Consider the following 104,676-nt stretch of genomic DNA (forward strand, 5'->3'; position numbering starts at 1 on the left):
GTTGGTAGGTATTATACACTTAATATCTATCAAACTGACTACAAAAAGTCAATGCGAGACATGGACAGAATGTCAACCTTAGGAAAGTATATCAAACCCGAAGAAGGGATTTCACCTGATGTCCAAATGAGGATACAATATCATCAAAGAATACAATTTCCTTACTTGGAGGATATGTGGGAGGCACTAGCATAAAGCTATAAATGTTGATGTGTGCAACCGAGTAAAAGTGCAGTTTTTAAGTAAAATGACTTTGTTACACATATTATTGAAAGTATTGTCTTTTGAAACGTTGACTTCATTTTCTTTGCTACCAGAGCTTGTCAAAGGTTATAGTTATACGCAAATTTGTTGATATATCTCAATTTGGACAATTCAATTTTTTATCTTTAAATTAAAGAGTATTTATGATGGACAACTAAAATTACACGAAACATTTATTTTCTTTGTTTTCGCACGAGCTGTGTTACTTTTTTATGTGTTACTATTGGAAAGTAAAGTGAAGGTTTGTTTAAATAAACAAATATATGAACCTAAGCATATTTTTGGCTCTTTATGTTTAGGATTTTCTTATCAAGAAATATTACTGTGCGCAATTGTGTTTCTTTCTGTCGAATTTTTCAATTGAATTTTTGATTGTTTTGTACTACATGGCCTCCCGCTGTAAACACAATGTATCACATGATGCTTCATAAAAGCAAATCGATTAAGTATTTATATCAATTTGCACTGTTAATGTCACCATAACGCGCTTCCATAGAACATATTTATGGAAATTTACCACAAGCACATCCTGCATTCATCGTCAAATTTCATACATAGAAGTAAACAAAGTCAGTCAAGTGTTACTTATATAAGTTTGAATTAAAAATAGAATTTTAACCTTCAGTTATGTAAAGATTTTATTAAAATATATTTGAGATATTGATTTGAAAATATTACACAGCTTAGAAGAATGAGTAACAAATAAACAGAAAAAAATCATGTTAGTAGCTTCATATATTACAACAATATTTTCATTTTACATAAACACATGTCGGCGACAGCGGCTCACTTCAAACTGTTATTGACTTCAACGTCACATAACGTACAACATGTGCTTCAACGTTACGCAGTCAATGACCGTTACTGCTTCTCAAAGTGATGTCCATCACTAACTTTCTAGTTCCACTTAAACACTAATGATTGCGAAATTGTATTTTCTCTGTTTGCCTCCTGATTTTTTAAAAAGGTTTTTGTAGGTGTCATTCCCAAATTACAACAAATTGTTTGATCTCTAATTTTCTAATTTCTGCGTGTCCGTCATTTTTCCTTTGAAAACAATATAGGCGTCTGGCTTTCCTAGCGATATCAACAGAAATTAACGAGAATGACGTCCATAATCGTTAAGAATTACTTAAATGACGTCATAGAAGAAACATACGATGTTTAGCGGATTTTCTATCATAATCATTAGTTGATAGCAACAAAATACAATGACTAACTGGCCGCTTGCCGTGTATGTGCTTATATAAAAGCAATATAAAATCATTATATATTGACACAGTTAACTGTCCCTTTCAGCATATATAAGCCATAATTGCCGGCAATGAAACTTTCATACCTCTAGATGCACAAAAATTAAACAATCTGTAAGTAAACTTTAAATGGTATGATTTTGGTAGAAATGAGTTTTAATGGTATAAATTTGGTATGACTTTTGGTAGAAATGTGTGTTAAATGGTATGGTGGAGATTTGTATTGAAATTTGTATTGAATAATGATACTATGTACAAGTATGTATTTCAATAGCATAAAATCAATGATTATGTATTATTTTTTCAATGGTATAAATTTTATGAAATGTGTGTTATTTCTTTAATGGTGTAAATTTTCTGGCTATTGTTTTATTTATTCAATCGTATAAATTTGATGGAATTTTTGTTATTGATGAAATGGTATGATGAATAAATGTAAATTGGATGGTGTAATTTCAGTCGAATTTGTAATTTAACAGCTTAAATTCAACACAATATACATTATATCTTCATAATTTGTTTGCATTGTAGCATCAGTGTCTTTCATAAAGATATAATTGTACATGATCTTTGACATTTTCACTAGTTTATATATCTTATTTGCCTATGTATTGATGAAATGTTTATAATTTAATTACAGATGATAGTTTTGTTACGAGAACAATTGTACCACCAACAAATGTGTATCGGAAGGGACGTTAGTTTAACGGAAGATGAAATCGAGGCCGACACAACAAGGTGCCAGTCAGCTTGCTCCAATATATCGTCAGTTAGTGAGTCATGAATGCCAGATATCTCCAATCAAATGACATCTGCTGTGAAGTGAACAAAGAAAGTAATTCACTCTTACATTCCACGCAAATTACCAAAAAGAGGTCCAAACAAGCAGTTGCGCAGTAGAAATATGGTAATAAGTACTGCAATCTTAATCGAACCTGTAAATTATTACTTTAATCTTGAATCGTTTATACTTAAAATCTTAATACATGTTCCCCCAAGTTTGGTTTACTTGAAATATTTGGATCATCTGGAGGCATGCAGCTTTAAGAACATGTGACCGTTCTTTTTCAAACTTTGATGTATATTGCAGTAACGGCCATCTATTTTACTCTATTTAGAAAAACTAAAACAAAACAACACAACAACAATTATTAGCCCCATGGCCCTATGACATCAAATTCAAAAGGGTAGTATACGAAAAGTTTATTTTGCAGAAAGCATAATTATAATAATATATAAAAAGTTTGGATATCAGAACATGGATTTTACAGCAGACAAAAGATGAATCATGGAATATCATCTTCAAGATTCAATAATTTGCGCTTGCATGCATAAGTAAAGAAAGTCTATCCACTACCTGTTAACTAAATACTGTAGGCCTTTGTTAAGAAATGAAGTTTGTGAGGAATAAAAAAGCTGATTGTAGACAAGTTAAAAAGTGAAGGTTCATGTTAGGTGTAGATAACTCTTAATTATTTTTCATCAGGTTATACACTTGTACAACACCATGTCATATAACAATGTTAAATATTATACAACATAGTAGTCAAGGAACCGGATAAAAGCCACTGACACAACAGTCTTCATCTGTATAATTGATAAAAGGCACATACATTATGCCTTAGAATCGAATAAACTTTTACTTCTTTAGGGAGGGCACGCATTTGTTTTATAACGCTTAGATAATGGTTTTTGAGCACGTAAGACGCTTCTTACCGATAAATGTGAAATTATTTGCCATGAAAAGAAAGTGTTAACAAAGTAGTATTTTGACTTCGATATAAAATATTAAATCACTTTAACTGTACTTTTGGCTAAAAATCAACAGAAGAAAGAAGATGGCAGGTGAGTAACGTTTTGGAAACTATAGAAGTACACCAAAAATAGAAAGATTTTAAGAAATGAGAATTAAAACATTTTTTGGCCATAATGTGCCTTAAATAAAATAATATATAATAAATAATAGTAATATAAAACAAATATCAAGAAAACATTACACAACAAGCACACAAACCAACGGTTACTCAGATATTACCTATCAAATTAATTTGATATTAAATTAATAAATGCTTGAATTTGGAACTTTCCATCCCAGGATTCCAGTAAATTCGATTCACTTTTCAAATACATAACATGTCTACATTGGTTATTTAAACAGCCATTCTTCTTATTCAGGTGTTTTAAAGTAAAAAAAGCATTTTCATATTACATGAACTGAATAAACTGTTGTTAGTCCGCAATATACTGGTACCACTAAAAATCTAATAAATTTGATTAATGTTGATTAACCACAGGCAGTCGGTGCTTGCTTTTAATTTCATCCATATATTCTACAAATTATTCAAAGTATATATATGGATGAAATTAAAAGAAATACACACCAACTGCCTGTGGAACTAACTAGCATCTTAATGGAAGTTTAGAAAAATAGAAATATCATAACTTTACAAGTTGATCGAAATTTTGTGCTTGATCCTAAATTTGATCCTTACTTTAAATGAATTATCCTTATATTTTGCAGTGTTATGTTTCTATATATCAGCAATAAATTTTATCTAAAACTATGGGTTGAAATAATAATTTATCCAACCAAATCGTTTTTATTTTCATAGTCTTTGATACAGTGATTTAATTCTTTAAATCTGCACCAACTTTTCATTTAATACTACATCGTTAAATCAGCGTGTCGTACTCTAGCTTTGTTAATTTCAACCAAGTGTTTTTGTTATATTGTCATTAACTCCATTAAATCTGTCGCGCGACTGTGTCGCTTCAGACAGATTTAAATTCATTAACGTTTGCTAACAAACACTTACCTGTTCAACGTTTTTTCATGTACTATAAAATTTAAGCCCGATGTGACCAATGTTGGTTTCAATATAATCAGGACGTTTGGTCCTATTTGGTGAACATGGAGCCTGGATAAGAAAAGAACATTGGGGCCTGAATAATAAAAGAACACTGGGACCTGAATAATAAAAGAACATTGACAAATAAATGTTTCGATAGGTTCAGGACTTCTATACGATGAGTGTTCTAGTTATTTTCTGAATAAACAAGGAGAGTAACCATCACTTTCGTCAGTAAAATATCAGTCAGAGTTAGTGTTCAAATATTGCATGTTAAACTGCTATTTAAATATATAATAAGATACCATAAACAAGGTAATAGCTGAATATACAATCTTATGCTCTACCAATACACATAGTTGTTAATAGAATATCAGCTTGTAAAGAAAAGAAATTATTTAATCTATATTTAATCTTATGTAACAAATCTATTACAAATTTTCAAAACTCAAAACATTATATGCTATAATGGAAGTGCAATCCAGTAAAGTTTATGAGAAAGACGACAATTCCATGAAGACACCCAGCATGACAACTGAGGTAACCATGATACGTCAGTGGCTCCAATGTCAAGGTTAGTGTGTCAATGCTGTCATGGTAACTAAATATATATAACATGTCCATTTACTGAAAATGAAACTGCTGCAAAAAGTACTGCAGTATAATACGAAAGAGTTCTCGGGTTCAATTTCTCGAATTCATAATTTTAACTTCATAAATTTACGATTTCGACATACAGAATTCTTAATTTCAACATATAGAATATACGAGTTTAACTTGTGATTCAAGATTTAAACTTCATGAATTCAGGATTTAATCTGAAGTCAGGAATTCAACTCCATTAATTCACTATTTTAATTTCATGAATTCACAATTTCAGCTTCGTGAAGATGAAATCTTGAAATCGGGAAGTTGAAAACATGAATTCATGAAGTTGATTTCGTGAATTCGTGAAGTTAAAACAGTGAATTCATGAAGTTGAATTCGTGAATTCCGTAAGTTGAAGAGTTAGAATTGTGAATTTACGAAGAAATCGGAAATTCATGCACCGGTCTTTAGATGTATCATATTTATAACTTAATAATAACTGCTAATTTGTTAACTACTAAAAACTTTATTCTGTAATTGAATACTAAGTATTGTACACAAATTTATTTATTTCATGAATAGACATGACATTTAATAACATTATCAGAAACATATTTAGTGAGTAGCAATCTTATGTCAACAATGCATTCTTATCAGTTTAATAAAAACAAGAATACCCTCTCCCTGATTCTGTTGCACTCAGCAAAAGAAAAAAAATCAGAAAACAATGTTATTTACAAGCACTGCAAATCTTTATAAATGCGTTACTAAGCATCAACGTCTTAGTTGAAACAACTTGATATACAAAAAAAACCCATCTAAAAATCCGATGAGTGGCTTTAATTCCATAACAGGATGAATTCGTATGTTAAGCAAAATCGCTTTTAATGTCATCACTAAATATATATTTTTTACAACCATAGACAAACATTGTTATTTTCAAAACACTGTATTGGAAATAAGATTATTCGAAAGAACGGATTTAGTTAAGAACAATTTTTTTCCGAAAAAATCAAAAAAATCAATTGTTGTCATATAGGAGAAATCCAGTAAACGAAGACCAAGATTCCATGGTTGTGCTTGGATTGGTGCATCCAGTAAGGTACACAGTGTCCCCAACATCAAGATTAATCACGATAGACTGTGATATAGCAGCATGACCTTTGTCTGTATCATCATCAGTTGGATCAACTACTATATTGATCAGAGACTGTCTATTCTTGTAAAGTAAACACTGAACGAAATCAACTCTTGAAGATTCTCGTTTCTTTACCAACGTAACAGAAAAATGGTAAACACCGGATTTGTTACAGGTGTAAGTTCCTGTCGAGATATTAAAATCATTTCCATACTGGTAAATGGTACTTGAAAAGGTCAGTTTCTCAATTCCATTGATGTTGCTGATAGTATTTGGACTTTTGACAGAAAATGCAGACTTCAATGCTGAAAATATATAACACATATATAGTGTTGGCAACAATAAATAGTCTTAAACAAACATATATATTAAATGTAATACATAGAGTATAATGAAAAAAAACTGTTAAAGTGGTGCTCTACTAAGGTAATAAAACATAACAAGAGATGGTTTTAAAGATTAATGTAAAAGGTGCACACTGATATAAGAGCAAAAAAATGACATTTATTATTACTTATGAACAAACGATTTTATAGGAAAACATGAAACTTCAAAAGACACCAAGCACCACTAGAAATTAAATGTATACCTGTCTACAAAACTGAAAAACTAAAAAACTATTAATTGGAAATCGCTTTTAAATTGGTATAAAGTCCAAATGTATTTAAACTGTTCAATATGTAATCTATGAATAACTACTTGGGCAGTTTCCTTTTGAGCATTGACTAGTCTGTAAACCCTCTCCAAAACAGTCCTTCCCTTTATTCTCGGGCATTGGATTCGTACATCTCCTTGTCCGTAGTTGTCTTCCATTTCCACATGTCACGTCACATGATGTCCAACTTGACCAATTTGCCCATTGACCATCGACTTGAAGTAATGAAAATGTTTGATGCAAATTCATACTCTTTACAAGTTTTGCGACATACATTTGTGTTGAGTTGAACGTATTTAGCTTATTCAATTTGCTTGAAAATTAATTAAACATAAATGAACTAATACGAAAATTAATATGAATCGCGTCGTGATTGAATTAAAAATGCTTGCAAGGACAGATCTACTAAAATCTAACAGACTAAAAATGAGAATAGCCAACGCAAAATGCACATTTGCAAGTTTAAAATGGCCATAATTAAATGCACAACTTTTTTTGATAGTATTTGATTATCATTATTTCTTTTGACAATATTCATACTTGTTGAGTATCATGTAAATCTAACAAACTAGTGGCAGAAAAAGACTGAAGATAGACATTTTCCTTAAACCAAGTTACGAGATTCTGTTGATCAGCCTCATTTCTACATTGATTACATTCATTACAGTTTTCTTTCTTATAAAAAATTTGACCAACCTGTTTTGATATATGGTTTCTAAGGTAAGTACGGAAGGATAACGCGATTTCAATATCCCTTTTCAAATTTTATCGGCGGATGTTAATAAATACTTTTCATCAATGCCTTACGTTTGATATGCATTTATTTCATGCTTTCCAGTGTTTTATTGTAATATATCAGATGATTATATTCTGATAAACCACTAGTGATATTTATAAAATATAATTTTCACTGTAGCCGGACTATATCTGAATGCGGATGAAAATAAAATCATAACGAAATGGAATAACAGGCAGAAATAAATGCCGTCACACGTAAATTTTGCTTCTTAAGGAAAAGAAAGTCGATGTCACCAGACATCATGTTAAAATGTGACAAAATTAGAGAAATTTAACAGAACTATGTTTCAAAATTGATGATGTGACGTCATGATGTGATCTGACGTCACAAAGGAGAATGCGCGACGTTACACGGCAAAATCAGTAAAAAAAATTACCTAAAATCACTATAAAAGCATGAAATAAAAAGAAAATTTATTTGTTTTACATATAAGTTTTAAATATATTTCATTCGTGAACACCAGCTATTATATTTTCACTCGTGGCTACGCCACTCGTGAAAATATTGCATCTTGTGTTCACTCAGTGAAACTATATTTTAATCTTACATGCAAAACAAACAAATATCCTCTATGTAATTAATGGAATATTGAATTTGACGCCGTTATTGTATGATTATCTCGATTTTATAAAGAATAATAAAAATTAACCGAATGACATGTATTACATAAGAATTTCATTTAAAAAAAATCTAAAAAGATTTTACTTCTAATTGTGTTAAAATTATTCGAAGGTTGAATTTGAAATTCTACTATTTATTCCTTTATATTGTACTATGCAACGACCTGGACATGCGTCTTTGGAACATTCATCAGTTTCTATTGTCGCTCCTGTACACTCGAGTCCACCATTAGCTGGAACTGGATTTTTACATGTTCTCGAACGTTGACGAGTTCCTTTTCCACATGTGACGTCACATGACGTCCAGCTGGACCAATGTGCCCATTGACCATTGACTGGAAACAATCTATGTCAATGTTAACAATGTAATTATTTTATTTCTACTTGAATTTCATGGCATGTTCATGAGGTTTTCACAATTATTATGAAGTATTAAGCTTATAGTCCGAGTCTATGTTAAGTAAAGTAGTATAATGATTATACAAGATCTGCTAACCTACCTTTCAAAGATGCATGATACGATTGAATAAGAAGTGTCTTATAGAAAAGTAAATTAAACAAAACAACAACTTAATATGGATATGTATTGCCTTAAAACTGTTGTGGAACAACTTTACTGCGTCCGTTTTATTGTGCAAAAGAGCAAGAAATATTAGTTAATCACGCATTGCCAATTTCCTGCAAGATGGTGTTTAACTTGACATGCTGATTTGAAACGTTCAAATAATGAATATATGTCTTGGCCAAAACTATAAAGAATATTTATTGATAATATTTTTAAAATTGACAATAAATTTGTCACAATTGTTTGCGTATCTTTAAAATATTATCATGAATACATAATAAGTTGTTTTTACCCGTTGCAAATTTTGAAACACAACGAGTATGTGTAAGCAAGTGAGAAAAAAGAGTACATCAGATGAATTAATTTTGATAGTACCTCAGAAAAAATGCGGTGTGTGTATTTCTATGTCCTGTCGAAATGCTCTTTTTTATAAAATAAGTAAAGAAATAACCTGGACAGTTCTCTTTTGAGCATTCACTGCTCTGCAACCTTTCTCCAATACAGTAACTCCCCTTATTCATGGGCACTGGATTTGTACATGTTCTTAACCGTAGATGCTTTCCATTACCGCATGTTACGTCACACAATGTCCAACTTGACCATTGAGCCCAACGGCCGTCGACTGAATTTTAATAGTAATTAAAAAGTAGAGTGTTTAGATCTTAATAAATAAAATTAATACAGCTTGGAACAAAACTGAAGTGAATAAATTCCCGTATCAACATCAGTTAATAAGCTTTGTATATTTGGATCAGTACTATTTATAAAGTTGTTATAAAACAACTTACCAATAACAAGCGTTAATAAAAGTTTTCAATTTATTATTGCAACATTTTTCATGAACTTTTGTTGAGAGTAAGAGATCATAAAGAATCAAATGTACAGCTGTACTGACTGAATGTTTATCATTTACATGTACACCGTATGTAGCCTATCAAAATTAAAGTTGCCAGTCATAATAATAAGAAAAATAGCATAGACGATGATTCGTATATTATCATGGCAAATGGAGTGAAGACGGGATGGTTCGTCACTCCCTTGTTATTAGTTGCAACTTACAACGATTTATGTCGTTCAATTAATGAGTTTGTCCAGTATCCAGGTAATCAATATAAGCCTTCCCAAAAAAATTTAATGCAGTTTTTTTGGCTTTTTAAATATAACCACATACGTTGCTTTTCTAAATAAGACAGTGTATATTGTATAGTATATGTACAGCAGAAAAATGTAAAAATTGTGACACCCATTTTTGTCTTTCATGACTATCAGATGCATGCCCTTGAATTACTTTCACTCGTCATTGAACTCTTTCTATGTATAAGAAATGCTTGCATAACCTAGTCTATTCTGTGTCATCATTATACACTTACAACCCGACACTTACATTTTTCAGTATAAGACGGACTTTGTTCAAATTGGAATTATAAAAACAATCAACATATCAGATTTACTACTTAGAATCATATTTACGATTCATCGATAAGAAAATAGAAAAAAACAAAACAAATAGGCTACTGTGAAATGAAAAATCACAGAGTGACTGTAAAATCCTAAAAAATGAAAACTCTTAGAATCCCACTAAATCTGTCTGTTAACCAGTTCTAACACTTTGTATGTCCTCATAATTGGCTATAACAACGCAACCACCTCGGCCTAATAGTTCTCTATTCCTAAACAAGGGCTTGCTCGAGTCCCAGCCAATTGCGAGGGGCTTCTGGTCGCTTTCTCACAAGTCTGTTCAATTCAGCCGACAGGTGTGATGTTTAGATCTGGTGACTTGGAAGCCCTTATTCAATAATGGAGAAATATTCTCCCCAATTGTTCATGAGAAACTACGCAATTAACATGAGACAGGTGTTTACACGTTGGTATAGCCATTGGAGGACACGCAAAGTATTAGAACTGGTTAACATACATGTTAAGTGGGATTCAGATGCTTTTTATTTTGTTAAGATATTTACACACATTTTGTGATTTTTCATTTTGCAGTAGCATATTTGTTTTGTTATGTCTCTATTTTCTTGCCAATGAATTGTAAATAAAGATTTAAGTTATAAGAATGATATATTGAATTGTTTTATGGTCCAAAGTTGGACACAATCTGTCCACAAATAATCAATTTATACCGAAAAAATTAAGTGTCGGGTTAAAGTGCATCAGTCACAACATATGTATTTGAAAAACTATCTGCCTTATACGTTAACTTAATATCATTCACTAAACGTATTTCAAATATGAGACATTATCTTGGCAAGAAAACAATTTCAACACCGTAATTGCATGGTTATTTAGACATGATGATATTGGAATAGTTTTTATTGTTCGCCAAAGCTGTATAGATCACATTGCGACTTTACGTATATTATTTCAGGCACGATCGAGCACCTAAGTTGAACCACCGATGTTCTGTTAGCTTATCAGATAATAGTTTCCTCACATGAAAAATCAAAAGTCTCCGAAGAAATTCAAACATTTAGCGATGATATTAAGTATTTTAAAGTCAACAAACTTCCTCAATTAACCAAAAGAATTGTTTAGCATTTCAAATTAAAAAAATATTTTACACATATTTGTGTAAAAAAAGAAGTAAAGATTATCTACGGTTGAAATTTTCCTTATCATTATATCTATATTGGATCATATAATGACCTGGGCAGTTGTCATTTGAGCATTCAGCGGTTTGTGTATTCTCTCCTGTACAACTGGGTACATTATTTGCTGGAACTGGATTTGTACATGATCTCGAACGTTGATGAGTTCCTTTTCCACACGTGACATCACATGAAGTCCAGTTTGACCAATGTGCCCATTGACCATCGACTGAAATATATCTTTGTTTATAGAATAAGTTCATATAGTTTGCGAATTCTAATATATTGTCTATAAATAATACATATTGTTTTGAAACGTTTACAATAAATATTTGAACTCTTTAACTCAAAGGTTTTACCCAAATCGAGTTTCATGAAAAGGAAAAAAACCTCATTACTTTTTCAAAATCTTATTTTAAAGATACATGATATTATTCGAAATAAATGGTATAATTTGTTACTGTATTATGAACGACTACATACTGATATGCATTGACTCAACTACCTGAAGGAGAAACAATTTTGTTGCATAAAGAAATAAGCTAATTATACATTTGCCAATCTTTTGGTAGATGTTACTTTGCTTGACATTTGACTTGAAACGTTCGAATCATAAATGTCTTGGCTAAAGCTATATTCAATAATGACTAATGTACATTTGTTATTGCTAATTATTGAAATTGCAGCGTATATTTTAGAAATCATCATGGCAAGAATGTAATTGATACAAATAAAGTTGTCTTTACCTTCTGAATGCTTAGGAACAAAACGTTTTTGTTTGTGCAAGTGTGGATAAACAATTTATCAGTATGATCAATTTTTCATTTTCTTCAGAAATGATGACATTAAAAGTTGAAGTAATTATCTACCTATGTCATGTAGTTACTTTGTTTTTCTGTATAAACTAAATTTAAAGAATGAAACCTGGACATTTGTCTTTTGAGCATTCACTGCTCTGCAAATTTTCTCCAATACAGTCATTTCCATTATTTATAGGCACTGGATTTGTACATGTTCTTAACCGTAGTTGTTTTCCATTACCACATGTCACGTCACATGAGTTCCAGCTCGACCATTGAGCCCAACGACCGTCGACTGGATTTTAATTATAATGAAAAAGAAGTGTGTTAAGATATAAATAAATCAGAATAAATACAGCTCAGAACAAAATCAAAGTGGCTGTATTCCAATATGACCATCAATTTTCAAGCTTTGTATATGTTGTTTCAGTACTATTTAAGAAGTTATTAGAGATACAAAAAAACTTACAATTACCAGGCGTAAATAGAAGTTTGCAATTCTACTTCATTAGTGCGACATGTTTCAAAAACTTTTGTTAAAAGAGATCACGAAGACTGAAAAGTATAGCTAAATTGACTGCATATTTATCATTGAAATGTAAATACAAAATGTATTATATCATATAATGATATCATTGTAAAAAGAAATGACCTGGGCAGCTGACTTTTGAGCATTCAGTAGTTTGTAAATTCTCTCCCGTACAAGCGAGTCCATTGTTCGCTGGAACTGGATTTGTACATGTTCTAGGACGTAGACGAGTTCCTTGTCCACACGTGACATCACAAGAGGTCCAGCTTAGCCAGTGTGACCATTGACCATCGACTAATATATTATATGTTTAACTAGAATGTGCTTTTGATTCCCAAAATTTAAAATATTTTCATATTATTGCGAGAGAGAAAGTTGTGCGCGCGTGTGTGTGTGTGTGTGTGTGTGTGTGTGTGTGTGTGTGTGTGTGTGTGTACGTGCGTTGCGAGACTTTAATATAGATAATTTTGATTATTCCACTCATTGTTTTCTCGTTCAAAACACACAAATTCTTTTACATTGGGGCAATATGCCGTTTCATATGGAATGGAACGAAAGTGGCAGACTTAATGTTTTATAATCACTACAGTATCAAAATATCTTAATTTTGAATTTCACAATAGAAAAAAAGCAAATTTTATTCAAAGACACACAATAAATTTTAAGTGAGTTTCATAGATACAGGATATATTTTAAAATAAGAATTACAATTTGTAATGTTGAAATAAAACATTAAAAAACAACAACAAAAAACACACAAAAATACCACAACGCAACTTGAACTAAAGACTTTTGTATGTGTACTGATTACTTAAAGTACGACCCGAATTTTTCTCTATTGAATATATAAGAACTCTATATATAATAAGACATATGATGTAATCATTATACATGTGAGGTAAACACCAAAGATGCGACGCGCTGAAAATAAGTACGGAAATAAATCAGGCCCAATTTAGTTTAATATCAGGCACGGCAGTAATTAATTGTTGATATCGTATTAGAATCGAAATAATATATTCAAACGGTGATTTTATCGCTTGATAACATCACTGTTTGTCGTTCGGATGCGCATCATTATATCACTTGGATTACGTCCTCGTGATATAATTCCACGCATCCGAACTCCAAACACTGGCCAATGTTATTGAGCGATAAAACCACTGTTTGGGATATATTATTTTTTTAAATACAGTACAGTAGTAGAAGTCTTTTAAACTACCCAGGCAAAGAGAGTTTAAATAATATGATTATATTTCTTTGTCTCGAAATTCGTTTAGTTTATATATAAAATAATTTAAAGTTAACACCTGGACAGTTGTCTTTTGAGCATTCACTGCTCTGCAAACTTTCTCCAATACAGTAACTTCCCTTATTCGCAGGCACTGGATTCGTGCATGTTCTCGTTCGTAGTTGTGTTCCGTTACCACACGTTACGTCACAGGAGGTCCAGCTTGACCATTGTGCCCAACGACCGTCGGCTTGATTTGTGTAATAATAAAAATGTATTCAATGTAAACAGCTAGATAAAAAAAAAACACTTCAGTAAGCATAAATTAAAAATTATTGCAATTATTTCATAAATTGTTTAAGCTTTTGATATTTGTGACACTGCTACAAATATAAAATACAAATAAAATATAAAATACCTGGTTCTTTCGGAACGAACAGTACAAGGACCAACGTGACGAGAATGATGTAAACAACACTCATCAACACTATCAATACATATATCACATATTTCAGTCGCTTAACAGTGTCGCCATCTCCACTTTCAAATTTTCTTTTATGAGAATCACCAAATTTTAATGTCTCATAATGTTCCTCTTCAATTTTCTTTGACTGTGATTTGGTAGCGGAACTTTCGGCCGAAATCTTTAAGTTCTCATATACAATCTCATTATTTGATCTACTTGTGTCCATTTCTATATCACTCAATTCCATTTTGAAAGATTATAATTCAACTTACAATATTTGATTGCAGTTGTAACGATATTACATTATTATTTAAATCTATATATCTTTTATATATCAATAAGGTAAAGACAAAACAAAATACCCGATTCTTTTGAATTATAGATTTTCAGAATGATATAAAGACAAATTATTTTTCAAACTTCCTTGTGTCAGACCACAACTTGTGTGTTACGATTTGTTATAAACGGAAACCTACAAAGGCCATCACATTTGCATTCATAATCAATAATTTCATTATAAGTATACATAACCAAAAGTTAAGAATTCAGAGACTATAAATCAGACAGCAGTGAGTACGGAAACTGACACTTTGTCGACGAAAGAAGGAAACAACACGTCTACCTGTTCAATCTTAAAGATAAGATAAATAAAATATAGAAAAACAGAATCCATTAAGAAAAAAATATGGTAAACAAGATCAACAAGGAAAGGCGGCGTTCAATGAACGCAACCCCCATATGACCCAGCAACAAGAACTAGTGGCAAGGAGCCCAGGCGGACCCCAAACAAAAACAGGACAGGGCACAAGTCAGCATGGACAGTTTAATCACTAAATGATAAATAATTTGTTACTGATTAGGAATTAAAAGAAAACAAATAAATGATTGAACAACAGGCCCACAAAGTCAAAGGGCACAGGGAAGGGGACAGGAGACCGGGGAAAGGGGGGGGGGGTTAATAAAAGAAATAAAAACTAGGGGTGAAGGGGGAAGATACTTACCGTAGACGAGAAAACAACAAGGGACACAAGCAAAAGTGTCACCAAAACAGTATGAAACAACATAGACATACATCTAAGGAACACAGCGGGGCACCGCCTTGGAACGGTCAGCAGCATAATAATGACTGCTGGGGAGTTTAAACCGGTTAATGGTTTACCAAACCTCGCTCTTAGCCCCACCATGTTCCTATAAACGAGACAGTGTAAATAAATTGAATCCCCGCCAAGTGAAATTCTAACAGTTGTTATGGTTACAAAAGGTTAAATAAGTAAATCACCAAAATGATCATGTAGAAACATATAAAAGTAAACCCAATGACCACAATAAAGGTACTTAATGTCTTAAAGGAAGACAGAGGAACAATAAAATCACCTAAAAGGACCCGACGAAGCAAGGCAGAAGACGAACATTAAAACCATTCAGTCCCAAAGGGCTTTAAGAACTGTCCATCATAGAGTTTCTCACTTGGTCCGTCAGATGTGCATGTCATCAAAAGAGGAAAGCGTAGTGTCCAACTGTAAAAGGGTTGAACAATAAACATGCAGTATGTCTTAAAATAGAAGGGTCATAACCTCTTTCAATAAAACGTTTAATGATTTTAGTAAAAACAGCAGAAAAAATTACCCTGACCCAAAATCTTACGAAGTTTGTAAATCACATCGCCATAAAAACCAGACTGGCTAATCCCTTGTCGCAGAAGAGTTTTTAAATCACTATTGAATTTAGAAATTAAATCAAAGTTACGATTGTAAAATTTAGTAAAATATTTCCGTAATTTATGATAGCGGTAGCCCTGTTTAAGAAGCTTGCTGGCAATAAAAATTTTCCGCTCGTTGAAATCCTTTACGTTGCTACAAGCTCTAGCGAATCTAATTAACTGAGAAACATATACCCCGTAAGATGTTGCATGGGGTACGTCTCCATCTAAATGTGGATAATTAACTATACAAAAGTCAAAGTCATCTCTTTTATCATAGATTTTCATGTTAAAAGAATTGTTGTTGATAGTTATATGAAGATCCAAAAATGATGTACTAAAATTTCAAGAGTTCGTTTTATTAAGTTGTAGTTCATGCGGATAAATGTCCGACACCATTTGATCAAAAAAAGAATTATCTAAATCAAAAATGTCATCAAGGTATCTGGAAGTATTATAAAATGCGACAATAATATCTTGTTGTTTATCTTCAGAGAGACTCAACATAAAGTCTCTTTCATAGCAATACAAAAACAAATCGGCGACCAGGGGTGCACAATTAGTACCCATAGGAATTCCTATGATCTGTTTAAATAGGGTATTACCAAACCTGACATAAATATTGTCTAAAAGAAAAAGAGAGTGCTCTACAAACTTCGTCACAGGTCCACCCAACAATACAAAATTGTAAAATGTTGCAGGCTCGGTTTGATTGAGCCTGTTCATGGACGGTACTGGGAAGTGCAAGTTACCATCCATGCCCCCTAGCACCGGCTTCAGCAGAATTCAAACATTTCTGAACGAGAAAACAATGAGCGGAACTAAATAAAATTGAATTTTGAAAGTGGATCTCCCATAATTGTAACCTAAATGATAATAAGGTGATGTTACATGCCAAATACCCAAACTTTTTAAACATTTTAGTTTTGGGATATATCTTTCAAGTTTAGTTTTTTCAACATTGTTTACATGAAAATTCACGTATTAGATTTGTTGTATATTCGTACTGTTTCCTAAAATGCCGGAATTGTTGAAGAATCCAAGATAATCAATTTAATTCTTGATTGATTTGTATTACATATCTTCCGCCGTAAACACAACATTTGAAACATTTAACATGAAACATTTAAAAAATTTGATCTTTTAAAAAGTGTACATATTGAAGTAAACATTACCTTGGTTAGCAACATACTGTATTTAATATATTTATCTATTCAAACCCATTATAATTAAATCTCAATTCAGTTAACCAGGTTTTACATTCTATTATAAAAGGTCGTTAAAAATAAGCAACATATAACATATTGCATATATCTATCTCGAAGCAGATTAGGTATATTTAACTGATATTTGATACTTCACTACTTTACTCACAAACATAAATGTTCAAAAGATTTCAATTGTATTTTTTCATTAATTACATTCAATATACAATTTATTTAAGCAAATGTTTGTACTATTGATGTCTCTCTACATTCCGTTGCTAAAAAGACTAAAGCTCAGATCCATATATATTTCTTATTTATATAGCGTTTTTTACAAAGCAAATCGGAAAAATATTTATAATCATTTTTTGTTATTAATAACCACAAACATTTCGAATAAGTTATACTATATTCAAGTATACACAATTCATGTCACAGTCATTAGGTAATACAATCCATTGTTCATTTAAATGTTAATATATCATTTTTTACGTAATTTATATAAAGATTTAAATACTACTTTGCAGGTGCTTAAAAGCCTAGAGCTCAGATCGAATTCTTATTTATATTGCGTTTTTACATTCACCTGATTTCGCAAGGCCTTAATATCAATTTACATGGTTGATATGACCACAATGTGCTTCCATAGAAAATATATATCGATCGATTTATAAATTGATTAACCACCAAAACATCTTGCAATTATCGACATTTGAAGCCAGTCAAGCGTTACGTATATTGGTTTGAGTTAATAATAAACTTACAGGTCTGTTAAAATTTAATTTATAAAATTTCAAAAAGTTAAACTTTATTCAAGTATACACACAATTCATGCATCAATCATTAGTTTATACATTTCATTGATCCTTTACATGTTAATATATCATTTTCTTATTCAAAAAGGAAACTCAATTTATATATAGGTTTCAGTAGATACATTGAATATCTTCATTCTTACTCATAATTATCTTTCTGTATGAATTCATCAATTTTTTTTGTATATATATATATATATATATATATATATATATATATATATATATATATATATATATATATATATATATATATATTTATAAAGGATATTGAACGAGTGCAGATTTAATACCAAAGTTATTTAAGTTATAATAAAAGCGACAAATATTATCTTCCATATAATTGTATACGGTTTGAATTGACAAGTACATTTACACCCTTGAACGCTTACACTTAGCAATTGCAACACTCTCTAGAAATAAATTATTTTAGTGCAGTGTTATTTCATTGCCGATTTGCCAACCCAGTACTTGCAATTTCATTTCGTGATAACGATTTGAAAATGCAGTAAAATAACCTTGGATATAATTTCCGTAAATATATTTTACAGACTTTATTTGTTTTATTTAGTTAACAAGTAAAAATTGTTCGAATTTCGATAATTATCTGTATGTCTTAAACATAATTAATCTATAAAAGTGAATGACACATGTACGAAAACATAAAAAAATAAACAGCAAAATATATCTCTGGAATATTTAATTTTGTTTACCTACAACATTCAGGTGTGTTAAATAATATAAACGTAATATATTTAATTTATTGAACGAGTTGAATACAAACATCCTTTTCGAGCCTCCAGAGAGCATTATCATGTATAAATGGATGATTTCAATAAGTTTAACATTGAATCGGCACAAATATTATATTCTACCTATCACAAACTCAAAAAAGAATGGTTTGCAGTTAAAAAGAGTATTTTTTCATTGACGCACCTACAGTGGAACATTAGCGAGCTTTATATAAAAAGATTATACTTTCGGCAGTTAAATAGGTCTGTGTTAAATATATCTAAAAGGCTCAATTTCATTTATTATTGGACACATTTGTTGTTGATGACTTTGACAAAACAACTTAAATTAAAAATGAAAGATCATAATATTATAAAGAATGCAATCATTGAACATTACTTCAAATGAATCAGTTGTTGATACTATGATGTATTTTATAAGTTTAGATATCTATTTTCAGTAAACACAATAATGTGTTATATTACGCGTTAACAACACAATAAACGCTATATTCAGTGTAAACTAAAAACTTAAACGTTAACCTTCGTTAACAGAAAAATGAGGTATTTAATGATCTATTAGAAACATTGTACGCCAAAATTAAATGGTAGCAATATGTTTTTATTTTGAATTCAATACTAGTAGGTATTATTAGATAACTTATATTCAGAATATGTTCGTGTGTTACGGGTAAAATATTGAAAGTCTCCTTGCCATATAGCAAATTATAACCTCGCTTATTTGCCTGCGCTTGATATCTGCAAAAACAAAATACCGAAGTCACTTCCTTATCACCGTGGTGGACTCGAATTCTGTCAGGTAAGTTGGAGAAGTAGAGTTTGAACGAATTGTGAAAATTGACACAAATTGACATTTCAATACTCTTTTCTCAAAGAAGAGCACAAGTTTACAGTTTTTAATTTATTTTTTGAGTATATTTCATAATTATACTTTGCATATTTTTTTCTTTTTATCTGTCCCCAAGTTGATCGATGTGTGAAATTCAAATTTTGTGCTCAGTCGAGGTCCTTTAAGGATAGATAGAAAATAAGTTTTATTAAATATTTTAGAAATTTTTGAGTTATCACGAGATCCAGGTTTTGCGGAAGAACGGACTGATTGACTGTGACTGACAGGTAGACAGGTTGGATATTTAATAAACACAGAATCTGTACAACATATCTAACGAGTAACGCGGTAAGAACATGTAAACGTAGCAATAAACGACTTCCCAAACTACAAATGTCTGTGTGTTTAAATGACAATGTACTTTGTCGTTATAAATTTGTACAACAACGCAAGTAGTATAGGGGCCTCTTTGGCGCCACGAGTGCGCATGCGCGGCGGCCATGTTGTTTTCTATTAATAGTAACTCATTTGCATAGAAGAAATGACCTCACTACACAGGCGCGGCGGCCATGTTGAATAACAGACGCGCAGCGGCCATTTTGAATTCTATTTTAAGACTGACATCATCACGTTATAAATAGAAACGCGAATAAAAAATATCTCCCGGAAGTATACGGAGCTGACTCGTATACACGATTTAGGGCTTGAATCGCGCACATTGAGGGTCAGGTGCTCGGCCCTAAACGGAGAGATGACAAGATAAAACAAAGAAATAAAAAATTTATCTTATTATCAAAACGTATCAAGTAGTATAAGTAAATGAATTGTTTATAATAAAAAAGTAATTATAACATATTTAAATATCATATAGATTTATCCATACACGAATTGAACCTATTTTAAAAAAACTATATTGATGCAAAAATAAATATATAAAACGAAACCGATCTTAGGGCTTGAATCGCGGACATTGAGGGTCAGGTCCTCGGCCCTAGACAGATAAAAGAAATGTTTGTAAAAAGATACGTACTTAACATTTTAATTTATAAAAAATAGTTTTTTAATAGGTTCAAAATAATATTGATACAAATATAACTCGTTTACTTACCTACATTTAGTAAGGAAATGACTGTCATAGCGTAACGTTCTTGTAGACTGCGCATGATCTATTTTTAGTCGCGGTATTTCACAACCACCAGGAGCTATTTCATCAGCCCCACGCGGGTGTCAATGAAAGAAAAAGGCATTAAGTACAGTCGCCGCTCAGTCTAGATTCACAATACCTAGCGGCACTATGTTGAACAAAAACCCTTTATCCTTCGTTACTAAATATAACTTTTCATTAATCACAAAAGAATCTATTATCCTTTCAAACGCAGCGACCGTCAAGTACAGTCGCCACTTAGTCTAGATTTACAATACCTAGCGGAACTATGTTGAACAAAAACCCTTTATCCTTCGTTACTAAATATAGCTTTTCATTAATCACAAAAGATTAATAGAATTGACGGACCTTTTCTGTTACGGTTGATAAACCGGAGGGGATGAATTAATTGAAATATGGACCAATGAAGATGGTTTATTTTTACAACGCATCAATTATACAGATTCTGTCGAACAAACGGGTACGTTTCTATCATCATTCTTTACCATGAAGTTAAAGGTCGGAGCTGACTTGTATACACGATCTTAGGGCTTGAATCGCGGACATTGAAGGTCAGGTCCTTGGCCCTAGACGGGGAGATAAGCACCATTATTATAACTACAGATAACCTTTGTATAAAAACGTGCTTAACTACACATATTAATTAATAAAATCATTGTTCGAATAAAGTAGAATCTCTTTAAAAAATGCAAACTACTTGATTACATTTTTAATTAGTAATAAAAACTGACTAAATATTAATATATTATTGTGAATGTGTTTTTCTATAAACATTCCAAATAAAAGAAACTACATGAGTAATAAGATATAATTGAAAACCGACTGACTTATTGACTCTCTATAATACTATAAATAAGACAATTAATTTATTACTTTAAATTTGTTTCTTTATAAAATTCTTAACATATAACAAAATATATGAAATTTATTTTCAATTTAATTCGATATTATGACTCTGTCAAATAATGTTTCTATATAAAATAATAATAAGGACATTTACTGTAAAATAATTTAATAAATATCTGCGTAAAAACTGACCAAATATTAATATATTATTTTTAATGTGTTTTTCTATAAACATTCCAAATAAAAAAATACATTAGTAATAAGATATAATTGAAACCCGACTGACTAATTGACTCTCTATAATACTATAAACAAGACAATTAATTTATTACTTTAAATTTGTTTCTTTATAAAAAATTTAACATATAACAAAATATATGAAATTTATTTTCAATTTAATTCGATATTATGAAATTTTTTTTAATAAATATCTGCGTAAAATACATACATACGATGTTGACTCCTCGGCGGTCCGAATCCAAATGACACAAATCATCAGATTATTATTTCTAAATGCTCTGATCACGAGAGTAAAGTCGCCACAATGTATGGCGTGTGTTTATTTAGGGACGGAAACACTAACAATGGCCTATTGAAATGTTAAAGTTAATCCCTTTAAAGTAGCCACTTGGTCTGGCGTATATTTATTTAGGGACGGATATGCGGACAATGCTCCATTCAACTGTCAAAGTTTATCCGTCTAAAGTAAAAGCGGGTAATTAATTATTTATTGAAGTGTCAGTTTACCACTGGGGCATAATTTTAAACTCATTTTGGAAAAGAAACGTTTTAAAACTGATCATCACGAATGTGCAAAATTATAAAAAAAAAACTATTATAACCGAACAAAAAAACAACAGAAAAAGCGTTTTTCGTCTTTTGTGCAACATTTTACGATATACATTTTGATTTTTTTCGCATCAAATGATAGACCTGACAGAATGCTTCAAAATAAACCCTAGGTTCTCGATTCGATTTTTAGCCGTTTTCGAGTTATGGCCCATTAGCGGTTTTTAAACCATTTTTTTTAAAGTTCATAAAACCTTTAGATTTATATGCCGTTTGAAAGATCTCTGCCAGTAGATACAGAAAATGTATTATTATATAGATCTATCTTTTACTGTTTCTGAGATAGGAGAGTTTCAATATGGCAGACAAAATCACTCATGCGGACAAACGCGCATAACTTTTTCGTTTATGAACGAAACATAGTCATGTTTGGTATCAAATTGAAGGTCTTGACGAGTACATTCTGACGCTGGCGTTAGTAAAGTTCATACTGGAAGTCAAAATCACTCATGCGTAAAAAATATATATTTTGGTTACTAGAGCAACCGAATCCGATATGATTTTTAATTGTTGACTACCAATTGAAAGAACAGTTCATTACCTTTTTTTTACCCCCTCCCCTTTTCGATTCGATTTTCAGCTGTTTTTGAGTTATGACGCAAGAGCGATTTTAAACCCTAAATTTCGAAAGTCAATAAAAACGTTACAACTGTTTACCAATCGATTCGTCTCGTCGCGCTGATTAAGAAAATATATAGTTTTATGGGATTATCTTTTACCGTTTTTGAGTAATTCGAGTTTAAATTCACCGGAAGTGACGTCACAGAAATTTCAAAATCGATTTCTTCGTTATTACTTGACCGAATATATACGTGTTTGGTATCGTTGGAAAGCATTTTACCACACCTGTTACCTGATGCTATTCAAAAAGCCATTGGACCGGAACTGAAATCACTGAAGCGTAAAAAAGTGTTTTCTGTACCACGCCTGGACCGATCTTAGGCGTGTTTGGTATCAAATGAAATGTCTCAAGCTGCTCTTTATGAATACGGACTAAAATCGAAATTAAAATCACTCAATGCGTAAAAATCATTAAAATAACTAAAATAAGCTTACCCCCAGTCGGAGAGATTACATGAATTAAGAGTGTAATTCTTTTTAGTCACCGCCACCGCCGCCGCCACCGCCACCGCCGCCGCCGCCGCCACCGCCGCCGCCGCCACCGCCGCCACCGCCGCCGCCGCCACCGCCGCCGCCGCCACCGCCGCCGCCGCCACCGCCGCCACCGCCACCGCCGCCACCGCCGCCGTCGCCGCCACCGCCGCCGTCGCCGCCACCGCCGCCGTCGCCGCCACCGCCACCGTCGCCGCCACTGCCGCCGTCGCCGCCACCGCCGCCGCCGCCACTGCCGCCGTCGCCGCCACCGCCGCCGTCGCCGCCACCGCCGCCGTCGCCGCCACCGCCGCCGTCGCCGCCGCCACCGCCGTCGCCGTCGCCGCCACCGCCGCCGTCGCCGCCACCGCCACCTCCACCGCCGCCGCCGCCACCTCCACCGCCGCCATTACAAAGAAAACTGTCTACAGCATAAGAAGGATGATCATATCAATAGATTGAAGAATACCGCAGTGTACTTCTGTGACCACTTTAATAATGAATCAGTGTTCTGTTTGCCAGCAGTCTTTCTCAAGACGTGACGTCATGCTGAGACATCAACGTTATGTACATGGGAGTGATGACACTGTTAAAAGTGATTCTTTATCGCAACAAATCACTCATAGGGACACTTCAGAAAAGATGAATTTTCAACACCCATTTTCCATGGTCGTCTCCGGGCCTAGTGGTAGTGGAAAAACTGAATGGACTAAAACACTGCTTTTATCCGATCTAGTAAATCCGCCACCAGAGCGCATCATATGGTGTTACGGGCAATGGCAGCCTCTGTACGATGAACTTCAACGTAGAATACCCTGGATAGAATTTGTACGAGGTATCCCCGACTACTTGAATAGTCAAGAGTATATTAATACCCGTAAAAGGAACTTGATTGTTTTTGACGATTTGATGACAGAGGCCAAATGTGACCAGAGAATTGCTGATCTTTTTACCAAAGGCAGTCACCACAGGAACATATCTATCGTGTATCTGACTCAAAATTTATTTCCTCAAGGAAAAGCCTGCAGAGATATCGCGTTGAATACGCAGTACCTAGTATTATTCAATAACCCTATTGACAGACAGCAGGTGGCTACGTTAGCGAGGAGAATATATCCTTCCTCCTATAACATCTTTATGAAACGCTTCGAACGAGGGACATCGAGACCGCACGGTTATCTAGTGGTAGACTTGAAATCCTCTACTCCAGAACATGACCGTTTGCGCGAAAACATTTTTGAAAGTCAAGGTAGGAAAAGACAGCCTGCGGATGATTCCGAAAATGAGATTAGTGGAGAAGAAAACTTGTCTGACAATACTTTAAATGATGATGTTGATGATGATTATGAGGAGGAGGAGGTGGATGAGTCAGACGACGAAAATATTGGAATGAAAAGAAAGTCTTTCTTTACGGGACCTCCTGGTAAGCGTATAAAAGAAGACCTCAAAGAAGAACGCAAACGTCATGACATATGGGATAGAAGATTTTAAAAGCCTTTACGACAGTCTTGTAAAGAACAATTTAAAGACGGGCTAAACAATTACATAGATCAAGAGTACTCTGTTGATGAGGCTTATGCTCGCACTGCCAATGATGCGTTGCCACATTTGAGAAAGAAGATGAGACAAAATTATGCCCAGTTTCTGATTGACTTTTACGCATTACAAGAGGACCCCACTCAGCAACAAATTCTCCAGTCAGCGAAGAAACTTAGACATCAGCACGACATGACCATTGAAGAATCTATCCGACAAGCCGTTAAACTTAGAAAAGACCGGTTTGAGGCGTTATGGCCCAATCACGACATCAAGGATTTTAATGGTGAGAATAATAAAGATGATGACAATGAAGATCACATATCAGATGGAGAATAAAAATACCGTAAGAATGATCTTTGCTCCTTTACTTTCAAAACACAACATGGGTTCCATAGAGGTGTACGATCATAAACAACAAAAATGGGTGCCGTATATAAATGACCCAGATAAATGGTATCAGCATTTTAAAGATTTGAGAGACGGTTACGTGACACCCGATCATACAGGCCGGTACATTATAGGTAGCGGTAATTCGCGTAGAAGGCTCGTGACACTAGAAACAAAGCTCAAAGAAACGGAGAAAAAGCTTAAAGAAACGGAAGAGAAGCTTCAAAATGCACAACGCCCTGTGGTTAATATGGTTAGCCCCGTAACACAAGCGGTTGAAATGGCAAAGTCGGAAGTAAAACGATTACGTGATTCCAATATAGAAACGTTGGCGCCTAAGAAGCGTAAAACGGATATTGACTGGACTCGGTTCACTTTCTAAAATGGATAATTACCAGCTAGAAAATATATTGAAAAGATACCCAGTGACAGTGTGTGCGGCTGATGAAATTCGTAAACAAAACGGAAGATTTGTGATTTCAAACACAGATACGAGTAACGGACCGGGAAAACATTGGGTAGCCTTCTATTTTCCTAGACACGGACCTTACGAATATTTCGACTCGGTTGGAAATAGTCCAGAAAGCTATGGCGTGGGATTTGAGAAGATACTTAACAAGAAATATCTCAGAAATTACGGCCAACTACAACAACTTTCGTCTAATGTGTGCGGCCTCTACTGCGCATACTATGTCATAAAACGATATCAGGGAAAGACTTTGAAAAACATCGTCAAAGAATTTGATCCATATCAGAAGAAGCACAATGATCGTTCAGTAGTGTCTAAAATGAAGAAACTAATTAGAAAAAAGAAGTGACAAAACAAGTATATCACTAGTTTTAAAACAATGTTCTGTATGAAATAAAAATATAAATTACCATGTGTTTTGTTTTTATTTATTCCCATAATATAGCCTTATGCTACTGCTATTGCCCCGTAATACAAGACAACTAGTCCCCGCCTCTCTCTGTTTAGTCCAATCATGTTGCAGTTAGACTAATGAAAATGTGCAAGTACTGTCTTATCAGTGACCAATCAGAACGCTTCTTTTATTCCATTTATTACGATTAACCGTAGCGATTCATTCATTTCCGATTTAGATTGCGAGGAGTAAAGACTGGGGGTAAGCTTATTTTAGTTATTTTAATGATTTTTACGCATGAGTGATTTTAATTTCGATTTTAGTCCGTATTCATAAAGAGCGGCTTGAGACATTTCAATTGATACCAAACACGCCTAAGATCGGTCCAGGCGTGGTACAGAAAACACTTTTTTACGCTTCAGTGATTTCAGTTCCGGTCCAATGGCTTTTTGAATAGCATCAGGTAACAGGTGTGGTAAAATGCTTTCCAACGATACCAAACACGTATATATTCGGTCAAGTAATAACGAAGAAATCGATTTTGAAATTTCTGTGACGTCACTTCCGGTGAATTTAAACTCGAATTACTCAAAAACGGTAAAAGATAATCCCATAAAACTATATATTTTCTTAATCAGCGCGACGAGACGAATCGATTTGTAAACAGTTGTAACGTTTTTATTGACTTTCGATTTAGGGTTTAAAATCGCTCTTGCGTCATAACTCAAAAACGGCTGAAAATCGAATCGAAAAGGGGAGGGGGTAAAAAAAAGGTAATGAACTGTTCTTTCAATTGGTAGTCAACAATTAAAAATCATATCGGATTCGGTTGCTCTAGTAACCAAAATATATATTTTTTACGCATGAGTGATTTTGACTTCCAGTATGAACTTTACTAACGCCAGCGTCAGAATGTACTCGTCAAGACCTTCAATTTGATACCAAACATGACTATGTTTCGTTCATAAACGAAAAAGTTATGCGCGTTTTGTCCGCATGAGTGATTTTGTCTGCCATATTGAAACTCTCCTATCTCAGAAACAGTAAAAGATAGATCTATATAATAATACATTTTCTGTATCTACTGGCAGAGATCTTTCAAACGGCATATAAATCTAAAGGTTTTATGAACTTAAAAAAAAATGGTTTAAAAACCGCTAATGGGCCATAACTCGAAAACGGCTAAAAATCGAATCGAGAACCTAGGGTTTATTTTGAAGCATTCTGTCAGGTCTATCATTTGATGCGAAAAAAAATCAAAATGTATATCGTAAAATGTTGCACAAAAGACGAAAAACGCTTTTTCTGTTGTATTTTTGTTCGGTTATAATAGTTTTTTTTTTTATAATTTTGCACATTCGTGATGATCAGTTTTAAAACGTTTCTTTTCCAAAATGAGTTTAAAATTATGCCCCAGTGGTAAACTGACACTTCAATAAATAATTAATTACCCGCTTTTACTTTAGACGGATAAACTTTGACAGTTGAATGGAGCATTGTCCGCATATCCGTCCCTAAATAAACATACGCCAGACCAAGTGGCTACTTTAAAGGGATTAACTTTAACATTTCAATAGGCCATTGTTAGTGCTTCCGTCCCTAAATAAACACACGCCATACATTGTGGCGACTTTACACTCGTGATCAGAGCATTTAGAAATAATAAACTGATGATTTGTGTCATTTGGATTCGGACCGCCGAGGAGTCAACATCGTATGTATGTATTTTACGCAGATATTTATTAAAAAATTTTTCATAATATCGAATTAAATTGAAAATAAATTTCATATATTTTGTTATATGTTAAATTTTTTATAAAGAAACAAATTTAAAGTAATAAATTAATTGTCTTGTTTATAGTATTATAGAGAGTCAATTAGTCAGTCGGGTTTCAATTATATCTTATTACTAATGTATTTTTTTATTTGGAATGTTTATAGAAAAACACATTAAAAATAATATATTAATATTTAGTCAGTTTTTACGCAGATATTTATTAAATAATTTTACAGTAAATGTCCTTATTATTATTTTATATAGAAACATTATTTGACAGAGTCATAATATCGAATTAAATTGAAAATAAATTTCATATATTTTGTTATATGTTAAGAATTTATAAAGAAACAAATTTAAAGTAATAAATTAATTGTCTTATTTATAGTATTATATAGAGAGTCAATAAGTCAGTCGGTTTTCAATTATATCTTATTACTCATGTATTTTCTTTTATTTGGAATGTTTATAGAAAAACACATTCAAAATAATATATTAATATTTAGTCAGTTTTTATTACTAATTAAAAATGTAATCAATTAGTTTGCTTTTTTTAAAGAGATTCTACTTTATTCGAACAATGATTTTATTAATTAATATGTGTAGTTAAGCACGTTTTTATACAAAGGTTATCTGTAGTTATAATAATGGTGCTTATCTCCCCGTCTAGGGCCAAGGACCTGACCTTCAATGTCCGCGATTCAAGCCCTAAGATCGTGTATACAAGTCAGCTCCGACCTTTAACTTCATGGTAAAGAATGATGATAGAAACGTACCCGTTTGTTCGACAGAATCTGTATAATTGATGCGTTGTAAAAATAAACCATCTTCATTGGTCCATATTTCAATTAATTCATCCCCTCCGGTTTATCAACCGTAACAGAAAAGGTCCGTCAATTCTATTAATCTTTTGTGATTAATGAAAAGCTATATTTAGTAACGAAGGATTAAGGGTTTTTGTTCAACATAGTTCCGCTAGGTATTGTAAATCTAGACTAAGTGGCGACTGTACTTGACGGTCGCTGCGTTTGAAAGGATAATAGATTCTTTTGTGATTAATGAAAAGTTATATTTAGTAACGAAGGATAAAGGGTTTTTTGTTCAACATAGCTCCGCTAGGTATTATGAATCTAGAATGAGCGGCATATGTACTTAATGCCCAATACTTTTTCTTTCATTGACACCTTCTCGGGACTGATGAATGATTGTGAAATACCGCGACTGAAAGTAGATCGGCACATGCGCAGTTTAAAAGGACGCTACGCTATGAAAGTCATTTCCTTACTAAATGTAGGTAAGTAAACGAGTTATATTTGTATCAATATTATTTTGAACCTATTAAAAAACTATTTTTTATAAATTAAAATGTTAAGTACGTATCTATTTACAAACATTTCTTTTATCATGATGTAATTATCTCTCCGTCTAGGCCGAGGACCTGACCCTCAATGTCCGCGATTCAAGCCCTAAGATCGGTTTCGTTTTATATATTTATTTTTGCATCAATATAGTTTTTTTAAAATAGGTTCAATTCGTGTATGGATAAATCTATATGATATTTAAATATGTTATAATTACTTTTTTTATTATAAACAATTCATTTACTTATACTACTTGATACGTTTTGATAATAAGATAAATTTTTTTATTTCTTTGTTTTATCTTGTCATCTCTCCGTTTAGGGCCGAGCACCTGACCCTCAATGTGCGCGATTCAAGCCCTAAATCGTGTATACGAGTCAGCTCCGTATACTTCCGGGAGATATTTTTTTATTCGCGTTTCTATTTATAACGTGATGATGTCAGTCTTAAAATAGAATTCAAAATGGCCGCCGCGCGTCTGTTATTCAACATGGCCGCCGCGCCTGTGTAGTGAGGTCATTTCTTCTATGCAAATGAGTTACTATTAATAGAAAACAACATGGCCGCCGCGCATGCGCACTCGTGGCGCCAAAGAGGCCCCTATACTACTAACGCATATTTTATTTTTTTCGGTATGCCTGAGACAATGCTGTCTCGGTGCAACATTAACGAAATTTGCGTTACCTCAGAAAAAAGGTTCGATCATATATTGCCTGCTAATTTCAGGGTTACTAGTTACACGAGTTGGTAAATTTCATGGGTATATTCAAATAAAAATTTATTAAGTAATATATGCTTTAATTGTATAAATATCGACGAATTAACTAGAAGTCGTCCATATGATAGCCAGGTTGTCATTATCACAAATTATATTGAAAAGCAAACATTTTCCTGGATTCTATAATATATATATAATATTAGATTTTCAAATCGATTTACCAGGAATATATTGATCCGTTCATCTACCATATTGCTCGTTTGGACATATATGTATATTGCACAGATTCGGTGTTATTATTTCACATTTTCTGCTTTATTTTCATACACTTGTGTTGCGGTTATACACGGTGACAGCGCTACGGCAATTACGGTGATTTCGTTGGTGCACACAATCACTGATATTATACGATTTGACAGTAAAGCCGAAACTTAGCAAGAAAAAAGTACAATATATGAATGATAAAATAGTTTAATATGATTATAAGATTCACATTTTAGATAAAAAAAGTAAAGATAAAGTGAAATAGAAAACTTAATATCATTTCGATATTCGAACATAGGTGTAGATTCAGAACTCGGTTATCGATTGTTGTTAACCGATATGCGTAATGATATTGTTACAACTGAGATAAAAATCTAAGTTTTGTTATCAAATTTATCCATTTAACATGTACACATTGTCTTTAACCTTTTCCCTTATATAAGCGTGTTTCGACGGCTTTTTGCCGCCCCCTTTTTGAGGCCTCAAACTGTGAAAAAATGCCCTATTTAGGCCCCAAACACTGTCTTTTGTTTGAGAAATGTTGTTAAAAAAATTGACCATTTTTCGGCGCCGTCCCCCATCCAAATATTACATCAGGGGGTTGCCAGAAGGGGGATGTGCCCCCTTCTGTTTGGGGGGGGGGGGTTGAAGGGGGGCGGAGTCCCCCTCATCGCCAAGAAAATTTTGGACTTGTGAGAGACTTTAAAATAACCCCAGGTCGATCATAAGGTAACGTGTAACCAACGCTGAAAAGCCTTTGACTCTATCTCAATCCCTTGAGAAGTTTCAGCACTTTGAAATAAATTTTGATGGAAAAATCGAGGCAAAAAAGTGATTTTTGGCAATTTTGAGATGTCCCCTCGTTGCCATGGTAACAGGAAATTTAAAACTGAGCATGCCGTTACAAAGGCAATGGTCCAGTCAACATTTGTGCCAAGTTTGATTGGTATTGAAGCATTTTTCATAGTTTCATATCAGTTTGAACTTGTAACAGGAGGCTTTTTAGTGAAAATGGCCATTTTTCACAATATGCTCATGGGGGAAAGGGTTAATAACATAATTAATATACAATTATAGTGAAAAATAAGCACCAGTATATCAGTTGTCAACAATACACTCTTTAATCAGTTTATTAAAAAATTCATCTCTCCATCAGAGTTGCATTCATTCACACAAAAATTGTTAGAACCAGTACTATCACCAAGCCTTGAAAATTCTACTGTAAGAAATACTTAGTAATATTAATGTATTACATATACTAAAAACTTGATTTTAAAATATATTCAAAACTTTGTTGGGCGGCTTTCGTTTCATATTAACAGGATGAAGTCACTATTTAGTATCATTGCCACTAAACATTTAATATTTCAAGGCAACTGAAAACGTAAGGTTATTTTCAAACACATTTATATTGCAAATAAGAATAAATCGAGTAAAGAACAATATATTCTGGATTAACAGCGGTTTTAACTGTTGTCATATAGGAGAAATCCAGTAAACGAGGACCAATATTCCATGCTTGTGCTTGGATTTGTGCAACCAGATAGGTACACAGTGTCTCCAACACCAAGATTTACCACTATAGACTGAGATACAGCAGCATTTCCCTTGTCTGTATCATCATCAGTTGGATCAACCGATATGTAAATCAGAGACTGCCTATTCTTATATAGGTGACAATAAACCTGATCAACCCTCGATGATGACCGTTTCTTAACAAACGTAACAGAAAATTGGTACACGCCAGGTTTGTAGGAAGTGTAAGTTCCTGTCGAGATATCAAAATCATTGCCATACTGATAAATTGTACGGGAAAACGTCAGTCTTTTAATGCCATTGATAATCCTGTTGGTATTTGGATTTGTAGCAGAAAATGCAGTCTTGCATACTGAAATATAAAATATACATACATATTTTTACAACACTGACTAACCTTTTACAAACTTTAATAAATATAATACATGAAGTAAAGGTGTTTCCGGAGGTAAGTGGTTAATGTCTTCGATTTCAATCACTTGCCCATAACCGCTTAGTGTACAAAATGGATTCCGATGTTAAACTTTTTTTTCAGAATTATCCGCAGAAAAAATGCATTAATATTTCAAGGACTGACATTTTCTAATAGTCTCGTGTGTGCTGACCTGCTTTCAATTTTCGCCTAGATCCAGTTATCATGCATTGATTGTCTCAGGATGAAGGGAATTATGGCTTTGTGTATACCAATTTACGACAGATCAAGATTCAGTTGTATTTCTTCGAATATTTCGTAATCTAGAACAGTAGTGTCCGCATATAATATATGTTTATGTCTGGAAAGGCAAACGCTGTTATATACTATATAATAAAAAGGATAAAGGTCCCAATATGTATCATTGATTGACTCTTGGCTATGAGCATTTTACGAATGTGATCTTTCAACTTTTAATATCTTATAAACTTTTTAATAGGGTTGAACACGTTTTAATTTATACAGATGTATATCATGGTCAAGTATCAGACATTTCTAAATCAAAGAAATACGTTCCAACTATTTTTTTCGGCAGTTGACAATAGTTAACCAGGCATAGATTAGTATTGTTAATGCTGTATAATCGAAATGTTCTTTTTCTAAAGACGGACAGTACCTTAAACATTATACCAGTGTGCACAAAAATAACGGTATAGTTGGAAAGGCAATGTGTCGTAAAAATTTCTGAGCCTCCTTAGCACCAGATTTAAAAATAGGCAAACCCGAGCTGCTGTCAGCTTACCGGCCTGCCCTAACTTTTAAAGACGGTTCTTTATTTCAACTAAATAATATACTTGAACAATTTCCTCTTGAGCATTGACTACTCTCTAAACCTTCCCCTAAACAATCCTTTCCTTTATGCTCGGGCGTTGGATTTGTACATGTTCTTATCCGTAGTTGCCGTCCCTTACCACATGTTACGTCACATGAAGTCCAGTTTGACCACTGTGTCCATCGACCATCGACTGTAATTTAACAAAACGTTTAACAAACGTATGTATATTATATACGAGTATGTTGAGATTCAAACTAAATGAAATGCAGCTTATTTTTTAAAACTTTTTTCAATACTAGTAGTTATCTTAACTGTCCTATCATCCTAAAGAAACATAAGCGCTTACACTAGATATTTTTTACAAACCTTAGATATTCTTTAAACAGATGCAGCTGTGTTACGAAATTAATGTTTCACGTCATATAGTATTAAATTGGCACGAACGCTTTAAAAAAGGGTGCATAGGTCACGAAGATGATGGAGTAGAGCAAGCACAGAGCGTTTCGAGAACGGTTGAACAATAAACGCTCATTTTGCTATTGCAAATCCTTAAAGAAAAAACAACTGTGGCGTTTAAAAATCATAGATGCCATTTAAATAGGATACAATGAAGTAATTTGTTCAGGTTGAACTTAAAATCAAATTCATTCAGGTTTATCTCTGCTTTTTTTTTCAAAAGTATGTTCTAGCAATACAAGTACCTGGACAACTGCCTTTTGAGCATTCTGCTGTTTGTAACGTTTCTCCAATACATTCGATTTCAGTATTTGCTGGAACTCGATTTGTGCAAGTTCTCGTACGTTGATGAGTTTCTTTGCCACACGTGACGTCACATTCAGCCCAGCTTGACCACTATGTCCATTGACCATCGACTATAAATATTTTATGCTTTTTATACGCTCCCTTAGCAGCTTATTGAATACACACCGTTGCATAAGAAAGTGAAAGGTAGTGGAACTTTTCACCGATGTGCAGGAGAGAATGCTTGTATATATAAATTCTATTTTTGGACATTATATTGCTAAGGGAAATGCTTTTAACAATATAGATTTGATTTTTTTCACGGTATATGATATAGACCCATTGCACGATGACATCACAAGCACCTGCTACCAGAATTTAGCAAATTTACTGGTTGGCAAGAAAAACCAATATTTATATACATTATATAGCAGCAGAATTTTTAAATTCTTATAACTTTTTTATTTATGGATCGATTTTTTAGATTCTTATATCATTTGAAAATTCTTTATATTCATATTTTTAAAATATAAGCGGAATTTTCTTTTTTTTTGCTTTTAAAAAAGAAAGCTCAGCTATTTTTCAACTGTTATTTCAATTGTTTTCTAGGACCAAGTTTAACTCCTTACCAAGAAAAAATGACAACGCTTTGTTAATTTATCTTTTAATATATAAAATATGAGTAAAATAACCTTTCTAATGATATTAAATACTGAGCTGTTTCACGAAAAATAGGTTTGTTATTATAAATATAACATTACTATATTTTGCATTTTATCAGCCACCATATTTTTTGCCAACCATCCGAAAGTTACCTGTATCTCTTATCAGCAATTTGTTACTATTAATAGATTTCATAACAATAACATGCAAAGGGCCTATTATGAAAAAAAAAGATCCTCACTCGGGTCGAAATCTTTCATGTGAGGAAGCCATCCAGCTGGCTTATGGAAGGTCGGTGGTTCTACCCATATATTTTGTCAATATATATATTTACTTGAACACTTTTTTCCAAGGTCAAAAACAATTACTATGTATGTTTTCAGATTCACCTGTGAAGGAAACAAAGGTAGCTAAATTTAAACCCCTAGACTTTAAAGTTAAGTTATTGAATTTCTATGTTATTCTATGATATATAAGTACGACGTGCTATATTTAGGAGTTGAAAAATATGCTTTTTAAATTGGAAGGGTATTGGTTAAATTGATAGACCTAGTTAATATGTAAATTTAAAGTGTCATCACTATATGTACGAATATATTAAATACTTGTGCCACTGCTGTTGTCAGTTTCATTCACATTATAAATAAACGTCACTGTTGTATATCCTGTCAGAATTATGATAATTCGTCATGTTAAAAGGTAAAGAGGTAAAGGTAAAGGTCTTGTTTATTATAGTGTCACCCCTACTGAAAGGGCCAGCCATTTTGACTTATGAGACACCTTTTGGTTGCATACCATGTACCTCCCAATTCCTACCACTATGCCAGGCGCCAGGCGGATAGAAATCGGTAACCATTCATTTTAACTACCTCGCGGCTCACGAAGTGGCCATTTCGGAACGAGTCCCACGAGAAACATTCATCCTTCAATTAACGCTCCCCGTGGGGCTCGAACCTTCGACCTCCCGATCCGAAGGCGGACGCCTTAACCACTAGGCCAACGGTACCGGTGTATCATGTTTTTGGTATCACACTTATGATATGGTTTGCCTTTTTACGTCTTATGTGTGATATGTACGATTCATAACCCCTGATCTCCTTTTAAAATTCCATTTTCTTTAGTTCCGCTCACTGTTTTAACATTTTAGGCACTCGCTTTCATTTAATTGGGGACCATACGCCGCTTTTCATGGAATGACACGAATGAAAACAAGTACCGTCCATTAACAGCCATAATCAAAGCGAACCTGAAACATTTTCTGTTTTGTCGTTATGGGCGTTTTTAGAGGTTCAGATTATTCACTTAACTATTTCACTGTCTCGAAACATATTTAACATATTTTTTTTCAAATTTTTAAATCACAAAGTGGAATTGTATTTGGGGGAAAGCGAAAACGCTTCAATAGCGACATTATTTTTGGCACGAGCGGATACCTGAGAAAAACCACCGACATTTCGTAAATTTCGTAAGTAAGTTGTATAGCTTTCTTTGTGCATTGCGAAATGTCAACCAATATTTATTCAAAATATCTGGACACTAATATGTAAATGCTTGTCTATGCAACTATCTTCAAAAATTGTTATGCTGTATGATAACGAGAATATATTTAAACATAATGCTTGTAAATATAGATTTATTAATCATTGTGTTATAATAATAAAATTAGATAAACGGTTTGACTTGTTTATCTCTATGAGCAGAAATTAAAGACAAGATAATCATACATGATAATTTTAACAGTTTTTAGAGCACAAAATATTCCAGATATGAACGATTTGCTAACTACGTCATAAAAAACCCTGTACGAGATAGCTTAGTTGAAATAAACATTTTTTTAAAGTTCTTAAAAAGTTAATTATATTGATATAGTAGGGGAATGAGGTCAAAGAAGACCAATATTTCATGTGTGTACATGGATTGCTGCACAGAAAAAGGTACACTGTGTCCCCAACATCAGGATTATCTCGAAAGACTGAGAGATAGAAACATATCCGCTTCCTAACCAATGTTGCAGAAAAATGGTATACGCCGGGTTTGTTCCTCTTTAGCTATACAAGTCATCGCCATACTGGTAAATTGTACTGGAGAAGGTCAGTATCGAATTCCATTGATGTTGCTGTTGGTATTTGGACTTTTGACAGAAATGCTTAAATATATAATACATTATAACATTGATAAAATTGACCAACCTTATGCTATTTATATATTTAATATGATACATGAAGTTTAGGGGCATTCGGGGAAAGTGGTAAAGGTTGTACACTTCCAAAGACTTGCATCTTTCCACTGTTGGTTCATGGGCTAGCTTACAGAAATTCGGGGGCTCTACTCAAGTGACAGCTCGTCTGAAATAAGTACAAAGAGGCACCTGAAGTTTTAAGTTTACCAGTCGAAGTAAAACCATTAGTGTGTGTGGATATCACTTAACATCTAGATGATAAAAGATAAAATAAAAAACACATCATGTTAACGGTTGCGTCTACCAGTTGCAAATTCATATCAGATCAAATAAACATTTATGAGTATCTACATACAAAGGAATGTGTTAATATTGTAAATACTTGAAACTAAAGAAGACATCAAATGCAACTTTATGTTACGCGTCTGTCTTTCTATTAAACTGTGTAAAGCGTAAATGTTAAAAATTGTAAAGCGATATAAAATTGGCGGTAATAAGTTCAAATTTGTATTTATATGGTTCATCATTTCATCTATAATCATATACTTGAACAGTTTCCTCTTGAGCAATGACCACTCTGTAAGTCTTTCCCCAATACAATCCCTTCCTTTATTCGCGACATTGGATTTGTAAATCTTCTTGTTCGTAATCGCCTTCACTTACCACACATGACGTCGCATTGGGTCCAACTTTACCAAAATGCCCACTGACCATCAACTGGATATAGAAAACAATTTTCTATGTGAGATAGTTATTTCGACTTACATTATTTTGTCGATTTTGATTCACCTATTCAATTTCTTTAAAGTTAGTACCTATATGTTTATGAAAGCAATTAGATATTTAAACAGTTTTAGAGCTGCCCGACCACTTTGATTTATAATTTCAAAGATATCATAGTAAAACGTTCATTGTGAATCCTCCACTAGTAAAGCTGGCAAGTCGCCATAATTTTGATATTTGTGACATGTGTTGGTACGACGTAAAACCCTTCCACAACATTACAAGATATTTTCAAAAATGCGATATAGTTAAACAGAACTTAACGAAACATATTAGAAGTCATTTTCTCAAACGTTCATCCTACGTTGATGTAAGTTTAATGTAAAGGAACACAAGTACTTATTCAATCTGTGAGGTTTCAAAGTTACAAAACAGAAAGGCCGTAATAATTAAATTTTGTATAAATATTTGAGAGAAATATGCATTACATTAAAAAAAACCAATATCTAGAATTATGTCAAATATATCATTTTTTTAGAATTATTCTTAGGTTGATTTTGAAGTTCTTTTATTTATTTCCTTTTTCTTTTGATATGGGCAGTTGTCTGGGCAGTTTTCTTTTAAGCGTTCGGCAGTTTGTGAATTTTTCCCAGCACCATCGTGTCCGTTATTTGGTGGAACTGGATTCTCAAGTTCTCAAACGTCAATGAGTTCCTTTCCACACGTGACGTCACATGACATCTGGCTTGACCAGTGTGCCCATTGACCATGGACTGAAATACGTTAATGTTAACGCTTATCTTAAAATAAAAGTTAACTGGTTCCTTCGACGCATACAGTACAACAACAAACGTGATAAGCGTGATATAAACTACACTTATCAACACTATTAATACATTTATCACACAATTTTGACGCTTCAGATTATCACCAACTCCTGTTATTAATGTTTCATAACATTCCTTTTCGATGCCCATTGGTTCGGTTGTAAGTTATTCAGGGAATCACCCCTAGCCCTTTAGGAGTTTTTGTTAGGGGTTAGATTTTCTGCCGAATCCCTTTGGTGAAAGGCATGTAAACTCACGTCGATGTAACATGTAGAGAAGCTGTTGATGACAATTTTTTTTGTCTTTTTGTAGTGATTCGTAGAAGTGCACTGACTAGCTATATTCAGCTATGCCGTCTGCCTACAAATCTATGCCAGAATTGTCGTCATGTAAAATAAACAAGAGATACATTCAATTTGAAAGAAAAAGTTTGGTCAAAATCAATCAGGTGGTGGTTAATGAGAAGATTTTCTTTGCAGAAATTGTGGACAACTACGAACGACGGACACATTGCCATTACAAAAGCTCACCTCTGAGTACTTTGTGCACAAAAGAGCTAAAAAAACATTAGGTAAATGTCCGGGTTTGTTGTCTTAGTTTAATCAATAAAACCCACTGAAATTAACAAGAGTTATAGATATAAAAGTTAGAAAGACAATTTGAATGTATTAATTATTATGTATTAAAAACCGAAAGTACAAATTGTATACCTATTGACGATGTTTCCTAAGCAATTGTAACTGGATGCTAATGGACATTTTTAACTAGATTCGGAATGTCAGATATGTGATAAAAATACAATAATAATAATAATAATAATAATAATAATAATAATAATAATAATAATAATAATACATATACGAGACTGTATAATTGAACCATAATGTATATGATAATCAACGAAATATACATTTTCAAAGGAATGTTGCCGGTGTTTGCAATTCAAACATTTATGGCAGAATAACAGCACCTTTTTGATATAATAAAATACACAGAGTAATACTGTTTTGTATGCAACTTCTACATTTCTTAGGGGATTTGGACCAAACTGTTACAAAAGATGGTCATCAAGTGCCTGCGACAATATTGCCATTGAAATATCCTTATTTGCGAAATAATGGCCCTTTGTTCTTTTAAACAGAGAAATACGCTTCTGTTGCTAATTCTCCTACATTTTACAAGTGATATTGGCTAGATTTCACATTAGCTTTGTCATTAAGTGCACTTGCGCATATTGATAGTATTTCTTGATCAACATATTTTGGCGGAATTATGGGTATTTATTGATTGTTGTTTACAAAACAAATAAACAAAAAAAGAAAGATGTATATATAAAAATGATGAACATAGAATTAGAAAAAATATAAGAAGTAAATATGTAATATGTTATTACTGGATTCATCACAAAGCGAATTGTCAACTGTTTTCAAGAATAAATTAAAAAGTTAATTGATATGATAAAGTAGGAATCCAGTAAAAGAAGACCAATATTCCATGTATCTGATCGGCGGATTGTTGCAGTTTCCAAGATACACCGTATCTCCTATGCTAAGGTCAATGACAATAGACTGGGAAACCACAGCATTTCCTTTGTCCGTATCATCGTTATAGGGGTCAACTTTTATCAGAACCAGAGACTGTCTATTCTTTTAAATTATACAGTAAACCTGATCTACCCTTGATGATGACCTTTTCTATACTAATGTAGAAGAAAATTGATACACGCCGGGTATCCTATCCTTATAAGTTCCAGTTGAGATGTTAAAATCATTTCCATACTCATCTGGTAAATAGTACCGGAAAATATCAGTTTATAAATTCCGTTAATCCTACTGTACGTATAAGGACTCGTAACAGAGAATGCAGACATGCTATCTGAAATAAATAATACAATAAATTATAGCATATATATACATGTATATGTTTTTTTTAATTTATAAAACTTGAAATGGGTAGTACAGGCGTAAAAAAAATTTTCAAATATTTTGTATGATTAAAAGGAATCATAATTGTAACAAATTTATTAAAAGAAAATATTTGGGGTCATATTCCTACTTTGGAGTTATCAGGCCCTGGAAGTTATTTTATTTATTTTCAGTTCATTTTAAGAGCAGATAACTCGCAGTCAAACCAACCGTCATGTTGTTTTATCTAAAATTATTCTAAATAATGTTTTGTTTATTTTCAATCATCATGCAGATTAATTTTTTCTATGCTTCAATGATTAAAGGCATTTAAAGCTTTATCAATTTTCTTCCTAAAAGGGGTCATAAATGACAAAAAATCAAACAAACAAATAAAACGTCGGTCATTTCGCACAAAAATGTAGAACAAAATATGTTGCATTTGATATCAAATTAGGATTTGAGACACCTACTTATGGAAATGACCTAAATAACAGGAAATTAACACAAACTAATTTATGTAAGAGACATATAATAATTTATGCTTAATTAATGCTTAAACTAAATGAATCATATGCCATTTTCCTTTTCAACTGTTATCACATGCTCACATAATTGACTTGACTTGACACATGTACAGTGTTTGATTATTCCTAAATAAATGAGCAACATGCCCCTTTTTATAAATTTGAATTTGCCAGACAAATGCCTGGAAAAGATACAAACCTAACATAGAAAATGTTTACTGCTATGGTTGTACCAATATTATTTTACATTACACTGAAATACATGTATGTTTCCTTGAAATCATTTGAACATATACTGCATTTAAAATATAAAGATTTAAGACAAATTATATATTAGTGTGGCGTTACATAAACCTATTTTCCATTAAGTTTGCATTACCTTACATTCGATTATTTATTAAAGTTTTGATTTCTCATATTTTAGACTATTACAATATCAAATAACCTGGCAACTGCTTTTGAAGCACTCAGTGGTTTGTAAATTCTCTTCGATACAATTGCTTCCATTATTTGCTGAAACTGGATGTGTGCATGTCCTTCTACGAAGATGACTTCCTTTACCACACGTGACGTCACATGAGGTCCAGCTTGACCATTGTGCCCATTGACCATCGACTAAATAATTTATGTTGGTATGTAAAAGGGTAAGCTGTATTTGAATCTTATTGCATTTTCATAAATGTAGCATGATAAGCACAAATAGAAATAAAATATGTCAAATAAGTCCATGGATCGAATATAAATATTCTGGTTCTTTTCAAAAAATATACTTGGCTATGCGTATCTAATAATATTTACTATTCAGATATTGTTGACGTGTTTTTGAAGTATCACATTTTAAGCAAAGTGCGTAAAGATTTAAATATATTAAATTGTTACAGCTAAATACAAATAATAGCATAAATTGTATTCACTAAATTTATTTAAGTAATTTCATTTTATATAATTTATATTATTTTCTTACCTGTATCCTTGGGCACAAATAGTGTAATTATAACAACATTTATCAACACTATTATGATATATATCAAATATCTTAGTCGCTCCATTTTTTGTCCCGAGTTCCTGTTTCGGCTCCGAATTGTAATGTTTTATAATACGAATTTTTCCATTTTCCCTTTTTCTTTAATTTGCTATTTGTTTTTAAAAAGGTTTTTAATCTTGTGTTTTTATACAAACATATCATTCCATATTTTTGAATCTAATTTTCAGTTTTAAAATTTAGTGCCCATCCATTTTCATACTACATTTAATAAAACCCTTTTAACACTTAGAAAATACTTAGGGAATTTAAAAATGAAAGGGATTTAAAAAATACATTTGAAAAATTTTTTTTAAAATTTTTTTTTTTTTTTTCCCCCCCCAACTTAAATTTTTATTTTTTTTTTCTCTTTTTTTAAAACAAAAAAATAAAAAAAAAGGGAAAAACCCACAAAAAAACCCAATTTTGGAAAAAACCGGGGGTTTTGTGAAATCTCATGAGAAAAAAACCCCCAAATTTTTATCATTATTTTCTTTCTTTTAAAATTTATTGTCCCGCAATAATTTTAAAACTTGCAGGGCAAACCAAAAGATCAAAATTAAAAATAAACTTATTGTTTTAACCTCATTTTAATAAAAATAAAAGGTTTTTTTTAAAATTTTTAAAAATTTACTGTTTATCCCAATTATTTCTTACGAATAAATAACATTCATTTTGATTTTTTAAAACGTAAAAAAAATTATGCCTGAAAAAACCACCCCTCTTATTTTGATGTTTTCTGCATATTTAATTTGACTTTTAATGTAAAAACCTGTTAAAATGATTTAACAATCATATTTTTTAAAATGAGAAAACAAATGGTGAATTTTGAACATTTTTATTTTTTAAATTTTAAAATTGAATCTTTTAAAAATGGGGTTAAAAAAATTTAAAATTTTTTTACTTTTTAACTATTTGGGAATTTCTCGTTTTGAGTTTATCCCCCCCTTTTACTAGAACTATATCAAATGAACGTATTTCTCCACTCCTGATAATTATGTGTAAGAACATCTCTATAAAACAATTCGTTTAAGTATTGTTTCTCACCCCGATGCATTTGAATACTCACTTGCTATAATTAATGATATAATAAGCGAGAATACGGCCGATTAGGGAACCACTCCCGAAGTTTTCTTATTTCCAAAGGCCCATCAGTGGAAGGACATTGTAGTTGAATATTTTATCAATGAAACAAACATACTTTTGTACAAAATTGAATACATATTTTATATTTGACCTTGACAGTAAATGTCATTTACTAACCAAGATCATATTTTTATTTTAAAAATGGCCATGGTCACGGTCAAGACCATTTAAGTCAAGGTCATTTTCAATTGTTGATTTTGATATTGATGTCCGTTTGTCAAATTATTCTGTAAATATATAAATTAAGTTATCTCAACTTAAGCAATATTCAATAATTTGACCTTGATTGTCAGAGTCATTTTAAAGTCAAGATGAAATCTGAAAAAAATCAGCATTTCGGTTTGACTAAGTTTTGTTTTGGCCAGTTTAAGCAATTTACACGAGATCAAATTTTTGTGAACAGATGGACTGACTGACTTACGTACAGAAAAACAGACAATCGGGCGGAGTTATAACATAAAGTCCACTCCGGTTTAACCATTACTCACCAGAATTAACTGATGTACAGATAAATATTCCGTTTTAGTCATGTAAAATATATTATAATTTTGATAGCTTCAATTCGTATTACATGAAAAAGTAAGTAGATTTTTTTTCCAATGTTATTGACATCAAACAGAGCGACACATATTTAAAGATTAAGAAGGTTTTGAAATTAATATGAATACAAGCAATGTGACACAGCCCACATTTGTAACGTTTTAGTTTAATAAATCAACTGTAATGCGATTTAAAAATAAAGTTACATAACTGTACAATACTGTACGTATTGCGTTGTAATGTCTAAAAGGCATCTTATACATCAGAAACAAATATTTTTTTCTTCTTTAGAAAAGTTAAACATGAGTTTTATAATGTTTAAATAATGGTTTTAGAGCATGCAAGAATATGAAATTATTTGTAATAAAAGTAGCAAAATGTAAACATACACGTTCGAGTATTTTGACTTCCATACAAAATATTACATCACTATAACTATAATAACTCCCAAAAAAGACAGACGAAAATAACGACACAGATAAATAGTCAATTAATAGCTTTATTTTGGCAACTATAACGGGACACCAAATATAACATATTTTAAAGAAATAGAAAAAAAAAAGAAGATTTTTAGTGCATATAAGTGCATTGAGCGGATTGGAAGAAACCTGTAGTCATTTGTAGGAATATGTTTACTAACATTTAATATATTAATTGAAAACATATATGAATTCGGAACTAATTTGTAGCATTATTTTTACATGAGCATCAACAAAATATATTATATTACAAAATACACACAATAAAAATCAGCTTTTATCTCAAAAACACATCAATAAAGTATAACAATAATGTAAGAACTATATGTTCTTGTATAGCATTTCAAACATTGACTATAACAAGATCTTATCGTGACATTAACCAAAACTTTTGCACAAAAAAATTCCAATATTTTTTAATGGGATATAATTTTTAACCCTTTTGGTAAAAAAATTTTATTTTCATTTTTTTTATCATGAAACTAAAAATAAATTTAACCCAAAATAACGTTTTTCCCCAAAACGTTTAAATTGAAAGTGCTGTTAAAAGTGTAGACAAAATCTTTTTTGATGAAAAAGGATTTAAGTTAGACAAAAACTTTAAAAACGATGGTGGGAAAAACTTACCGGTCATAATTTTACCCAAATGTTTCTATTTGGGAACTGTTTATACAGAAAAATACATATTTTTTATCTGCATGAAAAAAATTTCTTGTAAAAAATTTTCCCCACCAAAAAATTTTTAAACCCTTTTTTTATGCTATAAATACATCTACACCAAAAAGATTTTATTGTTTTTGAGTTTCCAAAAAATTTTTGCTATTAGGGCTGAAAATTTTAACGGGTTAAATCCCTATATTCCATTAAGGGACATGTTTCCCAATGGGTACGTGTTACTCAAATTAGTTTCCAAAGGGGATTTTCCCCTTCCGGGGAATTTTTTCCCTTCTTGTTATTTCTAAAAGGGTATGCAGCCCCCCTTTTCTCTCCTCACTTTTTTTTCATTTATTTAAAATAAAGGTTTGATAACCCCATTTTTTCGCTTTAAAAAAATATACATTGTTAAAGGAAAAAATTATGAAAAGGTTTAAAAAAAACTAGGGGGCGCTTTATATTACTATATTTGTCCCAAACGGGAAAGTCCTAAATGGGGAATTAGGAACCCCTTTACTTTATTATGAGATTTCAATTGAACTTTAACTCCAAATAATTTTTATAGCTTTATGAGAGGGTTGATCAAGTTTAAAATTATATAAATGGATTTCATGATCAACAAATTATAAGGCCTTTCTAAGATCAAAGAATATGGCTTCAACTAATTTTCTGCTGTCGTCATCACGGGCCGTATTCATTTGGTCCTAAGTTATTTCTTAATTTAAAGTTATTTCTTAATTTAAAGATTTTTTAGTTAAATTTGTTTATCTAACGATATGAAAAGGACTTTAGAAACCACTAAACAAAGCTGTATAACCGAATGTTTGTCTTTTTTAAGACAAACAGACAGACAGTACTTTATACATAATACCAGTATGCACAAAATAACAGTGTTATTGGAACGGCAATTTGTCTTTCATATATCTTGGTAAATAAGAATTAGGATGATAATTTTCCGAACATTTTTTGCACCAAATATAAAAATAGGTTAACCGAGATGTTTTCAGCTTATCGGCGTGTCCTGATTTATTTAAACGGTTCATTATCATATATATAATTATATACTTGAACAGTTTCCTCTTCAACATTGACTACTCTGTAAACTTTCCCCAATACAACAATACCCAATGCAAATTTTATTTCCCTTTGAGTTCTTATCATTTCACTTATAACATGTCACTCCCCTCCTTTCGCCGCCCTTGGCGTCCGCAGTTGTGTCTGGATTTTGTCGGAGGCTGCGTCCTATGAAAGTTGCCTTTGCCTGGTTGAACTTTGTTTTCGTTTTTCATAAAATATCGTTAATGTAGAATTAAGAATTGAAGATTGGTTAGATCATAAACTTTTTAAAATAGAATAGGGTTATTAATGTGATTTAATGGTAGGGTAATAAAACTTATGCAACTGTAGTTATCAATTACTTCATATTGTTTTGTGATAGTGATATATAGCAGTTTAAACGTGCATTTAAAAACATATCTAATGGTTAAGAGATCCGAAAACATTAAAAACTGGAATACTTATCTAAGTTGCACTTGATGAATATTTAAATCTACTATTTGATTGTAACTGCTTCAAATAGTACATGCAGGTGTCATTGTATTATGTTTAAAGAAACTACCCATAAAACTACTTTCTAATCTTGATGCCGTTTCATTTTCAAAATGGTTGTGTCGTTTACTGTCACACACAAATGACTTATAACAAATTGATTTTAAGTGTTGTTTATCATAAAAATGAACTTTGTATTTGTAACATTTATTTATAAAGTTTAGTTATTGTTATGACTGTTTTATACGCCATTAGAAAATGGGGACATGAATAACCCCGGAAATGGTAATTATGTCTCGTGATGTTTTGTTAGTAATCAAGTACAAGTACTATATGAAGGAAAAGAAAACATTTTTTTTTAAAAAGGAGACAATGAGTCTAGTGTCCATTAGACAGAATAGTATTGATATCGTATGTACTAATCAACGCCTAGTTTTCATCTAAACACTTTTAACATGCTTTATTTAGAAGTATATCACACCATAGACAATGATAATAGTATTATTAAGGATTATACATGACAACGAACCAGTGAAGAAATAAATATGTATGTTTTTGGTAAGAGAGAGATACATGATCCATGTTTATGTAGCAAATAATAAACTGTTCGAAAACCAAATATCATAATTATATCTTTCTTCATATAAAGGTTCACACTCAAATCAATCAAAGAACACGATTAACAGTTTATCAAAAAAAAAAAAGAAAATACTTATGCAAAATGTGTCCATTGTAGACTATTTAAAGGGATTTTTTATGTGCACATATGCTATTACACATTCATTATTTCTCCATGCTATATTAGACAGTTAAAGAAACATCCATACAATCGAGGGGTATCACAAAATAGCAATTTAACACTTACATTCGTTTACGTAATAAATTATAATTCATTTACTAGACATAACATTCAGCATGCACAATAATTGTTTATCTATACTAGCTAATAGCTATTATAATTACAAGTGAGACTAATTAAGTTGAAATGTCATTAAGTGCACAACATGAAAACAAAAGCAAATTTAACATTTTGTTCCACCAAATATTGAATAAAAGGTTTAATTGGTATGATATAGAAGGAATCCGGTAAAAGAAGTCCAATGTTCCATGAATGTGCTTGGCGGATTGCTGCAGTCAGAAAGGAACACAGTGTCCCCAACGTTAAGATTAATCACGATAGACTGGGATATAGCAGCATGACCGTTGTCAGTTGAATCATCAGTTGGATCGACTTTCATGTACATCAGAGACTGTGTATTCTTGTAAATTTTACAGTAAACCATATCAACCCTTGATGATGCCCGTTTCTTCACAAATGTGACAGAAAAGTAGTACACACCAGGTAATCTACATGTGTAAGTTCCAGTTGAGGTACTAAAATGATATCCAAACTGGTAAATGGTACTTGAAAAGGTTAGTTTCCTTATTCCGTTTATCGTGTTGTATGAACTAGGTTTGGTCACAGAGAATGCAGACATGATAGCTGAAGTTAAATACATATTCTACACATCAATTACTGTCATGAAATTGAATGATGAAGTGATGAATTATTATCATTATATTATCAAACAATAATAAACTTTAAACAATTTTAAGCAATACTTAAAAACTCAACAACATCCACTTGAACGAAATAAAAATGTCTCCTTTTCTACAACAAGTGCGACACAAAGTCTGGGAAATATACTCCCAAATGCATTTGGTATTAAGTACTAGATACAAAAACCCTTAACTTAGGGAAGAGACCAATTTATTACACTTGTCTGGAACATGTTTTTATTTCATTACAATTATGATTCTTGGTTACCCCATGAGTAGGGAAAGTTTTAATCATAAAGGCATTATTTCCATGCAATTTTTGTTGTGATATTTGTATATGCCAAGTAACTAAGCTTTTGCCATTACACGACTCAATAGTGATACTTATTTATGAGTAAGAGTTATGAGGAAGAGTTTATGGCTTTAAATATATGTGATGACTTTCAACAATAATAATGTGTATTATTAAATTATTAAATGATTCAAGTTAAACGAACCCTCCCTACATAATACCAGTACTACAAAGAAGCACAACTATTACACCATAAAAGAAGAGAAAAATCAAAATGCCATAGTTTCTGTTTTATTATAATCAAGTTCGATAAACAGAACTTTCAGGTGAACAAAAGTAAACTACAAGTGACCAAATCTTACCATTAAAATTATACATTTTATATTTTATGAGAAGTTCTTTTCCTTTGACTCTAAAGCACAGTAATACCGCTTATTTATATGAACATATTATGATTGTAGTCAGGTAGTATTTCTTACTACCTGACAAAATAATTATATGATTACGCAGATGAACTAATTAATATTATAGGTTTTTTTTCTCTTAATTATTATTAAAATATTCAAACGTTTGTAGTAAGAAATGAAAAATGAGACAGGGGAATCAATTAGATTTTTTCAAAAGGGTTGTCAAATGACCGGATTTGGGCTGTACTTCAATTAAAAAAAGTAACATAAATAAAAATCAATCAAATAACACTAGAAGATGCAATTTTGAATCCCGTAAGTTTGAGGTTCCTTCTGAGCTTAGTGCTTTACCAATTGAGCTATTTTGACATTTATTACTCATCTTTACAATTATCAGTCAAACATACGATCAATGAGGACGTGCAATTTTTCGTTAACATTATAGATAATATGAAGAAAAATCCTGATAATCAAAACATAATTATACCTACCTTTATATCAATAACATAAAAAAACCACTCAGACAATTCATGTTTATGGACTGTTCAAAAATAATAATTATATTTAAATAAGGGAACCGATGTGCTGTTTTTGCCAAATATCATTGTTCTGCAAATGGAAGGTTTAGAAAAAAAAAACATTTTTAGACATGTTTATTCTTTTAATATATCCACATGAACTTAAATGATCCCTTTTTAACGCTAGGGTAATGATTTATTAAATATTTAAAGGTCTTTTTAGGCGAAAATTCATTTCAAATATCTAAGCTTGGGCTTTGAAGATTTTCCACAAGAAGACAAATTAAGTTTCTACCAAGTAATAGACCCCTTGGTAACTGTTTAAATGGACCCAAAGGACATTATTTATTTTGATTTTATAGAAGTTCAAGAGGCAATACTTCATGCCACATATTTAGCTTTAACACTAAAATATTTTCGGGCATTAGAAAACGTTCTTATAACAATTAATATCACCTTTACTTAAGGGCTTCTAAAAATGAGCCATTCAAAATATCTTAAGTAGGCATCCGTTAAACTTTCTGCAACTTGAAATAATATTATAAACATTATTCAAAAGATACAGAGTGGACAATGTATGACTTTAGCCTGTATAATCTCATTGTGAGTGCTATTTCTGACATAAAAATTGCCAGTCATTTAACTTTATATGTTGAACGTAAGATCCAAAAAACGAAACTGTTATTTCATTTTAGAAGCAAGCACAATTAACGCGATATTTTATCTGTAATTGTATACCTGGACAGTTTACTGCTGAACATTGACTCATCTGTAAACCTTCTCCAATACAATCCTTTCCTTTATTTTCTGGCATTGGACTTGTACATCTTCTTGTCCGTAATCGCCTTCCCTTGCCACACGTGACGTCACATGATGTCCAGCTGGACCAATTTGCCCATTGACCATCGACTGACAATATAAAAGTGTGATCTATACGTCAAATAAGTACCTCATACTTAACAAACGGAAATCGCTTTTTTTATTTAAGACGCATGCACTATTGGCGCGTTATTTCTTGTTATATTCTTTACCTGAACAGTTCACATCTGAACAATGGCTACTCTCTAAACTTTCTCCAATACAATCTTTTCCACCATTCTCTGGAAGTGGATTTGTACATCTTCTTGTCCGTAGTTGCTTACCCTTGCCACACGTGACGTCACATGAGGTCCAACTGGACCAATATGTCCATTGACCATCGACTGGAAATGAAAAATGTCGGTGCTATACGACAAAATGTAATTCATACCTAAATTTTTACAAACCGGAAACCGATATTCAATTGTTGACGCAAAAACAATTGGATTGTTATTAAATCTCATATTTTTTACCTGAACAGTTTACTTCTGAACATTGGCTAATCTCTAAAGTTTCCCCAATACAATCCTTTCCACCATTATCCGGCATTGGATTTGTACATCTTCTTGTCCGTAATTGCCTTCCCTTGCCACACGTGACATCACATGAGGTCCAACTGGACCAATATGCCCATTGACCATCAACTGGCAAAATAAAATTCCGTTCTTAAGGTCAAATAAATAATTCATGCTTAACAAACGGAAACCACTATTCAATTTAGAGGCAAACACCATTGGCTCATTGTTTCATGTATTAATCATTACCTGAACAGTTTACTTCTGAACATTGACTACTCTGTAAACTTTCTCCAATACAATCTTTTCCACCATTCTCTGGCATCGGATTTGTACATCTTCTTGTCCGTAGTTGCCTTCCTGTGCCACACGTGACATCACATGAGGTCCAACTGGCCCAGTATGCCCATTGTCCATCGACTTGTAATCAAAAAATCAGTTATATATGTCATATAACTATTTAATGCTTAACAAACGGAACTCGCGATATTATGTTTGAAGCAAACTCAATTGGCGCGTTATTTCATGTATTATTTTTTACCTGAACAGTTTACTTCTGAACATTGACTCATCTGTAAACTTTCTCCAATACAATCTTTTCCGTGATTATGTGGCATTGGATTTGTACATCTTCTTGTCCGTAATTGCCTTCCCCTGCCACATGTGACGTCACATGAGGTCCAACTGGACCAATATGCCCATTGGCCATCGACTGGAAATGAACAATATTGGTTCTAATGACGACAAATAAGAAATTCCTACGTAAATTTTTAAAACCGGAGACCGATATATAATTTTAGACGCATGCATAATAGTTAGGCCTCTATTATTTTTTACCTGAACAGTTCACATCTGAACATTGACTAATCTCTAAACTTTCTCCAATACAATCCTTTCCACCATTCTCTGGCATCGGATGTGTACATCTTCTTGTCCGTAACTGACTTCCCGTGCCACACGTGACATTACATGACGTCCAACTTGACCAATATGCCCACTGACCATCGACTGTCAGAAATATTATTTTATATGATACGTAATTATTTCATGCCTTCAATATGAGTACATAGCACTGTTCGAAATAGCAATTGCTAAATATGTTCTAGATTCTGTGTTAATGTTATCTGATTCTATAAAAAATAACCGTGTGTCAGCATTTTAGAACGTTTACCTTTCATTTTATATAAGCCTCATTTTTATTCATTTAAGTAACAAAATGGACTACATTGAACTATGATAGATGAGTACTATTTCCTCACTGAAATACAAGTTCTTGCTAAATTAAATGAATAAATATATCACAATTGTTATGGGTATTTCCACTTTCAAACGTTTTAAAAAAAAACTAAAGACCAAAGCCTGTTAATACACAGTTTCATGATGTTAGTATAATATTATGGTTATCATTATTTCTTTATAATGGAATGAGTTTTTTTGCTGCAAGTCTTCCCTATAGTAATTAATGTTTCAGAATATGTCTATAAAAGTCAAATAGGTCTACGATTTAAAACATTCAGAGCAGACACGAGATAGCCAGGTACATAACACCACGCGTCTTAACTTTTTCGGGCGTATACAAATGTGTAAAACGCAAGAGTTTAAAACGGAAACTGCTAAATAATTTAAGAGGCAAGCACTATTGGCGCGTTATTTCATGTATTATTCTTTACCTGAACAGTTTACTTCTGAACATTGACTCATCTGTAAACTTTCTCCAATACAATCCTTTCCACCATTCTCTGGCATTGGATTTGTACATCTTCGTGTCCGTAATAACCTTCCCGTGCCACACGTGACATCACATGAGGTCCAATTGGACCAATGTGCCCACTGGCCATCGACTGTCAAAAATATCGTTTTATACCATACGTAAAATAATTCATGCTTTAATAAATGAGTGCATAGCACTGTTTGAAAAATCCATTGCTAAATATGTTCTAGATTCATTGTTAATGTCATTCGATTTTGACGAAAATATCCGTTTGTCAGTATTTAAAACTTTTTCCTTTTATATAATATAAACCTCATTTTACTCATTTAAGTAACCAAAGGGACTACATTGAACTATGTTAGATGAGTATTATTTCCTCACTGAAATACAAATTCTTGCCAAAATAAATCAATAAATATATCACACATGTTATGGTAATTTCCTCTTTCAAACGTACCAAAACGTGTTAATACACAGTTTTATTACGATAGTAAAATATTATAGTTAATCATGATTTCCTTACAACGGAATGACTTATTATGCTGCAAGTCTTCCCTATAGTAATTAATGTTTCAAGATATGTCTATTAAAGTCAATTCAGTCTTCGATTGAAAACATTGAAAGCAGACACAAAATTGCTTGGTGCATAACACCATGCGTCTAAATTTCTTCGGGCGTATACGTGTAAGAGGCAGGAGCTAAAAACGGACACTTCTTTTTAATTTTAAAGGTAAGAACACTTGGGTACGTAAATTCATATATGATTATTTACCTGAACAGTTTACATTTAAACATTGACTCATCTGTAACATTTCTCCAATACAATCTTTTCCACCATTCGCTGGTATTGGATTTGTACATCGTCTTGTACGTAGTTGTCTTCCCGTGCCACACGTGACATCACATGAGGTCCACGTGGACCAATACGCCCATTGACCATCGACTGGAAATGAAACGTTCGTACTATACGACAAATAAGTAGTTCATGTTTTAAGTTTTAAAACCGGAAATTCATATTCAATTTAAGAAGTTTAAATTATTAGTGCGTTATTTCATGTATTATTCTTTACCTGGACAGTTTACTTCTAAACATTGACTACTCTGTAAACTTTCTCCAATACAATCTTTTCCGTCATTCTCTGGAATTGGATTTGTACATCTTCTTGTTCGTAATAGCCTTCCCATGCCACACGTGACATCACATGACGTCCAACTGGACCAATATGCCCACTGACCATCGACTGGCAAAAATATCGTACTATACGATTCATTGTTAATGTTATTCGATTATGTTGAAAAAACTGTTAGTCAGTATTTTAAACGTTTTACCTTTCAGATTATATAAGCATCATTGTTATTCATTTTAGTAACCTATTGGACTACATTTAACTATGTTAGATGAGTATTATTTCCTTACTAAAATACATTTTCTTGCCAAAATGAATGACTTGATATATCGCACTGTATGGTAATTCCTCTTTCAAACGTTTAAAATTAATAAAGGACCAAGACGTAGTAACACACAGTTGCAATATGATAGTAAAATATTATGATACTCATTATTACCTTTTAACGGAATGACTTATTATACTGCAAGTATTCTCAATAGTAATACTAGTACACGTTTCAGAATATGTGCATAAAAATCAATTAAGTCTACGGTTAAAACAAAACAAAGCAGAGACAAAATTGCCAGGTGCATAACACCATGCATTTAAATCTCTTCCGGTATGTACAAGTGTGTAAAACGCAAGAGCTAAACACGGAAACTGCTATTTAATTTTAGAGGAAAGACTAATTGGCGCGTTATTCATGTTTTATTCTTTACCTGAACAGTTTACTTCTAAACATTGACTAATCTGTAAACTTTCTCCAATACAATCCTTTCCACCACTCTCTGGTGTTGGATTTGTACATCTTCTTGACCGTAACTGCCTTCCCGTGCCACACGTGACATCACATGACGTCCAATTGGACCAATATGCCCATTGACCATCAACTGACAATAAAACGTTCGTTCTATACGACAAATAAGTAATTCATGATAAAGTTTTAAAACCTGAAATCAATATTCAATTTAAGAAGCTTAAATGATTAGCGCGTTATTTCATGTATTATTATTTACCTGAACAGTTTACTTCTGAACATTGACTAATCTGTAAACTTTCTCCAATACAATCTTTTCCACCATTCTCTGGCATTGGATTTGTACATCTTCTTGTCCGTAATTGCCTTCCCGTGCCACACGTGACATCACATGAGGTCCAACTGGACCAATATGCCCACTGACCATCGACTGTCAAAATATTGTATTCATTTTAGTAACCAAATGGTCTACATTGACCTATATTCGATGAGTAAAATTTTCTCACTGAAATACAAATTCATGCGGAAATAAATGAATAATTTATCGCACCTGTTATGGTAATTCCTCTTTCAAACGTTTAAAAACTAAGGACCAAAACGTAGTAATGCACAGTTTGATTATGAAAGTATACTTTTATTGTAATCATTATTTCCTTATAACGGATGATTTATTCTGCTGCAAGTCTTTCCAATAGTGATATATGTTTTAGAAAAAGTCCACAAAGGTCAATTCAGTGTACGTTTAAAAAGATAAAGAGCAGACACGAAATTGCCAGGTATATAACGCTATATGCCAAAATGTCTTTGGTCGTTTACAAATGTGTACAATCCAAAAGCTAAAAAACAGAAACTGCTATATAAATTTAGAAGCAAAATCAATCGGAGCTTTTTTCTTTACCTAAACAATTTATTTTTGAACCGTGTCTTTACTACAAACATGAGGTCCAACTGGACCAATAAGCCCATTGACCATCAACTGGAAATAAAATAGTCCGTTTTGTACGGCATATATAAGTACAGTAGAACTTCTATGAGTCGAACGTCGATTAGTCGATTTTCTCGATGTGTCGAAGAAAAATGAAAGTCCCGACTTTCCCTCCTATATATTCCTTATAAAAACCTATTTATGAGTCGAAATTTTATGTGTCGAATTTTTCGATGTGTCGAGGTTTTTTCGTGGTCCGTATAAAGTAAATCTAGTGCAATTTACCACAAATAAGTCGAAGTCGTTGGATTGTTTTGACACCTTTGATCTGGAGACATTTTTCACACCTTATCGGGCTGCGAAGACGATTTCTAATCAACTTGTGGGATAGGTGTAAATAACACAGCCGTGTGTTCAAACAGCCTTTGTTTGCGATAAAATGTGTGATAAAATGTTTAAATAGTAATTTGAAAACATCCTTGACCCGATGTCGCGTGAGAATAACACGCGAAATATTTACTATAAGCTGGTTTAGTTATCGCCCTTTCGTATTCATACGCCTTTTGTAACTCTTTTGTATATGTCAACGGTTAGTCCAAATAATTAGCCTTGAAAAACGTTATTTAACATGCTATGTTTATCATTGTAAAATGTAAATATCAGATTAATGATGGAAAAACATGAAATAGGTTTCGTTATAGATCTTATAATAAGGACTAGTCACGGGTCGAAATTTTGTATGGAATTGAGAGCGATTCATGAGTCGAAGTCCCGATGTGTCGAAGTTTTTTTACGCAAGTCCCTTCAACATCGACTTACCGAAGTTCTACTGTAATTCATGCTGAACAAACCAAAACCGCTATTCAATTTTAGGCGCAATAATAAATGGCGCGTTATTTCGTCTGTTATTCTTTACCTGAACAGTTTAATTCTGAACATTGACTACTCTGTAAACTTTCCCCAATACAATCCTTTCCACCATTCTCTGGCAACGGATCTGTACATCGTCTTGTCCGTAATTGTCTTCCCGTGCCGCACGTGACATCACATGTAGTCCAACTGGACCAATATGCCCACTGACCATCGACTATCAAAAAATCATTTTATACGATACGTAGTTACTTCATGCTTAAAAGTAGTGAATGCATCGTACTGTTTAAAATATTAAATTGCTAAATATGTACTAGATTATTTTTTTCAGTTATTGTTACAAGTAAGTATGTATCCGTATTAAAATCTTTTACATTCAACACATAAGCAGTTTAGTAACCAAATGTTAACAAATGGACTTCAATGAATTCTGTTAGATGAGAACTTTTCCTAACTGACATAGAAATAGAGAAAAACATAATCCCTAAAGAAAGTCCAACTAGACACAATTGAAAATGTTGCAAGCTCGGTTTGATTGAGCCTGTTAATGGACGGTACTGGAAAGTGCAAATTACCGTCCACACCCCCAGCACCGGCTTAAGCAGAATTCAACATTTAACACGAAAATGGTGAAATTTTAAATTAAGAAAATCCGCAGATGTGTTCATACGGCAATTATCATGGAACCTTCAATGTCATACACTAGTGCCATTCCATGAAAAGCGGCGTATGGTCCCCAAGTAAAAGAATGCATTTGCCCTAAACGAGAAAACAATGGGCGGAACTAAATAAATGGAATTTTGAAAGGGGATCTGAGGTTATGAAGCCTGCATATCACAGATTGACGTCAAAAGACAAATTTTAAAAGCAGGCAACATATCCTAAGGGTGATTATACAGTATTCTAGTAGGAATACTGGAACTACCCAAGTTGTAAAATGGCCAAAAAGAAGAAACTAAAAGTAACATATAACATGTATACACAACAATAATGTCGTGCTGAACATTATAACATCATTCATTAAATGTACGGGGAGACTTTTTACAGCCGCCACACGGCACAAATAACACGGATTTGACAATAAAATAGAGAAAAACATAATCCCTAAAGAACGTCCGAACAACAAAATTGAAAATGTTGCAGGCTCGGTTTGATTGAGCCTGTTTATGGACGGTACTGGAAAGTGCAAGTTACCGTCCACGCCCCCAGCACCAGTTTAAGCAGAATTTAACACAAAAATGGTGAAATTTTGAATTAAGAAACATCCGCAGATGTGTTCATACGGTGGTTATCATGGAACCTTCAATGTGACACAGTAGTGCCATTCCATAAAAAGAGGTGTATGGTTCCCAATTAAAAGAATGCATTTGCCCTAAACGAGAAAACAATTGGCGGAATTAAATAAAATGGAATTTTGAAAGGGGATCTGAGGTTATGAAACCTGCATATCACAGATAGACGTCAAAAGACAAATTTTAAAAGCAGGCATCATATCCTAAGGGTGATTATACAGTATTCAAGTAGGAATACTGGAACTACCCAAGTTGTAAAATGGCCAATAAGAAGAAACTAAAAGTACCATATAACATGTATACACAACAATAATGTCGTGCTGAACGATATCAAGGATCGAAAATACAACATCATTGATTATATGTACGGGGAGACTTTTTACAGCCGCCACACGGCACAAATAACACGGATTTGACAATAAAATAGAGAAAACATAATCCCTAAAGAACGTCCAACGCAACAAAATTGAAAATGTTGCAGGCTCGGTTTGATTGAGCCTGGTCATGGACGGTACTGGAAAGTACAAGTTACCGTCCACGCCCCCAGCACCGGCTTAAGCATAATTAACATTTAACACGAAAATGGTGATATTTTGAATTAAGGAACATCCGCAGATGTGTTCATACGGCGGTTATCATGGAACCTTCAATGTGACACAGAAGAGCCATTCCATGAAAAGAGGCGTATGGTCGCCAAGTAAAGAATGCTTTTGCCCTAAACGAGAAAACAATGGGCGGAACTAAATAAAATGGAATTTTGAAAAGGGATCTGAGGTTATGAAGCCTGCATATCACAGATAGACAGGCAACATATCCTAAGGGTGATTATACAGTATTCAAGTAGGAAAACTGGAACCACCAAAGTTGTAAAATGGCCAAAAGGAAGTTTTCTTGCAAAAAGAAATGAATTAATATCTTGTTATTTCCTCTTTCAAACGTGTATACAAAACTAATAAGGACCAAAGCGTATTAATTGCACAGTTGGATTATGATAATATATGGTTAACATAATTTCCTTAATTCTCAATGTAATCTAACTGAATGACTTTTCATGTTGCAAGTCTTCCATATAGTAATAAATGTTTTAGAATATGTCTATGAAAGACAATTAAGTCTACGGTTTAAAAATTCAGAGCGAACATGAAATTGCCAGGTGCATAACATTATGTATCAAAATGTCTTTGGTCGTATTCAAATGAGTACAACGCAAGTCAAGAAGCGGAAACTGCTATTAAATTTTAGAAGCATGCATAATTGTTGTGTTGTTTCATATATTATTCTTTACCTGAACAATTCACATTGGAACACTGTCTACTCTCTAAAGTTTCACCAGCACAATCTTTTCCTTTATTCTCTGGCATTGGATTTGAACATCTTCTTGTCCGTAGTTGCGTTCCAGTGCCACATGAGACGTCACATGAGGTCCAACTGGACCAAAATGCCCATTTACCATCGACTGGCAAAAAAGAAGAAAAAAATCGAATTATTCGACATGCTTAAATTTTGGTTCTATATGACAAATATATATCATGCTTTAAACCGGAAACCAATTTTAAGGTTTAGAAGGAAACACAATTGGCGCGTTATTTTATCTTTTATTCCTTACCTGAACAGTTCACATAATTATAAAAAATATGTTAACGTATTTTATTGCTACATGTTTATATGTTGAATATGTTGTAAAATTGTATATGCTTCTCAGTTCAATTTTGTTGAAGTTATTTAATGTTAATACATTAAAACTGTTCCGTCCAAAGTAAAAGTATCATGGTTACTTGTTTCAGAAAAGAAAGATACTGTAATTAGTTAGGATAGTAATATTTCTTTATTGTAATTCAAATTCTTGCTAAGATAAATGTTTAATCTCACTTTTTATTTTGCAAAAATGAACCGTTACAGTTATTCACACACATAGGCCAAACACAGTACATTATAGATCATAGACCAATTCAAAACGATGTGAAACATGCAACTCAGTATTCCATCTTCTACGACGACAGGAAAGATAGAATTATATTTCTTACCGCCATTTAACTCTTCTTGTGTAATAAAACGCTTGCGATCTTAAGTTTGATGAAGTCTAGAATGTTCATTATTTAATCCTTTGATCGTTTATTTTGTGAACATCTCTGCCAGTTCATCCAAATTATTTATGTCTTTGCTGTTTATTGTTAATAAATAAGTCATTTCATATATTTGAAAAAAGACATTATGGAACCAAAGCGAGAACATCAAATTTGATGCCGTTGTTGCAATGTTCTTTTTAAATATGTCTATGTTTAGAAAAATAATCATATACATGTTTTGTATTAAGAGGTTTAACAGATCCAAGACTACTTTTCATGTAAATAAAAAATTTCTTGAAACTAGTAACACATAGGTTCAATTTGAAATGAAGATTTTGACTCAGATGTTTTTATTTTCTTTTTTATATAGAATTGTACAATGCGGACCTGGGCAGCTGCCTTTTGAACATTCAGCGGTCTGAGAATTATTCCCAGTGCAATTGATTTCATCATTCTCTTGACCTAGATTTGTACATATTCTAGTACGTAAATGAGTTCCTTTTCCACACGTGACGTCACATGAAGTCCAGCTTGACCACTGTGCCCATTGACCAGCGTCTACAATTTAGAGTTTGCTTATATAAAATACATTAATTCTGTAATTTTGTGATATATTATTTATAAGATAGTGTTGTCAAATAAAAAACATTCGGTTAATAAAATTACAGGAGAAATTTGAACACATTTGTAAGAGGGCAAGTGTTCCTAGTCACAAAAACGAAACAAATGAGATTTGCATTGGTTGAGCAAACTGTAGAACAATTATGTTGTAAATAAATGTAGGTCATGGTTTCATTGAGCGTGTGAGTGAATCATTCTTTGGCTATCTCTTGCAATCATGAATGTTTTTTTCAAGATATATACACAAAACATTCCAAAATTGATTAATTAAAATTCCTGACATATTTTTTAAAATGTTTTCACATATATATGTTAGCCATGCACATTCCGTTCAGTTTTACTTTTTGAAGACAAATAAGCAAATTTGTGTTTGATAAGGTGAAAAAAGCATTGATTAAAAAAAGGTAAAAATTGGTAAAAAGGTAAAATTATTTTCAAAATTTCGCAATAAGATGACTTTCAATATTATTTAAATATTCAATATGACCGTTAAACACCTGTACATTTGTCGTTTGTGCATTCACCTATCTGCAAGCTTTGTCCAACACAGTCATTTATAGTGGGCACTGAATTTGTACATGTTCTTGTCCGAAGATGTGTTCCATTACCGCAAGTCGCATTACACGGTCTCCAGCTTGACCATGGTGCCCAACGACCTTCGACTGGAGTTTAATGATTATAAAAAAATATTTTAAGTAAAGAAGGAAAACTATTAAAATTAGTACAATGATATACAAAATTAAAATAAGCATGACCTAAAGTTACATTGAATGATTGTTTGTATAACAATATCAATTTTATATGCACTGTATGTCACAGAACAAATTGCTTTGGAAAATGAATTCTTTCTTTAGGAAGGGCAGGCATGGGTTTTGAAAAGGTTTGATGGTTTAAGAGCATGTTGCAAATTTTTATTATCATTAGATAAAGAAATGTAAACAAAGTTGTGTTTTGACTTACAAAGAAAATACTACATCAATATAACTTTACTAATTTCTAACTTATTAACATAAATCAACAGAAGCAAACGATAAGACTGGTAATTGACAAATAAGTTTTTTTTTAAAAACAAGACATTAAAAAAAACGTCCGAGAAATGAAGATAATAGCATTTCTGTTGCATAATGGACCTTTGATGTACAAGCCTTCGATATTTCTTTATCTAAATCACGTAGGAAGATCCATGCCAGATATAAGAAAACTTACCTGAACGCTTTGGCACAAAAAGGACTATTGCCAACGTGATAAGTGCAATGTAGAGAACAAAAATCAATACCGTTATAACAATATTTACACATTTCAGTCGCTTAAGTGTATCGTAATATCCGCTTTCCTTTTTTCTTTTATTTGATTCACCGAATTCCAGTGGCCCATAATTTTTGTTCACAAATTTCATAAATTGTGTTTCGGCAGTAGAATCAACTGTAGAAATGTTTGTATTTTCATACAAAATAGATTCCTTTGACCTAGAATCGTCCTCTTCAATATCACCAAAGTCCATTTTATGTTAAATGAACTGAATAAATGTATATAATAATAGCATGTTGTGGCTGAATTCTCTTGCGAATTCAAACTGGCTAACTGCCGAGATGAGGCTGAGATATAAAACAGAGATCGTTGCAACATGCACATGAACTTTACACCTTATCTTTAAAAACTTCCTGTTTGTTCATAATGACCCCACTTTAAGAATTTGTTATTTACGAAAGCCTGTTAAGTTCATTTGCAGATGAAGCATATGATTTCATATTTACAATTTATATCTAAGCGACTAGAATTCAGGTTTTTATAAAACAACAGTGGAAGCGGGATCTTCAAAATAAAGAAAAAATCATGTTATTGTCATGTCATATTAAAAATCGACGGATTTGGAAGAAATATAAACTAGGCCCTGGAATTATTCATGTCAGAAACAAAAACTCGATCTTAACTCTAGCTCTTAACTTCAATCTATTGGAAAACTCAAAACCAATCATGAAAATTATACACACCATCTCACAATGCTGAAGTCAATAACCCCGGAAATGGTATAAAGTGTCATGCTCTTTTGCTTGTAAAGTGTAAACGTACAAGTGTTTTGCACCAGTGTAGCATGAGATTTCGTCAGACCGGTGAAAATTGTAAGAACTTATAAATCTCACGGGCGGGTCTTGAAAAAATGTAAGCCGTGAGAAACGTAAGACCATTTTAGTGGAGAACGTTTCCTGTTGCACTTAAATTAAATACTGTCAATAATTCATTGCATCAATACAGTAATTTAAACGAGGATGGTTGTCTATATTCACGAGTTAAGGATAGCCTTTTTAAATCAATTTTATACTTTTTTATAACTCTCATATTGATGCTCGGATGCTCACGATTTTCTGCAAAATTAATTGGGATTGATATACTTTGAATGTAAGGAAATAAATAATAGGCCACTCCTTAGGTTTTTAAAATTAGATAAAATACAGAAGTGAATGTTGTTGTCCGTCTATGAGTGTATTATACAAATGATGAGTAGCGAACTGAAATAATCTCGTTTAGCCCTAAATAAAAGTGGACAGAGTAATCTCGGCCATAATCTTATGGTCCAATAATACGGTTCAAATAATCCCTATTTTCTGTATTAAAATTATCAACAGGAGTTTAATAACAAATGATAACACCAGTGTGGGTCAATTCATTTCACATATGCTAATACTTGAAGCCTCAGCCTTTTTATAAAATGGCTGGTGCTTATACCTATAGGTCACTTTTACCTGCACTGTGCTGTCCTTAGTATACACTTACATATTAGAACCTCTATGGTTTTAGCAGAGACTGCATATTTGGTTTCAGTCAATAGACGAGTTCCTTACGGCTTCTTTCAAACAGAAATACATTATTATATATCGTGGCAGAATACACTATTTTAGGAATAAGCGGGTACCAATTTTAATCACCAAACAATTAGTTGACAGGATTACTTCACCATTAATTATGAATTCCTGGCAAGGTTCAAACGCACCCAGGATAGGTCAAGTGATCTGAAGTAAGCTGCCTTAACCTTTTTTTATTCACAATAATGTAAAACCAACAAAAATGTTTCAATCATAAATATGTGAAGATAATCATATAAATTAAATTTCCGCTTGTCAAGTCATTACAGTAAAATCCATAAATTATAATGTCTGATTTTATGAAGAAACAATACCTCTCCACTATGAACTGGAAATATCATACTCCAAGCTTAGAAAGGGGTTTTTATTATGACCTTGCCCATCTAATCTTGTCAATGTACTTTCACATGCATAAATTCATACCCTCAGAATACCAAATGAAAAATACCCAGTCCCTTTTATAAATACAACTTCTTTCATAATTATCAAACCAGTTGTACATAAATAAATTTATTAATTTTAAGTGAATAATTTAACTGTTTACTGTCTTCATATGTCGTTGTGTATGTGGGTGTGGGGTGTGGGTGGAGGGGTATTTATAGACACTGACACTGGTGAAGTTAAATGGCAACTTTCAACCTAAACTGGTGTGTAAATTGAAGATAACTCTTAGAATATCACTTCAGACTCAAGCTTAGATCCGAGTGAGTAAGTTTGATAGACAGAGTTTAAAATATCGGGTGGGTTGTGTATTCTTATGGTATGGAAATATAGTAATCAGTGACTAATAACTCCCCATGAATCTGCCATCCCTTTGATTCTGTCTCATTTTCCTATCCTTTTATTAAACAAAATAAAACAAACATCATTATATATATGTGAAGATAGTTCTGGACTTATTTAATCCAAACTCATTTTTTGAAATGAATCTGTATTGATAATTAAATTTACAAATAAAATATTTAAAAACAAACACACCTCAGTGTCTCAGTAAATCTCTTAGAATAATAATACCAAATGATTTCATGACTGACATTTTAAACACTTTATAGGAGACTTATTAATTAGCACTTAGTCTAATAATATTCAATCATTTTTTCTCCTATGTGCTGCTTGATTGATAAGTAGTGTCATATTAGAGTTATATCCCTGTTTATAAGTTAGATAATTCTGTATATCCATGTTAAAGGTATGGGAAAACATATGACAACAATAATTCCTTGCATATCGGGCATGATAAGCTACTGTTTACATTGTGTTAAAAAACCTGTCTGAAACTCCTGGCTATAAAGGATATATCTAGCTCTTAATTAACTATTTATCGGAAACTCGTCTTGGCCTCTTTACCGGCGGAAACAATTACCCTCGAGCTAGATGTTCAGCTACCACCAGCATATATAATATTCGTATATAAAATCACGTATGAAAGGTTTGAATACATTCAGTGGTGTGTAGCAACCCAAACTTTAATGTTAAATTAATAAAACAGAAATTTGCACATTTCACCTCCGGTAAAAATCCAAGATGTCTTTCAGCTATCAAGCACTTTGAATAATAAATATTAGATGTTAGGTAAATAATATGCAACATTCAGTTGTTCAAATTCTGACATTTAATTATTAACTCTAACAGAAATAAATACTGTGCAGGAAAACCGTTCATACGTCATTTGAAAAAAGAACAACTATTTTCGCAACACATCATCAGTAACATTGATAGGAAAATAAGAATATTGATTTTTTTTATTAAACCAAGGCATATAATATGCAACTGGATATAACAAACAAACAAACAGAAAAATAACAGTCAAAACTCACTAATATCACAATATAAAAATACAATTATGACTAGCTAAATAAACAAAAAGGAGATCATACTGTTCATTTCAAGTACTGAATTCAATACAACATGTATTTTATATTGTAACAAAAAACAAACAAATAAACAAACAAAAACAACAAAAACAAACTGGTCATTCTTCAATAATTTGTCATTTTTTTGCACATTATTCTGCATTAAGACGATCTAATACTTATCAGTGAGGAACTGGCAATAGATAACAAGCACATATGAAACAGAAATAATGATAGTTAAAAGTATTTAGATGGGCATTTTGTGATAACGGTACATTTAACTTCAATAGTTTCAAAGGTAATATTCAAAGAATACATGTAATTTCTCGAAAATTCCCCATTGGTTGACACATGTCCTAGTAAGTTGTGATTTTGCTTTTTTACTTTATATTTGATGAATTCAGTAGTAATTTCTCATCTTTTCAAAAGAATACAAACAATGCCAGTCTTACACTGGTAAACATTTGGTAATTCTTTAATAGTTTGTCATTTTTGAAAAAAAATCAATAAGATGAAATTGAAAATGAAATTAAAAAATAATATACTCCACACTAAAAATGATTGGCATATGTAATTTATGACGGTTTGTTCAGAAATGCTATACTTAGAAGTTTAAAAAAGAAAGAAGAATAAAAAACTTCAGTCTTGTTAGATTGAAAGACAAAGTTACGTATATGTACATTTATTGTGTCAAGACTTCATGTGCAAATATATTTAAGATCTATGTTTTGTGCCAAAACAGTTTGTGGAATGTGATATATATATATCCGGATATTAAGCTAAATTCACGTAAAGGGAGATTACTAGGTGAAATGAACGTCACAAGTATCTGTTCTGCTACTTCAATTGCTTTGGTACTGTCAGAGTTGAAGCTTTTGTATTTGTAAGTATGTACAGTCTTAAGCAATAAGTAAAAAAGAAGTATATAAAAAGATAAATACACTGATTCAAAGTTGACCATACCTATTTTCAATTCTTTTAGGGGAAACGTCCTGGGGAAATCTACGAAATTCTTAAATAACGTCCAAATACATTGTCATACTTTCACAAAGATTTATCTTTGTACCTAACTATAGTTGTAGAAACATCAATGTGGAAATTTAGTTTGTACATAATTTCTACAAAAAAATAACTTTTAAATTCTACATACCTCATACAGGAATATTTTTTTTTAAACGATTCAGCAAAATGAAGACACGATATTTTAAAAAGAATGTCTTGACAATTTAAAGACACACTGATGTCACTTTTAACACAGAATTTAGCGCACAGGATTGACGACGATTTGTTAGAAACGTCTAGGAAAATTAATTGTTGTCGCGTGTTAATCAACTATAATCAAGTATGCGTAACAAAATAGTGTTATAACACAGACACGGATTCACTCTAAAATATATTAATCCGTAAACACTTAACATAAAGAATCAGACATATTACTTAAACATGCACGATAGTGTGTTTTATAAACTAACAAATAGCTGAAAACTTGAAATGAACATTGAGTGCACAGCGCGATAATTTTAGAAGATTTTTTTTCAAGCTTTAATAAAAAGTTAATTGTTATGATAAAGAAGGAATCCAGAAAAAGAAGTCCAATGTTCCATGTATGTGCTTGGGGGATTCTTGCATGCATCAAGGTAAACCGTGTCCCCAGCATCAAGTTTAATCACGATAGACTGGGTTATAGCAGCATGCCCTTTGTCTGTATCATCATCAGTTGGATCAACGCCTATGTGAATCAGAGACTGTGTATTTTTGTAAATTTTACAATAAACCAAATCAACCCTTGATGTGTCCCGATATTTCACCAATGTTGCAGAAAAATGGTACACGCCAGGTGTACTACATGTGTAAGTTCAAGTTGAGATACTAAAATCATTTCCAATTTTGTAAATGGTACTCGAAAAGTTTAGTTTTTCAATTCCGTTTATCGTGCTGTAGGAATCTGGTTTTGTCACAGAAATTGCAGTCATAAAGGCTGAAATAAAAGAAAATATTATACACACAAATTATTGGCAAATTGAACTTGAATGACAGAAGGATATATGCATTAATACGGAAATTATATGAGCACCGTCATGCGATTTGTGGTTTTTCTGACATAATGCGCAATGACGTCAATCTAGAAGTTTTGTTTACGATTATTATCGAAAGGTTACATGTATTTTTGTGGCGTAAAATGGCCGAAGAGCTAGAGGTAATTTTCTTTATTCTTGTTTTTAAAACAATCTACTTTATGTTTATGTTTTTAAACTGATTTCATTTGAATCAATACTGTTACTTGGTATTTGAAAACGAAAATAGAATACATGAATCCATTTTCAAATCAAGTGTCTTTTTCAACGCTGAAAAAAATTTATCTTTGTTTATAGACTAGCATGCATGTTTCGACATTTATCTTTTGCTCTAGAGCTATTTTTATTTTCATCTAGAACTAGAATCTGATAAATAAGAGAAAAAAATAATTGCGACTTTGCGAGACCGAATAAACCCTTAAAACTTTTGGTATATGGATTGTACATTTACATTTTATATGTAATAACTAATTTGTTAAATAGCTGCAATTAGTGTGTAAACTAAAAACTGTCGTCTGGAATCGCGCCGTTTCAGTTTAAGCATTGCTGTTGTATAAAAAAAAAATTCGTCGCCTATGAATGTTAATGTAGCTAAACACATACGCCGTTCGCTTTTCGTGTGGGCGTTTGAGGTTCAAAACCTACCATTAATTTATTTTTCAGGCATTTTTTAATAATCACATGCTGATTAAACATATAGCTAAGAGTTTAACAGTAAAATGTCAAGATTTTGCATTTATTTTTTCTATTCATTAGTCACAAAGAGGTATGATTAATATTTTATTTATATTTCATTTTCAGGAACTATCTCGAGAGCCTTTTATCAGATCATTTTGGCAAAATACCGTTGACTACACCCTGTTATACTCGGGAAGAAGTTAGCAGCGACAGCGGATCTGTCCAAGATGTCAGGGAAAATAGTATAGTGGAGAGCCGGGTGCGAGACTTCCTTTGCCAGGATAGAGGCGCAAGTATTGGTGCAAATGGTTGTTCGGAAGACATTGCAGGAGATGAAGAGCTTGAATGGTCCGATGAAGTTGAAGTCTGTGATGATTATGTTGATCCAGATTCTGACAGGCAGCAGGTTGAATTTTATAAATCAAGTAAATGTTGTAGGTTAGCATGTAGCGAAAAATTCACTAAAGATCAAATATATCAGTACCTACTTAATGTGAATGAAATGGAAAAAGAAACAGAGGAAATTTACATTATGGGTCTGATAAATGATGAAAGATCTACAGAAAAAACACAACGTGGTAAAAAACGTCAAAGAATGAGAGGAAAGTATACGTTTCATGGTACTGAAGTATGTAAAAAGACATTTCTACTTTGAAATTGTAGGGGATTGCATAGGGAAGAAAACACTAAGTAGCTTTAGTAAGCAAGTTTTTCAGGAAGGTATTGCTCCACGTATACATGGAAATAATGGCCGAAAACCACATAATGCTATATCCTTTGAGGACGTTACAAGAGTTATATATTTTATAAGTAACTTTGCTGATAAAAGAGGAATACACCAGTCTGCAGCACCTAGGGGACGAGATGATATTCCACCAATTTATTTACCGTCCGAAACAACAAAGGTCCAGATGCACAAGGATTACTGTATATCTTGTACTGAAGCCGTTCAACAAATCAAGCACGTCTCGCTTTCTATGTTCAAAACTCTCTGGTCTACGTGTACGCCTCACATCAGAATAGCAACACCAAGAGATGACGTCTGCGCTACGTGCGAGCGAATGAGAAAGATGATATCAGATACAGTGCCAGAGAAAGACAAGCTGGAGGCCTAAGCTAATATGCGACAACACATTATTTTAGTAAAAAAAAATAGGAACAGCTTATGATACATTATCAGTCTGAAAATCGCTTTTACTACGCATGAGTTATAAAATTGGAATCCATGCCCGATGATGACAAATGCTAGCCTGCTCAAAGCGGTTTTTATAAAAAGACACGTCGTGCTATGTTCTCTTGATCGAGACATCAGACAGTACCGCAAATGCATCTCTCAGAAATGAAAATAGACATTGTGCTTGCAGGGGCGGATACAGAACATGGTTTCCTGTTGGGGGGGGGAGCTGACATATGGGTAGAAGAATTTGACAAAAATAATGCAACAGGCGAAAATTAAAGATTGGGCCAGCATCTTGTTCATGTGATAAAAATTGTAATTGATGTGTTTTTTATAGCTCATCTTATTAGTGTAATATGAGTACAGTATATTAATGTTTTAGTAAATATTATGATGATCTGAATTAAGAAATTTTTATGTAATTAAGGTAGGCCTGGGAGGGGTGTCCACTCCAATAGACTGAGAAAATTTCGAAATATGAGGTTGAAAATGGTGTTATTTCCTTAACTTTCTAGTGCTGTTTATGGTTCCTTTTGGATGGTTTTACAAAAAAATGTATTTTGTATAGGTTAATGTATACAGGGTCTTTCAAAAAGAATTCACCTGGTGTTAAGTAGTGAGCATTTACAAAATAACAGCACACTTACCAATGTATGCTTGATAAGAATAAATCAAACACTTGATCAATTTACTCATCTGAATAATAGACGATTTTCCAAAGTAAAGTGATATTAAAATACTGCCTTCCTAATGTACAAAAAAAAAATAATTTCAAACACTAGTATTAAATAAAATGTTTTTCCATCAATGAATCCATTTTTAGATACTAAAGAGGTCAGTACAATTTAAACTTTATTTAAAAATATAACTGCCATAAAAATATTAAAAGCAAATGACCAATTATTTCATGTTAATAAAATCTTAGTAAAACTAGTTATTAAAACGTCATTCCTTGAATATTATCTTTTTAAAACTCGCAATCTTTTTAATTTAAAATAATAATTTCAATTTCTTAATTATAGGACTTACAATAAGGAAATTGAAAAACAAAGATACCGTAGTAAAATATGTTGTACAATGTTACACATCTATTTGCCACTATATTGACTATTAATTTCATTAGACCTTTGGAAAGTAATAAACCAATCAATTATGCAGTTTCGACATTAAATTCATTCAAGCATGTTGATTGATAAAGATCTCTGCCAAGCCCCCAGGCTAGAGATTAACAACTTGATGACAGCAATTAATGTTTTGATAAGGGAGTACACTAGAGACAATAAAGGTTGAAACTGACAAAAGTATATTCCAGCCAAATCTGGTAAACGTTTGGGCCGAGCTGCTTGGGGGGGGGGGGGCTACAGCCCTGAACCCCGGGCCTGAATCCGGCTTGATATGTTTATGATGTCGGAATGTTAAAACATTCATTGTAAATTTCACTCAAAATGCTTTGAGCCTAAATGACATGCTCGAAATTGTCGTTTCTACCTTACAGATTTTTTTTAGTATTGAGCAGCAATTTACACCTTTTCAATAGCATGCTAAAATTTTCAGCCTTATTATATTGAAACAGGGCACGCCCGGTATTTAGTACATTCCGGCTTCGCCAACATCAAGCGAGTATATAGACGAACATGTATAGAGACGCTTGGACAGCTTGAAAATGTTGTAAACAAATCATCAAATACAAATGTTGCTGTCCGTTTTCCACAATCGGCATGGAGAAATTGGAAGTCGTTCTAACAGAGAAAATTTAAAGCAGTAAAAGGAATAAGGTAGTTAACAGATGCAAAATACAGATACTGCTTTAATATTATTAATAATAATATTGATAATAATAATAATAATAATAATAATAATAATAATAATAATAATAATAATAATAATAATAATAATAATAATAATAATAATAATAAAAATAATAATAAAATAATAATAATAAAATGATAATAATAATAATTATTATTATTTTAATAAAAATAATGATAATAATAGACTTATAATAATAAAATAGTGGTAGTAATGATGTTACAAATAAATAATATAAATAATTATGATATGAATAATATAATAAGGATAGAACATTTGACACGAAATTGAAGCATTCATGCTTAAAAATGACGCAACGTATAGTTTACAATTATGTTGTGACATATAATCCACCTGATCCATTTGTTATATAATTATGTTGATCATATTCAATTTTTGAGAAAATAACCAAATGTTAGTAAATGAAAACCTTTATGTTCAATATAAAAGTAGCATGGCTACTTATTTAAGTAACAATGCCAACAAATGGAATGGACTACATTGTATTATGTTAGATTTGAATTATTCCCTTATTCAAATACAAAATTATTGCCGGATTTGACGAATTTAAATCCCGCTCTTTATAATATGTTTCTCTTACAAATGTTCATTGAAAAGCTAATAAGGATGCACAGTTGGATTTTTGTGCGGGGCGGGGTGTGGGGCATTTAGATTTACCCTTTGTCCGTCCTTACGTCTTTCCGTTCGTTTTCATTTTGTGTCGCACGTAGCTTAAAAAGTATTTCACTTAGGGTCATGAAACTTTACAGGAATGTTGATCAGCATGTGTGAATGTGCACTCGGGTATTTTCGTGTGGATTTTTTTAGTATTTGTAGAGTTATTGCCCTTGACTAGTGAAAATTTGCAATTTTCAACTTGTGTAGCTCGTAACTCAAAAAGTATTAAACTTAAAGTCATAAAACCTTACAGGAATGTTGCTCAGCATGTGAAGTTGTGCACCGGGGGTTTCGCGCGAGGATTTATTCTGTTTGTCAGAGTTATTGCCTATGACTTTGCAAAATTTGCAATTGTCAACTTGTGTAACACGTAGCTCAAAAATTATTTGATAAAAGGTAATAAAACTTTGCAGGAATGTTTATCAGCATTTGAAGTTGCGCACTTGGGGTTTCCCTTGTGGGTTTCTTCTGTTTTGTCAAAGTTATTGCCATTGACTTAGTTAAAATATGTAATTTTTAATTTGTGTCTTGCATAGCTCAGAAAGTATTTAACCTAGAGTCATATAACTTATTGTGAATAGGAATGTTGTTATTATGAATAGGAATGTTGGTCAGCATGTGTATTTGTTGACCTTTGGTTTCGCTTGTGGATTTAAATCTTGAGAAATTGCCTTTGACTGTTCCATTATGTTGTATTATTTCTTCCTTGGGTGCTTGAGTTAGAATCAACAAACTTTACAGGAATAATGATCAAAATCACTGTGAAGCTATCCACCTGGGGTTTTGCATGTGGATTTTTTTTCCAGTTTTTATTAGAGTTACTGCCCTTGGCTTAGTAAAGAATTGCAATTTTCAACTTGTTCATGCATAGTTTAGAAAATATTTGACATGTGGGCCTGCAGTTTACAAGAATTTTGATCAGTATGTGACTTTATGAATCTTGGTGTTTTCTTGTGGATTTATTCAGTTTTTGTTCTTGTGCATGACGGCGATTAAAACATGCGACATGTCTTACATAGGGGTGTAGTGTATAGCACCCCTGTGAACAGTAGTTATCCTGTGTCACATAAACAAAAAATCACAAAACCAAAGTAAAAACTGTACATTGTAAAACATATAGCAACTCAAAAAGGTGTAAAACGTCTAATTTGACACCCTTATTACACGTTAATAACAACGTTTATTTAACAAATAAAATTCTAAAATAACATATTTAATAAGAATTCTAACAAAACCAAAATGATTTAATACTCATTTTGTTACTTTCTATATTATGGAGTTGTAGAATATAATATGGACCTAGACAGCTGCTTTTTGAACATTCAGCGGTTTGAACAGTCACCTCGGGACAATCGATTACATCAATCGCTTTAACTAGAGTTGTACATGTTCTAGAACGTAGATGAGTTCCTTGTCCACACGTTACATCACAAGAAGTCCAGTTTGACCAATGTGACCATTGACAGTCGACTATAAAAATAGATACTGTTTATACAAAATACATTTACTTTGTACCTAATTATTGTTAAAGATAGAATAAATTATTTCAAAATAATGTAAATCTAACTATGAAAAGGGTTTTTATCTCTATGATGTTGTTTTGGAAATTTTCAGTCGATTTACAGTTAAAGAGAAAAAAGCAAATCGCCGGTCCGAAACGATCAAGCCACTCAGAAACATCCCAGACATTGCTTCGATTACAATAACATGGTCTTACAATTTTATTCGATTGTAGTTTAGTAGTATGTGATTATAACTCGCTTTTCACAGCACGTTTTTATAGCAGTCGAAGTCTTGCACAGTAAGCCTTTGTAGAATGAACGCAACGTACAGAAATAATGGAAGTATATTGTATTGATTTACAGGATCTTCTTCACAACAATGAAGGACTCAAAGCTCTAACGCAAGGAAAATGATAGAAGAGACCCCTGTAAAATGGTCGTTTTTTGGACCGAAGATTTATTTCTTTACGTATAAAAATGTATAAATTGTCGAAAAATCATCATTTTCTCGAGCCAACCGTTAAACATCATTTGTCTCATTGCGTTGCAGAGTCGTTTTTGTTTGAATTCAGAGAGTCTGTTATGCACAATATGATGGCCAAAGCCCTACTCCAAGCAAAATGTCCGGTGGAATTCTAAGAAAATTTGTCGTTTTTGGACCGGCGATTTGCTGTTATCTCCTTTACTACAGTTCGACTGAAAATTTCCAAAGTAAAGTAATTGAGACAAAACTGTTCTAATACTGAGATTTACATTTGTTCGATCGATCACGATCTACGTACTTAATAGTAGATTGCACTGATTTACAGGATCTATCGTCTCCAAAACAATGTAATGCTCAAAGCTTTAACGCGAAGAAATGACAGAAGAGGCCCGCATAAAATGGTGCTCTTTTTGGACCATCTATTCATTATTTCTGTATATAAAGTTTATAAACTTTCGTAACAAAAAAGCAACAACAACAAAATAAAAGAAAAGAAAACAGAAAAAAAACAACAACAAAAACAACAAAAAACAACCATACCTTTGAGTTAATAAACACCTATACAATTGCCAACTGTGCATTCACAAGTCTGCAAGCTTTCTCCAATACAATCATTTTTCGTAGCCAATGGATTTGTACATGTTCGTAGCCGTAGATGTTTTCCATTACCACATGTTACGTCTCACGAGGTCCAACTTAACCATTGAGCCCAATAACTGTTTGAGATTTTATGATAGTCAAATTCTTAGACGTATTGTGAGATCTGAAATTAATACAGTGATGTGAAAATATCAGTAATCATAAACAAAAGTTTTATTGAATGATTATTTGTATTATAATATCATATTAATTTACAAGAATTTGATATTTATTACATTAAGTGGCGTTAAAATGATTAGTACCAGATGCGTAAGAAGAAGAAGAAGGGGGAGAGGAAGAAGCAGAAGAAGAAGAAGAAGAAGAAAAAGAGGAAGAAGAAGAAGAAGGAGAAATAAAACAAAACTCTTTGGCACTAAAAGGACTATAACCAACGAGATCAGAGTAATGAAAACAACAATCATCAGCACTGTCATTACATAAATCACACATTTCAGTCGCTTTAGAGTATCATTATACCCGCTTTTCTTTTTTCTTTAATGTGAATCCCAAAATTCTAATGGTGCATAATGTTCCTCTTCAATTTTCATTATCTGCGTTTCGGCAGTAGTATTATCTGTCTGAAAGAAGGATCGTGTCAGTTAATTTCATTCTTGAAAGACAAACAATACCTCTTAAACTTAACTGTTTATCTGTCTACAAAACTGTTTAAAGCTACGTAAAGCTATTATATATTAATGAAACCAACTTTATTGAATGATCCATTATTTAATTTATAATTATGTTCTTAGACAGTTTCCCCTTGAGCATTGATTACTCTGTAAAGTTTCTCCAAAACAGTCCTTTCCTTTATTCTCGGGCATCGGATTTGCACACCTTCTTGTTCGTAGTTGCCTTCCTTCATCTAATGTGACATCACATTGAGTCCAACTTGACTAATAGGCCAATTGACCATCGACTTGAAATAAAATGTTTGATGCGAAATTAATATTTTTATTAATTTTGGGACTTATATTCGAGCAGTTTTATTTTCCGTTCGTTGAATATGTTTAATTTCAATTTTCTTTAAGTATGTAGGTAGATAAAAAGTTAAGGTATCAAATTCAATTTTGGAGATGACTGATCATTTCTTTCTAATTGTAACGGGTCAATAAAACATAACTTGACTTTTAAATCATGACCTTAGTGAGAACCACATTCTATTATTCATTCTTTTTATTTTATTCTATATTGTAAAGGGTCAATAAAACAAACTTGTAGTGACTTAAATGAGTTTTTATCTGAAATCTTGATCTTAGTGAGAAGCACATTCTTTTCATATAATTCACATTCATTCTATTTATCATTTTTTATATTGTATAATGAAATGAAATGAGGTGCCTTTTGAGCATTAAACAGTTTGTGTATTTTCTCCTGTACATTCGAGTCCATTTTGAGCTGGAGCTGGATTTGTACATATTTTTGAACGTTGATGTGTTCCCCTTCCACATGCTTGACCACTATGTCCATTGACCATCTACTAAAATAGTTTATTTAAAATTGTTGGAAGGTTCTTCTGTCTTTGGCTTTGCTGATATTTTCATGAATGTACACACTTATTTAGAACATTTACGATAAAGGTTCGAACTCTTTAGTTCAACGTTTTTACCTAAGTGGACACAGGTTTCATGCAAAGGAAAACAGTACATTGCTTATTCCAAATCTGATAGATTTAAAGGCTGCATGATATAATACGACTAAGGATAACAACAGGGTTAGGTAAAATAAAACGACTAGATATTATATTCAATGACTGAATACAAATTATTTTCAAGTGCATGGACTTCATCTGTTTTTGTTTGGCAAACAACAAGAGACAGGAGTCAAAGATGTCTTTGCAAAAGCCTATATAACACTGTATATTCAATTGACAATTTTTGAATTTACATCATCAAAATTGTTAAGGTATCTGTACAATATTATCATGTCAGATATGGCATGCATATAACTATAGTTGCCTTTTCAAAATCAAAACGGTTATTTTTGTGAAATAAAAGCAAGAAGTAGATTAGTCTCTGTCGTTCGCCACAAACGTAAATTTAAGAAATGTTCAATTATATTTCCATGTCCGGTTAAACATTAATTTTCTATAAAAAGAATTTTAAATTAAGACCTGAACAGTTGTCTTTTGATTAAATACTGATTTGTAAACTGTCTCCAATACAGTAACTTCCCTTATCAATATGCACCGGATTTGTACATGTTCTTGTCCGTATTTGCGTTCTGTTACCACACGTTTTCTCACATAAGGTCCAGATTGAACGTTGTGCCTAAAGACCGTCAACTGTATTTTCATTTAACTTATTTTCAGTTTTATAGTTCTTAAAATATCTATATCAGTTTAATACAAAATCATGAATAAAACTACATCAATATTGTGAAGTGGATTGATATATATTAAAGTATAATTGTGTTGTGAAGATGAAATTGTGAAAACTTGAAAGTAGAATTATATAGAAAGATTATGAAATAATCTTGTCAAACATATTGAAATATACTTCAAAAGTATATTTAGGAAATATATATATACAAGAGCTTTATAGAGAAGATGAATGTAATATATATAAAGATTGGAAGAAAATAATGAAATCGTTGTTAATAACAGACTGAATGAATATTGTTACAACCTTAGAATATGAAAATTGAAGTTGAATTGTGAATAATGAAAGTTGTTGATTGACAATTGAAATAAGATTTGTAAATGTATGAGTACTGAAAGGAATATGTGAAAACTGTATGAATTGTGATGTTGAAATGTTATGAAACATTGTGTATAGTGATATGGAATAACATTGTGAATAAATGTAAATATAAAGTTCTGTTGAAGATTGTGTATGGATGGATTGATGTACATGTTTTCGAATGAAACAAATATACTAGCAGATACAATATTGTTGTGATGAAAATTGGTTTACAAAAAATTAAATCATTTAAGACTTAAAATAGTCAAAACACATATATTGGATAGCTGTATATGAAATAGTACATAACTGATATATGGAATTGGATTGGAATTCATCATGTGATAAATACATACTTGAAGAAAATGTGTTGAATTTGGAGATATACTATTGACTAGATGTGTTTAAGAGGATTTTCTGAATTAATTGAGTGTCACTTACGATATTACAATAAACTGAAAGTGAATATATTGAATGTTCAATACATTGAATAAAAAAGCTAACATTGTGTTCACATATAAAATAAAGTGATGGATTGTTATGAAGAAATAAGAATTTCATGTAACTCTTTGAATTTAGAATAACATAATTGTGAATGCTGAGAGAAACTCAGAGTAGAAGTTTTATTGTATTTGGAGTGTTGTGAATATCTTGGAAGCTACACTTAGTTTGAAGAATAGAAGTGTTATTGTATTTGGAGTGTTGTGAATATCTTGGAAGCTAAACTTAGTTAACTACAATATTGAAATACAAACAAGTTGCTTAGTGTAGAAATAAATCCTGAAATTTCTGATAGCGAGTATAGAAAGCTCAGAAGAAATGCTAAAGAGAAAACGAAATTCAGGAAAGGAGAGATAGAGAAATGGAGGAAAAAAAGAGATAGAGAAATGGTGGAAATGAGAGATAGAGAAATGGAGGAAAGGAGACATAGAGAAATGGATGAAAAAAAGAGACAGAGAAATGGTTGAAATGAGAGATAGAAAAATGGAAGAAAGGAGAGATAGAGAGACGGAGGAAAGGAGACATACAGAAAAGGAGGATAAATATGATATAGCAAATGAACATAATTATAGATAGGAAACATTTGACTGATCAAAGGTACAGTTGCCTGATTATAAAGACACTTTTGGCAAAAGTTATACATCAAGAGATAATTCTAGAAGAGGATATGGATTAAGGTCTTATAGAGACAGTGCAGGACAGTTGCCAACAGATGAGATTCATAATGCGGAATTGGAATTTTATGATGATGTACCAGCAAGGAGTAGACAAAATGCATTAAACAATGATTATAAATTGGAAAACTTAAGTAAACAACAAAGTGACATAGTGAATAGACAAGAAAAGACACAAATTAGAAACAGATTTGGAGAAGAAAATAGAAACATTCAAAATCGTGAACATAGACAAACATATACACCAGGATTTAAAAAACAGTGTATCATTTGAAGTAGATCAACAGAAAATCGAAAGCGAAGAAGAAGTCAATGAAAGTGTTCGGTCAAAATCTACAGATGATTCAGTGTTTGATTTAACTAAAGAAATGACAAATCTTGATAGAAAATTAAGTTTGTTGAAACTTTGTTGAAATATAATGTAGTACTTTGTACCCTATGACAATCGCCATTAAACGTTGATTGTCGTACTTATTTTTTTAGCTCAAAATTTCTCTTATTTTTATGAGCAAATCGTCTGAAATAGAGGCTACCAGTGTGGACAACATATTTAATTTTAAAGTTAATATTGAAGAAATTTCATTTAAACGTGCTTTAAGCATAATCGCCACTCGTGAGAATACTGTTTTTATAGCTCACTGGATGAAATAAAATTTTATCTTACACATGAAACAAAAATATTCTACATGTCTTAGATACATACATGCTAGAAAACGTTTTCTTTCAAGATCAAAGTCAATTACCATTAATAATAACACGCTACACTTGAAGGATATAAAAAAACTTTATTGAAACATTAGAATACACTCATTCTTATGTTTTTTTAAACATTGTTGAGTATGTAAAATAGAATATTGATTAAAAGTAGGGTGGTAAAATTAATGCAACAACCTTTCTACTTCCTTTACTCTAATAAGTTATTATATATCTGATATTCTTTATTATGATATCAAGTAGTTTGAACATGCATTTCTCTAAAAAAGTTATGCAATGGATGAGAGACCTGAAACAATAAATCACGTAGAAGAAAACGTATTCTTGTTGCAGTTAATAAGCTTCATATTTGCTGTTTAATTTTAACTGTTTCAAGTAATGATTTCACTACTGCCAATAAAAACAGACACTCTCATCTTGATGCTGTTTCATTGCCAAATGGTAATATCATTTTCTGTCAAACACAAATGATTTCTTACAATTTGGATTTTTGTACTGTTTATCCCTACAAAAGGCCTTTTGTTTCATTTGTAAAATGAGTTGAAAATGTTTGCTATTATCATGACTATAATACATGTCTTCAGATATTGCTGAAGTGGATAACTCCGGAAATGGTAATTATGTATCGTGATGTATTTTCAGTTAAGTACAAGTGCTATGTGAAGGAAGTGAAAAAAATCGAAAAGGAAGACAGAGAATCTAGTTTTCACAAGACAATAAAATAACATCGTAAGTAATTAACGACACCTTGCTCTGGTCAAAACATTTCAGACATGTTTTATTTAGAAGTTGACAAATTTCCTTTTAATAATATCACACATACATTTGTATAACATAAATAATTGTAATGATAGTAGTATTGATAATACATGATATCAAACCAATAAATAATCATACATGTATATAGATATTGTTGGTTAGAGTAAGGTAAGAGTATGAAATATGATCCGATATAACGTGTTCATGTAGCAGATAATAAACTTTTCTAAAATCAAATTTTATATATTTTTCATTATATAAATTTTCATACTCAATCGGTCAATAACTTGATCAACATTTTTTTCAAGAAATACATTGTAAGAATATCTAAACGATACATTTCTATTGCTTTTGGAAATATTTGAAATACTTATGAAAATGTAGACCTATCTATTTTAGCTGAAATTTACTTGCTCATATTATCGTAAATATTGATTTATTTCACCGTGTAATATTATAAAAAGTAGAGTCTGGAGTTGTTTGGCAATATGACGAAATAATATTAAAATCAAGTAAGCTTTATGTTTTTAGTGTAATAAAATGATGTATAAACATAGAGAAGCTGACTGGACATATTTTTAGCACGTGCAATGAGTGTTTACTTATAACAGCTAATAGATGGTATTATTTCAAGTGTTACTATTTAAGCTGAAATGGCATTAAGTGTACAGCGAGATAACAGAAGCAAATTAAATATGTTTTTTACAAATTTTGAACGTAAGGTTCACTTTCTATGATATAGAAGGAAACCAGTAAAAGAAGACCATCTATCCATGTATGTGCTTGGCTGACCGTTGCATCCAGTTAAGTACACAGTGTCCCCAGCATCAAGATTAATCACTATAGACTGAGATACAGCAGCATGACCTTTGTCTGTGTCATCGTCAGTTGGATTCACCGATATGTATATCAAATTCTGGAAATTCTTGTTAAGATAACAATAAACTCGGTCAACCCTTGATGTGTCCCGTTTCTTCACCAATGCTGCAGAAAAGTGGTACACACCAGGTGTACTACATGTGTAAGTTCCAGTTGAGATATTAAAATCATTTCCAAACTTGTAAATGGTACTTGAAAAGTTTAGTTTATTAATTCCGTTTATTTTGCTGTAGGAATCTGGTTGTGTCACGGAGAATGCAGACATATCGGCTGAAATAAAAGGAGAGATTATACAAATAAAGTATTGGCCAAATAAACTTGAATTATAGAAGTGATAAATCAAAATAATATAAGCATAAATACGGATATAATATGTAAGACCATCCAGCTAAACACTCATACAACTTATAACATTGGATTATACTGATTGTGTAAAAAAGGGTACAGTCAACGATAATTGAAAACACAACAACAATCACTTGAAATGACATATTTCCTTTTCTACAACAATAGCACCAAATAGGCTGCAGAAAATACGTCAGAATACATTTTTTTAAAGTTATCTAACAATCTTTAAATGTGAGTTGAGGCCGATTGTATGGTACAACTACAATTATGATACTAAGTGACCCCCATCGCAGTGGCATAACCATATGTGCAAAATTATTTTATTTATCTTTTGTTGAGTTCTTTACTGATTCATGCCAAGAAGAAAATTTCTTGCCACAAGAATGTGATCGTGGCTTTTGTAGTATAACCTCTGGATCACCGCAGTAAGCCTTTAAATTCACCAGAAAAGAGGCAAGCCACCGTATTCTTTCTGGACAGGCTGTCAAACATTTTACATGTACCAGCTAGAACAAAGAACAGATATTTCTTCTGTACATACCAGAGCAGAGGTACAGTTCGAATAACCATAGAGAAGATTTCGTAATCAATCACAAAGAAGGTGACTTGTACATTTCGCGTCGTCCGATTACAGTCAAATGATCTTCTACTTGAGCTAACCGGACGGAGGTTTTGTTTAAGGATAACTTAATAGATATGCTTATCTATGCTTTATTTTTTTCATATTTTGACTTGAAGTAATAACAATGTTTGTTTTAAATGATAAAAAATAGGTTGTGCTTTTGAATTACTGGTGTAATATTTTACATATATTACATCAGTATTTCAAAAGCACAAAATATTATCCCCAAAAATAATCAAGAATCAAGGTGCTATGTTTGCAAAAAGCTCAACCCCTAGCTTCGCTTATCGTTATTGTTCACTTGATATTTTAGATTCAATTTCATGAAATCTGTTTAAAAGGCACATAGCGGAGAGACAGACGGACTGCCATGTGCGTCACATTATACGATGGGATGTTTAAAATGTAATTAAAAATTATAAATCGAAAATCACTTCAAGATTTTATAAGCAATCACAATTGGCTAGTTATTTTTGATTATCATAGAATTCAATACCTGGACAGTTTACTTCTGAACATAGACTACTCTGTAAACTTTCTCCAATACAATCCCTTCCTTTGTTTTCTGGCATTGGATTCGTACATCTTCTTGTTCGTAATTTACTTCCCTTGCCACACGTGACGTCACATAAGGTCCAACTGGACCAATATGCCCACTGACCATTGACTGGCAATAAGAAAAGAAAACAAACATTTATACAACAGTTTAACATGATTGAAAAAGAATGAATGCGGCGTACTGTTTACACTTTTATATTGCTAAATATATTCTACTTTTTCAATTCGTTGTTTATCTTTATCTTATACGACTTTAAAGAAAATAACTTCATGTTATGTGGAAACTATGATATGAGCTTTAATATTAAAGCAGCATGGTATCTAGTCTTAGTATAATTTTAAGTAAGACCATAGCTTATCAATTAACAATTTTATTATGACTGTGTTTTATTATCATACTGCCCTAATTCTTAATTTATTGTAAATCACATACTTATCATATTTCAAATCTTCTTGATAATAATAAATCTATCAGATTAAGTCGATATGTTTAGTTTGTCGTAGTATTATTTATTTTTAAGGGATAATTGGAAATAACATACTAATATATTAGCGTTTGCTACAAATAAACTTACAAAATTATTTGGAATAGACCTTGATCTGAGGAAGCCGAGTCCTGCTTTCTGCACATCATCTCAGTATTTGTTAGTTTCTGCCAAATAGTTTTAATTTCATTCATTTGGTTCGAAACATACAGTGCAGACACGAAAGTTTGAAATATAGACTGATTAACTGTGGCTTTGATTCGAAAATGCCACACCCACGCACTGCAGATCATATCATTAAGGTTGGTGTTTCACGAAATTGCTAGGCGCGTAACATTAAACGTCGCCTAGAAACTTTTAAGAAACGTCGCCTATAAACATATAGGAAATGTAAGATCTTTAAAACGGAAACCGCTATTCAATTTTAAAAGCACAATTGGTGCGTTATGCAATCTGTTATTCTTTACCTGAACAGGTTCCTACTGAGCATTGACTTCTTTGTAAACTTCCTCCAATACAATCATTTCCTTTATTCTCGGGCCTTGGATTTGTACATCTTCTTGTCCGTAATCGACTTCCAGTGCCACATGTGACGTCACATGAGGTCCATCTGGACCAATATGCCCACTGACCATCGACTGGAAATCAAAATGTTTGACACGACATTGAAGTATTCATGCTTAAAAAATAAATGAAACGTGCTGTTTACAAATTATGTTGTGAAATATATTCGAGCAGATCCATTCGTTGTACATGTTGATCATATTTTATTTTGTAGAAAATAACCACATTTTTTTGTATATGGAAACTTTAAAGTTTTATATAAAAGCAGCATGATTACTTATTTTAATACTATTGTCAACAGATGGACTTCATTGCATTATGTTACATGAGAATTATTCCCGTATTCAAATACAGATTCTTGCCAAATTTAACGTATTAAAATATCGCTTTGTAATACATTTTGCTCTTAAAAGTGTTTATTGAAAAGCTAAATTAATAAGTATCATGACTTATTGATTGATTTTTTTTATATGGTGATACCAATTATTTGTAATTCTCAAAATAATACCACATATAGAATTATAATTATGCTGCAAATTGCTGTCCGTTAAATCGTAATAATACGCTTACATTATAATAATCTTACACCTGTTGCCGGAACAGACTGGAAATTGTAGCTTTGAGGGTATATGTTTACGGCGATAACGAGGCTCTGTCGAGTTTCGGTAAAACAGTTACACAAGAGCTTAGTATTCAAGATTGTGACGATTGTCGTTATTTAATTCATTTTATTACATGTAACAAGTCTATGATATTTTTGAGAAAACAATTAAGAAAACTTATATTTTCATTCAGGATTTAATCTTATAGAAGCGTATGAATTTACAACTTCATTTATAACGGCATAATGACGTTGTCCCAAGAACGAAATTCTTTCAAAAAAGGAGAGTAACAATGGCGCCATTTGAAACATGTCTAACATAAGGGTTAGCAGCACAGTGTAAACAGTAGTGAAAGATCAGTAAACCAGAGTAAAAACTGTATATTGTAAGTCATATATTAACTCAAAAAGATGTAACACATCTAATTTGACGCAGTTATTAGAAGTCATTTTACTGCGTTTATGTAATAAATAGAATTGTATGAGAACATATTTAATAAGAATTCTAACAAATCCAAAATGATTTAACACTCATTTTGTTACTTTCTATAATATTGAGTTGTAAAATGTGGACCTGGACAGTTGCCTTTTGAACATTCAGCGGTTTGAACAGTCTTCCCAGGACAATCGATTACATCATTCGCTTGAACTAGATTTATACATGTTCTAGAACGTAAATGAGTTCCTTGTCCACACGTTACATCACAAGAAGTCCAGCTTGACCAATGTGACCATTGACCACCGACTAAAAATAAGAGTGTTTATTCAAAATACATTTATTGTGTACCTAAATATTGTTACATATAGAATATATTATTTCGAAATAATGTTAATCTCGGTATCAGAAGGGCTGTGTCTATATGACGTCGGTTTGGAAATGTTCTGTCGATTACAGTTTTTTAGAAAAGAGCAAATCGCCGGTCCGAAAACGACCAAGCCACTCAAAAGCCTCTCAGGCATATTGCTTGGGTTAAGGCTCTGGTCCTCATGCTGTGCAATGAAACCATTTATACTTGCACAAAAACAAATCTGCAACGGAATCAGTCAACCGTTGGCTCAATAATATGATTACAATACCAGGTGATCTTAAAACATTTTAAGATTGGAGTTAAGTGGCGTGTGATAAAAACTCGCTTTTCAGCACGTTTCTATAGGAGTTGAAGTCATGCACAGTTAGCCATTGTAGAATGAGCGCTAGGTACTTTAAATGATAATGAAATGAGCAAGTATATTGTATTGATTTACAGGACAGCAATGTAGGGCATAAAGCTCTTACGCAAGGATAATGGTAGAACAGACCTTCATTAAATGGTTGTTTGTTTGGACCATTGATGTTTTCTTTCCGTATATAAAATGTATAAATTGTCGTAAAAATTTTCTTTAGCCAACCTTTAAACATCATTTATCTTATTACGTCACAGATTCGTTTTTGTATTAGTTCAGATAGTCTGCTTTGCACAATATGATGGCAAAAGTCCTAATCAAAGTAATATATCTGGTGGAATTTCTCGAAGATTTGTCGTTTTTGGACCATTTGCTTTTATCTATATAACTATAGCTATTACTATAAATCGATTGAAAATTTCCAATGTAAAGTCATGGAGACAATTCTCTTCTTAAACTGAGATTTGCATTTTTTTCGATAGATCACGATACAGTGGTCTAACAATTTTATTACAATTTAAAAAAAATGTACTGATCAAGTAGATTGTATTGATTTTCAGTATCTATTTTCTCCTCACCACAATGTAAGGTTCAGAGCTCTAACGAAAACGGTAAGTTCCTTAAGTCTATATAATTTTATAAATTTCGTAAAAAGAACATAAAAAAAAACAACAACGACAAAACACAATTTTTACCATTTGTGTGATTGCGTTGCAGATTCGGAAAGCATTGTTTTACACAATATAAGGCTCAAAAACCTTACCAAAGCAAAATATCCGGGGGATTTACGCGTGGCCTGGTCGTTTTTCGGACCGTCTATTTGTTATTTCTGTATATAAAGTGTATATTGTTTTTAAAATCTCATTTTATTCTCGCGCCAAACGTTAAAACACCTTTTGTCTGATTCCGTTGCGGATTATCAAATATATTTAAACATTAAAGCTCTGTAATTATGTGTGTCTATCAAAATGTTCAAAGCAAGGTGAATTTCGAAATTCAATCAGTATCTAAAATTACTGTTAAAGTCAATAAACACCTGTACAGTTGCCATTTGTGCATTCACCAGTCTGCAAGCTTTCTCCAATACACTCATGTGTCGTAGCCAATTGATTTGTACATGTTCTTAGCCTTAGATGTTTTCCATTACCACATGTTACGTCACACGAGGTCCAGCTTGACCATTGTGCCCAATGACTGTCGACTGAATTGTTATGATAATTAAAATACTCAGTGATATATAGAGGATATTCAATGAGTGTAGTTTCATACTAAATTCATTGAACGAGTTGAATAAAATAATATTTTGCGAGCCTCTGATGAGCATTATATTGTTTTATTCAACGAGTTCTTTATCACATATATAAAATAAGAACAGTAAACTGTTAAAATGAGTAATTTCTCAATGAAGCGCCTATAGTGTAACGCTAACATTAGCGCGCTTTAACGCTATGTTTCTATTTAGCGCAAATGACGTCACGTCAAAGTGTTATTAAACTAGTGTAATAAAGTTTTTATTGAATGGCTTTATTACACTCCTGCGCCGCGGTTTATGTGATAAAAATATAAGTAAGCATGAAGCGAAGTTTTATTGAATGATTGTTTGTTATACCATATCGTATCAATTTACAAGAATGTGTTATCTATATTACATTAAATGGCGTAAAAATGAGTCATGCCAGATATAAAAACACTTACCTGAACTCTTTGGCACCAAAAGGACTATAGCCAACGAGATCAGAGTAATGAAAACAACAATCATCAGCAATGTAATTATTAAAATCACACATTTCAGTCGCTTTAGAGTATCATTATACCCGCTTTTCATTTTTCTTTTACTTGAGTCGCAAAATTCTATTGGTTCATATAGTTCCTCTTCAATTTTCATTATCTGTGTTTTGGCCGTAGTATTACCTGTCGAAATATTTGTGTTTTCGTACAAACCACAATCACTTGATCCCGAAACATCTGCTTTACTTTTACCAAATTCCATTTTAGACGATATAAACTGATAATGATATAATCACATGCATTGGCTGAACTGCTCACTGAAGAATTACAAGTGGCTAACCTATAAAAAAAACTTACACCATCAATCTACTTCCTTTATATGCAATGCTGATATTTTAAAAACAAGAAAGCATCACATCATGGACAAATACTTTGATGTAGATCTTTACTTTTAAAACTTCCCTTTTCTTACGATGATTCTACTTTTCCTGCGAAAATATATCGATTCACAGAAGTTTACTGAATTTCGTATATCATTAATTATATTAATACATTATTAATAATATGTATTATTAATTCAAGATTCAAGATTCAAATAACTTTATTTGTGTTCAAAGGCCTCAGGCCCAAAATACATAGCATACATACAACAATATAGTAATATGGTTGCGTCACCTTAACAATGTTTATTAATGCGTAAAAAGACTAGTTGTTTATGTTATCCATTAAAACATATACATAAAACATAAGCTTCCTTAATGTGATTATATCACGTGTACCTATTAATACATAAAAATCATGTAGTTCTTTTCCGCCAAAATACCAATTGAATAAATACTTATCACGGATTTGTTTGTATTTTTTACATATTAAAGAAGCATGGAATTCACAATCTATACTATCATTACAAGTTGTACACAAACGTTCTTCCCTTGGGATATTATTATGTCTGCCTATTTCTATACCTAATTTATGGTTGGAGCAACGAAAATTACAAAACGCCTTTTTATGTTTAAATGGTATTTCTATTAATAAGTATCGTTCAACATTTAAAAGTGATTTAAATTTATTATAGTGAAAACATCTACTAGAATTCGTTATATTTTCATACCATTGTTGAGTACAACAATCAATAAGTCTTTGTTTGAAAAGTTTAAGGAACATATTCGTGTCACCAATTTCTTGAGATATCCAGACAAAACCAAAACCATATCTAAACAGTACATGTTTAACTTTGGTAACCCAACATATTCGACCTACATCGTCTAGTGACTTCAACATAAAATATTAACACTGTTTAGGATATCTAGATGAAGGCATGGTCAGAAGTTTACAAAAATATCGTATGCAGTTTGTCATGTACGAAATACTTAAGGGCAATCTACCACATTCCCCTAAAACCATAGCTGTATTTGTAGTTTTTTTTAACAGATAAATGTTTTCGACAAAAATCATTATGCACTTATTCAATAGTTTGGCTATATTCAAAACCCAATAATTGTGATCCATAGCATAAAATTGGTTTAATCATATGGTCAAAAATTTTAAACAATTCATTACTTGGAAAATGACCGAAAGGTTTCTGATAATATTTTAACGATAATTTTGCCTTTTGGGCTTGAGATGCCATTTTTTCCTTAGCGTGAGTCTATGATAATTGACGAGTGAAAATGAGTCCCATATATTTATACATAGATGTTATATTTAAGCTTTTACCTCGGAAATACCATTTCTCATAATTACGTAAAGGACCACCATTACGGAAAACAATTACTTCTGTTTTATCAAGATTGATTTCCATTCCAGTATTATAACAAAAAGTGTCAATAACATGTAATTGTTGTTGTAATTTAGATACAGTCTCTGCACAGTTTGCTACATCATCGGCAAACATAAGACATAATATATCCGATATACATTAGTAATAAATATTCCTGTGCCACAGTTTTGTCTAAGTAAAATAGACAACTCATTGATAAAAAGAATAAAAATAGTCGAACTAGATTTATCTCCCTGTCTTGTTCCTATGTTTCACGGGAAAAAGTTTTCCACACAAGGCTTTAAATCGGAATACATACATTTTAAAACCCGTAAAAAATTACCATGAATGCCTATTTTCTGTAGTGAATCAAATAATTTTGAGTGGTCAATTTTATCAAAAGTTTTTCGGAAATCGACATATAAACAATAAAAACGACCACCTTTTTTAGACAAGTATTTTTGTATCATGGCTTGTAAACAGAAAATATTATAAATAGCTGAGTAATTACACCTGAAACCTGCCTGACATTCGTCTATTTTATTATTTTCTTCAGCCCAATTATATAACCTTTTATTAACAACGCCAGAAAATATTTTATACATTGTATTTGTGATAGAAATGCCCCGATAATTGTTCGGTAAGGAAGGCGATCCAGACTTGTAAACTGGACATATAATACTTTGACCCCAAGTATTTGGAAAATTTCCTGTTGTTAGAATTGTGTAAAATAGCAGTAGCAAATGTTCCCCGATGTCCTGACGTGAATATTTAAGAAATTCAGATGGGATCCCGTCGAATCCAGAACTTTTATTATTTACAAGTTTAGAAATAACTGATTCAATTTCACATAATGTAAAAGGTAAACTAAGTGTATTCGCACTTTCATCAAAAGATACATGTTCGTTATTCACGTGTGACAGCACCTTTACCAAGTTTGCGTCATACAATAGTTTATTGAAATAGTCATACCATTCTTTAGAAGAAATGCTATTGTTTGTTATATTATCTTTTGGTTTGGCTGATTTCAATTGTTTCCAAAATGAAATGGCATCAGTGCTGTTCACTAAGTTATATCTATTTTTACTTTGGTATTCAAATTTCTTTTTATCACAACATATTTTAAATTCATTACGACTAGTTTTATATAATCTCAAATCATTTTGTGTATTTGTGTTACGAAAATGACGTAATAATTGATACTTTCGTTTCTTCAATCTAAAACATTTATCATCCCACCATGCAGGTTGATTAGAACTAAATTTAAACTTCATTCTCATACATTCGCCAGCTTCATGATAAATCTAATTAATAAATAAATTTATATACTCATTAATGTTTTCGTTAAGTTTTTGTATTAACGTATCATTATTCTCATGTAAAAGGTTTCATAAACTATTCACGAAAATTTCATTATAATTATTTTTCCAGCGGAAGTTTATTATATTAATATTATTACACGTGTTTGTTTGATTAAGTGTATTTTGTACAGGTATCTTTATCTTAAATTCTAAATTGCAACATATAGGAAAATGGTCTGAATCGTCTTTATCTAAGACTTTAAAATATTTAACATACTGAAAAACATTTGTTGAAACAATCATATAATCTACAACACTAACTCCGTCGTTAGAATAACACGCATATTCCCCTTTAATATCACCATGACACCTGCCATTTAATAAGTGAACATCAAATATGCAACAAAAATTTACTAAATCTTTACCAAAATTATTCCCTCTTATACTATCTTTATTTTGACGTGGAATTTCAAAATAGCTACCTTTATAATCGACATTACCAAAAACATAATGAAGATCATCGTTAGGAATGAAATCTAAAAAATCTCGGGTCCTTGCATTGAAATCTCCGCCCAAAATTAATATGGTATAAACATCGGAAAATTAAAATACGGAGGGGTGTGGGACCGTATATTATGCGAGGCCGTATATGATTAATATAGAGTGATCCGTTATATACGGAACATTTTAGTACGACGTCCGTATCTTACTTAAGTACGGAATGTTTGTAACAAGCTTGTATATTACTTAAAACGAAATTCAACTTTCTTGCGAATACGGATTCTGTATATAAAATAGAGAATAAAGGTTTTCCGAATAACCCATTTGTTATAGAGGAAGGAAATAGTCTGATTTCTCTAATTTATCATTTTTAGACAATTTCAAAATGGCACGAAATAGTAAAGCTTTAAATCAATGTTATCAATGTAATACTTCTTGGATTTACGACGGTTGTTTAAAATGTAATAGAATTAAGAGTCTTACAAATTGTTATTTCATTCAATTTAGAATATTTTATATATAAAGCGATCAAAGCAGTTTTTCTATAATTTAAATATATGTTCATTAACTTATTGTGCTAAACACGTGTTCCATGATATATTGAATAACTAGGGTAACACGCACAGTACATCAAAATAGTTGTTGAAGCTAAGTTGTACTTCTAATTTATTCATAACATATTATTTGTTTGTTCCAATATTCCATCAACCTGTTTAAATTATATTTAAGGGACATTATGTTCGAATATGGCGTAATTCGGAACAGAATGACTTTATTATACAAATTTGAACAGTAGCGGTCATAGCGTTAAAGGTAGAAGAATGACATTCGTTAACAAACAGAAAATTCATTGATCGTTCAATTTTGTGGACAGGTTGGCTATACTTCTTCAGATACATACAAAATGATTCAATTAACAAAGAACAATTATCCTGCCATTAAAACACTCGTTTTACGAAGATTACGAACAGGAAGGGGCAATGATGAAAGAGAAAAATTGACTGGAAGTTATGGCGTCAATTGTTAAAGGCGTAACAACGGTTTGCAAACTGTCCGTGATTTTTTTATGTCTGCTCCAGGTCAGCTTATTCTGTTCTGACATGAGACATTTGTCTTGAACACTAAACGTGGTATCAATAAACTACTATAAAAATCATTTACTGTAATAATGAGTAGTATTGTTTCCAAATTTGGTTTACTGTACTCAGTAGAAAAGGGATAAATATCGTTATGTTACTGTTTTCAATCATATTGTTAAAACTATAGGATGAGATGTGTACATTAATAATAGAAATCGTTTTTGCCATGTTTGCATTAAGATATTAAGTTCGTGCCTGTTGAGTTTCCAGATTACCCAAAATGTACGAGAAAAGTGGAAAATGGACGGCTATCGAGAATTTTTATTGTTTTCTTTTAAAGTGGAATAAGAGGTGATCGCTTTATTTCTCGCTACATCTTCACATTTGAAGTCCGGTCGCCTGGTCATGATTACATGATTCAGACACATAGAGCACTAGGGACACTTCTTTCTGAAAGAATGACGCTTGTAACATTTTGTTTTTATCCAACGATGTCCTGTACGTCATTTATTGTTTTGTTAGCGTGCGCCGGGTTTCGTACCCCTTGTAATTTGAAAATTTCACAGAATTGTTATTTGTAAACAGTTTGTATTGATTTTTTCACTATATATAGAAAACATGTTCCAGTATTTGTCTCGTTTAAAATTGTGTACGTATATTGAAAAATATTAGCAGTAGAGCTGCAGTCCTAATACATTTTGAAAAAACCCTCGTATAAACATGTCAAGTGCATACTGATTATATGACATGAAAAACATCGACAGATCTTTGACAACGTCCGCTGTATGTACAGGAAAAAACAACAACAATACATTCGAACATTTAAAAATATTTCTTTATTTGCATAAAGATATGCAACTCAAGTAAGCATTGTTTGCATTTTGGCTATTAATGTTTTGCTTATTTATTCTGTTTGATACCCGCAGACATGCATTTACACCATTTCAGCATTTTTCATGCCTAAAATCGGACCATGATTTTTGCACGCTGTACTATAACTTTTACCTTTTTGGACGAAATCTTGCTAAGAAGGGTTTGACTTTCCGTTAACTAACAGGGAATAACAGAATATAAGTAGGTTTTGTATTGGTAAATATGAAATAATTTACAAACTGAAATCAGGGAATCTGATTTGCCATTATGAAATAAGCATAATAATGTAAAGGATCTCTCTGAAACGTATTCACATCGGCAATAATAAAATAAATAAAAGGAGTATCGAAAGTATCACTATCTCAGAGAGTTATGGGCTGTGAACGTCCTCCCAATAACCTATTTCATTGCTTTTAGAATGTTTATTAATCCTCTAGTGAATAGCATCTTCAACAAAAGAATTTACCTAGTAACAAATGACATTCCATAAGTTTTGTCTGAAATGACGATACTTCCAATAGCTTTCACGATCCCAGAATCACATGTGCACATCGCCGAACGTTTCTGGTACTCTCAGTATATAATGTTTAGTGTTTATCACATACCTGTGGCGTTTTACGACTCCGTAAAAATGGTATTGCACAGACGTTCATATATTTTAGTGTGACACCATTTTCGTTACATAAACAAAGCGGTAAGACGCGCTAAATGTAAGCGATATATATTTGTAATAAGCGTGTAAATGATAATTGGTTCTTTTACATTTCAAACCATGTCTATATTTTGTATGTGATAAATAGAATATTAAATTCGTTTAAGTTTAATTCTAAATTTATTGAACTCGTTTAATAACATAATAGTATGCTTGCCAGGGGCACGCATAATACGATTTTATTAATTCAAAAATCGTTTGATAAATTCAGTTTTTAACTTACACTCATTCAATATCCTCCTTTTATGATATATCATATGATTATCGATGGTTCAAATGATATAATGTTCAAAATTTTGATATATATTTGCATATTGTAAAGCCCATATTAATGTGTACATGAATACTTGTAAAGTACACATACGGAAACGCGGTAGTGCCATTTAGAATCATATCTTGAAGTTTCCCCGATCAAAAAATTAAACGCGTCCACGAAAATCCGAAATAACTCATGCAAATATAAGTATTTTTATTGTGTTCGAGTGTCTCTTTAAAGATACTTCTTGTTTAATTTCCGGTGTCACGATGTATTAAGTACTTCAATTAATTTAATGTAACATGTCGCGGCTGCTATACAAATTGGAGAAACAACACTTTAATATAGGCAGATATCACATCACGGTGATACCATTGTTTAATATAACGGACACTCCTGATAAGTGTATACATGTATACAAGTCATTTAATGTATAATTGTCAACTCTTAATTATATACTCTTATGTGTGCGTAAGACGCTTAAAGTTGTTGAAATCCCGTCCTGCTTTATATAAATTTGAAAAAAGGATATATACGAGTTATCTTGAAAAAAGCAAACATTTTCGAGCATTTTATATTATATATAGTTTAAGCTGCCTTATGTTTAAAATCGATTCACTATGCACATATTGATCCGTTTATTTACAATATTGCACAGATTCGGCGTTATTATTTCCCATTTCATTTGTTACTTTCATACCCTTGTGTTGCGGTTATATTCACAGTGCTACGACAAAAATAACAGCTGAACACGATCACTGAGATTATTCGAATTGACAGCAATGCCGTCAATGTAACAAAAAACAGGTGCCATATGTGAATGATATAATAATTAAATATAGCAATAAGATATTTACTTCAGAGGAAAAAGTAAAGGATAAATTAAAATAGAAAACTTACGATATTTGAGCATAGGTGTAGATTCAGAAGTCCGTTGACTATGGGTTGTGATATTGTTACAACTGAGATTGAAGTCTAAGTTTTGTTCTTAAATATTTCTATTTGATAAATACACAAGTTCTTCAATAACATAATGAAAAATACAATAAGTGAGAAATAAGCATCAGCCCATCAATTGTTAACAATACACTCTTTAATTAGTTAAAAGTTCTCTCTCTCTTCCTGATTACGTTGCATTTAACAAAACAAAGCTTCAGACAAAATTGTTAAAACCAGTACTGTAATAAGCCTCGTCAAGTCTACTATAAGAGCTACTAAGCATAAAGGTATTACTTTAAGTAACTTAATTTACCAAATATATCTATAACTTTGTCGTGTGGCTTTAGTTTCATTACAGGATAAACTCACTTCATTATTTTTTTTATAACAGTGCCACTAAATGCTTAGCATATTGTTATTTTCCTAAACAGTTTTAGTAAAGATCACTATTTTCTGGACTAACAACAGCTTTAATTGTTGTCATATAGGAGAACTCCAGTAAAGGAAGACCAAGCCTCCATGTTTGTGCTTGCATTGCTGCATCTAGAAAGGTACACAATGTCCCTAACATCAAGATTTATCACGATAGACTGAGAGATAGCAGCATTGCCTTTGTCTGTATCATCGTCGGTTGGATCAACTTTTATGACAATCAGACTCTGTCTATTCTTGTAAAGAGTACAAGAAACAAGATCAACCCTTGATGATGCCCGTTTCTTTATCAATGTTACAGAAAAATGGTACACGCCGGGTATGTGACAGGTGTAAATTCCTGTCGAAATATCAAAATCATTACCATACTGGTAAATGGTACTTGAAAAATTAAGTTTGATATTTCCGTCGATCGTTTTGAAGGAATCAGGTTTCGTCACAGAAAATGCAGACATAATGGCTGAAATAAAAAAATATATCATACACGTTATTGGCAAAATGAAATGAAAAAAAATGAAAATGACCCTTAAATGTCGTTCAACATGACATCATTGTTGTGTTTGTGGTATTTTAGTTCTTTCAATTTGGCTTTTTCTGCTTGGGTGGTTCCAGTAGTCCATACTTGAATACTATACAATCACCCTTAGGATTTGTGGCCTGCTTTTAAAAATGGTCCTTTGACCGTTTATCTGTGATATACAGGCTTCATAACCTCTGATCCCTTTTCAAAATTCCATTTTGGTTTAGTTCCGCCAATTGTTTTCTCGTTTAGGGCACACTCATTTTTTCACGTGGGGACCATACGCCGCTTTTCATGGAATGGCACTTACGTGTCCCATTGAAGGTTCCATGATCACCGCCGTATGAAAACATCTGTGGATGATTCTAAATTCAAATTTTTACCATTACATGTTTAAATGTTGAATACTGCTTAAGTCAGTGCTAGGGGGCGTGGACATTAGTATGCACCTTCCAGTGCTGTCCATGAACAGGCTCAATCAAACCGAGCCTGCACCATTTTCAATTTTGCCGATTTAGACTTCCTATATAAATTCTATTTCTCTCTAAATTAATATGATATACATGTATGTATAAATACGATAATAATATTTAAGGCCATCCGCCTAAACAATCATACAACTTATAACATTATATTTTACTGATTGTTTAAAAAAAGTATTCATCAACGATGCTTGAAAACACAACAACAACCACTTGAAATGAAATTTCTCCTTTTCTATAACAAGAGCATATTATTTCATTTAGCTTTTGTTGAGATCTATATTGTTTCATGCCAAGTAACAATTATCTTGCCACAAGAAGGTGGTGGTGGTTTTTGTAGTGAATGTATAACCTCGGATCACAGCAGTAAGCATTTACATTCACCAGAAACAGCCAGCCACCGCATTGTTCCTGGTCAGGCTGTCAAAGAGTTTACAACTAGATAGTGCCTTCAGTTTTGTAAGGGAGAGAAAATACTTCTGACTTCTGTACATACCAGAGCAGAGGAACAGTTCGAATTACCGTAGAAAGGATTTCGTAATCATTCAAAAAGAAAGTAACCCGCACATTCCTGGAGTCAAACCCGCGTCGTCCTATTCACAGTGAAATGCTCTACCAATTTAAGCTAACTGGATTGTGCTTTTCCTACAAGACGACTAAATAGATATGCTAATTTATGCTTTAAGCATAGATATCTTTTACATATTGCGACGTTAAGCAATATCATAAAAAATGCTTTTGAATTTAATTCTGGTGTAATGTTATAATATAACATTTCAAAAGCACAAATTATATCCCAAAAAGTAATCAAAATCAAAAATGCCATGTTTACAAAAAGCTTAAACCTACGATATGCTTATCGCTATAATCTATTATAGTTGACTTTTAGTTTCAATTTCCTTAAATCTGTTTAAAAGATACAGAGCAGACGGATGCAGAACATTATACGACGAAATGATTTGGGGGTATAAAATAGTTAGACAGCAAGAGTTATAAAATGGAAGGCACATCATTTTTAAGCAAGCAAAGTTGGTGCGTTATTATATATATTTCAATACCTTGACACTTTTCTTCTGAACATTGACTACTCTGTAAACTTTCTCCAAAACAATCCCTTCCGTAATTCTCGGGCATTGGATTTGTACATCTTCTTGTCCTTAAGCGCCTTCCCTTGCCACACGTTACGTCACAAGAAGTCCAACTGGACCAATATGCCCACTGACCATTTACTAGCAATAAAAAATCCATTCATACGACATATACATTTTGCAGGCTTAAACAAGAATGAATGCAGCGTACTGTTTACGTAGAAAATAATTTCATGCTATATAAAACCTTAACGTTCAATATTAAAGCGCATGGTAATTCTGTTTAGTGAAAAGGTAGACTACATTTTATTAAGTTAGACGATAATTATTCCCTTATTTAAATACAAATCTCTGGCAAGTTAAATGAATTTTAAATCTCTTAGTATTAATGCTATTTCCTCTCACAAATTTGTATGAAATATGTTATAAAGGATCAACGGAATAATGCAAAGAGGGTTTATAATGGTATTTCGTTATCATAATTTCCTTAATTCTAAATATAATGTTACTAAAACCTGCTGCAAATCTTCTCAATAATAATACATTTATCAGATTAAACTAGTGATTTTTAAGTTTGCCGGAAATTAAAAAATAATATTTGCGGTCGAAACATACACTCTTACAAAAGGATTTTGATCTTGATCCGAGAAAACCGAATCTTGGTCATATTTGGCTGCGGTCTGCATATCGGCTCAGTATTTGTCATATTTCTGTCATAAAGCTTTACTTTTATTTAATCGGATCAAAAGATACAGTGTGGATTCGAAATTTTGAAATTCATTTATAATGGCTAAGTTTGAGTTTGATTCGAGAAGGCCAGAACTGACGCACTGCATATCATCTAATAATGGTTGATATTTCTGCTAAATTATTTCAATTTTCCGTCAGTTGGTTAAAAGGTGTAAAACCTAATACGTTAAGTATTAAAATGTAAAAAAATGTAAAAGCTTAAAAACGAAAACCGTTACTCAAGTTTAGCAGCAGGCACAATTGACGCGGAATTTCATCTATAATTCTTCACCTGCACAGTTTACTTCTGAACATTGACTACTCTGTAAACTTTCTCCAATACAATCCTTTCCTTTATTCTCGGGCATTGGATTTGTACATCTTCTTGTCCGTAATTTCCTTCCCTTGCCACATGTGACGTCACATGATGTCCATCTGGACCAATATGCCCACTGACCATCGACTTGAAAACAAAACGTTTGACTCGACATTGAAACATTCATACTTAAAAATGAATGCAAGGTATTGTTTACAATTTATGTTTTGACATATATTCGAGATAATCCATTTGTTGTTTATGTTGATCATATTATATTTTGTAGAAAATAACCACACGTTAGTATATAAAACTCGCTTTGTATAATATTTTCTTCTTACAAATGTTTATTAAAAAGCTTATAAGGATGCACAGTTGGATTTTTATAGAATGTTATGATAATTATTGTCGTAATTCTCAAAATAATATCCCTTACAAAATTCTTTCCATACGCTTACATTATAATACTCTTACACCTGCTACCGGAACAGACTGGAAATTCTAGCTCGAGGTATCTGTTTACGGCATTAACGAGCCTCTGTCGTTTTTCGGCTAAACAATTACCCGACAGCTTGATATTTAAGATTGTGACGACAGCCGTTGTTTGATTCTTTTGATTGCATATTACAAGATAATTGTATTTAGGAAAAAAAAAATTACGAAAACTAATATTTTCATTTAGCACTTTTTATAAAAGCGTATGAATTTACAACTTCATTCATAACGGCAATTTGACGTTGTCCAAAGAACGCAATTCATTCAAAAAGGCGCTTAGGAATGACGCCTTTTAACACCTGCGACCTGTCTTACATGGGGGTGTATAACACCGGTGTAAAAAGTAGTTATTATGTCTCATATGCAAGAAAGACCAGTCAATCAGAGTAAAAACTGTACATTTTAAATCATATATCAACTCAAAAAGATGTAAAGCATCTTATTTGACGCCGTTATTGGCTATTTACCTATGTTGATGTAAAAATAGAATATTACATATATAATAAGAATTCTAACAAATCCAAACGGATTTAACACTCATTTTGTTACTTTCTATATTATAGAGTTGTAAAATGTGGACCTGGACAGCTGCCTTTTGAACATTCACCGACTTGAAAATTTTCCCCAGGACAATCGATTACATCATTTGCTTGAACAAGATTTGTACATGTTCTAGAACGTCGATGAATTCCTTGTCCACACGTAACATCACAAGAAGTCCAGCTTGACCAATGTGACCACTGACTATCGGCTAAAAATTAAGAGAGTATTTATACAAAATACTTTTATTTTGTACCTAAATATTGTTAAAGATAGAATAGATTATTTCGAAATAATGAAAATCTTTGTATAGAAAGCTTTTGTTAACTTGTGGAAATGTTCAGTCGATTCACAGTTATAAAGATAAAAGCAAATCGCCGGTTCGAAACGATCCAGTCACTTTGATACCTCTCAGACATATTGCTTGGATTAGGGCTTTGGTCCTCATATTGTGCAAAGAAGACTATCCACACTTGTTCTAAAACAAATCTGCAACGGAATAAGTAAACCGTTGGCTCGAAAATATGATCACCATACCGGGGTCTTACAACTTTATTAGATTGTAGTTAAGTGGTGTGTGATAGAAACTTGCTTTTCAGCACGTTCTTATAAAGTAACAAAGTCATGCACAGCTAGCCATTATATACAGTAAACTCCGCTTATAACGAACTCATTGGGACATTCAAAATCTGTTCCTTATATCCGGAGTTCCTTGTAAGCATATAGCGAATTAGTTCTTTGTATCAGGAGATTTTTATAGCGAACAGATTTACATATAACGAACTGATTGTTTACCATTGTCCGCCATTTTGAAGAGTATTTGATTAAGAAAAAATAGTCCATTGTTTCTATTTTAGACAAAATACCCGAGAGCGTACTTTTTGGAATTTGAAAATCATTGCTATTTCAGTTTTAGTTTTACTCTCTATCTCAATTTCTCATAACATTTTGTTTCTAAACTCTTTTCGTTTTCTTTCCATGATTAAGAATAAACAAGATTTTCGATTTTCCTTCCTTTTATATTAAATATCTTCTATTATAATTTAAGGGTGACTTTTAGTAATGTAAGATATAGATTTCTTTTCATTTAAATCATACGTACTTTGCAGTTTGCAATGCAGCATGCTTGCAAGCATGCGTGATTATGTTGAAAACCGATTATAAATTATTATTATTATTTTATTCGAGCAAACCTATTGAAGAAAAGAAATAAATGACCATTTTATCTTGGTGAAAAGAGCTCATGCTAAAAATATCCTAAATAGAAAACTATACAAATTCATTTTAATAGATGTATTGAAGTACATACAACAATAAACGGTACTTTCGGCCGAGTTTTTATCCGTACCAATGAAAATGAGAGTTAAAAATGCAGGATCTATTTACGGATAGCCAATATTTTGGAGTTCGTTATAAAAGTGTAATTTTCTGCACTTTTAACTAAATTGGGACAAAGAAATGAGTTCCTTATAAGCGATAATTCCTTATAACCGTGTTCGCTATAACCATATAGTTTTATATTAAATAAAGAAGGGCAAAATTCGGGTCAAAATAAATTGTTCCCTATAACCGGAAATTTGCTATAACCGTGTTCGCTATAAGTGGAGTTTACTGTAACGAACGCTACGTACTTAAAAAAATAATGCAATGTACTTAAAAAAATAATGCAATGTACAAGTATATTGTATTGATTTTCAGGATCTTCTTCACAGCAATGTAGGGACCAAAGCTCTTATGCAATGAGAATGATATATGAAACTTGCATAAAACGGTCATTTTTTTGGACCGGATATTTTTTCTTTCCATACATAAATACATAAAATGTATAAATCGTCGTAAGAAAACATCACTTTCTCGAGACAACCGATTAAACATCATTTGCCCATTACGTCGCAGATTAGTTTTTGTATTAGTTCAGAGAGTCTGCTTTGCACAATATGATGACAAAAACCCTAATCCAATTAATATTTCTGATGGAGTTCCGCGTATCTTTGTCGATTTACTTTTATCTGTATAACTACCGAAAATTAAATTTCCAAAGCAAAATCATGGAGATAAAACACTTCTAGTAAAGATTTTAAACATTATATAATTTGATTAATTTGGGAGTGACAAAAAGGGCTTGTAGGAATTGACGTCATGCACAATTAACCATTGTTAAATGAACGCTTAGTGTACGTACTTTAAAATGATCAAGACTGTTGTATTGATTTGCAAGAGCTATCTTCTCCACAACAAAGTAAGACTCAAAGCTCTTACGCAAACAAAATGATAGAAGAGGCCGGCGATTATTTCTTTTTAAGTACATAAAATCTCAAACATCAAATTTATTTACCATTTGCCTGATTCCGTTTTTCAAGTTCGGAGGGTATTTATTACACGAAAAAAAGCTAAAAGCCCTTACCGAAGTAAAATATCCGGGAGATTGCCGCGTGGCATGGTGGTTTTGTTTTGGTGTATCTGTTATTTCTGTATATAAAGTGTATAAAATTTGTAACTAAATAACCCCACCATACTCTCGAGTCAACTGTTAAAACTCCATTTGCCTCATTCCGTTGCGGATTATAAATTATTTCTGAATATTAAAGCTATGTAAATTCATGTTACTATCAAAATATTCTCAGCAAAGTGAATTTCAAAAGTATCCAAAATGACTGATAAAGTTAATAAACCTGTACAGTTGCCAATTGTGCATTCACCAGTCTGCAAGCTTTCTCCAATACAGTCATTTGTCGTAGCCAATGGATTTGTACACGTTCGTAGCCGTAGATGTTTTCCTTTACCACATGTTACGTCACACGAGGTCCAGCTTGACCATTGTGCCCAATGACTATCGACTGAATTTTTATGATAATTAAAATATTAAGATGTATAGTGAGATTTTAAATTAATACAGTGATATAAATGATCAGAAGAGAAGTTTTATTGAATGATTTTTTTATAATACCATATCGATCAATTTACACATATTTGATATTTATTAAATTAAAAGGCGTAAAAATGATTCATGCAAGCTACAAAAACACTTACCTGAACTCTTTGTCACAAAGAGGACTATAACCAACGATACCAGAGTGATGTTAACAAAAGTAATCAGCACTATCATTACATTAAACCTACATTTCAGTCGCTTTAGAGTATCATTAGACGCGCATTTCTTTTTTCTTTCATGTGAATCCGGAACTTCTATTGGTTCTATTGCATCAGTAGACGCGTTTTTCTTTTTTCTTTCATGTGAATCCCGAACTTCCTTTGGTTTTATTGTTACATCTATTGTTTCATAATCTTCCTCTTCAATATTCGTTATCTGTGTTCCGGCAAAAGTGTTAATTGGCAAAATATTTGTGTTTTCGTACAAAGCAGAATCACTTGATCCAGGAAGATCCGCTTTACTTTTACCAAATTTCATTTTAGGTTTTATAAACTGAATATATTATTATCACATGCGGTGGCTGAACTTGTCTCTTATGAATCCAAAGTGGCTTACTGATGTGATAAGGAAAAACTATGAAAACTTCCACCATCAATTTACTTCCTTTTTATATAATACTTATATATTATAAACCACAGGCCATCACAGGATGGACAATAATTTTATGAACATCTTAACATTTTAAACTTCCTTTTTCTTTCAATGATTCTACTTTTACTAAGAAAAATGTATCGATATAGGGTATTGTACGTACTCTTTGTTCTATAGTAAATTAGTCACATTTGAGGCTTAATTCTGGATTCAACTGTTTTTGATGAATAATATACAGTCTTCAACTTTATACATCAACACTATATAAGTCAAATGATGCCCGAACTATAATGTGTTAGCCATCTACTTTTTTCAGAAACCTTCATTCTGTTTTAACACTGTTAAAATTCACCACTTAAAACTCCTGAGTAGTGGTGGGTAGTACATCTTTAATCCTTCCGCCAACAAATGAGGTCCTAGAGGATACACAAAAAATAACTTTTAAGTCACAATATAACACAAAAAACTACACAGATGCAATAAATACACTTTAATTATGACCAATCCAGCTAGAGATTACTAAAATTTGACCACTTTGAAATTTATAAGAACTACTTTCTAGACTACAACGGGTCCGGTCTAATTACGTACCAGGTTGAGACCAATACGGGAAATTAAAATACGGAGGTGTGCGGGACCGGTACCGTATATTATGCGAGTTCGTATATAAATAATATACAGTTATCCGTAATATACGAAAACTTTGTAGCATGAAGTTTGTATTTTACCAAAATACGGATTTTTTGTACGAAATTCAACCTTCTTGCAAATAGAGAATAAAGATTTACTTCTGAATTACCTATTTCCTTTAGAGGAAATAAATAGTTTGATCTATCATTTTTAGTCATTTGTCAGAATAGCATGAACTAGTAAAGCTTAAAATCAAATAATAATATTTCTGTGATTTATTAACATGTCAAGTGCATACAGATAATATGACATAAAAAACATCGATAGATCCTTGAAAGCGTCCGAAGTATGTACAGACAAAAAACGGCAATATACACTCAACACTGTTTTCTAGCTTAATTACGCCTTGTTCGCTTTTTCCCATTCATTTTTTTGCCAATTCATACTGTTTAATACCCACAAACATGTATTTACACTTTTTCAGCATATTTCATGTCTAAAATCGGACCATGATTTTTGCACATAACAGCCTCGTCACTATACTATAACTATTTCTTTTTCGGACGAAGTCCGACTGAGAAAGGTTTGACTTCCTGTTAAATTTACTGGAAAGAACTGAATATTAGTATCTTTATACTACATATATATTGATCACTTTAAATTTACAAATGGAAATCAGGGAATCTCATTGGCCATTATGAAATCAGTATAATAATATAAAACATATTTCTGAAACGTATTCACATCGGAAATAAAAACATAAACTAAAGGGGTTTCGGAAAAAAAAATTCTTGTTAAATTTCTTGGAAAGTTGAGGGCTATGAACTCACCCCCACACTAACCAATTAACACTTCTTTGAGCATTTTCATTAATTCTCTACTGAATAGCGTCTTCAAAATAAGAATTTACCAAGTAACAAATGACAGTCTACATATAAGTTTTGTTTAAAATGACGAGGCTACCAATAACTTTCTCGATCCCAGAATCACGTGCATTTAACCGAACATTTCTGGTACACTCAGTAAATTATAGCCAGTGTTTATTACTTACCCGTGTCGTTTTTACGACTCCGTAAAAATGGTATTGCACGGCCGTGCATATATTTTAACCTGACGCCATATTCAGCATATAAATAAACGGTAAGACCCGCTGAATGTACGTTATAATATAGGCGTGTTAATGATAATTGGTTCTTTTTCACTTCAAACCGTCTATATTTTTTGTATGTGATAAATAGAATATTAAATTCTGGTAAATTCCATACAGTAAGGGGCTCGCATACTATAATTTTATTCAACTCGTTTAATAAATTCAGTATTAAACATACACTTCTTCTATATCGTTTGTTCATGATATTTATCTATTGATAACGTTCAAACATTTGATATATATATAATTATATATATCAATATGTTTGAAAATTATGAAGCCGATATTAATGTGTACATGCATACTTGTAAGGTACACTTATGGAAACGCGACAGTGCCATTAAGAAACATATCTTGATGTTTCCTAGATAACAAAATTAAATGTTACCACAAAAATCCGAAATAATTTAAGCAAGTATGAGTAATTTTATCTTATCCGAGTGCCTCTTTAATGATACTAATTGTTTTATTTCCAGTGTCAAGATGTTTTCTTAGTATTTCACTTGATCAATTGGAAAAACCACTTTCATGTAAATAGAATACGACAGATATTTTATCACGTATATATAATTGTTAAATATAATTGACACTCCAAATAAGTGTATACATGTATAATAAAGTCCGCAGAACAATTATAGTATCTTAATTATTTACTCTTATGCGTGGGTAAGACGCTTAGTGTTGTTTAAATCCAGTCCTGCTTTATATAAAATTTGAAAATAAAAGAAAATAAAAAAAAGAGAAAATAATATATAAAACAACATATTTTGTCTCGTTTTATAAGTTCTGTTAAATTTGTTTATTGAACATGCAAGTTTTTGCTACAGGTATCTTTGTGTATATGACATCTTAAGTAGATAATAGAAGCTGGAACTTGATGCTAATGAGGTGAATGCTAAATAAAAATTTAGTGATTCTTACTTAATCGGCTGATTTCAATTAAGTATGAATTCAAGAAATAGTGGCCATCACACTTTTAGATTTGCTTGTACATCTTAGTTTTAATTGGTGTTGTACTGTAAAAACCCAACCGTCTGTTGAGGCCTTTACCATACCATTACCCATATAACTGTAAATTGGCTCTTTCAACTCGATATCAGATAAAAATAGAGAAAGTGTCACAACTTTAATCAAGTATGACATTGTTTTCCCCAGCAGTCACGTACAAACACGCACCCTTAATAAGGTATACAAGTGGATGGGGTCCAATTACTTTAGCTGGCATGTAAAACAATGAGTATTCACATCTTCATAATATCTAGGATTGTTAATTCAGTTCGGTCTTGTATGATACAAAATAATGTTTTGCTTAGTTTCTCTAGAAAATATAAATAGCAATTTAAAAGAGAAATTTTTCTTTTTAGTTAAAGGATATCAAAAAGTTACTGTGTAATTATTTTTCTTTGCATGCTACACTGTATTATCTATGTAATAAATTTGAATGTATCCTCACATTGCTATCGCGTTTTTCAACTCGCCTTATCAAAATATGCCAATCACACTTATTACTATCAGCACTGGTCTCTACATGAAAAAGCGGCTACTCAAAGCCAATTTGCAGTTATTATTATACTCGTAAAGGTGTACTCACCTCTC

General features: G+C 32.2%; 3 protein-coding genes across 13 annotated transcripts; all 3 read right to left on the reverse strand.

The window, feature by feature from the left end:
* Nucleotides 1-5,571: 5,571 nt before the first annotated feature.
* LOC132741702 (A disintegrin and metalloproteinase with thrombospondin motifs adt-1-like) lies at nt 5,572-61,448 on the reverse strand. Of its 10 annotated transcripts, none has more exons than XM_060729930.1 (20): nt 60,931-61,433; nt 60,222-60,386; nt 59,491-59,661; nt 58,323-58,493; nt 55,792-55,962; nt 54,210-54,380; nt 53,913-54,083; nt 53,155-53,325; nt 52,857-53,027; nt 52,044-52,214; nt 51,211-51,381; nt 50,915-51,085; nt 50,623-50,793; nt 50,332-50,502; nt 50,032-50,202; nt 11,381-11,551; nt 9,183-9,353; nt 8,331-8,501; nt 6,792-6,962; nt 5,574-6,397 (listed from the first exon to the last, which is right to left on the reverse strand). In XM_060729930.1, the coding sequence occupies exons 1-20, from the start codon at nt 61,223-61,225 to the stop codon at nt 5,976-5,978; spliced, it is 3,789 nt and encodes a 1,262-aa protein (XP_060585913.1). In that variant the 5' UTR covers nt 61,226-61,433; the 3' UTR covers nt 5,574-5,975. The 10 variants fall into 10 exon arrangements, with proteins under 10 accessions (XP_060585922.1, XP_060585918.1, XP_060585917.1 ...); XM_060729937.1 differs by having other exon boundaries at nt 6,217-6,389; nt 60,931-61,423; XM_060729935.1 differs by lacking the exon at nt 51,211-51,381 and having other exon boundaries at nt 5,573-6,397; nt 60,931-61,447.
* Nucleotides 61,449-78,556: 17,108 nt separating this feature from the next.
* On the reverse strand, nt 78,557-86,089 carry LOC132741703 (thrombospondin-2-like). The gene is made up of 6 exons (XM_060729941.1): nt 85,723-86,089; nt 85,064-85,228; nt 83,438-83,608; nt 82,166-82,336; nt 81,152-81,322; nt 78,557-79,955 (listed from the first exon to the last, which is right to left on the reverse strand). The coding sequence occupies exons 1-6, from the start codon at nt 86,015-86,017 to the stop codon at nt 79,531-79,533; spliced, it is 1,398 nt and encodes a 465-aa protein (XP_060585924.1). The 5' UTR covers nt 86,018-86,089; the 3' UTR covers nt 78,557-79,530.
* A 6,899-nt stretch (nt 86,090-92,988) lies between these two features.
* Nucleotides 92,989-101,692, reverse strand: LOC132741709 (semaphorin-5B-like). 2 transcript variants are annotated; one of them, XM_060729952.1, is made up of 6 exons: nt 100,808-101,333; nt 100,450-100,614; nt 97,818-97,988; nt 96,719-96,889; nt 95,668-95,838; nt 92,989-94,067 (listed from the first exon to the last, which is right to left on the reverse strand). In XM_060729952.1, the coding sequence occupies exons 1-6, from the start codon at nt 101,184-101,186 to the stop codon at nt 93,646-93,648; spliced, it is 1,479 nt and encodes a 492-aa protein (XP_060585935.1). In that variant the 5' UTR covers nt 101,187-101,333; the 3' UTR covers nt 92,989-93,645. The 2 variants fall into 2 exon arrangements, with proteins under 2 accessions (XP_060585935.1, XP_060585936.1); XM_060729953.1 differs by lacking the exon at nt 97,818-97,988 and having other exon boundaries at nt 100,808-101,692.
* Between the last annotated feature and the right edge of the window lie 2,984 nt (nt 101,693-104,676).

The sequence above is a fragment of the Ruditapes philippinarum genome, unplaced genomic scaffold, assembly GCF_026571515.1.
Source record: "Ruditapes philippinarum isolate M1 unplaced genomic scaffold, ASM2657151v2 ctg737_1_1_1_1, whole genome shotgun sequence".
Lineage (NCBI taxonomy): Eukaryota > Metazoa > Mollusca > Bivalvia > Venerida > Veneridae > Ruditapes > Ruditapes philippinarum.

Excerpts from the sequence above, each read along its gene's own strand:
- LOC132741702 (XM_060729930.1), bottom strand. The coding sequence starts at position 61,225 with ATGGACTTTGGTGATATTGAAGAGGACGATTCTAGGTCAAAGGAATCT. Across the intron at positions 52,215-52,856 it reads TTTAAATGTAAACTGTTCAG|TCGATGGCCAGTGGGCACAT; the intron begins GTAAATAATCAT and ends TATTTTTGACAG. Across the intron at positions 50,794-50,914 it reads TTCAGAAGTAAACTGTTCAG|TCGATGGACAATGGGCATAC; the intron begins GTAAAAAATAAT and ends TTTGATTACAAG.
- LOC132741703 (XM_060729941.1), bottom strand. The coding sequence starts at position 86,017 with ATGGAATTTGGTAAAAGTAAAGCAGATGTTTCGGGATCAAGTGATTGT. Across the intron at positions 85,229-85,722 it reads TTTGGTGCCAAAGAGTTCAG|TCGACAGTCATTGGGCACAA; the intron begins GTAAGTGTTTTT and ends ATAACAATTCAG. Across the intron at positions 82,337-83,437 it reads TTCAAAAGGCAACTGTCCAG|TCGATGGTCAGTGGGCATAT; the intron begins GTCCACATTTTA and ends TTTGATTTCCAG.
- LOC132741709 (XM_060729952.1), bottom strand. The coding sequence starts at position 101,186 with ATGAAATTTGGTAAAAGTAAAGCGGATCTTCCTGGATCAAGTGATTCT. Across the intron at positions 95,839-96,718 it reads TTCAGAAGTAAACTGTGCAG|TAAATGGTCAGTGGGCATAT; the intron begins GTGAAGAATTAT and ends TTTTATTGCTAG. Across the intron at positions 94,068-95,667 it reads TTCAGAAGAAAAGTGTCAAG|CCATTATGTCTGCATTTTCT; the intron begins GTATTGAAATAT and ends TTTTTATTTCAG.